Here is a 140,884-nt window from a genome sequence, read left to right on the forward strand (position 1 = left end):
AATGAATGGGTGGCCTTGATTTCCAAGAACGATGATCTCATCGGTGGGGTCCAACTCCTGCATGGGTCTGATTACCATCACATGACACCTTCCGAAGAGAAACAGGACTGCCATACTAGGTTCGCATACCGCCCGCCGGCCGTAAGATTTGTATGACACAACGGCCGCACAGATGGGTCTCAGTTCTGACAAGTGAGGCTCATTGTTCAGAATAATGGATGCCCTCATTGCTGAGTGCCAAATTGGATGATTGGGATCATCCCATTGGGATGTAGCCCATAAAAGTGGGCTTTGGTTGAACGGTTAGGAGGTCTGATCGGTAACATTGGGCGCACGAGCCAATTGAGATAGGATCCATTGGATATCTGGGATCTTCCAATCTAGAAGACTTTTAGCTCATTGCCTCAAAAGGATCAACGGTCTGGATCACCAAACCCTTGGGTCCCACTTCATGAGTGTGGGTTTATTAGGACTGTATGGCTTAAGGTGGTCCAACCAGTTGGATTTTCAGGCAATAGTCCATCCCACTGGCCCACAATTTGGACTGCTCAGACAGGATGCTTAACAGCTCCGCACCAAAATAAATTAAAAAGAATATATACACACAGATGCTCACACACGCACCTGTGTCTTAGGCACAAAATCTGAATGGCCCATGTGATGCGGCACCCCATGAAATCCCCAGGGACCAACTTTCAACCTGATCAAAAACTCTGTGGGCCATGGAAAACAGAAACAGTTCCCTCCATCCTTTTCCAAAGGAAAAGTGCATGGGTCCAAACCTGTGCAATGAAACTCCATCACTGTAACAAAACAAAACTCCCGCTTTGGCTGTCTTCCACGGTGTACAGTCTCCCCTGACCTCGAACCATTTTTATGGTTCCGTCCTTTCCACAAATCTTGCAATGAAAACAAATCAGATAATAAATTGTCAATATTTATTACCAAAATTTCACACACAAGCGTGAAACATATACTTTCTTCACCAAATGGGCCATTATGTATGGTAGGTCCCACTTGATGGTCAAAATCATGCAATGATGCAGCCAACATTGTTGGGCAATCTAAGAGTTGGAGCATGTATTTCACATGCATGTATTCATTCATCACTAATCAGTTGAGAGAAGGCTTAGATGATGACAATGACGTATTCATTCATTGCATGCATACAAGTATGCTGGGATGCTTAATCATGCGCATTACGTACGCATGCTCCCCAGGTGCATACCTTTAGGAACATATAATGTGCAAGCAACCATGCACCATGCACCATGCAGGAACATATATGTGTATTGGATGTGCAAAGTACAAGACTTTTGCCGAAAAAGGGGGGAATGAAATAGCAAGAATGGTTCTTACATCAAAAGTCCTCCGATGCCAGGTATTTATATTTTGTGAACACTGTAAACAGCATCCTCTGACGTCAAGCTCTCCTTCCAGTTCTCAAATTCCGATCCGCCAAACACCAACTGTTTAATCCCGATGAAACTATCAACAGAACACCAAATGGCCATCAGTTTGTCTAAAAGATGAAACAACGGAACCATTTTAAGGTTTATCACTGTTCAAAAACTGAAAAAAATAATAATAATAATAAAAAATAAATAAAATTTGTCATTTAAGGTTTATATAGGTCAGTCAAACATCAGCATGCAGCTTCATGTCCTACATTTACGGTCCAAATGCCACAACACTATTGTGTGCTCAAGCCCATATTGCCCAAAAAAGGGGGCAGATACCTAAAACTATATCATCAAGAAGCTATACAAAGACAGAGACAGAGAATTGCTCCAGTCTCTAATTCCCTGAGACACCATGATTTTGTACCGCTTAGTCAAAGCACAAGTAGACATGATGTCTTAAATGGCAAGTGTGAATGGCAGGAGCACAAGTGAGACCAAGAAAAAGCCTTGCTGCCCAAGCACCAATTTAGAACATGTGTGAGCAATGTGAGCCATTCATCAGAGGGGCTTACCATGAACATCCCCTGACCAAAAAACCAGGCCACCCTACCATATGCATATGCTGAATATGGCCCATTGGTCTATTATGGACAATTGGTCCTTTTTTCACTATCCATCTGTCGACACAAGTTTCCCACCTGATGAGCAGACTGGCCTTCTTTCAAGACCAGGGCATGTATGCAGTGGTCACCACCTGATGAATAGACCAGGTCTCCTATCTGATTTCTAGATTAGCACACGTGGTGAGGTCCATTCTCCCATCTCACTATGGGAAGACCTATTAGCCTCTGTGATAAATAGCTAGTGTATCTACCATATAAAACATATAAGAACCAAGAAAAGAAAAATTAAATTTAAAATTCTCCTCAATTTCAATGAGACATGCAGGTTTTTATATGGCTGTCATAGATTTTGATTAACACTTCTCAAGTTCTCAACTGATAGATGTTTCCAGCTTGAATTTCACTAATGAAACCAAAGACTGCAGGTTGATTACACCAATTTCAGATGGAAGTATTTTTTTTTTTCTGCAAAACACCGCATCATAGCTTCTTTCAACATATGTGCAGGAAATGAGAGCAAGCCAGACTGGTCATATTGTGTCAAGATATACAGACAAAGCCGAAGTATTTTACTCATCATTAGATGAGTCATATGAATGTTAGTGAATGACGACTTACGATACTGCATTATATATATATATATATATATATATAGAGAGAGAGAGAGAGAGAGAGAGAGAGAGAGAGAGAGAGAGAGAGAGAGAGAAGGTAATACTTACTCTGAGCTTATTTGTGTCAAGGCATTTATCAATACATCCAAAAGCAACTGTTCGCTTGTCCCAATATCCACCCTGTTAAAATTTGATATGAAATATCAGCAAGAAATCCTGGGAGCAGTCCTACGATGCTCATGCACATGCCGATGCCCATTTTGTACTAGTGATACTCATATCGGTGAGAAAATAGAGTACCTAGACTACTGGAAAAAAAAAGAGAGAGAAAAGAGAAATAAGGCTGATTTGTAATTTGTCCAAAGGTTAAGGGTAATACCATAGGCGTGCCAAATTGTCTTGAATGTCAAGGTCGCCAATGTTATAAAATGTTGTTGGAGTCACATTTGCACCCTGAATAGCATCATAACTTGGCCGTTTATCCAAAGGTGCTTGTGACAGCTGCAGGTATATCCAGACAATAAAATCGGCAATCATATCACTAACATAAAGAGCAAAAATAACCATGAGTGCCATGCCAACATCCTATCAGTGGGGGCATATATTTAATCCACAGCGTAACTTGAGATTTCACCAAAATAAATAAATAAATAAATAAGAAATGGAAAGCTAGAACATAGCTCAAGGAAGCCCTTTTGTCCAACTGCATTACTTACCAACTATAAGCATTGCCTCCAATTATCGTAGATCCTAAATGTCAGTTGAACTCTACCACGGAAGCTATTCAGTCAAAGTAAGATGCTGATTCTAATTTGGGGATGTCTATTCTGACAGTGAAGGCCCAAAACCAGAATCCAGTAGAAAGTAAACAGAGCTTTCATACTTACTAACAGACTGCTGCTTTACTTTAGAGAAGTGTGGAAATGTGGACAGGGTTCATATGGAAACAGAATTCTCAGAACTCCTAAGCATGATTATTTCATCTTTGTTCAGTGTTGCTTTGAGAAATACAATTACTATGTTAGCAGGGGTGCTCCTCTATTTTTATTTCCTTATAGGATTTGTCACATGGCAACTGGTGCCATTATTGTGCTGTGAAACCACAATGCCTGAATGCCATCAATCATATACGATCATCTTGAGTCCAAAAAATGCAGTTGTTCTTTCTTTTATTTCCTTTTCTTCTTTTTTTCTTTAAGAAACGCAACTAAAAGTTTATTCAAATAGCTAAAAAAGATGCACCCTGACAGAAACAAGGGGCCAATAGTGAGTGACCCACTCACCACTCCCTCTTTAGTGAGTATATAAGCCACTTCATTGGCATTCTTCAGAACATAAAGCTGCCAATTTAACCATAAAGATTTAATCTCTAAAATACAAAAAGCAAGCCCCCAAGCCGGCAGCTTATCAAGTGTGGCCCACTGAATCGCATTCCTTGGGTCTCCTTCAGTGAGTAAGTTTCTAGAGAGGGAAGATGAGAAGATGCACAACCCTGCTCTAAGAGAAAGAATCTCAACTACATTTGACCCCACCTTGCCACAAAGCACAGAAAAAGCCATCACAGCCTCCCCTTTCCATTTCTCACACCATTGACCCCAACGAGACTGGGTTTCCCGAAGGTCTGAATGTGAGATCCCCTAACTAAATGCACATCAGATAATCATGGAAGTGATTATCCTTCAGATAGATCCCACCAGTGCTACTTTATTTTGGAAGTCCTTTTTGTTCCTTTCCTGCCAAAGGCCCCCACATGATGGCAAAAAAGGAACCATTTTCCAGAGAACGTGCACCTTGACTGAAATGAGCCAGAGGACTAGGGGTGGCAATGAGCCAGGTGGCCTGGTCCTGTAATGCTGGGGCTTGGGCCCCTAAACTTGACCTGGGGGCTAGGCCCAGGCTTGAAATCTAGGCCCGGTGTTCAAGCCAGCCCAGGCCCATCATGAGTGGCCCAGTCGAATTGTCAAGTGGGCCACCATTATAAAATAATATGGACAGTTTACCATGCTCACCCATTCACCATACATGTGATACTCGTTTGATCCGGGTAATGTTTCAACAATCCAAACTATTTATATGATGGGAATCGTGATAAGATGAAGTTAGTCCCAAAAAAAAAAAAAAAATCTTTGATTGGACCATTTCAATATATTGATCATTTTTAATCTTCTTCTTTACAGGGCCAGCCCTAGCCTAGCCCGGCCTTGTAGGGCCAGGACCAGAGCCAGTTTAGGGCCTTGCCACCCCCACGGAGGACCACCCTCTAGGCCTCTAATCAACTCCTTACCTGTTAAGAATCCAAACAACCCAAAATGTCCAATCTGAAAAACAGAGGAAAAGAAAAAAAATCAAAATGGCTCTCGCCACGTTACAATGGAGAAACATGTGTCCATGGTTTCTTCGTCTTTCCGACACATGAAACGAATGCTAATAAACAGATGGTGTATATTTCTAAGACTTCCATAAAATCCTTAACAGTCGCATCTTTGCCAGTGAAACGTAAACAAGGGAAATGGAAAGACCACCACCCTCAAAACCCCAATCCCACCCATAAAGAAGGGAATGGAAAAGATGCCCAACACAAAAATCCCAACCCCAATCCCACCCATCTTTGATCTTTTAATGAGAAGCCTTTTGAATTATCCCCAAAGTACCTAAATGTTCTAATTCTACACAACCAGTTAGTGGCATTATTAAAATTCAAGACTATCATCACAATGCTGGATTTCTAAGTTATGGTCACCTTCTGCATTTGCATTTCATGTTAATGGGATTTTCTATGTCAGACATCTAAATGAAATATACAAATGTCATTGTTACAATAACACGAGTGTAACAATTTTATCAGCCCTCTACCTCCATTGTTTTCACAAGTAGACATGATTTCCAAAGTTACTCTTACTAAAGCGTATACAGTGAAATGCACTGAAACATAGAAATATCACCTGCATGTTCATGGAATTTAATCCACCTAGACGTCCAACAATGTGCCATGATCGAATGGTCTGCAAATAAGTTACACCAACTTGGTTGTTGAAGTTCATGTACAAAGAAATAAGAGTGATGAATTAAGTCAAAAGGTCACTACTTACATCACAGATTAAGGAAATATCATTTGATAATGGAGCATTGTAGAATTCAAACCATATGTAGGAGTTTGAGAAATCAAATCTGGCATAAGCCAACACAACAAGTAAGTTACTAAAAAATGGAGAGGTTTAATGGATAAATTTGTATGGTTGATTCCTTCATGAATGAGCTAATAAATGTTCGCAAAATGGGAAATCAATGGGTGGAAACATTTGGATCGAGTGGCAATTGGCTAAGAAATGGAGCAAGTAAAATGGGATGCATTTATTAGAATTGCATGATTGGAAACATGAAAAATTATATGATCCTACACCTAAGAATATCCACAGTATGAGGCTTTCACATATACAAGTGGGGACCATGGTTCACTGATCCAGATACCAGACGGATGTGACAGTTGATTAACCGTTCCCCAAAAATCTCCTTGATTGGAAGATCCTAGCCACCAATCTTGGGCCTTTTTCAATTGAATGTGGTCCACACTCCATTAAAGAATTCAAAACTCTGAAAAGATTCAAGAATCCAAAGAATTTCAAACGACCAAAAAAAAAAAAAATTTGGTATTAAAGAAACATCAAGAATGCAAGACGGGTTATAAGATCACACGATTCTCCAACAAGGCAGTGACCTTGAGACAGCATTTCACAATTTTCTTGCAGAAAATTGGCAGTTTTAGGGAGGAGGTGGGGCTTGCAGTTCTTGGTTGAAGGGAAGGAGGGGAAGATGAGACAGTTTTTTAGAAGTGGAGAAAGGTGGCAGCAGAGTTTTGAACATGGCAAGCTTGTGTCCGCATATACCATAAGTGGCCTGAGATTCTTTTGATGAAATGTTGGAACTGCCCAAAAAACAATTAGGTAGGGTACAAATTTTGCAGGGTACCAGTTTAAGGTGGCGTAGGTGTTGCAGTAGGGTGTCCGATTGGAGTTATACTCGATCTATGCTCCATTCACAGTGAGGCCCAGGATGTTGACGGTATGAATTGGATGCATGTGTGCCAAGCATATGATGGATGAGGCTAGATTCCAGTCTGTCTTCATACCATTTTACAATGGATGTGACTTGTCCATGATATGCATGTCGTATGCATGTACGCTGATCCAGTCTGACCCTGGGAAATGGTGCCCATTGTGGAGGATCATAGACTGAAAGTCATACTGGTTAGATGGAACTGGATCCAATTGGAACCAACAGAGTGAATGGACAAAGGAGAACGATCATTCGTCCAAGTTCTGGATGAAATTGGACTGTGGGATCTCTTCTCTTGGCTCAGGAGGTCAAGGGTTCAAGAACCCATGCGTGCGTGGGGTGGTTGTGTGTGTTTCTTGCCTTTCAAAAAAAAGAAAAAAAAATTGGATTGTTAACATTGTTCAATTGATTTGAGTTATGAGGCATCCATAATTGAGTCCATTTCTTGGAAAGACTGATTGGCATGCATGAAAGTGAGTTGCCACAACTCATTGAGTTGTGGCAATTGCAGTTAGCCCCTAATAATTACATGGCTAGGTTCCCACATTAACACCAATGGTAGGTGAGAGTACCATAGTAGCCATTTCATGATTATGGAAAAGAAGGGTTACTCAAGTACTGATTGTTGGCCCCATAAGAATGACCAAAAAAAAAAAAAAACATGAAATACAAGACTATAAAAGACACTGGTTTAGGTGTTCCACAGGTTACCAAATCAGCTAGCCATCTCAATTGCATGTGGAAGACGCCCACATAGTGATGAAAGCTGCCCTCCAGTTCATCCATGATGGATCAGTTGTCAGCTGTTATCCATCAGAATATCCTAACTATCCAATCTCGGTTTGCAAAATGATGAAAGCAACGCTGGCAGCCATTCAAAATCCATTTGCAAAGGAATCCATTAGCAAAGGACCACTACTGGAAAGGCTGAGATGCAATTATTTGGAAATTTGGATGGATTTGGGCTGGGTTCTTGATCGAACACATTGGCTTGAGCCCATATTGGTTCCAGCCACAGGTAAAAATAAAGTCAACTTCAATATTATTAATGCAACTGGAAGCACTGAGAGGCAATTAGATGGTAAATGATTAGCAACAAGCTAATATCAATGGCAACACGTGTCCTTCAATACAACACATGCAAGAGGATGAATATTTTCTCAAAGAGGGAAAAGGATATATATATATATATATATATATATATATATATTGTATTCTCAAAACAGCATAATGAAACTACATGGCTAACAAGTCTTATTTAATTGCTACCGAATTCTCAAAAAATAAAATAAGTCCTATTTAATTGCTAAAAAGGAAAGAAAACCCCATACTGATGAAAAGACTACAATACCCTTGCTTATTTTACTTCAGCAGGGGTATGTTGGTCACTATAAGGCTGAAAGGGGAAAAAAAGGAAAATAAACACTAATTCCAAGCTATTATGTGTGAGACAATAGGAACTTACACATGTGCTCATGTGGGACCCACATGTAAGACCAAATCAATCTACACGTGGTTCCATCAATTCCCCCCTTCATCAAAAGAACTCGTCTACGAGTTGCAATAGGAAGGAACCCCTTATGTAAGGCCTCTTCATAATGATTCTCCTTCCTTGGCTGAGAATATCATCCATGGTTCCTTTTTCATCGGCAGGGTAACTCAAAACATTCACCATGCTTTCAAATCTTGTTTTTGTGCTTGTGTTGGAACCACTTCTCAACAGTTCCCTGTATTCTTCACTGTCTATCCTTTCTACTCACATTTCTTTTTCTTTTTCTTTTTCTTTTTCTTTCTTTTTTTTTTGGATAATTCTTTCTACTCGCATGTCTTGGGTCAAGCATACAGAAATTGTCTTCTTTTTCATCCCATCTTTTGCCAAATTAGCTAGTGTCACCTTGTCATTGCCCAAAACGCCATTCGTTGCTACCGAAACCATGCTCACCCCGCCATGCTCTCATAGAACATCATTCTTCATTGACTTGAGAGTGCTATTTTTCTCTACACGTAAAAACAGTCTGTACTCATGAACCCACAATATTTCACACGATGATCATGCATCCACAGTCGACAAAGTTGGAGGTGACAAACTCTTATTAGGACAACATCAAACCATACATAGTGTAATATTGCCCTAAAGAGTAAGTCACTAAGGGCCTGTTTGATTGGTCATAATTACAAGTGGTCAAATGTAAATAAGTAATAATTATTTACTTTTGCATTTTCTGAAAATTTAAGGTATTTGAAACAAGTCTCGGATTATGTGACGTTGGGCACCATGCTACGTGGCAAAACTTTGTGGGCCCTACCATGATGTATACGTTTCATCCACGTTATCCATTCATTTTTTCTGATCATTTTAGGGCATGAGCCCAAAAATGGGGCAGATCCAAAGTTCATGTGGCCCACATTAGGAATAATGACGTCCACTGTTGAACCCATTGTTTTCTGTGGTGTGGTCCACTTGAGCTTTGGATTTGCCTCATTTTTGTCTCATGCACTAAAATGATTTGAAAAAAAAAAAAGAATGAGTGGCATGGATATAACATACACATCATGGTGGGGCCCACATTTTTTAGCTTGGAAGGAGGTTGAAATTTGCCCCGTTTTCAAGGTGAAAATTATGCCTCTTCCAGACACCAACCAAAAGCTATGATTGTGCTTTTACCACCGATTATTTGTATTCACTGACTATCAAATAGGCCCTAAGCAATGATGGGTCGCTAGCATGATCTCACCACTTGTTCCATTATGGAGACTTTTCTGCTCACAATTGTAATTGATCAACCATTCTCTGTGAAATAAGGTTCAAGCTGCTACCATTGTTAATGAAGACCTTGATGGGTTCTTCCTCACATATACTGCATAAGCATAAGGCATTGATACACAGCTGATCTTCATTCTACTCTTCCTTAGGCACTACTGGAATACGCTTAACGAAACAAGATATAGGCATGGTGTGTCGTAAAGGCCGTTACAGGGTCGTAAAGGCAATTACATAAAGGTAATGGTGACAATCATTACATGTTACAAGGTCATAATGGCCATAACAACCATTATGGAAAAAATGACTTGTACTACCATTAACAGCCCGTTACGCTCCTTATAAAGGCCATACAGCCCCGTAATAGTTTGTTATGGGGCAGATATAGGTTTTTCTTTTTTTTTTTCAATGTTAAAAAGAGACCATAATAGTTGTTATGGACCGTAACAGCCGTTACGACCCGTATCGTAAAGGCAACGGTGGTGGCCGTTATGGCCACCATTACCACTACAGAATACCTTGGATATAGGACTTTCCTTTAGGCCATCATGCGATGACTAAATATCACTTGCACATGTTTCCTCTTTTGGTTCTTCCTCATCAATAGTCCCCTCACAAAGATTGAGATTCTTTGTTGGCCACACAGTGGCAATGTGGCTCTTGCCTCCACACTCGTAGTAGGTGACATTATTATGGCTGCACTTTGATGTCTCTACCATTTCCTTTCCCACCTTAGGACCATTATCTTGTGGGGTCCTTTGGTTGTCACCTAAGGTGATCATGGAGGATAGTAGATGGTCACAAGCAATTCAAGACTATGAATGCCCTCCATATTGATAATTTTTGCACCTTTTTGTCATCTATTTGCGTTTGTCATGTGCTGCAATGCAATTTGATATGCTTATCCACGCCCTCCAGTTGAACCTCTACCACCTCATTCCAAACATTCTTCCAAAGCCCTCTGCAATAACGAGTTACCCATTGCACTTCCGGTTACACCAAATCACACATGCCAAATCACAATATTTTTGGGTATAGTCCTCAACAGTTTGGTTATCTTGTTGCAAATCTAGAAGTTGCACAAACATCTTGGATTCGTGACCTGAAGGAAGAAATATTTTCTTCATCTTGGCCTTCATTTCTCCCCAACTTGAAATAGGTGGAAGGCCACAATGTCGAAGATCTCTCACTACCAAGTTCCACCATTTCAGGGTTGGACCCTTTAGTTTCATCACAACAATTTGTATCTTAATTTCTTCAACCATCTGAAACCGTTTAAAGCAATTTCCAGCTATTCTATATAATGGTGGAAAGCATTCATGGTCTATGCTACCACTGAACTCTTTAATATCCACTTTCAAGATGAGGAGGTTGGACGCCTCGAAAAATCATGACAATTAGTTGAGGTGCCCAAGATCCTTACCTAGGAGATGGTTTCCCAACTCTTAATGAATTAGCCCGAGGATCTATAACATCTCTCTTGCCACTACCCACCAGATCTATCACTCAAGTGCCCGTCTTGCATTTTTCATCTTCAATTGATGCCATTTGGGCATTTGTTTGTCCTGGCTGTTGTAGAATTTTTTGAAATGCATCAGCCTGACCTTCTCCTACATTCTTAGGATGGTATAAAGCCCTGCTTCCTGTATTCATAAGCAATTGGTATTTAAGTAGGTAATAGATTGCAGATCTAGATTTGGAAATTGGGGTAGGATCTATGAGAAAAGAAGACAAGGATTTATTTTTATTTTTTGAGATTATGGATAGGTATAGTAAAGGTTTTGTAGGATTTCGGGGAAATAGGAATGGTAAGGTTTTTTTTTTTTTTTAATTGTTACTGTTAGGGTTTTGGTGGTTTAGTAAGGGAATGGGTTTTGATGGGTTTCAATGGGAATGTGTTTGGGATGGGAATAAGATGGATAAGGAAAGACCTTATTTTTCAATTTCCTAAGGATAGATGAGATAAGAAATATAAAAATACCTCAAAGTTCCCTAGGATGGAACTTGCACTGAAATCAAAATAATGCAATCAGGAACACCATGAGGTGATTAGATGGTAAAAGATTTAACAACAAACTAATATCCATGGCAACATGTGCCCTTCAATGCAACACACGCAAGAAGACGAATATTTTCTCGAAGAAGAAGAAGAAGAAGAAGAAAAAACTTGTATTCTCAAAACATCATAATGAAACTACACAACTAACAAGTCTTATTTAATTGCTAAGAAAGAAAGAAAAGCCTAATACTGATGAAAAGACTAAAATACCTTTGCTTAGTTTACTTAGGGAGGGGTATTTTGGTTTACAAGGCTTAAAACGGGGCTAATTCTAAGCTACTATGTGAAAAGACAATGGGATCCCACAGGTGTGCTGATGTGGGACCCACATGTGAGATCAAATTAATCCACATGTGGTTGCATCAACTATGGTCTTGACTCTTGAGTTTAAGCCTAGGCTACCTACCCAAAAGTAGGGTGGCAAGGCCTGAATCCAGCCTGCCACTGTAGGCTTTCAAGCTGAGCCTTAAGGCTAGTTGGTTGCACTCTAGTTTAAGATTTAGGCTAAATGATTAACTGGGTTGGACCTAGACTAGTCTAGCATATGCCAAAATTCTCAACAAGTAGTCTAAAACCAACTTAACATTTGGTGGGTTGACTATTTGGATGGTAGGACCAATCGAGCACAGGCACTATTCTAGTTGGGCTGGGGCTAAACTCAGGTCCCCACCTCGTAGGATCCACTTAGACATGCCCATGTGTAACTCCACTGAAAAGACGAGAAATTATTGACTCACTCATTAGGTAGGGGCACTATGGACATGTCCTGCCCCAAAATGACAGTCAATCATTGGGTAGGCCACGTATGTATACTATACATAGATCGTTGGCAATCTTTCCCCCAACCATCCATTTTATTTGTAATATGTTGATACACCACCTTATAAGCAGACTCCTAATTTTTGCACCAGCGCATGTTAGTAGTACTCTCATAAGATGCCTAGGCCCAACACCAAATACGGGTCCTACATGGCCAATACATTGCAAATTGCCTCTTTAAACTCTCCATGTGTGAATCAACCTAGAACTCCCAATAAAACTGAACCAGAGGCCTCCTGCCCCAGAAATATAGATCTTAACCACTTTATTATAATGCAGGCCTATGTCAAACTTTTTTCTGGCCCAAAATATGAAAATTGTAAACACCATAATCTTCAGGCAGAATTTTGTAGATTAAGGCCAATTACATTGAAATGCAACAAAAGAAGAGGGAAAAAAAAAAAGTGATGGTAACCCTTCTTCCTCATTGAAATGCAACAACAACAACAACAACAAGAACAAAAAATTTAAAAATAATAATAATAATAATAATAATAATAATAAAGTGGTAGTTAAACCTTCTTCCACATTGAAATGCAACAAACAAAGGAAGGCGAAAAAAAAAAAAATTTAAGTTCCATTTTTTTTCCAAAATGGTCCACTTCACTTTGATTTGCTGGATCCTATTGAGGTCTTGTGTTTAGATCCCCAGCACAGGCCTAGATCTAGTCTAAATTGCGTTGCAAATCTTCCAACATGGATGGGGGGGAAAAGAGAGAGAGAGAGAGAGAGAGAGAGGTTGGAAAAGGAGGCAATTTGGGGGGTGCGTGTTGGGCAGGGCAGGGGCCCTTTTTTAAAATCGGACTGGTTCACCCCCTATCCTGCAAAGGAGGGTTGCTGATACGGCCGTATCATAACCAATATTCAAAATCATGAACCGACTCACTGATAAAACAGGTCTATGTAGAAGATCTAGTCTAGGTTTTCAAATATTGCAACTGTAAGAAGTGGTTCCATACTACTTGGCACTCATATCAAGGGGTGGTGAAGCTCCAAATTGTAACTGTAATCGCCTCCAAAGTTTGACTCAAAAATGAATGTCACCATAATTTAGTTAATATTCACAAGCTTATTCAACTGTACATTCAAGTTAAAGAACAACATGTTCATAGGATGAGTGTAGCTGAAAGGATGTTGAGATGGATGAGTAGCAAAACGAGGAAGCATAGAACTAGAAATGAATGCATTCAAGAGAACTTAGGAGTAGCACCAATAGGTAAGAAGATGAGGGAAAGTAGACGAAGATAGTTTGGTCGAGCTTAACAGAGACCAAGAACTGCGCTAGTTAGGAGTGAGCTGGTACAAGTTGAGGACTCTAAAAGGGCAAGGGGAAGGCCCAAAAGGATGTGGATGGATATAGTAAGAAAATATTCGATTACCTATGGTCTAACTGAAGGTCTGGCCCTTGACAGAGTGGAAATGTGGAACAGGATTCATGTAGTCGACACCAGGTATTTGTGATAAGGCTTAGATGATGATGATTCAACTGTGCATCCAAAAGCACCCTATGTGTGCACCAGATATCCAAATTCAAGTTTCTTCTCGTGAATGTATATATGTACTGTTGTGCACGCATGCATGAATGCATATGATATGTAAGTAAGTAACTAGCATCCATGTGTGTGTATGAGCTTACTTGTTGAATGTAACCTTCATGGGTGTCGCCGAACCGGCCTTGGTATGCAGTATTTTGTTCCTTTTCTTCCTTATTCTCTCCTCCAACTTGAAATTTTTCATTGTTTCAAAAAAATCATCTAAAAAGACAAATAACTGATAGAAAATAGAAGACAATGGAGCTTACTCGAGACTGCGCCTTTTGTGGGTTGTCAAAGCAGCTGCCGAGGATTTCAGCAAATTCAGGGTCTCGATCGTAGTCTTTTTCTTCTTCTCTTCCTCTGAATCCGTTTGAAGAAGAGAATTCATCCCCCTCCGCCGACTCTTCCTCTTCTTCTTTGATATCTTTTTGCAATCTGTCAGTACTACGCCGATCATTTCGATTTGCTTTGACGGCAGAAAGGACGAGATTTTGTTGAGTGGTATTTGGAGTAGAGATTTGAAGGGGATGAGAGGACTTTGATTTGAAGAGAGGTATGGCCGTTGGGAGCGTTTTCCACTGAGAGAAAGAGTGGGTGTATAGGATAAGCATTTTTCCTTACCCTCTTTAGCGGGAGGTGTGAAATGTGGAAAGAACCGTTTGTTCGGAGGAACCTTTTAGGGCGTATTGGGTACTAACCCTACCACGACCTACTTAGAGACGGACGGTCCTGTCAGGGTCTGTGTGCCATCATGATGTACATGCTTTATCCAAGCCGTCCATCCATTTTTACAAATTATTTTAGAGCATGATTTTAAAAAATAAAAATAAAAAAAGCTCATTGAAGGCGCAAGCGTACCACACCACACCACACCACAGGAAGTAGTGGGGTTTGAAAGCTTACTGTTGAAAACTTACACAGGTTTCGGATTAAGCTGATATTTATGTTTTCCCTTTATACATGTCCATGAACCCTATGAACGCGTTGAAATGCAAATAAACGTTGCTGCGGGCCAAGGTGGCTTTCATGAGCATGAATTCAACCACCAGTCCTTCCGGTGGTTCACTTGAGCTTCCAGCATGTATAACACTCCAATACTTGTGTCATGGATGTTTTCGGGTGTTATTATAAAAATTTTAGATTTAAAATATATAATCACATGTGCTTACATGCAAACTCGATGACAGATGGATTGCGAGCCCAAAACATAAACATGAAAACCCACGATTCAATTAAACCGCATACGTTGACTGATCAACCATACAACAACACGTGTGGGAACAGGATCATCGGATCCACCGTCCATCCGAACCCTGATGATCAGGTAGATGAAATCCGTGCTAAATGCTTCAAATTGAGTGTTTGATTCAAGCGATTAGCCAATACAATATATAGGTTAGAACCCTTGGACCGTATCTCTATGAAATTTTCAATTTATGAGAGGATTAGTGCTCCGTCGGTTCGACATGCATAACTGTTGGTCTGATCGGCTTTGCAAACTTGAAAACCTGTGAAATATATGCTATGTCGATTCGGCCAACATATCTATTGGTTCCTACCGGTCAGACCAACATCTCAACTAGTTCGATCGACAATCACCAAAAAGTTGTACACTTGTGAACCATTATCCTTTTTAAATCTATAATTTTAATTGTAATGATTTGACTTTCCCCAATTTTTTTCCAATTTTCAGTCATATAAGTCACCCCAATTGAATCGCACCTGGACTAAAAGCGATCAAGCCCTAGGAATCCTCCTTTCACAAGGTGATAATCTACCCTATAAACTCTCCCCTAACATTTTTAGTCTAGCAACGTTTCAATATTTAATAATCTTGTTACTTGACTTGTGAAACATGCACTAACCCTTGCAATCCTCATTACATGTGCAAGTTCCTATATGATTAGGTGGGATCCTTAATTCCAAACACCTGTGTATGAACACATAACATGTTAGTTCAATGTGTAGGTTGATTCACACATGCACTTATTGTAATGCTTAAATCACTTGAAAATATAATCATTGCATCATGGGATTCATGTGAACATGAGTTGTAATATACCTTAATGTAAGTCATACATGATTTATGTAGTTGTATCGCAAACTTGAGTTTGTACATGAAACTATTGGGCATTAAATGAAATTGGTTATATACTCACTATCCATGTAAATTATTATGCCCTTGTTGGCTTATATTGGGTGGAGTCCATTTTGTTGCGTCATTTAGTGAACTTGGTCCCTAGATGGCTTTAGTTGGGTGTAATTCATTTTGTTGTGTCTTTTAATAGACTTGGTGCCTAGTTGGTTTTGTCAGAAGGAACCCATTTTTACCGAGACTATATGTAAATTGGCGACGGTAAGGTCTACTTGTCGGGTCAAGGTTGAGTACTGATTGTGCATGTTTTGTTTAAATGAGCTATTTGCGAACCTGACTAACAAATGTTGGATTAATCACGCATCCATAGCATTCAGGAATTATCGAGGTGGCTAGATATTATGGTAGCATGTATCTTTTGAGTATTTTCGATGGTTCCTAGTCCATCGTACGAACGACCCCTTTGTGTGTTAGTCACTGTTGATGCATGTACCTTCATGTAATTTCCCTGGTGGCTAGCCACTATTATTAATAGGTATGCTAGCAATTGCAAGCACATACCATTGGTACTTTCGTTAGTGCTAGTCATTGCAAGCACACACCTTCAGGTATTTCCGCCGGTGATTATCACCGTGATGTATGTACATTTTGATATTTTCATTGATGGCTAGCCGCATTTATGTTGCATGGCAGATAGTCATCGTTGATGCATTTACATATAAGTATTTCCGTTGGTAGCTACCCTCAAGGCCAGTTAGATGTGCATCCCCGGGATAATATGCATTCATATATATGTGCATTTAAATAAGATTGTATTATGGTTGTTAAGGTGTCGTATGATTTTATAGCTTAAGTTATACTTGATTGATATGCTATTGTGTATTCTTAGAGGGAATTTCCATTGAGATTGCCACACACGATTCAAATTCAAGATTAAGTTGGTGAGGAGCTCAGGGTTGAGGACCTTGGCAGCATGGTGTCATTGCTAGTGTGGCTGAGTTACAAGAGCTCGAGTCATTGAATTCCCGACTTTTGTTCTTTTTGTTTAATGTTTGTACATCTCATGCATTTGCATTGTTTATGGTTGATTAGGCTACCATGGGCACCCTATGTACCAATGTGTGTGTGTGTGTGTAATTGTCTTAATATTTTATGATGTGGTCATCATTGCTTATCTCTATTATAAATTTTTTTATTTTTTTATTTTTTTATTTTTAGGGAGGTGAATGCTAGTTTAACTATGAAGACACGTGGAAAGTACGCCCACATGTGACCTTCCCTATTCGACACTCGGGTTCCTGTCATGTGAATATTATACTCGAGTAGCGAAAATCGGGACACCATAAGAGGTGATATCAAATCATTCGTCCGTCATTTAGTTAACTCCATCGAATTCGGGATATGAGTCTCTGTGCTTGGGTGTCGAGTTCCGGGGTGTTGCAATATGCCTCCTTGTTGAGCCTATGCCCTAAAATAACATGTCAAAATGTATGAACAACATGATAAAACATACACATCACGGTGGCCCCCACATATCCCTTGACGTGATTGTCCATCTATAGCTAGGATTTTAATCGCACCCCAATAACTTTCATGAGTTACGATTGCTCATGAGACTTATGATCGCTATCATGAGTTATAATCACTCCCAAAACCTTTAAGTACTCCCTAATTACTTGTGGGATCTATAATTGCTCATGAGGCCTTTAGTTGTTCTTAGTACCTAAATAACTCCCAGGACTTGTAATCATACATTGATTGCTCTCGAATCACTCCCAATGCAATGATTGTTATGAGACTTGAAATCGCGTAAAGGACCTATAATTGCACTTGGGACTTACTATTTGCGGAATTCAATCAAACATGAGGCCGCACTTGTTAATGAGGGTCTATATCAGATTAATATGTGCAATATCTAGGATAATGCGGGCATGCTAGAGTCGTACTCGACTTAAGTTTGATTGAATGTTGGTGCCATTCGCTCTGAGATGGATCGTTTGAAACCGAATTCAATGATTCAAACGCCCCCTCAACCACTAGCTGTACCAACGATCCAACATTTTAAAATGATAGGGGCTAGTCCTTCTGAATGGATTCCCTTTGCCCTGGTTTTAAGACTTACATTTCACCAATAATTACAGCCCAAATGGACATAATTATAATTAAAAAGGTTAAAATTAATGTCAAATTTACTGATGTGTAAGTGATGCTTAGTACAATTGACAAATAAATAAATTTGTCTAGAGAAACAAAGTGAAAGATAAATACCCAAATCAACAATATGAACAGATGACCAAGGTGATTGGTTAGTGGGATGTGACTAGTTGTTTGATATTCCCAGTAAGGACTCAGTTGATTGGGATCCAACAATATAAGGTTGTATATATTTATACTACACATAAGCATACTGTAGTGATGACATTGGACAATAATGATCTGAGTTAACCTCAAATGTTCTACATTATGGCAAAACAGAGGCATATTGACTAAAAACTAAGGGCCTGTCTGGGAGCGTGGATTTGGAACCCCCTGGATTTGAAGTCCTCCTGTTGTGTCTGGCACCCTGGATTCAAAATCCACTATAATTCAAAAGTAACTATGCATAGTATATTTATAGGGGTTTGAATTTAACTACTAAATCAAATTTAATATATCTAATTAGTGCATGTATGTAGTAAGCTTGTTGAAATATATATTTTGCCGAAAATGATGAAATTCCAAGTCTAAGATAGGCCGCAAGCACAATATCACATCCGTGTGACTAGAGCTGTACACGAGTCAAGTTAGCTCGTTAACTTGCTTGGATTGACTTGGAAAAACTTGACTCGTCTTGGATCGAAACTGTGTTTGAGTTGAGCTGAGTTGAGTCGGTTTTAATGAGCTCGAAACATTTATAGTCGAGTCCGAGTTGGACCTAGCTCGACTCGACTCGACTCGGTATTGAGCTTAACTCGACTCGGTTAGGCTTGGATTGATTTTTGAGTCGAGTACATATATGTTCACCCATTCGCCCAACCCTAACCCCAGCGGGAAATGCCCAAATCCTAACCCGTTCGCCCGAATCCCCTTGGCCGTCCGTTTGCTCGAATCCAAACCAACTGTTTGATGAAATGACCCAACCAAGTGTCAGTTAGTGGCAAGGAAGGTATGTATGTGAAACAAATACCCAACTTTTTAAATATTGATTTTCATGTTGCCTACGAGGTGTTTGATGAAATACTTGTAAAAACCGCTGCCACTGTTTTACAAAAAGTGAGAATTTGGGATGCAGTCCATGTGTTTGTGAAAATGTTGTAGAGGCGAACTCGGCTCGAACTGGCCCAAGCTAATGGCTGAACTGAGCCGAGTTAGCCAGTCGAGCTCAGAGACTGAGCCGAGCCGAGTTTGAGCTGGGGTCGGCAAGTGGCCAAGTCGAGTCAAGCAGTTCCAAGCTCGACTCCAATCAACTCGTGTACACCTCTACGAGTGACTAACCAACTATTTTTAACCATTGATTTACATAGACGGTGTTTGGACAACGCGAATCATCATATTAAAGTAATCATAGTGATGCAATTGATAATCTAATTGTTATGGGATATCATCAATGGGCCATGTGCCGGATAGATTAATAGTCTAGTGATAAACATGTCGCACATGCAACTCTTGGAATGATTTTAGATGTAATTCAATCTTTCACCGTGAATTTCAAACCCCCGGTTACTTTATCATGCCAAACATATTACGGGATTTGAAATTCCCTCAAACCCCCTGAAATCCATGGAGTCAGACAGCCCATAAGATAAAATAAAGACAGCATTGCGTTGTAAAGATAGATTATGTTTCGCATGACCATGTAGGTTTTTGTCATGTTCAGTTTATATATATATATATCTTTCCGAAGGTGATGAAACCATAGCCAAGTTTCCTTGTTGATTTAAGACTCATATCAGTTACGACGTTCAATTGTTCTCTGGTCATCCAACTTACCCAAATAGATCTCCATGTATCAAAAATTATTTTTAGCCATTTTGCTAGCGTGGCTATGGAGATCCACGGATCTTATAGGATCAATCTCGTTTGATATGGATCGAGACCCAATCCATTGGTTCTCATTCTCTTTGATATTGATCATATTTTCGAACTTTCATAATCGACATAAAGAGTACCGAACGTATCTACAAAGATCTCCTTTTTTAAATGGGTTGTGAGAACTGACATTATTGGGCACATCTAAATATGTGATAAGATCATTTTCTCGGTGTGTCTTTCATAAATGTGTCAAACACGCGACTTTGGTCTACTACATGAATCAAGGCTATGTGTCATTCGTTGCTTTGTCTCTCCTAAAGATATGCTTACAATTCTGTGTTACTTTACTTTTAGTAAGCAACGTGTTGTTGAGGGATAAGATGTGACAAATATCATCAACCACAAGTATAATTTCATCATCATTAGGTCCATAGTGACACGGACCCAACCTTTTATTGGTCTAAAAGGTGTGCCAAAAACAGGTGTAAACACCTATATTCACTCCTAATACTATTATATATGGTCTAAATTTAGCCATCGTTTCAAAGTCATGTCCAATGCACGACAGCCTCGACGAACCTATAGTTGTTGACGTGTGCCATTCGATGATCATGTGCCAACTCTTGGACTCAATGGAGTATTACCCAATTCGGTGATATGACTAACCTCCTCAAACCATGCCCCAACGCAGCTCAACTTGGATAAGTCACTCCCTATATTGGATTAGTGACAACTTGACCTCGTTGATTTTGAGTCACCCAGTGGATTTTCATAAACAAAAAAGAACAAATCACACTAACATTTTCATTAAGATCCGGGTGGGTGAAATTTCAAATGTAAGCCCACAAATCCTTGCATCCAGCCTAGTTAAAACCCACAAAGTGTTAAAATAAAAAAAAGGTATGGGGAGATAAGTGACATCTAGCTTTAATTGTGATTGCATTGCCTTTTTATTTTTACTTTTTTTGGCCAAAGATTCACTTTTAAAACCGATAGTTATAAGAGGGCACATTCTTTAGTGTTCCGGTTACTGTAATAACAAGTTTACAATCATTGTATGTTTCATATAAAAATTACTATAAAAATGATAGTTTTATAATGTAAAAATATAATAATTATAACTTGCACTATAATTTACAAGGCGTGAATATTGACCAAGCGATACTTGACTCGTGTAAATGATAAGGGCGGCTCATTTACCTTGCATTGCCATTATAACCGGAAAACAAAACTCACCCTTAGGAAGGATAAGTGACACACGGGACCGTGCTCCTTGATGATCAAAACCATCCATTGTTCAATAGTGGATCACAAGATGGACTAAATCCCTGTATGAGCGGCAAATGGATGTTTTATCGCTATATACGAATAGCAGACTGATACAATGTCCGTTGATTACTATACCCCTCATGCTAGGCATGCCGATTCAAGAATCAGGTCTGCCCCGTTGAAGGACGCAAATTGCATCCTACCTTCGCCAATCTCTAGCCACAAACAGGCAGTTTTGTGGGCGGGCCCACTATGATGTATATGTTTATCCACGTCATCCATCCTTTCTCTCACATCATTTTAAGATATGTGTAGAGTTATACACAAGTTGAACCAAGTCGAGCTTGGCACAGTTCGACTTGACTCGGCCAGTAGTTGACCCTAGCTTGAACTTGGCTTGGCTCGGTCCTTAAGCCTAACTGGCCAACTCGACTCAGTTCAATCAGCAGCTCGGGCCAATTCAAGCCACAATGACATTTTTTCAAACACATGGAATGCACTTTCAATTTCTCACAATATGCAAAATAGCAACAGCAGTTTGCAAGCATTTCATCAAACACTCAATAGACAACATCAAAATCAAAATACAAGTTTTATCAAATTTTTTTTTCTGTAGCGATTGATTTCGTGTCATACATTCCTCACCACCAGCCAATCCTGTAGAGAATGTATGCACCTGAAACACTATTTCATTGAATCATTTCATCAAATGCTCGGTGAGCAATGTTAATATCAAAATAACCAAGTCACCGAACTGATTTGATCCGAGTTCGATTCGCGTTGAGGTTTGACCTGGGTCTATTCAAGCCAGACAAGCTTGAACTTGGCTTGAAATATTTTCGACATCAATCAACCCAAACTTAATTTCAAACTGAGTTGAATCAAGCATTTTCTAGTAGAGTCAAGTGAGTTAATTGCGCTAACCCGGTCATGTACAGCTCTAGGTACGTGTACAAAGATGACTGTTGCATTTAATGCAACTTACATTTAATTTTATGTGCATTTAATACAGCCAAAGTTTATTATTTGGTGTGGTCCATTTGAGTGTTGGATCTGCTTCATTTTTTTTGCAAATGCCTTAAAATGATGTGAGAGAAGGGATAAACGGCACGGATATATAGATACATCACTGTGGGCCCGCCCATAGAACTGCCCGTTTACTACCAGAGCCGGGCAGGGTACGACGCCATCCGCGTCCCACGTTGAATATCCAATCTCGCTAACTTTCAACCAGTATGGGGAAGGATAAAGACAAGGCTTGATCGATAGGCTAGACCCAGACGCCTGCTCACGGACGGACGGCATGGATATACAATGAATATATCAAGATGGCCCCACGTTCAGGGTCCCAGCCATATCGCTGGATCCGGATCGCAGCGAAGCTGCAGAAATGTTGAATGCGCAGGAGTGAATGACGGGCATGCAATCGTCAATCAGATGAATTGCATAAATCATATCTAAATCTAAACAATCCAAATAACGATGGCCACTGTTGATGGGGGCGTATCGCCAGTATTAGGTAGATCTCACGTCACAACTTCTGACTAACAGACAGCTACCTGTTGAATATGGACATCGAACTTCTTGTTTTCCCATACATACCCTACGTGACCACTAAATAACTCTATGAAACTCAGTGATGTGTGGGTTTTATCCATGCCGTCCATCCATTCCTCTATGGAATTTTATGTTATGAGCAAAAAATAAGGGGATCCAAGATCTAAGTGGACAACAAAGCGAGACTGAACACTCACCGTTAAGAAATTATTGGGACCGGTGGAAGTTTCGATGGAGCTGATATGTGTCGTGCACATGACTTTAAGGTTGGATGGCAAATAAACATCACTGTGGATCTTAATAGGTTTTCAACTGTGGGTATCATTATTTGTCATCCACAATGTGGATAAAATTACACAGACATGAATGAAGGAAACAAACAAATATCAGACTAATATAAAACATCCGTGAATCCCAATAGCTTTTCAACTGTGGACATTCAATTTATACTGTTTTGGGTGGTGTGGTCCACTTAAGCTTTGGCCATGCTTCAATTTTGGTCTGAAGCTCTAAATATTTATGCTAAAATGGATGAAAGGTGCGGATGAAATGCATGATTGACAGTGACTCTAGAGTTTAGTATTTAACTTCTTCCATGTACCTCGTTCTAAGCGTCCAAATGGTGGGTACTGAATCGGTTATCAATCCATTGCCGAAGCGGTTTGGCTGGTGTAATACTTGCCTGGTGCGTTGAAGTCATCTAGTTTTGTGAGTCTCATCATGATGAATGTGTCATATTCAAACTGTACATTCATTTGCCGAGGGCCTCTCAATGCTTGAGTTGAAACACAAAAGAGACACAAAGATAAAGTATTCCACGTTGCAAAAAGTAGTATAGAATTGGATGTCCACCATTGAAGCCTATTTGATAGTAACAGAAGTTTTGAATTAATATAATATTTATTTTTACCCTTCATCCAGGCTAGTATAAACTTACGATCTAAATTAAATTTAAAATAAATATTCTGATGAGCCCTACAAATATTGTGAGAATCACCATCCACAATGTTATATGTGGTGTGGTTACTTAAGTTTTGGATATGATTATTTTTGGGATCATGCTCTAAAAATATCTTTACATGCTGATGAAAAGTATATATATAATAAATACATCAATGTGAGACCACGGAACTTTAATCTACCTTTAACCGTTAATACAACTTGAGAGAGTAACAGCTTGTCTTAGCACGACAGGTACTCACACCAGCCAGGTCGGTGGTGTGTAGTACACCAGCCAATCCCATTCCATCAATCGCATACTGGAGGAGATCTCAGGATAGGCATTGACAGCCTACAACAAGCTATACTTGGGCACTCCGAAATTGTACACGTGTCGCATATGAACTTAAATAAAATCAATCACTGTCATAAAGTCACGGGACCCAAATAAGATTGTTTGAACAATCTTGGCCTCTGATTCGTGGATACTTCTTCGTTGAAATAAGATCATTGGATTTTTTTTAAAAATTATTTAACCGTCCAATAAATGTCTACCAAACAGATAGTAAATTTATTAAATAACCCTAATTTTTGGTTCACTATACATTTAAACTTGGATCCATGGTTTGGCAAGTTTAATTTGAATCAATTGTTTGCCGCACGTGAAATATCTAAGTGCCTGCGTATCATCAACCACGCTAACCCAGAGCATCGACTTTTTCACCCTTTTGCCTCTTTCGTCTTGACAAACTGATAGGATGATGGCCGTTGCACCACACACGGACAATTCCACCATATAGGTGGCATGAAACTCAGCAAACGGGAGCGGAGTAGGTGCGGCCCGGCCTCACACATGACGGTGCGGCGCTTACTGTGAGGCCCACCTTGATGTATGTATGCTATATCCACGACGACCATCCATTTTACCAGAACATTTCATGGCATGATCCGAAAAATGAAATGGATCCAAATCTCAGGTGGACCATTTCAAAGAAAATAATGGTGATTGGACATTAAAAACTTCTTGTGGGCCATAAAATATTGTATCAAGACTATTTATTTTTTTAATTCATCCATGTTTATGTGACCGTCAATAGGTTGAATGACAAATAAACATTAGGGTGGGCACTAGGAAATTTCTACCGCTGGACGTTCAATTACCACTGTTTCTATAGTATGGTACACATAAGATTTGTATCTTCTTAGCTTTTTGGCATAATGAAGTAAAACGATCTGGAAAAAAAGGTTGGACGGCAGGGATATAATATATATCAATCAATGTGGGACCCACGTTAAGGCCTCACCGTCATGGGTGAGTCACACGCCGCACCTAATCCAATCCCCAACAAACAGCGAGACACGTCATAGATGAGTTATTAATGTAAAATTACACGGAAAGGATGATTCAACTTACCAACCGGTGGACATCCAATGGACGGCAGAAGGAAAAAGCAGTAAACGTGTCCGGATTCAACAAATAGATGCCCAGTAATTAAAATCTAGTACAATCGAATCAATCTGAAGCGGGCCCACTAACTGGTCGGTTTGGATTTTAGTAAAAATCTCACACGTACATTACTAAAATCCAGCACCTTTACTTGTCGTACAATGCCCGACGCCCATCATTCCCTGTTGCGCGAGGGGGGTATAATAGGCAACGTTGCAGCCCATTGACCGCACGCACGTATTGCTCTACTCTCTTCCCCAGTGCGCACGCGTTACCCTACGCACCCCCCAACCATTCAGGACCAGCCCACGCGAGTCAACGGATCAAACTCAGTAGATTGGCCTCATAATCCAAATAGTCGGCCCACCAGTAATATATGAGGAGAACCGATCACCTAAACCGGGCATTTGTAGAAGTGGGTCATGGGTTAATATAGCATACAACAGATTCTAGATGATCGGTTCTCATCTGCCCAGCTTTCGGACCTGGCTGGTCCGCTAGTCTGATGTGAGACGGCCTAAAGCAGTCTGGGATCCGGCCCAAGTGGCTCGAGGATTATCCTAAACCGGAAAATATTGGCCCGGCCCGGACCATCCAACTCATTTGCCTGTCTTCTTTTCAAGCAGTCATTAGAGAAAGCAAAAGGAAGGAAAGACATTGTGATTGGAGAAAAAAAGGGTGAGAGAGAGAGAGAGAGAGAGAGCAGCTGCTGCATTTCGGCATTCTCCATACATCTCTTCGAAATTGCAGCATTTTCGGGAGGATTTCGAGAAGCAGCAGCAGCCATGGATTTGCTTCCAGCAGAGGCTCCATCGATCGCTCGAAAGCAGGGTTTCAGGTCATTGAAGCTCGTCAATATCGCCATGGACGATATTCTCGAACAGAACCCTGTGGGGGTCGTCTACGGTCGCCTTGATAACGGCCTCTCTTATTACGTCCGGTCAAATTCCAAGCCCAAGATGAGAGCGGCCCTCGCCCTCGCTGTCAAGGTCGGGTGAGTACTTCTGAAAAATTTCCCTTTCTATTATTATTATTATTATTATTTAAAATTTTTATCTTTCTAATTGATTTGGTTCGGTTAGGTTTGGTTCTTATTGGAGTTTGGTTTAGGTAAGAAATTGATTGGTTTTCTTGGTAATTTTGTTGAATATTGGCTAATGGGGTTTTGATCTTTTTGGGATTTGAGAGCTGGGTATTGGTGAATTCGATTGTTTGCAGGAGGAACTGGTGAAATTTCTTTTTCTTCGCAGACATTGATTGATTTGGTTTGGTTCTTCTCGTGGTTCAACTCGTGAGCAAACTGTTATTTTATTTAACCTTTGCTGAATTTGGGAGATGGACTTTTGTTTTTGGAGTTTGGGGAACTGCGTCTTGGTGAATTTGATTGTTGATTGGAGAATTTTTTTTTTTTTTTTGGGTGGGTGTTGGTTACGTCTATCCTTTAAGTGGTGTTTGGGAGAGGAAACTTACCTGTAAGCTTGTTTCAACCTGTAAGTAAGTTACAGGCAAAAGTTACAAAAAACTTTCATGGCTTGAGGCTATGTTTCCACTTACTTGTAAGTAAGTTACAGGCCAACAGTCTGATTTTTGAAAAGAGGGGAAGAGGGGGGAAGCACACCTCCATTACTAGCCATTGAAGAATTTCCAAGCTCTTTGTGTGTGTGTGTGTGTCTCTCTCTCTCTCTCTCCCCCTCTCCCTCTCCCTCTCCTTCTCTCTCTCTCTCTGTGTCTCTCTCCCTCTCTGTAGTGGGCCTGTTCTGCCAGGGTTTTTTTGGTTTTTTTTTTTTTCGTTTAATTCAATCTCTGTTCTTGCATTTGAATCGGCCCTGATTCGGTGAGGCCGTGACAGTGGTGCCCACATAGCATATATCTACACTGTCCATCAGATTTTCCAGCTCATTTTAGCACATGGGTCCAAAAATGAAGCAGATCCATTCAGGTGGGACACCTCGTAGGAAACAATGTTGATTGAATGCTCACCATTAAAACTTCCTAGTGCCCACCGTAATGTTTATTTGCCATCCAACCTGTTGATAAGCTCACAGATCTGGATGAAGAGAAAACGAAAATATCAGCTTGATCCAAAACTTTTGTGGCCCACAAGAAGTTTTTATTGGTGGGTGTTTAGTCACCAGACTCACCACTGTTTCTTTTGGTGTGGCCCACCTTAGATTTGGATCTCCTTCGTTTTTTGGCACATGCCCTAAAATGAGCTGGCAAAACTGATGAACGATGTGGATATATAAAACATACACAAAGGTGGGCCCCACAATCACGGCCATTACTCTTTCTATTTTTATAATTTTTATTTTCTTCCCATCTATCAAACTGTTGAAAATATGGATCCCATTGTGGTGAACTGTAGGCCATAAGCTATCGAGATTCTAACTTTTGTGTGCATTATGAGACTTTCACTTTACAAGAATGCTCATGTTCTCTTGGACATAGAACTGCATCTTCTCTGTATTTCTCAAGTGTTAATATCATTTTCAACTTGCTGGAAATTCATTTCTAGCTATCCAGCTGCATCTTCTTTTTATTTCTCAAGTTCTGGGATCACTTCTAACTTGCTGAAAAATTCCAGCTATTTTCCAGAAATCAATTTATAACTGTCCAGCTATTTGATCCCCACTTGCCGAATAGTTGCCAAAATTTTAGTTTGAAGGCTTTTTGTTGTAGTTTGTTTGTATGTTTCTCTCCCTTGCAAAATATATTTTGGATTGAAAATAAGAATTTTTAGTTTCCTTGTTGCTTATCTTAAGATACCATTCTACATCACAGGTAATTTGAGCCCACTTTTATGGCCCACCTGATGATTAGTTTAGCTTAAGGAGTGGCTCAATTATTCATCTAGATGGGCTTAAAAAAATGGCATGCTTCGTGCCAAGCTTTCTTATGTGTCAATCAGATCTTGGAATGATTCCCCTATTCCAAGTTTTGCTTGGTGTGAATATACATCTTCTTACTTGTAGCTAACTTACAAGTTACCCAAACACAAAACCAACTTACCTATAACTAACTTACAACTTACATTCAAACAAGATTACCTGTAAGTTACTTTCACCTTACAACTTAAAGAACTTATAGGCATCCAAATGCGCGTTTATTTCTTTTGTTACCCACGTCTGTATTGGAGTTTTGCACCTTTCAAAAAAAAAAAAAGTATTGGATTTTCGCAAAATTGAAGATGAGGTGACATGGTTTTCTTTATTTGTTTTGAGAAATGTTACTTGTAGTTCACTTCAAGAAGTTAATTTCTATGGAATAGATTCCTAGGTACTTCTATTGAACATACTAGGTGAGTTTTTGGTTTCTGATTGCCAGTTCTGGGCATTGGTTTTCATGAATTTGCTTTCAAATAGTGGAATTTGGTTTCACTTGTTAAATTGAGAATTTTCTGCAACGGGGCATTTGATTTTTTCCCCTTTTGTTTTCAATTTTGAAATCCTTTTCTTTTAATGAGTTATTGTAAATTTGCGGAGGGAATGAACTGATTTATGCTGAGAAATATAGACGTGGTTCATGACAAAAGTAAACAGTTATTGATAGGATTTCTTGGTAGTTTTACTTGAATTTTGTGATGTTGTTATCATTATTATTGTTTTCTTTTCCTTTTTGAAAACCTTTCTTTTAATGGGTTTCCGTAAATTTGTAGATTGAACAAAGTGATTTATATTGAGAAATATATATAGAGGTTAATGACAAACACCAAATGTAGTTTATAGGATTTATTGGTAGTTCTATTGAATTTTGCTGGTGTGTCTCCTCTTTGCATTAGTTGTATGATCTCTCATCATCCTCATTGTAGTGCCTTTTAGTTTTTGCTTTAATAAAATCGCCATTACCATTCCAAAAAAATGCAGATGTGTTCTAATTGGATTACTGAGAGAAATGTTGGATGTAGGTCTCTTCTCAAAACAAATCATTTGATGCAAAGGGTTTTCTAAGCCATAGTTGAATTAGACCGATGGATTTAAGTTGGTTTTCTTGCAATTCTATGTATGCAACTTGCTATCTGTTGCGCATCCTTCTATGCACCTTTTCCATAATAATAGATAACTTTGCTGTTGGGATGTTCTAAGGCCATAATCAGTAAGCAAATTTTAATAGAACAAGAAGAAGCCACAGATAATTGAAGCATTACAGATGATCACTTCCCCATTGGATTTACTGGATGTGCAAATGGTTTGCAGTTGGAGTGGTTTCTTTTCTGCAGGAATATTCTATACTGTGGAATCTGTCTTTATTGCTGTCATGCCTTTTCATTTGGTCTGATTTATGGTACCTTTTTTTTTCTCTGAACTTTGTTTTTTGAAAGGTAAAGAACTTTTATTGATGAAATGCCAAAAAGGTGAATAAATCAGATTCGGACTATTATCTGTTTGCCCCCACTATCATTGGCGTGTGTTGGCCAATGCTCACCTTACATTGTTTTGATAATCAATCAGTCATCAGTTTCATGCCTAGTGTTAGTCTTAGCCAATAGTGTGCAGTTTCAGGAGCAATAATTTTTTGGTGAAAATATATTTGGTTGATAGTAGTAAGTCAAAGGTTTCTTTGAACATACTTCTTGTAGCTTTATTTTTGTTTTGTTGTATGCATTTCTGCAATCTGGAAATATTATATGAGTCAGTTCATTGGGTTTATGGCAGCTCAGTTTTGGAAGAAGAGGAGGAACGTGGGGTTGCTCACATAGTCGAACATCTTGCTTTCAGTGCCACTAAGAATTATACAAATCATGACATTGTTAAGTTTCTGGAAAGCATTGGGGCCGAGTTTGGTGCTTGTCAGAATGCTATGACATCTGCAGATGAAACAATATATGAATTGTTTGTTCCTGTCGACAAGCCTGAGCTTTTATCTGAGGCCATATCAGTTTTGGCAGAATTTAGCTGTGAGGTAGTGGCATTTTCTGTTATGTTTTGGTCAAACCATGGCTTTTCGATCTCTAATATCTTGTTAATTCAGTCCATGTATTTATGTGACTAGATTCGAGTTTCAGCAGATGACCTGGAGAAAGAGAGAGGAGCTGTTTTGGAAGAATACAGAGGAGGGCGGAATGCTGCAGGGCGGATGCAGGACGCACACTGGGTTCTGATGATGGAAGGTTCAAAGGTTCTGCTACTGAATCTTATTCACTGTAGTATTTTGCATTAATTTCCCTTATGTTCTTATAAAGTATTTCATCCTGTAATTTTGTTTGGTTGAGATGAATAAATTTGCATGAATACAAAAGATTACCCACAACTTCATTTTGGGAATCTCCACATGTTGCTTTGTGAGTTGGTCTTAACCATTCTCTTGTGACATCCAAAGAATCCAACCATGATTCCCTTGGCAGCATCTGCCATGTGCATTCTAGAGTCAATTTACTAAATATGCAAATACTCATATTTTTCGCTATTATTTGATTCTTAAATATGCAAATATGTGTATTTTAGAATCTTTTGATGGATCATTGAAAAATTCCACCATTTCCCCCATGTTCCTCTATTTTTTCCCTAAGTCAGCATTACATGCTTTTAGATCCCCATTAAGGAGAAACTTATTATGTATGCGCCTTTTTTGCAATTATTTGATTCCTAAATATGCAAATATGTGCACTTTAGCATCTCCTGAAGTTTTATTGAGAAATTCCACCATTTCCATGTGTTTCCCCAATGTTTCCCTCAGTCAGCAATACATTTCTGGGTATCAATGATAATATCGACGTTATCAAAACATGTTTCTGTATCCACAGCTAGCGATACATGTAACGATACCGATACTTCGAACACTGGTTGTACCCAATATATGAATTGGTTTTGTTGTAAAAGAAGCTGCCCAGAACTATGTGATGACATGAATATCATAAGCACTGACCAAATGAGTGGTTTCCCATCATATCATTACCCATGTGGTAGTAAAACAGAGTGAAATCTTGATGGACATCATGTAGAATCTCTGCGTGGACATTCATGGGTTTTCCTCTCTGTTTGACAAGCACCGATATGGGAATCTTGAGAATTTGTTTTTTTATAAATTCAGTGCAAGTGCACGTAGGCGTTTCAAATTCTGAAAAAAAAGTAGAAATTTGCAGGTATGGAATGACGGCATGTTTCTTTGGTACTAGGAGTCATTAATAAGCTGCTGCTTGGTATTCTCAACATGTAGGCGTTGATATAACTGGTTCCATCTTTAGAGCATATTGCATTTCTTAGGATAAAGATATTGTGTAGATTAATATGAATCGCTTGTAAGTTCCACTGCTTTAAATTAATTATTTCTGCTTTTTTGAAGAGCTATCTTCAAGTAGTAAGCATAATGGTAAATTATTATAAATTTGCTAGTTGGTTGCAGTATGCTGAGCGGATTCCTATTGGGTTGGAAAAGGTGATTCGAACAGTTTCTTCTGAAACGGTCAAGCAATTTTATAAGAGATGGTACCATTTACACAATATGGCTGTGGTTGCTGTTGGAGATTTTACTGATACACAGGTTTGAATTGGTCAGATTCAGATTTCCCTCTTAAAATGATAAATACTTTTTTCCTTGTCAGCTTTGTGATATGTCTTTCTAAGCAGTCCAGTTGTTTTCTTGCAGAGTGTAGTTGAATTGATAAGGACTCACTTTGGGGGAAAAGTTTCAATCTCCACCCCGCCACTTATACCAGAATTTCCTGTTCCATCTCATGGCGAACCACGCTTTTCATGTTTTGTTGAATCTGAAGCTGGTGGGGTCAGTACTCTGAAGATCTCTGTGTATTTATTTACTGATAGAATACTGTGTGTGTTTTCCAGCCATTCTTGAATGGTGGCAACTCATCTGCGGTACACTGGGCATACATGTGCATCAATTAAGACCTACCAAATCATGGGATCCACTGTGGATGGAGCATAGGATAATAATGATACTGGTCGGACGAACTTACCATCTGATACATGTTGAACTACTGACCATTTTCTTTACAGTGGCCATTTGATGGCTGTCAATTGGATGGTTGGAATTGCTCAGTCTCTGTGATTTTCTGGATATGCTTCATTAGTGCATTCACAATGGGGCCCATGATTCAGACGATCTGGATTGATAAAAATGTCAGCCATGTGTAGTGCGGATTAGTCAACGTTTAAAATATGGTGGGAATCACACAGTAGTCTAGACTCTAGCACATCTATTTATGCATGCGCAAGTCAATACAGAGACTCAAATATTTGTAATGCATACAGAGACATGCATGCATGGAGGCCTATGTATTGAACTCATTCGCATGACAATGATGTCAGTGCTGACAGTGTTCTCTTGGATTGGCTTTTAACAGTCTGCAGTGATGATCAGCTGTAAGATGCCGGTTGGCATGATGACGACAGTGAAGGATTACAGGAATTCTTTAGCAGAAGCTATGTTCCATTGTGCCTTGAACCAGAGGTTTTTCAAAATATCTCGAAGAAAGGATCCACCATACTTCTCTTGCTCTTCAGTTGCCGATGTTCTTGTTTCTCCTGTGAAGGCATATATAATGACTTCAACTTGCAAAGAGCGGGGTACTATTGAGTCCCTGGAATCAATGCTGATGGAGGTATCTTTGGCATATTAAAACGATCGCTTGTTTGCTTCTATATTATTCTTAAGGTTGTCTTGTTTTTCAGGTTGCAAGGGTTCGGCTTCATGGGTTTTCAGATCGTGAAATTTCTATCGTCCGTGCTTTAATGATGTCGGAGATTGAATCTGCTTTTCTGGAGCGTGATCAGATACAATCAACAACTCTGCGGGATGAATATTTGCAAGTATGTTCAAATAACTAATTTCTTCAAAAATATCCATGCATCTATTTTTTATTCTTGTCCACCATAGTATTGAACTTCACAAGATTTTTCCATGATGGAAGACATTGTACATGTTCTATGCTTCCTTGTGTTCCTCTTTTCTGTTTGCCTTGAACTTCTGAATTGCTATCTGTATTAACACCAGAAAAGAGGGCATCATATTCTGTCACTGAATACTTCGATGTTTCTTTGTGATCAACCGACTCCGTTGTCGGCCCACTGCATGGCATTCATGGATAGTGTCCTTTTTTAAGAATTCATCTTGCATTAAAGTATTGATGCTCGAAGTGACCTGGAGTGCTGCATAGATGCTATCACATCCATGTTTGCATTATCACACTTTTGGTTGGTTTAAAATTTTCAGCTCGTTTATGTCACAGCTTTAGTCGATTAATTGGCTGGGATATATTAAAAAAAATGATTGTTTTTTCTTCCTCTTGCTAAGCTTCTGCATCATGATCTTTTATCCTGGTTAACTATGCAGCATTTTTTTCGCAATGAACCTGTTGTTGGGATCGAGTATGAAGCACAGCTACAAAAGACTATCCTACCTCGTGAGTTGTGTCCTGATTCCTGAATGTTTATTTCCCTATGCGATTTGGTATATTCCAGTACTACCCGCTAACTTCTTAATATAATCCCTCGATGAGACCATAAAATTATATATGATGGTTCATAATTGCTTATCCTGGTTATAAGCCCAGCTACAGTGAAAAGCTTTGATACCATACTTCGGTTGGACTTCTCTATTCTATTTCACTTGCATATTATATTCATTTGTCGTGTCTCATGACTCATGAGGCCTCTGTTCATGTGGTCTGTGTGGTGCACTGTCTTTGGAAAATCTAAGTCAATGCAGTGCAACATTCTCTAAATCGAACTATGCCATTAGTTGGTTAAGTCACTTAAATTAGTTACCGGTCAATTTGTCCAACATCATTAGTAACCGATTTTTTAAGGGTCCAAACAGACATTCTGTAGCGGTTGGATGTGATATTAGATGAATTTATAGTCCGACCTGAAACACATCCAATACCAATTTGGGGCTGGGGAATCATAAAAACTAAATCCTGCATGTTGCAATTTCCATTTTCTGTGCTGGCTCAAATGCTTGGCTGAATGGATGTTTTCTGGTCTGTCAGAAAAGCTGTTCTGCTAGCAATTTGGTGTATATGCAAAAGATGATATGTACAAAGATTATACCTAGATGTCCAAAAGTATACTTAATACATAAAGATGAATATTGAAACACTGTAAAGAGAAAAAAGGCACATCAATGTTCCCTGATTGTCATGTGGGTGTATCCGTCCTAAGGTATTCAAAAACGGTTATGTAACAGCTGTAATGTTACGGGGCTGAAATGGCCGTTACAGGAAAAACTGCCCGTAACGGAGCCGTAATGGTGTCAAAATAGTTTTTTTTTTCCCTTTCTTTTTAGAAATATAAAAAAGGCCGTAACTAATGCAGGGGCATTTCACACTGGGCTCGAGTGGGGTAGCCCGTGGGATGTGGGGACACACTCGGGGTGGGCGGCCCATGTGATCTGGGGCCCACGAGCCCATGAGGGGGGTTCAGCCGAGGTCTTAAACCATGAAATGTGGGGCCTGGGCTATGAGATAAGGGGATTAATTCGCCATACTCTAACAGTTCGAGCTTTTAGAGTAAGTGGTTAATTGTCCTGCATCAAATTGGTATTAGAGCAGGAGGTCTCGTGTTCAAGACTCCTTACCCGGGGTGATTAACGCAGTGGCATTTTCACACCGGGCTTGAGTGGGGTAGCCCGTGGGATGCGGGGACACACTCGGGGTGGGTGACCCATGTGATTTGGGGCCCATGGTGGAGGTCCCATGTTCGAGACTCCTCACTGAGGGTGATTAATGCAAGGGCATTTCACACCGGGCTCAAGCGGGGTTGCCCGTGGGATGCGGGGACACATTCGGGGTGGGCAGCCCATATGATTTGGGGCCCACGAACCCACGAGGGGGGTTCGGCCGAGGTCCTAACCCATGGGATGTGGGGCTTGAGCTATGAGATAAAATGGATTAATTCGCCATACTCTAACAGTTCGAGCTTTTAGAGCAAGTGGTTAATTGTCCTGCATCAGTAACGACCGTATTGTAACAGTAACGACAGTGGCTGTTACGACCACCATTACCATTATGGAACACATTTCTGTCCTGGGGCCTGAAATGCTTGTCCAATATGTGACTATTTATCTAAAGTTGAATGTCCTTGTTAGATGCTTTATACAGATATCATTCTGGATTTTTAAAACATTCTCAAGCTGGTGGGGTATAGCTTAAGCACATCTGAGAGCACTGCATAATGAATTAGGCAAATATAAATTTGGAATGATAGAGGCATCCCGGTCAGAAGAAGACAGATTGATTTTGAAACAACTCCAGTAACCTGATAATTTCCTCTGGCTCAACATCTGACAAATTCATGTGATAAGGAGGGGCCCAAACCAGAATTTGTGAGATGGATTACGTTTCCGTCTTCGAGCCTTCGCATGAAGTTGGAGGTAAAAGTGTCCTCTTGGGTGAGAGTTCGAGGATTGTGGAAGTATAAAGGTTCTTGGGGGAGAACAATTGTGACGCTCACCGGTATGTCTCTAAAAGATCAGGCCGTGTCTCTCCTTAGAGACAACAGGGGAGATTAGTTGTGTCAAGATCTTTCCGTTCTGAATATGGTACAAATTCGAGGCATGGTAGACGCCGGGCTGATTCTCTAGCCAGTTGAAGACCCTCGAAAGGTAAGGATTTAGTTCATTCTTGAGAGGAAGAGACTTACATCCAAGACCGAGATGAGGGTTTGGATCCCAGTTGGAAAAGGTAGGAGAAGGATCAAACCAAAGAATAGGAGGAAGGGATTCGCTCCTCTACGAGAGTTTCCAACACTCTTTGTTGATCATTTCCTAGAAAAGTGGATGGAATTGCATATCTCCCATCTTTGGCAAGTTGGGGAGGGTTATGGAAGTTGTGGTTCCTTGAGAGAAAGGCTCGACGACCATAAGAGGTTTTGCTTTCGTGAGGATGGATGAAGAAGGGAATCTCATGAAAGCAATGCAAGGTCTCAATGGCCAAAGATTCAATGGAAAAGAGTTAAGGGTCCTTTTTTTTTTGAAGGGCTATAAATAATATTTTTATTAGAAGAAGGACTCGAAGAAAACCAGCCAAAGAATACAACAAAAGCAATTGGTATTGGAATATAGAGCTAACTACATTGACATCTAATCGAAGGATGCAGGCGGCCCATTTTAGTACAACCCTGTTGATCTTCCAAAAGATCTGCTCCGACGATTTGCATGTTGTCAAAACATTGCGCATTACGCTCACCTCATATATTCGAAAAACACGCCATCAAACACAACCTCCAAATGGGTAATCTGTCCTTCTCCAATTGAACTTTGTGCCAAGCCCAAATTAGATGTGGCATTGATTGTGACTGCGACCATTGCATTTCAAAAACTCTAAAAATCTGATTCTAGATCTGAGCGGAGAAGGGGAAGTGAAGCACTAGGTGGTCCAAAGGGCTCATTTTGGCCTTAAAGAGGTAAATCTAGAGTTGTGATCGGAAGGGGGATCTCATTTAGCAAAGGTTGCCTCCATCACGAGCCTTGATCCCTCCTTACTTGGTCGTCCCCTCACCGATCGAGGGAGGTGAACAGCCTAGTGGGATTCCTACTTTCAAAGAGGCCCTGGTCTGAATTCCATCTCCCTCCTATTAACCATCTCGATTGTACTCCCCTAGCTCATCCAGGTACATCTATTTCAGTCTCTAGGTTAGTTGGTAGGAGTCATGATGTAATAGTTCCCTCGAGGGTTCTCTCGAAGGCTTGGAACTCCCTTCAATGGAGTGTAGTGGTTTCCCTTTGTCCGGGTTATTCCTTGATTGACCAAGAAGTGTGGTTGAGCACTTTTGTAATCTAGGACCGGGTGATAAAATTCTACATTTTCTTAATCCTTCTTTGGATTGGGTCTCCCTTTGTTCATTAGAAAACATAGAAAGGGTGGTCTTTACTGGCCACCTCCATAGAGTGGGTCCGGTCATATCTATCTGTAAATGTAGAGTGGTTGTCGTTTGGGACGTCAGGTGTCAGGTTTCTATTCCCTGAGTTGCCTTTAAAGCTTCGGTATGATGAGTTTTTCGTGGCTTTGGGTTCTTGTCTAGGGGAAGTGGTTTTGGTGGACCAGGCCATCGAGAGATGGGAGGAGCTCCTCTTGGTGAGGCTTTGTATGTGCATGAGGAAGATGTCACTGGTGTCGGAATTCATTAAACTACTAGTTGGCGAGGACCGTGGATTCCCTTCTCATTAGGGTGGTATGGGAAGGGAACCCTACTTTGTCCTCTCTCCGGCGATATCCATACTAGAGTTTTTGGAGGTGTCCGTTCGTCTTCTCCTTTGGCTCCTTGCATGGTGGTGGGAAGTGCTCTAATGGTGGTTTCCGGCGGACTCCAGTCCAGAGAGGGTCCTATGTGCGAGGCTAGTCAGCCAGTCCAGACGCGTGTGGATTTGTTTGAGGCATGCGAATGTGCACGTCTCTGCAGCTGGACAACTAGCCAGTCCTCTATACGCTTTTGCTCCTCAGGTTGAATCTGAATCTCGTCGTACGCTAGACAACTCTGTCCTTGGGCACCAGTGTGGATACATGGAGGGTGGAGATCCCTCTTCAGACGGGCCTCGGCCTGGATTGATCCACTTCATTGCTTAGTGAGGCCGCTCCAATTTCCCGCCCCGAGATTTCATCTGCCTCGAGCACTTCGATGTCGCTAGCTAATATGTCTTCTCCCAAGTCGATGGTAGCTGATGAACATCTGGCTCTGCCCAGTCAGAGGGTGAATCGGGGCGCATTTTTGTTGGGCAGTGGGTTGGATTCTTTAAAGCAAGATTTGGGAGGTTCAGATGCCACACATCGGGGTGAGATAATCCCCCTACTGTTGCCTATCTTGAGCATGCTAGTTAACCCAACATGTGTAGTCTTTATCACACCTCTATCTCTGGACGTTGGTTCATCTAAGGTCACGCTTCTTTCATCCCATGCAGATTCCTATATTAGCATGCCAGGTGTCCTCCCTTTATTTGATCTGTGTGGTGCCCTCCTAATGTCCGATGCCTTCGCTCTTGATGGTTATGATGCTCCTCTGCCATTTGTCGATCCCCCCCAACGCCTCGACTGACGAAGTGAGTTAGCCTCTCTTTACATATGAGGACAAATATCTAAGGTGCCATTTGGTAAAACCTAATTTTAGGACTTAGATTTTGGAAATTCAAATTGTTTGGTAAAGATAAAAGATTAAGCACTTAATGTTAAAAATCACGTAAAATTGTGGTTTTTTTTTTTTTTCCAGCAACATGCACTTCACTTGTCACTTATCGCTGAATGCAGCAAGTGATTTTCCTTTAAAAATTTGGATGATTATTTAACAAAATTTCCATATCAACATTTTGAAAAGATAATATTACCCTTTCGGGCTTTAAACGTATTAGGTGTTTAGGTGGGAAAGTTCCGTGTCGGCCACCATGATGTATGTGTTCTATCCACACCATCCATCCATTTTTCTAGATCATTTTAGGGCATGAGCTAAGAAATGAGGCAAATCCAAAGCTCAAGTGGACCACACTAGAAAGCAATGGGGACAATGACGCTCCCGTTGAAACCTTCCTAGGGCCCATCTTGATGTTTATTTGCCATCTCATCTGTTCTTAAGGTCACATGGACCCAGATGAAGGGAAAACACAAATACTAGCTTAATCCAAAACTTCTGTCCCCCCGCCCCCCCAGAAGTTTTCAATGGTAGGCGTTTGATCCCCACTATTTTCTATGGTATGGTCCACTTTTTTTTTTTTTTTTTTTTTTTTTTTTGTATATGTTAATGGGAATTTTATTAAAGGCCCGTGTGCAAACAAGGCATGAAAAGAATACAAAGGAGGATCCCAAGGAATCACAACCCTAGAACTGTCTCGATAAGATGGTGCTCAACATTCAGGGTCGTAGCCCACTCAAAAACAACAAATTTAACAAAGGCTATCATTGCTTCGCATGATGTAGAAGTGTTACAAAAGTGGCGTCTATTCTATTCCCACCAAATGGCCCACCAAATTGTTGGCAAAGTTAGCTGCCAAATAACCCTCACCTTCCTGTCCATGCCTCCTTCATGCCAAACCCATAGAAGATTGCAAACCGATCCTAACATAACCCAGAAAAAACCGAACAAGGCTAGGAAGTGTTGCCATACATTATAGGTGAAAGAACAAAAAATAAAGAGGTGGTCAACGGATTCGACATCCTCATTATAGAAGAAACACATTTAGAATTGGCATTCCTCGTTTGTGAAGGTTATCAATTGACAACACTCTCTTTCTACCCACTAGGTGAAGACTGTCACCTTAGGGGGAGCTCCATTTGACCAAAAGTGAAAGGCACGAGCCCCCCCTACAGATGACATCTCTGGGCAAAGCATCTTGTAAAAGGAGGAAACAGTGAACCGACCCGAGTTGTGGTTAGACCACACCATATAGTTAGACTCTTCCAACAACACCACTAAGGTGTGCTATATCCAACAGATTCCTCCTATAGGGGGCATCTTAACCGTTGAAGGCCCAACTCGAGAAAAGCAATTAGCCACCTTCAGCTCCTCCAAAGTCGCAATATTGGCTAGGCAAGGGAAATGTCGATTCAAGGGGTGGCCACTGTACCAAGAATTCTTCCAAAATTTGACTCGTGTGCCATTCCTAAGAGAGAAGGAGATACCTTCCTTAAACTTGACTCTCAAGGATGCTATTGACTTTCATATATGAGAAGCCTGATACATTGAAGAATCCTTCACCTCCCATTCCCCCTCTTTCAGGCATACTTGCAAGCTATGATTTTTCGCCATAAATGATCCTCTTTTGTCTCAAGTCTCCATAGCCATTACTGAGAAGGGTCATATTCATGGTAGACAAATTTCGAATTCCAACACCTCTTTGAGAGAGGCTTCCCACTTTGAGCTAGATATCCCGGGACCGCTAATGCCACTTTATTTCCTCTTTCAGTCTAGCACAATACTCAGAAGATAACTTAGCTCTTGAAGCCAACTCTTCCTACGAGAGAATATTTCCTTCCTCTTTAATGTCCAAAGTTTTAATTTCACTGGGAAGGGAGGCCATCTGGGCCCTCTTTGACCGAAGATCTCCCTATTCCAAGCCTTAAGTTTCAACTTCAAGATCCGCAGCTTCTTAAAAAGCTGAAAGCCTCGAAGACCATCAATCTGAAAAGAAGACCACCATTTCAAGACCATCAACTGGACACGCTCTACTTTGAGCCAAGCTAGCTTGAATCTAAAGGGCTTTGGCCTCCATCCATTCTCATCAATTTTTAAAAGAACTGGGCAAGCATAAGAGTTTGGTTTAGGCAATCCTCTTTGGCGAGCAAAAGGGGAACTGTTGGACCCACTCAGGAGAAACAAAAATCTGACTAATAAAGGCATAGCCGGGGGGGGGGGGGTTTGTAGCGAGTGACCATTAGATCAAGTAAATTTAACAACCCTCATTGGCAGGTCCAACAAGTCATGTATGCTTGCCCAATCGGAGAAACCCTTCATAAACGAGGTCACCCAATTCCCATTCAATTTTTCATGAATAAATCTAACAACATTAAAATCACCTCCAATGCACCAAGGGAGGGACCATTTGTCCCTAACAAAGGATAACTTTCCCAAAACATTGAACGGAGAGACTATCAGGAAGGCCCATAAACACCATGAAAGACCCGACGAAAACCCCAAGAAACTTCGTGAAGCACTAGGTTTACCAAGAATAAGTCCACCCAACTATCTTCCTTGGCCTCGTAGGAGGTATCCTAGGGAACGAGGACACCCCTTGTCGAACCAATTGCATATAAAGAAATCCAATCTTTACCTCCCTTGTTCTAGATAGAATTATCCAAACCTTTGTCGATGGATTGAAGCTTGGACTCCTGCAAAGCAATCAATCTGGCTTTGGAGCGAGAGCACATTTCCTTGACTTTAGACTGCTTCTGAGGGCAGCCTTAACCTCTCACATTCCATGAGAGGATCTTCATCGATGAACCAAACTTGCCCCTCATCCATTCCTCGCACTTTTGAGAATGGCTTCCTGAAGGCTATTCGGGCTTACTCGTAACTTCAGGAGATCCCTGTTACTTGAAAGAGTTTGTGGAGATCCTAGTGAAGGGACCTTTTCGAATGATACTCGGAGACACCTCTTTGCCACTAGCTTAAAGAGTGCTATGTGATCTTCGTCTTAGTTTTGAAAACCACTCCCAACAGCATACTCACATGACAAACGACGTCCTCGACCCGTTTCTTTTTCTTCATAGATTCCACCAAAACCTTTAAGACCTCCCGCGGAATGACGAAAGGGGTGACGACACCTCGAAGGATCCTAATATCTTTTAGATAGAAGGAGGCTCGAAGAGGAGAAACATCCAGAGCACCCTCTAAAGGGTTCTAGACCAGACCTCCCAAATCCCCACCATCTGTAACACCCTCCCCCAAGATAGAAAAGGAGGGATATCCTGAGGACAAATCACGAGGGCTAGAGGACTTATTGAAGTAGAAGAAGTACCCAAGATGGAGTCTAAGATAGGAACTGGACATCAAGGAGCCAAAACAACGGGGAAGGAGGGTGGAGTGTGGAAAACTTTCGAGTAGAATAGAGGGGGGAGAGAGGCCACACCCAGGGGAAATATATTTTTGCTTACACTCGACCTTGCCTAAGGAGAGAGATTGTCCAAGGTGGGATCATGGCGGAGAAAGAGATCCCAACAGATGAATCATCTACCTTTGTGCCATTGTTTGTTGAATCTTCTTCAGAGACAAGTGGAGCTCGAATATGAAAGAAAGTCTTTAAGTTCTGGAAAAGCAGAGGGAAGAGGTGAGCCATCTTTTGAGGAACCTGGAAAATATTCATTTGTTGGGCTTGCGGATGAGATGAGGTCTCTGCCTTTGAGACATTTGTTGGCTTCTAGAGCTGGTGTTTGACCCAAGGTTCCTGCCTCTTTGAAAGCTTCGTCGCCTTTTCAACTCAAATCGCCGTCCAAATCAAACGAAAGAGGGCAAGCTATCTCAATATCTCTAGGACACGTAACCCACTCAATTGAAACCTTTTAACTATATGAATTCAAACGAGGCAGGAAATAGGCTCTCCTCATTATTCGTAGCGGTACGAGTTCAGCTGACGAACCATTGACATCGACCGCCGGAGGAGTTGTCTCCTCATTACACGTAGTAGGACTAGCAGACTAGGGACACCTCAAGCCCATTGCCCTTGTTAGGGGTGCACACGGGTCGGTTCGGTCCGGTTCTAGGGTGAAACTGGAACCGAACCATTGCTAACGGTTCCAGGAAATCGGAACTGGAACCGAACTGTTTGCACCCTAGAACTGAATTGGAACCGGACCGTAAAAACCGGTTTGGTTCTGGATCAGTTCTATGGTTTTGGGCTTTTTATAATCCAGCCCAATTGCATGCTTTTTTATATAATCCAGCCCATGTCCATTTGTGTTTGATCCATTTGATGAATGGTCTAGATATTGTGTAAGGTGTGCGAAAATACATTTACGGAAGCAATCAAAGGGCGCATTGTAAACCATAAATCATGAGTCAAATAGACAACTAAAATATATTGTAAACTCATAAAATAGCTTTAAGACAAGTCCAATTAAGCATGATAATATACCTCGTAGCAGACTAGTAGACTAGCAGTATGTTACAAAATGTAAACTTGATATGGAAGTCCTCAAATAGAAGTTAGGGCTGCAAAAATATAATAATTTATTAAAATAAAAAAGAACACATTACTTAAAAGTAAATTATATGACAAAATCAAATTGATCAAATGAATATTTACCTGATTCAAAGCTTCAATTTTAGCCATATGTTCTTTGACTTCAATCGGGAGATGTGAAGCACGTAACCAATCTTGTGCACAAATTAAGCATTCCACAAGCTTAGGGGTAAGAAAACTACAAAATTGATCTAGGACATGACCTCCGGTACTACAAGCTGATTCAGAAGCAACGGTAGATACGGGAATGACTAAAATACCCCCTGCAACTTGAGAAAGAACTCTGTACTTTGAACTATTCACCTTCCACCAACTCAAAATATTAAAGTTTGGATCATCCTTTTCACAAGATTCCTTCAAATATTTGTCCACTTCTGACCTGCCTCCATTGCTCTCTTTTTCTTCCAAATGTTTTCGAAACTTCGATTTGAGAGAAATTAATTGCTCACTTGTACTAATACTTGATTGGTCAACCTTCATGTCATTAATGGTTTGACTTAAAGAAGAATTAACTGGCTGAAGCTTTTGATACTTATCATAAATACGATTTAATGCCTATCTTACCTTCTTAGTGAGCTCAATCACCATGGCAGGTTCGTAAACTTTAGAATAACAAAACTTCACATATTTCAATTTATAACGGGGATCCAACACAACAACAATTAATAACATCATATTCACTTTTTCAATATTTCCCCAATACTTCTCAAATTTAATCTTCATTTTCTTAGCCATGGTATTTGAAGTAGAATCCAAATTGATTAACCATTCGAATAAGAAACTTTTAATGCTACAAACTTCATGAAAAAATGAATTAGAAGTGACATATAAAGAACCAGACATGCGAACACTGACATTATAGAATTTCTGCAAAAATTTTGTAAAAATCCGAGCATCATCCCAATCACTAGTGGTAGGAGGTCCATCATGAAGTTCTATGGTGAAATCTGGATCTTCTTGTTCTAATCTCTCAAATGCTTTTTGAAACTTTGTTGCAGCATATAGCATGAGATACGTGGAGTTCCGCCTAGTTTGAACATCTAGGCACAAAGAACTTTTATATGTTATCATCTCTTTCTCTACACGTGCCTTGAAGCGTTGTTCTCTATGTGGAGAACTCCTAACATACCTCACTGCCCCACGAATTTGAGTTAGTGAATCTTTTAATTCAATTAACCCATCTTTCACAATTAAATTAAGAATATGTGCACAACACCTCATGTGAAAGAATTTGCCGCCTAAAATGAAAGTGTCACTCTTTTTAGACATCTTTTTCTTCAAATATGAAATAATAACATCATTGGAACTTGCATTATCCATAGTAAGCGTGCATACTTTCTCTATATCCCATTCCATCAAACACGCCTTCACCGCTCAACCAATTTTCTCATCTTTGTGACTAGAAATCACACAAAAGTTTAAAATTCTTTTATGCAATTTCCAGTCTCTATCAATAAAATGAGTTGTAAGGCACATGTGAGAAATGTTCTGCACTGAGGTCCATGAATCCGCAGTGAGACAAATTCTTTGATTTGAGTTCACTAACAAATCCTTCATTTTTTTTCCTCATTCATATACAATGCCATACAATCCCTTGTTATTGTAGTACGTGACACTATTGTGAAATTAGGTTGCATCACGCTACAAAAGTAACAAAAACCTTTATGCTCAACAAACTTAAAAGGCAACTCATCTACGATTATTATTTTTGCAAGTGCTTCTCTACATAGATCTTGGTCAAATTTCCAAACACCAAGGGTAAAACCACCATCTTGTAATATTGATTGCATTAACAAAAGTCTTTGTTTCTTGTCTTTATTGTGGAAAATCTTGGGACACTTTAACATATGTTTTCTCAAAGAGCTAGTCCCATTTTCTCTCGACCATGCATAGGTTGAATTACAATAGTTACCCCTAGCACCTTTCACTTTTCTATCCCCTTTTTTTAAAGAAGACATACCTTTGTATGAGAGAGAGAATTAGTAATAGTAAGCTCCTGATGATTATTTGTCTCTCCGGTACTTGACAACTAATAAGAAACACACAAACAATAAAATAATTGCCAAAAATCAATAAAACACCCAATATTCAATAAAATATTTACAAAAAATCAACAAAATTGATAATTAGTAATTACCATCATAGAGAATGATAATGAAGCCATTGTTGAAGTTCACAATGAGATGATAGAGAGTTAGAAAGAAGTCAACGACATTAAGGGGGCCGGCGGTGGCTGGCCAATGTGGAAAGTAGAGAGAGAGAGAGAGAGAGAGAGAGAGAGAGAGAGAGAGAGAGAGAGAGAAGAATGGAATGGGGGCAACACTGCAGAGGGGTGGCGTGAAGAGAAGAATGAAGAGTTAGGGTTTTTTGTTTTTTTAAATATATGGGTTCGGTTTCAAGTTCGGTTCGGTTCGGTTCTACATAACCCCAAACCGAGAACCGAATTGAACTAATCGGTTCTTGATTTTTGGAATCAGAACTGGAACCGTCGCACTTTAGAACTAGACCAAACCCTACGGTTTGGTCAGTTCGGTTTACCGGTTCTATGTGCACCCCTAGGCCTTGTAGGGAAAGGACGAGAAGAACGTGAGAAGAGGTGTGTTGGCGATAAAATGTTGTGAGAAACTGGGTCAATACAACATCTCAGACGTCGAGAAAATGACGATCTCATTTGCGCTTGTGAATGAAGGACCTAGGGTCCAAGCATTAGGGGGGAGATAGATATCCTGGGGCGGGATCTGACAAGCCATGGACGCTTGTCCAATGTCAGGGACATGTAGGGACTCATCTTGTACGTGTGTGCACCAGGGAGGGATGGAGCATATGGTTCACGTGAGTTGCCTCGATGGATTTGTGGATCGCGAGACACTAGATAGGATGCATCTACATCCATGGTGATTGTCGTCGCAATAACCAGAGGACGATAACCTCCGAGGACAGTAGAACCTGGATCCACCCCAGACTGAATCGACCCATTATCTTCCTCCCGAATCACCCGAATGTCAAGTGAATCCTCTCCCACAACTATCCTAACTGATGCCGACACCTTTGCCGCCCTCTTCCTCCAAATTAGGAGTCAAACGGAACGAATATCTTTCCACCTTTCCACATATGGTGGAGGTGAACGGAAGTGGGACATTGGGAGGTGGCCGATCAAGGGTGGTATTAGAACCAAGTTCCCAATGCTCTTGATTAACCTTCTCAGGGCCATAGTGAGCTATGTGAACCCTTATTTCTTTCCCATAGAACTTCTGGCTATGAAGACCTTTAATAGCCCTAAGAAGCTTATCATCATTCTTCCTGACAAAGGCAAAACCATGACAAACCTGTCACTTGGGGAATCACCACTTCCCTCACCTTGCCAAATCTCTTAAAGACTCTGAAAATGATTTTCCATTCATTTTTCAGGGAATCGATCAATAGAGAGAGTAGAAATCTATCTAAGAAGATCAAAATCCGTAACCTAGGATTTAGGGTTTCTTACCTTCTTCCTTGAACCCATCGTAACCCAGTCTCTGGATTAGCCGTTCAAACTCAGGGAACTCTATGGAATTGAAAAGATCCATAGATCTGGAACTCTGACACCGACTCCTTTCAAACCCTTCATCTTCCACCGAAGCTTCAATCTCCGCCGCAACTTCTTTCCCATTTTGACTGACTCCGCCTTTGATCTTACCACCACGAGAGGCATAGATCCTTCTCCGATGAGCCAAGTAGTCTTTGATAAAGTCTTTGTTGAACTCGAATGAGTTCCCCGTCCTGTTAGAGGGATCCCAAAAGGAGATAGACCCTCCGAGCGATGTTCCCCTATTGATGATCTAGATCTTGGTTCACTTCTTCCCAAGGATCGTCCATGAGCTTCCAATCAAGTCGCTTTACCTTTTGAATGACTTTAATTTCTCTCCATTCTTTCTTCTATCTCACATGATCTTCCCAAATTAAGATAAAAAACTTGCAAACTTCCCCGATCCTTAGCCAATTGATCTGACCTTGAGTTTGCCAATCTAAGTGGTGCGAGAAGGAGATTGATGAGGGGTCACAGATGTACAAGGCTTCCTCTATGAGGTTGGGCAGATACCAGGGATACCAACCTGCCCTCATCCAGATCATAGCATTCTTTGAATTACCTTGTCCAATAAGAGCATAAAACATGATTGGCAGCGAGCTTAATGGCTTGCTGCTTCAGTAAAATTACAGTAATGGATCCCCACTGGCCCAGAAAACTCAAGCGACATCTCCACGTAGTTGTTGAAAAACTTCCATCTAAATTTAATTTGAACCATCGTGGAGGGACTTCCAAAAAACAGAGGTCCTCCCAAACTCATATCCACAGAAGTGAAGCTCTTCCCAATTCAATAAGAAGATAAACAAGGATATTCCTACCGTACCTTTATTCTGTTTGCTACGCTCCACAACGCCCCACATAATTCTCTTAAAAACGCTAGGGCATACCTGGGAGAATTCTTTGGTTTCTCTCCAACCTTACATGCCACAAAGCTTCTTTGCACATGAACTTCCATAACACTCTCCTGATCCTGCCCCAAGCACTGGTACACCACCCGGCACACAGTTCCCCAACCAAATCTGGCATTGCCCAAAGAATACAAAATTTCATTAAGACATCAGACCAGATACTGCTAGCATAACCACAGTGCAGCAGAAATTGGGAGGCATTTTCAGCCTCCAAGGAGGTAGAGCTCACACCTGCTTACTGAATCAAAGCCCCTTCTCTGCAATTTATCTTGTGTTATTATCTAGTACAGGCACCCAATCCAGCAGAAGGCACTTTAGTAGGAGCTCCCTCCAACCATGTGGCCCAGCTGTGAGACACAGGAGGATTCATGCGCATAGATTGGCAAAAAGATCTAACAGAAAAAATGCCATCCACTTCTAGCACCCAGATTCTACATAGGCTGTATTGCTTTATCTTCCATGGTCATTTAATCAGTGGTGAGTCTGCACCTCGTTTCCAGTTAGGCTGGCCAACTGCTTTTGCGGACTACTTGTTATCCTTTTGAGCTAGTCTGGTTACAGAATTTCTGATATAGAGGTGGGGAAATTTTATTCAGTTTGATAGAGGGATTTCTGTTAGAGGATGTTCATTTTTTTCCTACAGGTTTTAGTGTAGACAATGATGCAGTGTCACGGATGGATCATTCTGAGTTGCACTTCATCATCCACATGCTTCCCATGCATGAGGAGGTTTGTGTAGCTTGACCTCAAATGGGTTCTTGAAAGATGTGGATCCCTTTTCTGATGTATGCATTACAATCTTATTCCTTGCACATTATCTGGAGGCTCTAAAATCACTCAGTTTGATGGGACCTCTTATTGACTCATCATGGATTGCCATGGAGGTAACTGCTCATATGCAAGAATGAATTGGTGATTCAGAGCTTGTACCAATCATTGGGCTGTCTGTATTGTACATAGTCTACAGGAAATGGTCTTTCCATTTCTTCAATATTCAAACTCCCATATGAAGGGAGTGACCAATGAATTCCATCTTGATCTTTGCAGCCATTTCAAGGTCTATCTGAAAGGCTCTGTTAATAAATTTCATATTGGTGAAGGCTTTTTCAACCATGCTCGATGCTAAAGTTAGCATTACATGGTCAGATAGAAACAATCCAACATGCATTGTTGATATTTCCTGGGGATTATCTTTGTATACCTGCAGAATGAGCATGGCCTCATTCTTGAATCCATTCAATCAAATTGCGCTACCCCGTCATCACATATGTTAGGTGTAATGAGCTTATGACTGCAGTCTCACTGCGAGCATGCATTGATTTTATGTTGTGGATGCCTAGATAGGGATATGTGAGGCTCACAAGAGTTTCAACACTATGGTCATGGGTTCGAGTACCCATTGTGGTGTGTGTGTTGAAAAAAGAAAGGGGATATGTGTACGGACATGGATACAGGGAGCAGGAATATGAATGTGTGTTTCTGAAATCTGGGACTTGGATATGGATTATGGACACGGCACTGTGGAATTGCTAGGAGTTCAAAATATAATGATCCTACTTCCACTAGAATAGGAAATTGTTGACCTGTATCTGAAAAGTATCCTTGCATTGTCCCGTACCGATGTTGGTACACTGACAGAGTATGTGACCAGCACTTCAATAAACAGGCATCTATATCCTAGCACTGAGTGCATCCTAACTTAACTATGTCCCTTGCTTGTGTGTGCCAAAAATATTCATAGCTTGGTGTTTTTGTATTTTTACTTCTTGTATTTTTGTATCAGCCAGTATCTTCTGTGGCTAGATTTATTCATATCTAAAGCTGTTCTGGTCAAATCATTTTGACAGAGATCTCGGCAGCGGAAGTATCAAGGTTTGCCGGGAACTTTCATACAGCATACAACTGTGTAATTAAGGCAGTTGAACCTCGATCTTGTGCTACGGTAGATGACCTGAAAGCTGCTGTGTTGAAAATTAATTCGCTTGAAGAAGAAAGAAAAATTCCTCCTTGGGATGATGAACACATTCCTGAAGAAATTGTCACCATAAAACCAGATCCAGGGTAAGTTTTTCAATTGTAGGATCTATATCTGGTACCTATTATTTTACTCTTCAATACACTAATATCCCTCAGCAAATGGTTCTACGTTGCAAGCATTTAATAACTTGTTCCAACTTTCTATGCACTGTGAACCATCCCAAGTCATTGTTTTGGGGCTTATGGATGTATTTAGCCTTGTGCTATTGTAAACAGAAGTTCAACATGTCTTTAGCATTCCATCCGGAATGAGACTAGTCTTCTTCGAATATACGCACCAAGATATGTTTCATATGAGGTTTACCAAATAGCTAGCACAATGGTGTTCGATGGCTTTCTTTTTGCCAAAATCTTTTATTATTGCTATTATTTCTTTTCATATGCATTACATGCTCGATTCATGATCCCTTGGATTCTCAGTAAATGCTTTTTAGTTCTCCAAGCAGAACAAACTTTTCTTGGGATACGTTTCTTTGCATTGAATATAACAGCCATCTGTGTGCATTTTTTTTTTACTCTTGCACCATCTTCTGAACTACAATTTAAAAGAAATAGTAACAGCTACTTTGGAATCTTTGGCATGCCAAATCATATTCTTTCCTGAGTAGAATGTCTCTACTATACCTCTTTAGTTTCTTCCTGAAAAGGACAAACATGTGCATAAGGAGATTATTCTCCAACTAACTTGGGTGCTTACCATTTTATCCATTTTCTGGTCAGCAATGCTATGCTTCTGCTAATTGCATGGAACAGATTTTAGCATCTAGAGTGACACTTTCCGTTTGAAGCTTGCAGTGGAGATGCATGAAGTGTTCTGCACTGCATTTCTTATGGCTAGTTTTTATCATGATTTGAATGGATTCCTTCTTTTTTACTAATATTTGCAGAATGTAAATTTATCTCTAGTAGTTTTAGCTTTATGTATCACTGACATTGTCTAGTTGTTTATTTCAGGAGCATTATACAACAGTCTGAGTTTCCAAGTATAGGTGTCACCGAGTTACTTCTATCGAATGGCATGAGGGTTTGCTATAAGCGTACAGACTTCCTCGATGATCAGGTACTGTGTGGTTTTCTAAGGTTTAAAGAGAGACTGTTGTATGGTCTCTCTTGCTTAAATCAGAACTACTCATATTGGATAACAAGAAATTAGCTGGGCTCCGTGCTCTGTGCTTCATGGGCTGTGTCCATGATTGTTTTGTGGTATACAAATAATAGCTTACCTAAATTGAATACAAATTATTAGTCTGAATCTATTCATTTACTAATTTTCGATTGTAGTGGAGAGCTATCAAGCTGAAAGCTGTACTGCATCGTTCAAATTCGACGAGAACATAGAAATGTTACCAGGTGAATGCGAGAAGTAGATGTAGCATCTTCAGATGCCTAAGAATATGAAAGAAATGGAACCTATTACTGATAGGCTTTGTTAGCTAAAGTCGTATGAGGAACAGATGTGCCCTTAGTGTTATGCATTTAGTTTGGAATGCCATAAATGTAATAGGCCACATTTTTTCCCTACTTAAAAGCATTAGCCATGTCTTGAGAACTCATCTTCATATGGTCTTATGGTCTACCTATGAAGGAGCCATGCATGAGGTGACCCCCACTGTATAGATCACCATGGTCAGAGATTGGGCTGGTGCACTCATCAGGCTGGTCACATGTCTATATCGAATGGTATCCACTGGCAATGTTCTAAATTGTACATTTTTTTCATGTGTGACTCACTTGAGATTCACCGGCTCGAATTTTGGGTCAACCATCTAATGATTGGGGCCAGCCTGATGCATGGCTCAGATGTCCCAGATATGTGCCATGTTGGCACTTGTGCTTGCACGTAGAGTTGCATGTGGGTTAGCAAAGTTCATATTGATACCTATGTTTTGGGTTCCTTAGTGCCGAGAACATGAAAAAGAGGTAGATGCCTGGACGGAAACATCAAAATCGCGGAATTGTAGCTACTGCAATTTCTGTGCTCAGTTTCAACCTAAAAAAATTGTAGGGAAGAAAAAGGGAGTTCATAGATGAGTTTTGAGTTCCTGAACCACAATCAGAGATAAAGAACAACAGAAAGCTACAGTTGGTGGGATTTAGAAAACTAGGGTTTATGAAAAGATCTGGAATTTTTTGTTCTCTTTTCAATTAATTTTCTTACAGTGTTAATAGGTGTTTACAACAAAATTTTTGATAAAGGAAAAGGCACCATTTGCAATGATTTTCGAACATCTTTAACTGAGGGAACCTATCAAATACCTTGTCAGAGATCATGGTTCTCTAACATCTTACAGGTAATGTACACTTTAATAATTCATAGCTAGGCCAATTTGAATCTCCAACATCCATGCACCTTTCATGTATTTTAGTAAGTACCAAGCATAGTTTTTTAAACCCTCATAAAATCTGAAATTGAAATGCTGAGTTGAAGCGTTTGGTTTCTCAAGAATGATGTTTCCACTACTTTATAAGCAATGTCATTTTCCACTGAACTCCATCTTATTCATAGTTTGTTTGCAACAGGTTCTTTTCACTGGGTTCACATATGGTGGTTTATCTGAACTTTCAGAAAGTGAATATTTTTCGTGTTCAATGGGCTCAACTATTGCTGGAGAAATTGGCCTTTTTGGTTACAGACCAACAGTTCTCATGGACATGCTTGCTGGTAAGAGAGCTGAAGTTGGTGCGAAAGTTGGAGCATACATGAGAACCTTCTCTGGTGATTGCTCGCCTTCAGACCTGGAGACTGCTTTGCAGGTTTGTCTCTTTAGAAGAGAGTTGTAATCTCTCTCTCTCTCTCTCTCTCTCTCTCTCTCTCTCTCTCAGTATTTTTAAAAATGTTTAATCTATCTACTTCCCACAGCTTGTCTATCAACTATTCACTACAAACGTCGCACCAGGAGAAGAGGAAGTAAAAATAGTAATGCAGATGGCAGAAGAAGCAATCCGTGCACAAGAGAGGGACCCATACACTGCATTTGCAAATCGTGTGCGAGAGCTGAACTACGGAAATTCTTATTTCTTTAGGGTATGCCTAATCTGGTGGTTCTCGTTAACTTCTTGTTGCCTATTGGCAGCATTTAACTGATTTTCAGCTGCCTCTTTTTTGGTGCAGCCTATAAGAATTAGTGACCTACGAAAAGTGGATCCGATAAAAGCATGCGAGTATTTCAATAGTTGTTTTAAGGACCCTTCGAATTTTACTGTTGTAATCGTTGGAAATATTGACCCGACAGTGTCCATTCCTTTAGTTCTTCAGTACTTGGTAAGGTTCACCTCCCTCCCTCTCTCTTGATCTCGATCTCGATCTCGATCCTGAACAACTAAAAATATCTGTTGATTTGGTTGTTGCCTCTCAATTAGGGTGGAATACCAAAGCCCTCTGAATCAGTTTTACATTTCAACCGTGATGACTTAAAAGGCTTACCTTTCACCTTTCCTGCAACTGTTATTAGGTACATATGCATATTTAGATCCCACTTAATGTTGCTTGGAACTTTGAATACTTTGTAATGTCACAAAGGAGTTAGTGTTCTACTCTCATTATGATATCCTCAGAATGAGGGGTCTTTGAACTATAGATATCTTTCATTGGGTGTTGTTCATGTAGGGAAGAAGTGCGCAGCCCCATGGTCGAAGCACAATGCTCTGTCCAGCTAGCGTTTCCTGTGGAGCTGAAAAATTCATCTATGGTTTGTAGCATCCCTTTGATGTCTTTTATTTGTTCTGACTGTAACGAGCTCATCATGATTACTAAAATAAACTCTATCGACAATTTATTCTCTGTTTTATCTGTAATTAACCAAATGCAAGATGGAAGAGATTCACTTCGTTGGGTTTTTGAGCAAACTCTTGGAGACAAAGATTATGCAAGTTCTTCGGTTCAAGCATGGCCAGGTTCCACCTCCCCCCCTCCCCTCCCCCCCCCCCCCCCCCACACACACACACACACACAGAATTCTTTGACCATTAATTGTTGAGAGTTCATGCTATGAAACTGCGATATTTATTCTTGTAATTCTTCTGTGTGATGACATGTATGTCCCAGATCTACTCTGTTGGTGTATCTGTTTTTCTTGGCGGTAATAAACCTTCAAGGACGGGGGATGTGCGTGGTGATATTAGCGTAAACTTTTCATGTGATCCAGATATCTCATGGAAGCTGGTATGCAAGGGCACAATGCACTTTAGTTTGTACCACATAGATGCTATTCATTGTCTATTTTGATGTATTATATCATGATCGATAAAAAGAAAAGGCATTTTTGAACCTGCAATGGTGTTGTATTTTTTTTACGTAAGCCATTGATCTGGTGGACCCCATCATGCAATGGTCCATGAAGCTGTATCTTTTTTATTAGATGATCGTGGGCATCCAACAAAATGGCCAACGACAACCATTTGCCCCTATGTTTATTGAGCCCGATCAGATGGTTTGAATTATCTGTCAGGGGACTTTTTTTTGGAGTATCTCCATGTATGATGAGGCGCATCATTGAATGTTCAGATTGCCAGGGTGGGCTCAACTTGTTCAGTTTATTGGGCTGACAAAATGCTGCAACAAACATTGTACAGTTTACCTAATTCCCCAGCATTTCTTGCATGAAGTCTGCTTTGCCTTTTCATCCATCAAAAGTTCTCTGCAGGTTGACTTTGCTTTGGAAGAGATATTGCGTCTTCAGGAGCAAGGGCCTTCAGAACAGGATGTTTTATCTATCCTTGAAATTGAACAACGAGCCCATGAGAATGGACTGCAGGTCAGTTTCATGGGCATACCCTTCTGTGTTTAATATGTTGATGTTTTTTAGGGTTTGTGTGGAAGCATTTTGAATACTTCCAACTGCATATTAATTACTGACATATTTGTGCTCTCTCAGGAAAATTATTATTGGCTGGATCGAATTTTGCGCAGCTACCAATCACGGGTTTATTCTGGTGACATTAGTGCTTCTTTCCAGGTAGGCATCTTTGCATGTGGGCTTTAGTAATAAACATTTTGTGCCCATTGATGTGCTCTAGTCTCTGGTGTGTTATCAAGTCTCCTGCTTGTTAGACAAGCTGGTAGAGAGTGCAGTGTGTGTAAACGATCCAGGGTTCAATCCCTGGTAATGTTGCCTTTGAAAAAAGGGTGTTATCAAGCTCACAAGGGTAGAAATATGGATATGAATGTAGAATTTTACTTTTATTCATTTTAAGTGGACATAAAGATAGAGGCTACACCTAATCCAACCTAATTGCCTAAATGGATCTGAGTGAGCTGATCTCATTAGACAAATTCCTTTTCTCTTCATCTTTTACAACAGTGGGATATTGATAAAACTAAAACATTAGATACACAATAGAGTATCTGCAAGAGAGAAAAATCTGTAAGATGAGGATGATAAGTTTTACTTGAATGTGTGGGGAATGTCACTTCAGTGAATTTAAGAGGTATCAAATCATCCTCCATCAGCAATGTTGTCATAATCGTTACCGTATCGCAAGTCATAGGAGGGTCTGAATCGAATTGTATTGCAAATCGTATCATAAATCGCAAGATTTTCTGGTCTTGCTAGAAAATCAGACAAAAATGAACAAAATTCTATTTAAACTCAAAAAAAGAAAAGAAAAAGAAAACACATCAACAATCCATTTTCCATCAATATACATATGCGTCAAGAAAAGTAACATATAATGGCATTATCAATGGAGAACCGGTAAAATAGGTGTGTGTGTCACAGTCACTCAATAATAAAGTTTTAACTCATTCCACTCATCTATGCATTTTTAGTATAAATGTATAAAATTTCAAAAAGAAAACAAAGGAATAAATGTATAAAATTTCATAAAGAAAACAAAGGACCAAAAAGTTATCCCTTCCCCTCTTCAATCTTGATGCATCCTCCACTTCCCTGTCGTCATTGGTGACAGCATTATCATCATCAATGTCATCATGAAGAACCGTATTGTCTTCTTCTTCCTCTTCAGCCTTCTCTTCTTCCTCGCTTTTCCCCTTTTCTTTACTTCTTATGGGAAGCTTTCTAGGATGTATGATACAATATAATTATGCATCTTAGGGTTGACAATTTGCATAACTAAATCACTCCCCCTTATTGTAGTGACCTACGGGAAGAGGAAGAACACGAATTTTTGTTTTTATCAAGGAAGCTATGGGACGTCTCCCCCTCATATGTGGATCGTGATTCAATGAGGTGGTTAAAAGATGATCCCAGGAGGTTCATGGTTCAGTCCTTCTACGACACTCTCCGAGGCCATTGTCCTAGAGAGGAAAAAGGGCACACGAAGTTCTTGTGGTCATATAGGGCCCTGCCTAAAGTCAGTCTTTGCATGGTTGTTGGGAAACAATAAGGTGTTAACGATGGATAACTTAAGGAAGACGAATATGGTGCTAGTAAATGTAATGTCTGCTATGCCTTCGGAATGAAGAGTCAGTCGACCATTTATTCCTTCATTGCCCTTATGCAAGGGAGTTATGGGACCGCTTCTTCGGTTTGTTTAGCATTTAGTTGGTAATGCCAGAGACAATAGTATGACTTCTTAGGTTGTGGAGGCTATTCCTGCCAGCTGTTTTCTGAGCCTTGTGGGGTGAAAGAAACAGTAGGTGTCTCCGCGATAAGAGTGCAGCAGAGGTGGAAGTTTTTAGGAGAGCCAAACTTGATGCATTGGAGTGGCCTTCAAGCGTGGAGCTCTTAAAAGAGTGCAATCTGTCTGTTGAATCCTGGGCTTCTGTGTAACAGGTCTTTTGTATGTAATGGGTTGGTTATAAGGAACGGTCCTTGGTAATGGGCAATATTGTCAAAATTATTATCATATCGCAAATCGTAATAGGTGAATCGTATTGAATCGCCAATCGAATCGTAAATCGTAATATTTTTTTATGATTTTCTTAAAAATATGAATAAATTAGAAAAAAATTTAAAAACTTAGCAATCATCCTTTTGCCTTCAATGTGCACCAGGTAATACCATGTCATGATAGTGTTAAAGGATTCTTATCTTTCCTTTTCTTTTTCTTTTTTGTCTTTTAAGAAATTTTCGTTAAAAAACATACTAGGATCCTTTAATTATTTATATTCTTGTTACCTTTCTTGAATGTAAAATCACATTGGAAAAGAGACATTTGATTTTGTAGACCGATGAAAAAAGATATTTTGATTTCTAGTCATCATTCCACAATACATATAAGTCAACATGATCATAACCATCTATAAAAACATTCTAAACAAGGCATACATCAATTTGGTGTTTCAACCAGTTAAGAAGTAAGAAATCATAAAAATAAAGCTCTATGATTTAACGTTGAATAGAAGATATTTCATTTAATCTCTTATAAAAAACAAAACAAAATAATTTACCTTTTTCTAAACGATTCTTTTTTTTTTTTTTGAAAGGTTTTTCCTAAATGATTCTTAAAGCCTCCACCAGTTTAAAAACATAAAATGAAAGCCGACTAAAGCTTAAAATAGAAGAAAACAAATATAATTTAAATCGTAAATCGGGATTTGAATATAAATCGTAGGATTCAAATCATAAAATCGTAGGATTCATATAAAGGGATTTAAAGGTGGGATTCAAAATTTTTTTTTTTTTTTTTTTTTGAGAGGTAACTGGATTTTTATTAAGAAAACCGCCTAAGGCCGGGAAAGAATACAAACCAGCTGTTAAGACAAAAACCAAAAGTCAAAATTAGCAGCATTGATGCCTTTACAAGAGGAGCCCTTTTCGAGACCGCAAATTTCACTAAACAGATTATATCTTCAATGGAAGGACTCTTGTTTTCGAAGCAACGACTTTTGCGGCCCTTCCAAATGAACCAGAATATCCCTGAAGAGAGAAGCCTCTAGATAGATTTTGGGGGTTTCTTGATAGCAACTTTGTGCAAAGCCCATAAGAGGAGATCAACGGATTTTGGCATCACCCAAGGTATCTGAAATACCAAGAAGAAGTGGTTCCACACTTTACGCACAAAGGGGCGATGTATGAAGAGGTGATTGACCAACTCCGCATCTTCCATGCACATCAGACATGTTGGGTAGAATAAGGGATCTCCTCTGGAGGTTATCTATTGTCAGAACTCTCTTCCTCCCAACAAGCCAAACAAAGGCTGTGATTCTTGGGGGAGCTCCATAAGACCACTGGTGGAATGGAAAGGAAGTTAAGGTGGTCGGCTTAGAGATCAAACCATAGAAAGATCTAACCGAGAATACGCCAGAGCTGTGCTTTCCAAATCATCGAGTTTTCTTCTTGGGGTGACGAAATGAAGGGCTTCAAGAAGTCGAGAAGACTAAGGAACTCGTTGAATTTCGCATTCGACATATTTCTTTGACATGAGGGAGACCAATCAACTGATCCGTCCACCATGGAGTAGCAACGGTTGACAAGGATATAGCGGTCTGTTGCGATATTGGCAATGCTCGAAAATCTCTCGAAAGGAGTGTCCTTGCACCAGTGGTCAACCCAAAAGAGAATTCGATTTCCCTTTCTGAGCAAAAAGGAGACAATTTCCCAAACTTTAGCTCTGTTGGAGACTATCATCTGCCAAACATGAGAAGCTCAATAAAGAAAAGATGGTTTTGTGCTCCACTTTCCCACACGAGTGCCGTATTTAGAAACAAGAAGATCCCTCCATAGCTTCCCAGCCTCCAATCCGAACCTCCAATGCCACTTGCCAAGTAAAGCATCATTCATAAGGCCTAGATCTTTCAAACCCATGCCTCCCTCTTCAATAGGCTTACATACTTTCTCCCATCTGAGTAAGCTGAATTTTCTGTTTTTGGCGTCCTCTTTCCATAAGAAATCTCTATGTAATTTCTCAAGTCTGTCCAGCACTGCCTTCGGGCACTTGAAAAGAGACAAAGTATATGAAAAGGCCATTTTGATAAGAATCAAGCGGCCTCCAAGCGAAAGACATTGATGTCTCTACGAAGACAATATCCTTTCAATTCTTTCAACAACCTTGTTCGACAAATGCTTAGGGGGCTCCTCGATACAAAGTGACAAACCAAGGTAAGAGAAGGAGAAAGAGCTACCTTTGCACCTGAAGATGTTCGCAAGATGAGCTAGCTATGTCTGATCCGTATGGATCCCCAACACTTCACATTTAGGAACATAAATGTTCAGCCTTGAAATTGCCTCAAAGCATACAATGATCTTCTGAAGGTTATCAACCACCACCGTGTCGGTGTCGTAGAAGAGGATTGTATCATCGGCATATTGGAGATGGCTAGAATCCCTTGATTAGGCCATTTACCTCCACTTTCTAAAGCATCATATTGAGTGCTCCCACCACTACAAATAAGTAAGGAGAAAGTGGGTCTCCTTGCCTGATAGCACGAGATCCTTTGAAATAGCTGGAAGGAGATCCGTTAACCAAGACAGAATACGACGAAGAGGAGACACAAGAGTTGATCCAACCTCTCCATTTTGAACCGCATCCAAGCCTCTCAAGCATGTAGTCTAGATCGTTTTGCTTAAGATTCGACTCAAATCGTTAATCGTAAATTGTAAATCGTAGGATTTTGACAACACTGATAATGGGTATTTTGTTAAGGATCGGGTGTATTTACATAAGGAGCGGTCAAATAAAGAAAATCTCCATGGTTCCCGTGTTCTCACTCCTAACCAAGAAAAATGCATCTTTAAAGCTGCACTGAGTAGAATATAATTTGTAGGTTATAGTCTTGTTTGCTATTCTGTTTTATCTTTGTGGATTGTTTATTAATTTTGTTCAATTGTTTGTGGTTGTCAATAATCATCAAGATTATAAAGTTAATAAGAATGCTAATTTGCAGCTCATGTCATGTAAGTACCATGCAGCCCCCTCTCCCCTCACACGTAAAATTGTGGTGCTTGAATTGTTGATCTGGTGGACCATGACATGATAGGTGATCTCAGAAGCAACGGGATTGGACTACCATAGCCATCCAATTTGTGGCCTGTAAAAGTAATTATTTATATCAAAATAGAGCAATGGTCCACATTCCAACTCAAAATTCACAACTGGTTGGTCAGTGGTGTCCAATCACTGCAATTTTGGCGCATAACCTGTCCATGAGGTCAGAGTTGTCCAATCACTGTAGCACTACGCATCCTGAATCCCTGATGCATCTGGACCCGATAAATCCACTATGAAATAGCAGTATTGCATTTCAAATGATTTTGAGTCAATTAGAGTTTAGGACCTCATCTCCATAGAAAGTGCTGATTTTGAACTGATTAAGGTTTATCACTGTTTGTAGGAGATTTTTATTTTATAAATAGTGTTATTGTAGTTCACTCCTCTATTCCAGCAGGTCCTTAGCCTCAGGTGCAGCCATTCCTTAGAGCAGGTGGACGTTTGTTGTTGGGTGGGAGCCGATCCAATGATGACACAACAAAATGATGAAACAAAATACAAGAGAGGGGTGCTAACCCAACCTATAGTTAAGGACTGTCTTGCTACTTCATCCTTAGCAAGGTATCCCGTATCGGTATCGGTTGGCATAACGGTGCCCTCTGATACCGATACGGATGCGGGGGTGTAATGGTGATATGGGGGCGTAACGGCCCATAACCGTGCAAATTTATTTATTTTTTGCCAAAAAAATATAAAAAAAATATGGATTAAATTCGGACTATTCTAAGCATTCCAAATATACATTCATTTATAAATTGGAACATGTTTATGGTGGTGTAACGGTCCACTCTCTGGTGAGAAGTTGTATCGGACTGTCTGATGAATTTATGAACCAGATAACTTGAATTTGACTACAAAATTCATATATTTAATTTTCTAAATATCTAATTTATATACTTAACAATTTGATATCATTTCTCCCTATAGTTCTTTTAAAAAAATGAAATTAAATTCAGGTAGATGGCGTTGCCAATTTGGGGCTGACTTGGAGGACCAATCCATGCCCCAAATCAGCCTCAAATTCATGCAATTTATTAGCATTATCCCACTTATGAATTGGTGGACATTTATTGGACAGTGAATCATGAAAAAAATCAAAAGGCCCTATTTTAAAAAATAAGCGTCCACAAATTAACAATTAAAACTATTCAAACAATTTGATTTTGGCATTGTGAGTTAGCAACCATAGTCCATAATTTAATTGGTAAATTTTAAGTTAATACATGTCTCGTGTACAATTTTTTAAGGGCCCGAATTAGGCGGGATTCGGATTGTGAAGTGTAGCACACGAGTGTCAAAGTTTTTTGGGCCCCACCCGTTATGAATGTGTTATATCCACACTGTCCATCCATTTTGCCAAAAATTTTTAGGGCATGAGCTCAAAAATGAGGCAGATCCAAAGCTCAGGTGGACCGCACCATAAGAAACAACAAAAATTAAACGTCCACCATTAAAATTTTATTAGGGGCTACAAAAGTTTTAGATCAAGCTGACATGTGTGTTTTCCCTTCATCCACGTTAGTGTGACCCAATTAACAGGTTAGATGGAAAATAAACATTACAGTGGACCCTAAGATATTTTGAAAATTTTAATGGTGAGCATTCTATAACCACTCCTATGGTGTGGTCCACCTGAGATTTGGATCTTACTAATTTTTTGGATCATGACCTAAAATGATGTGGTAAAATGGATGGACGGCATGGATAAAATACATACATCATGGTGGGGCTCACGCGGCACATGGAGCGATAATAGCGTACCGTGGGTGTACCTCACACCAGCTATATAGCTGCTGTGTTGACGTCAGCAAGTCATGTGGGTCTGATCATGAGGTATGTGTTATATCAAAACCGTCCATTCATTTGACGAGCTCATCTTAAGGCTTGACACGAAAAATAATATAGATCTAATTATCAAGTGGACCACACTGCAAAAAGCAGTAGGGGATTGAACGTCTACCATTGAAACCCTTTTTGGGATCACAGAAGTTTTGGAGCAATATGAAATTTGTTTTTCCTCTTCATTCAGGTCCTTTTGACCTTATGAATAGATTGGATGGAAAATAAACGTTATAGTGGGCCCTACGAATTGTTTAACGGTGAAAATCATTATCTCTGCTGCTATTTTTGGTGTGGTCCAGACGATCTTTGGATATGATTCATTTTTTGGGTAATGCTCTGAAATGATCTCTAAAAATAGATGAACGGTGTAGATATAATAAATACATCACTGTGGAGCCCAAGTAACTTTGATCTCCTTTGAACTGTTCATGTAACTCGGAGCTCGAGGAGTGTCAGCACTCGTCTTAGCATGACACATACCTACAACAACTATATAGCTGGTGTGTGGTACACCAGCCAATCTACTTCCGATTTCTTTTTCCGATACCAGAGAGGGAAACCGAAAAGAAAAAGAGGGAAAAGAGAGAGAGAGAGAGAGAGAGAGAGAGAGAGAGAGAGAGAGAGAGAGAGAGAAGAAGAAGAAGAAGAAGAAGAAGAAGAAGAAGGCCAGCAGGGCTGCAGCTGTAGCCGCATCAGTCCGAGAAGAAGAAGAAGAAGAAGAAAAGAAAGAAAAAAAAAAGGTATGGTTTTTTCCCCCCCTATTTTTTTTTCCCCTATTTTTCAAGGCCCACAATCGGGGGGTGCCCGTTTCAACCTCGTATCGCGTAACGGTGTCGGCCGTTACCGTTACGTATCGGCCGATACGGCCGTATCGTAACGGATACGGGACACCCTGATCCTTAGCTAGTTTCCTCGGTGTTAAATGCAGTGGAAATCTTCAGGGCCTGCTTTGGCCCACGGTCCTATGAGCTTCTTTTTTTTTGTCCTCAAGAGGTTTTACTAGAATTTTAGAAACCCGAGACTTGAAGCACTATTTTATAGCTTCATGGAGTTTGTTTCTTAAAACCATCGTGGATAAAAAAATGTTGAGAATATTCTGGGTTTACCAAACACATTGGAGCTGGAGTGTTGGTTCCAACTTCCAAGAACGCTTTCCCAAACACTCACTCCATAACTTTGCTACAATATATATATATATATATATATATATATATATATATATATATATATATATATATCAACTATGTATGCTATGAGATATTTATATAGGCATGCCTAGCATACATCAATCACAAGCTTATTTTCGTTGGAAACTAGCACATTTAATGAATGCTGCAATATAGGAGTTTCTGTTCATGTATAGAGGGGGAAAAAACACTCAGAAGTGGGTTCTTAAGTTAAAGGAGGGTGTTAATGGGTGTTCTGTGGTGATGGGGAGCATTTTCCCACGCGTTAGTTTTGTTGTTGTTGTGGACTGTTTCTTTGTACTCCTTTTCTTTTGATGAAGTTTGCAATCTGTTATGGAAGGAAAATTACAAACTTGTTTCATTGTCATCATCAGGATACTCTTCATACAGATGACAGCAGGTCTACACCAAGGTTTATCTGGAATATCGAAATGTAGTGTGTCTGTGTCAAGATGTTGAATATCTTTACCCTATGAATAGAGGCAGTATTCGCTTTACTTGGAAATAAAGAAAAAAGAAAAAGAATGTGCATTAATCTTCATGCACATAACAACCAGGATTCATTATTTATGTGGCATATAAAATGAAAATAAAATAAAAAGTGATGTGGATTTATTTTTTTTAATTAAAAAAAAAAATGGCATTTCTTAGCCTTATGAATAGAAGTACTATTTGTTTCACTCGCAAAAGAGTGTATGCATTAGTGCTGGTTACCATAAAGAACTTTGACTGCTATGTTGATGTTTACACAAGCTCGAACTTCCTTGAGTAACAAAAGCACATTGAATACATGGTTCCATTTCCATTCATGGATTCTTTCTTCAGTAATGAAACAAACTTCAGTAGGTTCCATTCTGTCATCCTTTCTTATGAATAACTTTAATTCAGGTTCAAGACGAAGGACGAAGCAATGTAAGAGAATCTTTAAGACCATCCACAGCACAGTTGGCACTACGAAGGATACTGCCCTCTCCATGCAAAAAACAATATACTGTTGTCATTCTAATGCCACAGCTGTCTCGCTTAAGGTTGCTTAAGCCATTCTTTCAGTATATGCCCAACAAATTTAGTCGAGATGCAAAGGTTAGATTTGTTTGTTTTGTAAGGTCTTCTCTATTCAGTGTGCAAGTTGAAATAGCATGGATTTCTTTTTCTTTCTTTTGTTTCTTAGATCATACTATGGGATATTTGGTTGCTTCTCATTCCAGATATGATAGTTCATTTGCTTGAAATTCATACAAGAATCGATGCTTGTTCTCCAACAGAAAAAAAAAAACATCTAGCAATTGAAGTTAATTTCTCAATATGTGTGGAGAAATTAATGCCAGATTTGATTTTTTCTTTTTGAATTGAGACAAATTTATTAAACAAAACAAAGGGGATAAAAATTGTGGGCAGGTGAATAGGAAAGGAACCCTCATCAGTAACTTGGAAATGAGGCTTTGGCTGCTGAAAAGGAACTACAGCGATTCTATCATAATGACATCCAAACTTACCAAAAACAATAGAACCAAAATTCTCCCATTAGGAAGATCCATTAGAAGTCCTCTTCTCCATCCACTCATGATATCCTCATATCAATGTTTGAATTATCTCCGATATTATCTTTATCTCGAGCTCAGCGATACCAATAACATTGGTAGCGATACTGATAACGCTGGTAGTATAAAAAATTCCAGGTATTAGCAATGTATCGCTAAGTATCACCAACGTATCAATATCGCTAATGTAATCGCCAATATTTTCAACTATATAAATTCTAGGTGTCGCTTGCATTACCAATGCATCAATATCGCCAATGTATCACCAATATTTTCGACTACATAAATTCTAGGTAATGCTTGTATCATAAGTGTATTGACAATATTTTACTAATATCGCCAATGAATTGATATCATTAAAATTTTGTTTATTAGGGAAAAAAAATATATTTCAATTTTTTTCATGGGCACATGGTTATATGTAGTGTTCAATTTGTCATTGATAATATTGATAATATCTTGATATTATTGATATCGTAACACGCGTATTGAGACAACAATCTTCCGTTTCCTTTCCAATTGTTGATGATTTCTTGGTGAAATGATATTTTGCAATATCGATAGATGTTTGGATGGTTAAATAGGCTGGATGGGATGGTTGGACTGATTTCTTACAATAACACATACTTTTAAGGCCCATTAAATGGAAACTTGTTATGTATGCATTCTTTTTGCAATTTTTTTTATTTTTATTTTTATTTTATTTTTATTTTATTTTTAAATTTCTAAATGTGCAAATATGTACATTTTAACATCTCCTGAAGTTTTGCTAAAAATTCCACCGTTTTCTCCATGTTTCCCCGTATTTCTGGTTTTCAGCGATATTATCGGCGATATCGATATTGTTTCCATATCCCTGGCCAGCGAAACTTGTAGCGATACTGATACTTCGAACATTTGCTAATATGAGCATCACTTGAAATCAATCAGGGAAAGAAGCCTGGCTAAGCATCATAGAGGAGATGCCAATGCTTGAGTTATTCAACCGTATTGGACTTGTTTTTGAAAATTCACTATTCCTCTCTTGCCATAAACCCCACAACATAACCATAAGGAGGCATCTTCCAGAGAATTATATCCTTTCTGTTGAAGTGGACTGGCATTCCATTGCCTAATTAGATCGGAAAGAGGGCTGTTGAGAACCCATTCAGTGCCAAACATGTGAAAAAATCACCACATCTCCCTGGCTACATCAGAATGGAGGAACAAGTGATCAAAAGCTTTCTTCTATTTTCCAGCACATGAAGCACATGTTAGGCAGGGGCATTTGATGCTTTTTCAGATCGTCTGCTTGAGGATCTTGTTTTGCCATAACAAGCCACGCGAATGCTTGTACCCATAGCGGGATTGGGGCCTGCCATTCCTTTGCACACGGCACTTTCATCCTGTCTTCAGATGAAAGGATTGGCATCATAGATTTCACTAATAAATTCCCATTTGATGAATGCTTCCGGACATTCTAATTCTCTTCTGGCAGATCAATGTTTGCCTTGCACAGCAACTTCTTGAGATCTTCGAAAAGAATTAATTTATCATCACAGGGATTCATTTGGAGGTTGGTATTCCAAAAGAGAGCTCCCAATTAATATTAGATGTCAATCCCAAAAGCAATGTGTTTGTTGGTTTTGTGTGGCATTATCATTTTTTTTTTTTTTTGTCTTCAATGCTGTCTAGTTTGTTACCCTTTCGGGATTTCAACTGTTCCCTAAAAAATGTAAAAGGGAATAACATTATACCTTCATTCAAAAGAAAGAAAACACGTTACGCAGTGTGTTCTATGTTCTTCTTTGAGCTTTATATTCTTTGTTAATGTTCAATCTGAAGTCCAATAATGCAGTTCCTTTTTTTTTTTTTTTTGGAGGGGGGGGGGGGGGGGGGGGACAGGTATTTAACTAATTTAATTAAAAAATTAGTTGAGTGAATTCATTTTCATTCTGTTAGTCCAACTCATGTTTTACCTAGCTTTAGTGAAAATGAGGAACTTGGTCACTACAACATTAACAACAGCGCAAGATGATGGTTTCGAGGAGACAGCATCTTTTCTATCGAATGCTGGGTGTGTATTGTTCTGTACTCCCAATAGTTCTCTCTGAAACCTATCCAATTTTTGGTGCACGATTTGTGCACAGAAAATCACCTGGGCTCCCACATTCTCCAGCATTGGAGGTTCACAAAATATCAACTTGGCACTGTAGAGTCACACATCTGTTTATGGCTATCCATTTACAATTCACATCTTGGTTTTTATCTTTTTCTTCTTCTTTTTTTCCCAATGATTTCCTATATATGATTCTATTTTGAGAAGTATGTCCAACTTGTTTGAGCTATACTGTTTGGATACAGATGTACGAAATGGATATGGCTGGTCTAGTACTCATTTCCAAAAGTTTGGATGCAGACTGAAAGAAGGGAATTCTTCTACGAATTTTCATGCATCTTTTAATATTAGAGAAAAGATTTAGAAATTTATGCTCTCCGGATTTTCCATATTCACCAAAACTGTTAAACATAGGATGGGACCTATCTGAGTTTACAAACAACTTTGGTTTATAGTACGTCTTTTAGTAGAGAGGTTGGAATTGGGAAACTTCTTGGTCAGCAATCTTGTCTAACTACTATTATGATGATGACTGTCATCATTACTAGTTTACAACTATGCTACTTTACTACTATTATCATGTCAGCTGCGTACCTATAACTATAATAAAAATGAACTTGTACTTAGTGTTTGGGCAAGTCCATGTGAATGGTTTCTTCGACATGAGAATGGAGGCAAGCTTGAGAGAGGTAAGAAGCTTTTGGCTAGCTCAACATAATTACAAAAAAAAAAAAAAAATCAATAAAAAAAAAACTTTATGAAAAGTGTTTGGACACACCACTTAAGGTACTGTCAAAGTTGTGATGCGTGTTTATGACATCAGCAGGACAATCTGTGTAGATATTGGATTGTCATGTCATGTTGATGAATGTCCAAGTGTCCCAGTGCCTAGCTCAAGAAAAACCAAAAATTGGTAGTAGTTCTAGGCAATGTTGTCAAAATTGTTATTGTATCACAAATCGTAATAGGGGTTGAATTGTATTATAAATCGTAAGATTATTTTTTTTTTTAATGATTTTCTTAAAAATATGAAAATAAAAAGAAATCAGAAAAAAAAAAAAAAGAAATCAAAACTTAGCAATTATCCTTTTGCCATCAATATGCACCAAGTAATACCATGTCATGGTAGCATTAAAGGATTCTTATCTTACCTTTTTGTTTGTCTTTCAAGAAATTTCCTTAAAATCATACAAGGATCCTTTAATAATTTTATGTTCCTGTTACCTTTCTTGAATGTAGAATTACATTGGAAAAGCGGCATTTGATTATGTAGACTGACCAAAAAAAGATATTTTGATTTCTAACCATCATTCCACAATACATATAAGTCAACATGATCGTAACAATCCATACAAATAAGGCATACATCAATTTGGTGTTTTGAGTAGTTAAGAAGTAAGAAATCATTAAAAAAAAAAAAAAAAAAAAAAAACCTCTACAATTTAACGTTAAAGAGAATATATATGATTTAATCTCCTTTTTTTTTTCTTGAAAGGTAAGACTATCGGCAATCGAACCCCGGATCACTCACACACACTACACTGTCTTTACCAGCTCATCTAACGAGCATGATACTCATTTACTCTCTTATAAAAATAAAATAAAATAATTTACCTTTTCTAAATTATTCTTTTTTTAAAGGGTTTTTTTTTTTTTTTCTAAATGATTATTAAAGTCCCACGAATTTTAAAACATAAAATGAAAGTCAAGGAAGCTTAAAATAGAATAAAACAAGTATAATTTGAATCGTAAATCGGGATTCGAATCGTAAATCGTAGGATTCATATAAAAAGGGATTCAAAGGTAGGATTCAAATAATTTTGCTTAAGATTTCACTCAAATCATAAATCTTAAATTGCCAGTCATAGGATTTTGACAACATTGATTCCAGGTAACACTTACGATCAAGGATGTTGGGTTTTCGCTGCTAGGCTTTTATGCTATAAACCTTTGTGTATGTGTGTGTGTAACTGCAAGAGCTCTTGTTTTGAATTTTCTAAAACTAGCAGGATAGAATTAAAAATGAATGCATTCGAGGGAGCTTAGGAGTGGCACCCATAGGTCATGGATGAGGGAAAGTAGAATTAGATGTTTGGTCCTGTGCAACGAAGACCAAGAACTATGCTAGTTAGGAGTGAGTTGGTCTAAGTTGAATGTTCTTAAAGGGCAAAGGAAGGCCCAAAGGACGTGGGTGAAGGTCGTAAGAAAAGACTTGATGCCCAATGGTCTAACTGAAGTTATCACTCTTGATAGAGTGGAATGGCGGAAAAGGATTCATGTAGCAGACCCCAGTTTGTTGGGATAAGGCTGATGATGATGGCGATGACTTCCTCCTAATCTCATTGAGGGCTCTAGGCGCTGGGCCAACTTCTATGGCTGATCATGTTGCCAACCATATGGCCCAGTGTGGGTGGTGCAATAGTTTTTTGTTTACTTACATCTGGATAACATTCCCATCCCCTTGAGCCCTGGTAACAGGATAGGGACCTTGGGACTTGCAGGCACACTCACCAAAATTTCATGTTTTCATTTGTAAGCATAGCCAACCTTAGCAACAGCCATGTAGTAGGTGACACCTGTCTGTATCTATAGATAGCTACTACCTGCAGATATTACCAGTATGATACAGATCCTAGAGCCTTTACATCTTAGGAGGTAGAAAGAGTGTGAACCACCACAACCCCCCCCCAAAAAAAAAAAAGAAAAAAGAAAAGAAAAAAAAGAGTGACTAAACTTTTAACTTGATGCTGTAAGCAGTGGCCTCTGAATGCCTTGCCCCAAATGACTGGCTATTGGCCCTTACATAGTAGAAGAAAATTTTCAAGCATGCTACTTGCCCTGAATTGTTGTTCAAATTCAATTAATCTGTGTGAAATTATCAACTGCCTCATCCACATTCTCAAATATAGGGCTAGTTAATAACGTTTGATGCTTGGTTATCTCATGTCCTGAATTGCTTCAGTTGAACTGTATTTAAAGGAAACTTTGGGATCATTTTTCTAATTTCTGTCAGTATCAAATCGCAATCTTCATGGCAGATTTTGGTGGGAGCAGCAGGTGCACTGGTTTTAGCAATTAGCTTGTGGAGACATGCACGAAGTACTGTGAAATCTTAGATGCGCATGTAGCAGAGGCCCGCCAATGATCATCAGCAGGAATCAAGAGTCATTGAGGACTGGTGGCAAATGACTGGAAACCAAAGTCAATTTGACCCAAAGCGAAGCGCATGAAGAACCTGATTTTCAGTCAAGCCAAATGTTACCCAAAATTAAATATGCAGCCGGCCATCTAAGGCTCCACGATCAATTACGTGTATAATACATTCTTTGTTTGCGATTAGTCAATGGCCCCTTATCATTATTTTGGTAATTTTAGGTATCACATAGTGAACTTGCCTAGGCTTGTCGAACTTGACAATTATGCAGTTGAGCTACTGGCTAAACCCCTACTATCTACTCTCCCGAAACCTTTTTGTGTGCGTGTTGAAAGAGAGTACTCCCTAGAGTGTTGAATCTTCTGATAGACAGGCAACTGTTGGTTTTGGGTTGGATTCAGAAATGTACAAATGTTGCTAATTTGGTATTTCCTGGGCACAGCTCTGTATTTGAAGAGATCACAACTGCATGGTGGTCCACTTATAAAGCGCCAAGATCATCCTGTTTAAAACCCCAGATCTTATCCTTTAATGGCTGTATTGTGTCCGTATCACTTACACTTGTTTTTATGTTGAAAGAGGACAGGAAATGCCACTCTCTGCATGTGGAACGTGTGCAACACTTTGGTCGTTCATTTGGTGGGCATTGAGGGATATGTCCTTTGGCTGGGAAAGTGGGCATTGAGGCATACCTTAGCTAAAACAGTGGGCACCAAGGTATTTATACCTTGGCCAAAAAATTGTTGGGATCCAGCCATCATGTGGCCTACAAAATACACTGAAGAAAATGGAAGGTTATAAAATACTGACAAACAGTCTGCATTTACATACATGGGCCCCTTGATTGACAGACTGTCAATATTGTTGGATCCGTAGGATTGCAGTGGGAACCCTGTTATGAAGGGCTTGCTCTCATGCATTGGCATGCATGAGGAGAATGGTGCTCGAATAGCCACTCTTGCAAGGAGCTGCAAGACTAATGGCAAAATACAATGTGAAGTCTTGCAGTAATCCTACAGCAGATTCAAAATAGTGGAATGACAACGGAAATATTTTCTGTTGTGCCATTCCTTTGGTTACTGGGCCATTTTCCATTGAATGTCTAACGGCCGATATATTTTCTCCTTAACAGTGTGTGCAAATGTAGATGGTTGATCAAAAGGACAACCTTCATCTGGAAGATTTTGACAGAATCTTCCAGCCATAGTGAGATCCATCAAATCAACAACATGGATTACCAAACCATGATTATGTTAAGTGAATATTCAACATGCCACCACACTGACCTCGGGATGTTAAAAAAATAATAATAATAATACTGCAAATCAAGCTCTCCCATGTACGTGGAGCCATCAGGTTCTTCTGATGTATCACCCATTCCCACGAGTGGCGTCCATGGTTCAGTTCACCAAGTGGATTGGGTATGCTTAAAAAACCGTCCAGATTATCCTACCCGTGCAATGATGCCAGTCTAGCAAATTTCCCATATGGGACGAGAATTTTTTTTCTCAAGCATTCTATTTACAGGGCACTGATCAAAGGGTTGCGATCATTCAATCCAGGAGAAGTTTGAAGCCCCACAAAACAGCAGAGACGATCAGATAAACGGTCTGCATAACCAGACGATGGGTCCCTACCGTACAGTGCATCAGGGCACAGTTTCATTTCTTGATGCATCAGACCTCAATAATTCTTCCCATGCAAACGGGCATCAATTTACAGTAGAAATAACCAACACAATTATGCGACTTTCTTCGAGAGGAAAAAAGAGAGGTAACAAATACCATTTTCAATCAGTAACGAACAGAAAACCATTACTAAACATCATCTATTGGATCTTTCACCAGGAAGGCTGGACAAAATTCAACCGAGGAAGAGAAAACTGTGATAAGTTGGTAAATGCATTTTTTCGATAAAACAAAACAAACTTTCCATTCCTGCCCCTGAGAATTAGCACACTTGTACTAAGAGAATAAGAAAAAGAAAAGGTAAAGGTCCCCATCAGATTGTAGGTTAACCACTAACTGTGTGATTGTAAACAGTCCGATGCTCACATTGGCATACTACTGATTAATAGCAACAAAAAGACAACATTGAATAGCTGTGAATAATGACAAGTACAGCATTGCAGTATATGAAACGATAAAGAAAAACAACATAAATGGTCTCTCCTGTCATATTTACAAGAAGCCACTTGCTAACTTGGAACTCTACTCAACATGGGAAAGCCCCCCTCCTTCGGTCGGTGTCCTGTCAATAAACCAAAAGAGAAACAAACTGAGGCTATTTCCACCCCTCCATGGCATAAAAAAAGGTTCAAAAGACCAATAAACCATCATAGCCATGATACCAAAAAGCTTCAAAAGACGGCTAAACCACCATCATGGCCCTGTGCCATCTTGGAAGAAAATGAAAGCATGCATGCACCCATGCACTTTTTATGCGCATGTACACCCACACACCCACACGCACACGCATGCACAGTGGTATAACAGGGGCCCACAGAAGTCATGACAAGACACACTTTCAATGTCCTGAAATGGGTCAGCACAAGTACACATGCATGCACAAAAACAATTGTATAACATGGGTCTGCGAAAGTAACAACACGTCATCACTTTCAATGTCCTGAAATGGGTCAGAACAGGTACAGCAGGAGTAAGAATTCAATCTGGAAAGGTATGGTTAACATCAGGGCTACATTTTGATGACCAGTTAGATTTATGTGGATGACCAAAATTCGTAACTACTAAGATTGCAGTTACATCACTTCCAGTTCCAGTTTGAGATTAACATAATTAAAATTTGGAGCCTAATCCAGCATTTTCTTTCAATGGCAACTGAACGATCAATATCCTGTTCGTTTCCACTAACCAAACTAATTATTGAAATGCAGTTTAGAAGTGCACCCAAAACCAGCCCAAATGTCTATGTCAGTTTTAGAATCTGGTCATGGCAGTGTGTATATATTAAGCAACCAAAATATCCAAAGGTGCATGGCTGATATAATCTCAAGGATGCAGGGCCCACATCATGTGCAAGCAGTCTCAATAATGAAAGAAAATCAAAAGTTGATGGGCTTGGGTTCTCATAAACATGCAAGAGCTTTCACCACTATCTACAGCAGCACAGACCTTATGACATCCAAAAGGACCAGAGGTTACGGTAGTCTTAGACTAACTGTTACAGCCACATCCCGATTTTGTTTTTCACATTGGAAGTGGTTGACAACAGCTGACAGGCCGTAATTATTACAACCCGATCTGCTATTTTTGCCTGCTGTCCCACACATCTTATCTCCATTCTCTTGATAGAAAGTGTTTAACCCTTTTAATAAAAATATTCTGATTGTGATGTTTTGGCTAGAATAGTGACAAACAGCTAATGTTGTTGTAACAATTACAGCCCATCAGCAGTCTGAGTTACCATATATATTCCTTCAGGGTACAAAATGGCCCCTAAATGGCATAGCACGACTTGTGATTCGTTATTACTGTGCTTTGGTAGTTGGTCCCCTATCTAACAGCAGATGTTGTGCATGAATCACAAACATTGTTCGTGAATAATAGACCATCCTTTTTTTCCATGTAAATAGTGTAGCAGTTGAAAAGGCATAAAATCAGAGTTTCGAGAATTCAAAAACATATTTTTATCATAGATCAAGACCATTCTGAAATTGCAAACAGGGCTTACTTGTGATCAGATGGATTGGGCATTACTTCATAAACAATTGTTGCAACAACATCCCTCTTCAACTGTAATGACCAGGGTAAGAAAACATTGTAAGGAACACAAAATAATCCTCATATTTCCTGAAAGATCTTGAACTATGAAATACCTGGGTAGCTTCACCTCGTAATCCGATGTAGTATATCTGAGTAGTTTCAGCGCCAAAATTTTCAGGAAAATGCAAAGTGAGACTGGCCACACTTTGAAATCTAGAGTATCTGATTGAATGTTTCAAAATAGCATTTTTACTACGTGAGATGACAAGTGAGCATATTTTGTACGGCATCAAAATACAAAAATCACAGGGATGATAAAACTAGAGAAAAATATCTCAAGATGGAATACATTGTTTGCAACCATATTTAACATAGCTTCATGGATATCAGAAGGTTCTTAAGACGAACGACAGCTATATTACCTACTTATGAAAAAACAAGGTGATATAGTTTTTTAATAGTTAGTTTGATGCGATGCCTCGAGATAACGAGCAGCTCCGTCACCCTGAGGTGTCCATATGGCTTTCACAGAAGCACAACCCGCTTGATTAAACACTGATGTTGCATCACCTTTTAAAAAAAAAAACCTTTAATTTTTATTTATTTATTTATTTATTTATTTTTTGTCTTTTGCCTTTCTGCCCTACTACCAGTTAGATAATGTATAACTAGGGAGCTTAATAGAACCCAATGCATAAATAGAAGGTCAAAGCAATTGAATGTTGAAGCTATATTTATCAGGTATAGCATTTACCAAATTATGGAACAAAATTCAGTATGAGCAATTGGAAAAAGCCACCAATATTGTACCTCAAATAAAAAGAGTCAGGTATTACCTTGTTTGGTATTCCAACACTCCTTGCAAATTTTCAGCCAAATCCCATTCCTTCAAGACAAGGAAAAGGTGTTTCAAACAAAATAAAAATATTGGTATTTGGTAATTCCATTGGCCAAAAAAATGATAAAATTACCTGAATAGGTTGCATGCTCTGAGCATCTGAAAAATCAATACCATCGCGATTAATGAACCTAAAGTCACCAGCGGAAGAAGAACGCAAAAAAGATCAGATAAGTTTTGAAATGAACGTCCCCAATAAGTGAGTTAGTTTTTAGGAGAAAAATGCATTACCAAATAAAGGTACAATCCTATTAAAATGAACATGGTTTGGATTAACAGGGCAAGTGCTATCTTTTTTTCTTTTCTTTTTTCTGTTTTTTTTTTTTTTCCTTCTTCTCTCTCGCTTTTGTTGGGGGGTAATGAATTAACTGTGTAGAAGTGGGTCCATGATATACATGGGCACAAATACACCATGGAATTTGTTAAGAGCCATTTTTAATATAATTTTAATTCTTGATATTCCCCATATTCTTATTTTATTTGCAAAATTTTATATTTTTATTATTTCTGTAGGGTTGATGATGAAAAATTAGCTTCTTTGAGCTCACTGAAGACAATACTATGGACATATGTCAAGCATTACCACCTGAGTCAACATTTGTGCAAAAGTACCATCAAGTTAATTTCACGCTGCCAATTACACTTGAATATGAGTTGAAAACTGAGGATCTGATTGCATGCATACTGCCCATTTCTATTCATTCTCAAGTATGTCAGAGGTGAAATTTCATGCGGTTAGTGCTGAATCAAGATAAGTATTTGCTAATAATTGAAAGAGAAACATTGCAGGCTGAGAAGTCGTGACAGCATAGTAGGTCACCCACAAGCACCTGTGCGAGCAATCCACTATATGGATATCATCCAGTAATGCCTTTTAGCTGAAAAAAAAAATGGGAAGTACTTTCTTCTTCTTTTCATCCTCTTTCAGGTGGCAAATTGTTCCATCCATAGTTGCATGATCCTTCTAAACAGGTGTCTTCCCACTTTGAATCGCACTTTTCTATAGGTAACATGGGGGCTTGAACCAGAGAGACCTGAATGTTTAAACAAGCCCTGGCTACCAGTAAGCTACAAGCTTGAGTTCCCACTCCCACTTCCTAGCTGTTTATACTTGCTAACATTTTGAACCAGACGTTTCCCCACTCCTACACCTGAATCTACTGCCGTGTTGCTTCACACTTCATGCAACTATAGTTCCATCTGATACTGCTACCAAGCTAAACATGTTCCTAAAACTGAGAAATGGCATGAAGAGAAAAATGAGAAACAGTTTCGCCATTAGACAAAACAAAGAGCACACATACAAGCAAATTAATTCAATCATTCTGCACACATGCATGAGTGCGAGCATGCTTGTAAATGCCAACAAATATGCATACACATGCAAAAAGGCAACATCAAGGCGCAAGGCCAGTTGCTTGGTCAGAGTTGCAGGAGTCTAAAACAAAGAGATCAACATCCAATATAATTGAAAACCCTGTGCCAAGGAATATCTTGACTGCAATAATTCATAAATTTGCCAGCAGTTGTAGAAATATTCGATCTTTCTTAAAGTGTCATTTTAGCTGACCATGAATTAAAATTATAGGATAAAAAAACACATAGCCACATGAAAAGTAACATAGCAAGGTTATCCATACGCTCTCATTTTTGAAGGACTCGTTCCTCCAGCACCACCAACAATGGAAATACTCTTTATTTTAACATCGCATGTAAACCTACAATGGACAAGCAGTTTCAATAAAAAGTACAAATATTTGCAAATGGATGCTTTGGCAGTTTGAAGTGATGAGTTCCAATGACGTCACAAGAAAAGGGAGTCGAAGAATATAGGGATCTGGAGGTAATTAGGTAAACCACAAATTATTTCCTAATCATTGTGAACAATGTAATCTTGAAGATTAAAATATCCAGTTAGAAATGATGTGAAGCAAAGAACCAAAAAAACAAACATAAAAAGCAGCAATATGAAAGGCTTACAAACCACAAGATCAGCAACTCGAAACCAATATGAAAAGCAAGACCTGCATCTATTATAGCAGCTCTCAATGTAATTTTGCCATCAAGCCTATTAAGATGAGACATTTTCATGTACCCAATTGTAACCTGGTTGATTAATTGGTTGTCCTAAGATTTAGACAGTGTTCTACATTAAGCAGCCAAAAGATCAAAAGAGCTTCATTCATTTTGAAGACAATATTGCAACAATAATGTTTTGATAAATTGGATATATGTAACTCATCATCTTTTTTCCACGTGCTAAGTTCAAATAAAATAAGTTTTCATGCCAGTCCATTCTATTTTGTTCAACCTATTGGATTCTACTCAAGAATGGAGAAAACAAGGAAACTTATATCCTCAGTGGTTTACTTAAAGGAAAGAAGTGGACGTTCTGAGAGGGGAGAGATGTAACTTAGAATGCAATCAACTTGATTCCTTTTTGGGGTTCAATGTAGGGCTGCAACCTGGATTTGGGTCAACTCAAACCCGATTGACCCAACCCGAGTTTGGGTTGGGTTGTCAGGGCTCTCAGATTGGGTTCAAGTTGGAAATTTCCAACCCAATTTGAATTCGGGTTGGGTTTGGGTTGCAAATTTGGGTCAGGTTAGCTCAGGTTGGGAATAATCATGTGTACTTGGGTCGGGTTGGGTCGGGTATAGAGGAATTCAGGTTGGACACATCGGGTTGGAATTTGGGTTGGGACTTTTTGGGTTGGGTCTTCTTAAGGTTGGGTTGGACTCGGATTGAGGGTCAACCCAACCCAAACTGCCCAAGTTGCATCCCTAGTTCAATGTTGACATGATCATGTAAATCATTTGAAGCATCTAACAAATTAGAACCAGAGTTACTGAAGTATTTCCGGGGAGTGAACTCGGATACATACAGCTTCATTGGACAAAAAGCAATGAGCACTTGTGAAATCTAAGGTCCATTTAGCTGTAGTCTTCCTCGAGAGTCGTGGTTCTAAAAGTTGGTCAAAAAACATTCTCACAAGTAAAGATCAATCGGGTTTGTTCCTTCCACTGTGATTCAGTTGTAATTCTCAGAACTAGGACGTGACGATGTCAAAGTTTAGAAGAACATGACTATCAACGGATTCAATTCTAAATGACTATCAACGTCATAGTTTAGAAGTACATGACCATCAACGGATTGAATTCTAAATGACTATCAGTGTCATAGTTTAGAAGTACATGATTATCAATGGATTGATTCTAACATGGTTTCTACAGGTGCGTTTGGATGATAAATTACTTTAAATAAATTACTTATGCCTCAAGTAGTTTATCTTGATTTCTACTTAATCAGCAGATAAGCATGTTTGGTAAGTATGTTTTTTAAAACACCTCCTCCAAAAAGCAGGTTGGTTTATTGAAACACCCAATCCGGTAATGCTATGACAGTGGGACCCACCTTAATGTATGTGTTATATATGTACTCCATCCATCCGTTTTGCCAGCTCATTTTGGGGCATTGGGCCCAAAAATTGGCTAGATCCAAATCTAAGGTAGACCACACAACAGGAAACAATTGTCATTGAATGCCCACCATTAAAAACTTCCTAGGGGCCACGGTTATGTTTATTTGCCATCCAACCAGTTGATAAGGTCACATAGACCAAGATGAAGGGAAAACACAAATATCAGCTTAATACAAAACTTTTGTGGCCTCCAAGAATTTTTTAATGATAGGTGTTCAATCATCCTGTTTCCTATGGTGTGGTCCACCTGAGATTTGGATCTGCTTCATTTTTGGGCTCATGCCCTAAAAGGAGCTGGAAAAATGGATGGACAGCATGGATATACAACAAATACATCAAAGTGGGTCCATCGTCATCGCTTGACTGAACATGTTGTTACCCTGACCTTACTGGACATGGATTGCTGGGTGAACCCAACTCCACGTGCCAAGGGCCCACCATGATGTTTCTTAGAAATCCACCATGTTCATCCATTTGACTAGATCACGTTAGGTGGGCCAAAACGTGAGGCAGATCCAACGCTTAAGTGGGCCACATTGAAGGAAACAATGGAGATTGAACGACCACCATTGAAATCTTTCCGAGGCCTACCGTGATGATTATATGCCATCCAAACCGGTCATAAGGTCATTCCTGCCCCATAAGATCATATGAAGAAATAGGCGGACAGGTGGATATTTCAAAACAATAAATGTGGGCCTCATGACTATTTCAACCGTGGAGGTTCAATACTATTGTTTCTAGTGTGGTCCACTTAAGTGTTGGATCTGCCTTATATTTGGGCTCATAGTCTAAAATGAGCCAATGAAAATAGTGGATTTCTCAAAAACATTATGTTAGGTCACTTCAATTTTTCAAGCTCCATTCTAGGGTGAGGTTTAATAATACTTTTTCAAGCTGTGTGGTCCACCCGAGTTGTTTCAACAGTGTATCCAATTCGGTGGAATCCTTAGTCCAAAGAGTTCAGCAGTAGATAGTAGCGTGGGCCTCTAATTTTGTAAACTAAAAAAAAAAAAAAAAACTTTTTCAAGCTGTGTGGTCCACACAAGTTTTAGATCTTCATTATATTTGGACATACTGATTAAATTGAGCTAGAAAAACTAGCAGACATAGTGGGTTTCTCAGAAACATCATGGTGGGCCACACGACAATCGGTGCAATTTCAACAATGGGTGTTCAATACCATTGTTACAAGTTGTGTGGCCTACTTGAGTTTTGGATCTACCTCATATTTAGGTCCACCCCCTAAAATGATATGAATAAAATGGTTGACGGGACAGATTTCTCAAAACATCACGGAATGTATTTCCCAACATTGCACGTTCATTCATTAGGCTCCAACACGCCCACTGGTCACAGTGATCACGGTATAAGTTATTTAAGTTTAATAGCCAAACTAACTTAAGTTAAAAAGTTACTTATTGGTGGTATCCAAACGAGCCATAAATGACTATCAACATCATAGTTTAGAACTATATGACTATCAGTGGTTTGATCCGTATTTCATATACATATCCAAAATATGTCAAGCCCTGTGGTGGGCAGTCTGTCTCATTTATAAGTTCCATACCTTAATAAATGTGATATTGATTAGGTTAATGAATCACTAATCAATCACCTTGTGCAAAGAACTTCAGTTTTGTCTAATCAACTAAACTGCAGCATATTATTTTGGTAGTCAAATCAAGACATTATGTAGTCTGACAAAAAAAAATCAGCATGAATTATTATTTTTAAGCATTGCTGTGATCCACACAATCACTTGCACAAACCAAATGAGATACCACATCACTCATTGCTGTATAGAGCAATTCGGTGTCACTACAAATGAATCAAAGTGGGACAGCATTGCTAAATAAAATATTATCTGCCACTTAACATTTTAAGATGACTGAGAACAGTCTATCAATGAAAAATGCTTGATAGATGAACAACGGTATCTATATAAAATATATTTTTTTCAGCATAACTGTGATCCACACAATCACTTGCACAAACCAAAAGAGCAGTCTATCAATGAAAAATACTTGATAGATGAACAAACTGTATCTATGTAAAATACAGAACACATGAGATGACTGACTCGAAAAGGAGAGAGAGAGCATGAGTAAGGCACATAAATGTATAACCAGCTTCAAAAGCACAAGAGTGATGGTAAATATGAATAATGTGATCACAAGTCTTTCCAAAAGTAAAACAGCAGCCCATCATTGGTGAGGTGCAGAAAGCCCACTGAAATAACATTAGCAGTTTCAGATGAGAGTAGGCATCCCCACCGTATGCAGTGACTGAAGGGGCCTCCAGTTTGCTTTTCAGTCAGGCACATCCAATCAGATGTGACATTGGTAGTTACTTACGGGATAAAAACAAGTAATTCAGGATCCCCTTCGTTGCTTTCCAAAAAACCCTGCCGTAATGACAATGATCATAATGCATTCAACAAAATTTTAGTGTAAATGAAAAAGCTAAAACAACAGGGTATTCTAGCATGTTACACTATAAACTTATCAATTGTTCTGGAATCAGATAAAGCAGTATATGAGCAAAAGGAATACAAAGAAATAAATAAAACACCAAAATCAAAATGATACAATAACAAGAGATGTAAAATAACAAAGCCACTAAGCCATAAACATTAGGTGTCTCAGCCTTAATTCAAGTAAAATATAATCACAGCTACTAAAGCACTTTGTGCGCACAGTACATGCCATCTTTCCTTTTTTTGCTAGTGAACATCTCCATGTGCAGTTTGCTTTTGAGCTCTTTATCATTAGGCAGTTGCATTGGCAATGACTTCAACTCTGTGCTAAAAAAGTGAGAACTGAGAAGCACAGTGGCTATTCAATCACCAGGAGATTGAATCTACTCCTCTCAATGTTTGATAAATTGAAAGATTAGTTGACCTTTCTGCAGACGCAATTTAGCCGAGTCATTTGTCCAATCCGTAGAGCATGTGGAAGCTGTTAATCGGAAATGGGAACACAAATGCTTATAGTGGATTGTGTTCTCAAAATTCTGGGTATTTGGAGGTGGACTTGTGGAGTGCTGGATTTATCACCAGTGTCTATGCTACAGACATCAGTGTTGTGAATAGAGGATTTATACCAGAGTTGCAAATAGTGTTCGAGTTGTCGGTATCGCTACAAGTTTCGCTAGCCAGAGATAAAGATATAATATTGTTATCGACGATAACCAGAAATGCAGGAAAAAAGGGGGAAACATGGGGAAAATGGTGGAATTTTTCAGTGAAACTTTAGGACATGCGTGAATACACATATTTACATATTCATGAATGAAAAAATTGCAAAAAAAAAATAAAAATGTATTACATAATAAGTTTTCATTTAATGGAACACAAAAAGCATGCGATCCCATAAAAAATCACTTTCATAGCAACCAAAATGAGTTTATATATTACAAATGCAGCTAGCATACAGTAATTACGACATGTAAAAGTGAATGAACTCAAAGATACCAAATCAAGGATGGATTGGATTATCCAATTAGTGTGGTTTTTGCATGATAGAGATGTACGTCACAAATCCACTCCTACCATCTGTTTTAAAAGGCCACCATAGGACAATGTTCTAAAAGTTAGGCAGATCCAAAAATCTGGTGGTGGGCCATACCACTGTTTTTAATGGTGGGCATTTAATCACCACTGTTTCCCTTAGTGTGGTCCACCTGAGATGCAAATCTGTCTCATTTTGAACTCATTCCTTAAAATTATCTATCAAAATAAATGGACGACATTGATAAAATATTTATCATTATGATGCCCCTACAGAACATCGACCCATCAATCCAAAGATACAAACAAGTGACACATGCGCACCGTATAAATCAGTATGCTTATCGTACTGAGTCAACTATGTGGGGCCCATTATGATTTATGTATTTTATCCACCCCATCCATCCATTTTACAAGATAATTTTAAGGCGTGATCCCAAAGATGAAGCATATCCAATGCTCAAATGGACCACACCATAGGAAACAATGTGAATTGAACATTCCTACGGTTGAAAAATCATTAGGGGCCACAAAAGTTTTGGATCCATGTCATTTTTGTATTTTACCTTCATCTATCTCCGTGTGATCTTATGAACAACTTGGATGACAAATAAACACCACTGTGGGCCATAGCTCCTACGAAGGTGTCAACTTGGATGACAAATAAACCTCCCTAGTCCACCATGATGTTTATATACATTCAAACTGTTCATGGTCCCATTCCTGCTGGGATGAATTGAAAAAATAAATAATAATAATAATAATAAATAAATAAATAAATAATACCCCGGCGAATTGACTCCCACCCACTTAGTGGTGCAAGGAGTAGAGTGGATTATGTGCAACCTTAGCCTGACATAAGACAGTACAACACTTACAGTGGGGCCACCTTGATATATTTATTGTATATCTATCCTGTTCATCTATTTTAAAAAATCAATTTAGGGTATAATCTCAAAATTGAAGCAGATTCAAATCTTTGGTGGACCTTTACATAAGAACAGTGGTGATTGACCATTAAAACCTTCTCATGGGTTACAAAAGTTTTGGACAAACCTGATATTTGTTCTTTTCCATTCATAAAGGTTTACGTGACCTTATTAATGGGTTGGATGAAAAATAAACATTACAAAAACATTAATGTGGGCTTGAAGAAGTTTTTAATGGTGGAGGTTCAACCACCACTCTTTCTTAAAATATGGCCCAGCTTAGATTTCTATCTGCTTCATTTTTGGGCTAGCATCTTATAATGATCTGGAAAAACCTATGGTCAGCATGGATAAAAAATAAATACATCAAGGTGGGCCCGCCGTGAGAGCCGCACCATCATTTGTAAAGTATAATTGCACCGAGTTCACACTCTCACAAGAGAGCTTTCGTCTGGGCTGGTGTACCAAGTAGTTGGGTGCATTGACGTTAGCAAGTTTTGTGGGTCCCATCATGAGGTATGTGTTATATCCAAACCGTCCATTTATTTTATGAGCTCATATTAAGGCTTGATTCGAAAAGTAACACAGATATAAAGATCAAGTGGACCACACCGCAAAAAGCAATGGAGGATTGAACATATACCATTGAAACCCTTTTGGGGGTCACAGAAGTTTTAGATCAATATTATATTTGTTTTTCCTCTTAATCCAGGTATTTTTGACCTTATGAACAGATTAGATTGAAAATAAACTTTATGGTGGGCCCTACAAATGTTTTAACGGTGAAAATCATTACCCACTACTATTTCTGGGGTGGTCCATTTGAGCATTGGATATGATTTATTTTTTGACTCGTGCTCTAAAATCATCTTGAAAAATGGATGAACGGTATGGATGTAATAAATACATCATTTTGGGGCCCATTTAACTTTGATCTCCTTTGTAAACTGTTCGCACAACTCGGAGCTTGAGAAGCGTCAGCGCTCGTCATCACATGACACGTACCCAGGCTGGTGTATACACCAGTCAACCCCTTCCCTTTCGTCTCATCTTCTCTGGAAAACCTCAATCGTTTTTTCCGCATAAAAAAAATCCCAAATTTCTTTCCCGAAACTTCTCTCCTTTTCAAATCCTAACCCAAATCCCCTTCAACCTCGCTGGAATTGGGTCAAATCTATTCTTTTCAAAGAAGGGAAAAAAAAAAAAAAAAAGGAGATTTCTTACCTCTGAAAATCCGGCACTATCGACCATGATTGGCCCACCAAATCCATCCGAAAGCCACTCCCGCAGGCGGATTTTGAGAAAAAAAATGGTAAGAGATTTTATTTTATTTTTTCTGTATCTATTCTGTTTTTTCGAAATAATAGGAAGAGTTGTCACTGATAACTATTTTTTTTTGATAAAATCGAAAATATCGCCGATCTTTCGTCGACATTAGGAAGAGAAACGAATTTTTGGTGTTTCGGTATCACCGGTCCAGCGACATCGATAATATCGGCGATATTATAGATTTTTCGTCGACAATGGAAACACTGGTTGCAAAAAGGGTAGCCCAATAGGCATACTTCAGAGGGTTGTCATGCTCAAGTTTCCTACAGACTGGAGTGCATCTTGCTGGGGCTACTCCCCTCCGTTACACCAAGAGATATAGTGCAACCCAACCTAATGGGTTCTTAAAGGAGATGCGTTCTGCAATCACTAGTTCTTGGGGATTCCCTTCCCTTGCTATAATCTTCTCTTTTTCAATTAATGAAGCCCATCCTTGAGGAAGAGAAAAGATTAAAAAAGAAGAAGAAGAAGAAGAAGAAAACTGGTGTATGCTTAAAGCTTACTTTTGATGACAACAATGAAGGGAACTCGGGGCAAGCTAAAGGCATTCCAGTGAGGCTAAAAGTTTCATATTCATTTTTTATGGGGAAGCAAGGAAGCCCCCAATGACGTTTTAGACTGAGGGAGATACAGCCAGCACCATTGCATCACTTAAAAGAGGTCTCTCCCCCACTCAATGATCATTTTGTGAATATCATGAAATGGATCATAAATTAGTTCTTTTCTCAGTTCACATGATTTGTTGGTCTACCTGCTGATATTATTTGCCTGAAATGTGGTCTTTTATAATAATTTAAAAAAAAATACAAATAAAACACAAATAAAAAGGTAAAATATTATAATTTATGAATACGGATATGAAATACTTGAAATGTGCTTTATTATGTTATTTGCGTGGAGAAAAAAAAAAAAAAACTGATAAACTCAAGGGCCCTCTTCATCATCATCATCCAGGCCTTATCCCAACTAATTGGGTTGGCTACATGAATCCTTTTCCGCCATTCCACTCTATCAAGGGCAACAACAAAAGCCCTCTTCAGCAATGCAAAATAGTACACCAAAGGATGTAGCAAAAGACCTCTTTTCCCCAGGAAAGAAAAGAAAACAGGATGTTACCCAAAAGAAAACAGTTTGCAAGAATACCTCTGACGAACTCAAACGATGCTCCCAAGATCTGAAAACAGACTCGACGCTTCCTGCAACAGACTCATTCAGCGCTGATACCTTTGAAAAAAGAAAAGAAAAATATACATTAAGTATCAACAGCATATGTATATTGCTATATTAGCAGAAAATATGATCTCCAGGAGGCACAAAGCTAACTTTCGTATATGCATTTTTTGTATCCGGTGCATTTTAGTAGTCATCAATATCAACTTCACTATGACTAAAAAGAAAACAGAAGCTTTGGCATGAAAATTGTCCAATCACTAACAAGTGCTCCTAATAAAATCATTTGCAATGGAGGAAAAGCGCACTCGTTGAAAAAAGAAGAGAAAATTCAAGCAAAACAGCTTAGGGTGCCTTTCGATGTCCTAGAATTCGAGGGCAGGCAGGGATCTCTCTTGCTACAACTGTTTCCAGTTTTTCATCCACACACACACACACACACACCAAAAAAAAAAAAGGTTTCCAGTTCATTTAAGCACTGAGCTCATTTAACATTTTGGGGTGGAAAGGCAGGAATATAGAACTCATTTTGGGTTTATGTTTTCCACACCACCAAAGTGCATTAAAATGGATTAAAATCCATTTCTCATTGTATCAGAAATTGTGCATGATTAGGTTCAAACAAGTTCTCGCCTTTTTGCATAAATATAAGCACTAGTTACTAGGAAACTCTGAGAGGCTGAGGGCTACGACATGACAAATTAGAAATTGGTAAACAAGCAAAGCAGTCATGGAGAAGTACTCATTTTCACAGGAAATGCCATTTCTGCTGCAATATTAAAAGCATCAAGGCCCATGGCTTACTTTTCCTTATGACATCCACTGTATAGTACATGGTTTCTGAAGAATAAAATGCCAAACAAAAACAATGAACAGTGATAGGTTGAGCTGTTTATTCAACATGTTGTATTAAACACTGAAACTATGTGTAGCAGTGGCACATTAGTCATTCCCAAGCCCAATGATGGAGTGCTGGTGGTGGACAGCTGGCTGCAAAACTTTTGCCAAGCAATCACAAGAATCCAGTAAACCACAAATAGCTCATGATGATTGGTTTCACAGTCGAAACTTGAAAAGGGGCAAAAGATCATGTTTGGTATATGGAGGACCCTCTAGCATTCATATTAGAAGCACCCTCATCACGCTTTATATTAGAGCACAATGCCCAAGTGCTTCTATTAGTGATTATATAGAGATTTCTAAGGGCATGTTTCCATGTTAGCCACTTGAACCATATCAGATTGTATTTGTCCAATACATATTGTCTCGATCGGGTGAGGAAACAAAAAAGAATTGAGGATGTGTGACTTATCAGTGTTTCCACCTTCAGTGGGGAATGCTATGGGTAAACAAAAAGTTCTTTTGTTTTTTTTCAAACTCAGATCATTTTGGAAAAAGGATTTATCCTTGTCCAAACAGGTCCTAAGAGTTCCGATATGAGTACTCAAGTGAAGGGATGGAGCAGCCAATCACCACCATCATCATCATCTAAGCGTTATCCCAATCAATCGGAGTCAGCTACATGAATCCTATTCCACCATTCTACTCTACCAAGGGCACCTTTGGTTAGACCATAGGTCATCAAATCTTTTCTTACTACCTCTGTCCACGTCATTTTGGGCCTTCCCCTGGCCTAGTTAGAGCCTTCAACCTGTACCAACTCACTCCTAACCAGGGCAGTTCTTGGTCTCCATTACACATGACCAAATCATCTAAGTCTACTTCCCTCATCTAATTACCTATCTACTCCTAAGTTTCCTTCAATGCATTCATTTCTAATTATATCCTTCCTCATCTTGCCACTCAGTCATCTCAATATCCCCGTTTCAGCTACACTCATCCAATGAACTGCCCAACATTCTTTCCCATAAAGCATGGTTGGTCTAATAGCTATCCTATAAAATTTCCCTTTCAGTTTGAGTGATACATGTCACATAAAACTACAAAAGCACATCTCCATTTCTTCCACCACAACTTGAATTCTAAAAGCAACACCCTTCTCAATCTCTCCTCCACTCTCATGAATTATTGACCCAAGGTATTGAAAGTGATCCATTTGGGAAACTTCTTGGTTAGCAATCTTAACTATTTTGATGGGGACATCAGAGACCTAATGGGTGTATCAGAGACGGACGTGAGCACCCACATCAGCACAACTCTCTTTGTGGATGGGAGACGAGTTCCAGATGGGGCCCGTCGGGCCATTTTGAAGACCCCCACATGCATTGGACGTGCATCAAGAAGACCCCACTTAGGGATGATGCATGTGGGTTGCTTAGGAGAGTTTTAATCATGAGATTTTTATTGTGTGTGGATTCAACCATTGGATCTTATCGATCATGCCACCAGATTTGGACCCCTTGGACCTGATCTTGTTTTCATTGATTTTTTTTTTTTTAAAAAGGATTTATTTGACCGTTAAGAGACATTTATGTTTTTTTTTTTGTTATTTTTAGGATTTAGTTGACCGTTAAAAGGCGATATGTGTTTTAGTTTGCTTATTTTGGATGATGGGCCATGTCACTCAAGTGAGTGGCATATTTGTAATTTTTTTAAAAGTTTAATATAAAAAAAATGGAGCTTGGACGTCTAACTCTAATGGGAGCTTGAGAAAAGAAAAAAAAATGGTCATTCTTGTATTGAAAGGGTATTTTTCTCTTTGTTTTTAAGGTTTGTGAGAAACCCCCCATTCCAATTGAATTATGGAAGGGTAGAGGCTTGCTTGGTGGTGGATTCCTCCAAGGTGCTTTCTTCCTCTCTCTTCTCCAACAAGGTAATCCACTTCTTCACTTTTTTCTTCTTTTCCTTCCCCTACAACTCTTCTAAACCCATCAAAACCCAACCCAATCCACCTCCTTTCTCTTTTCCCCTACCCATCCACACGTGGACCAACATGCACGCACGCATGTGCGTCCATATGGGCTGCCACGTGTAGGCCCCTTTTGGTACTTTTCCCTCCTTGATCCCCCCTTCCAAACTCTATCTAATCCCTAGATCCCTAATTCCAAAAAAAAAAAAAAAAATCTCAAATCTCAATCCCTAATTCCCAAAACCCTAATGAAAATTTGAATTTTTTTTGTAAATCCCTTTCCCAAACCTGATTTTATTGGCGTCATTGTCTTTTCAAGTAGTTGTTGCACTACCCACGCTGGATTAGAAGTCCCTACTTCCAAGTGGGCCACTCTTGTAATATTTTATGTTTTCGTGCACCGCGTATGTGAGAGCATAGGTCCTTTTTGTTACAAATCTGAATTTTCTGAATCTATTAATTGAATATGTTTGGTTTTACATGTTGAATGCTAAATTAATGTGTAATTGATCTCACATCTTGCATCCTAGGTTAGTTTCCATCGTCCTACATCAAATTTGATAGTAAAGACTAGGTCTAGCATAGGGTATGTGTTCAACGAAATTCCTATACCAATAGCAGAGCATATAGCTTGCTGAATTTTCTGCGTGCGTATTTTAAAAAGTCCTACGTTGCTAGAATTTTCAAATTTAGTGACTTCAAGACACCTAGTTGCTGAATTTTCAGTTTTGGCCTTATTAGAATCATTCTAGGACTATCCATATTGTTTAAGGTACTTAGGGTCATCATACATAAAGTACAGGTGCATCATATAATATCACATTGAGCGTCATCAAATCTGAATTTTACATCGCATTCATCATATAGTACACATACAGCTAGGCTGTCTTTCATTAAGGTTGTTTAGTGTATGCAAACGCGAACAGGTTGTGGTTTTGATATATTCCACACCACGAACCCAGATTAGATTGTCGAGGCTCTCGAAAAGATTAACCGCCATTTGATGGCCATTGAGACGCACAATTGATTGCCACCAACCAATGTATCACATGGCTAGAGGCTACCTCTCACAGTACCCCCATCATCGAGGAAGACCACCGGTTTCAGGCATGAGAGCCAGCGGATGAGGACCCAGTTGAACGGGGTACAATCCCAGTAGAACCCATTAGGGGTTGTAATAGGCAGTGTTCAAAATATCGGTATCACGTTACGTATTGCATCCTTGGGATAGAGATACGTATCGGTTATTGCACTAGATATATCGTTTATATAGTGTAATTTATTGCACTTTTTGGAAAACACGGGGAAACATTGGGGAAATGGTTGAATTTTTCAATGAAACTTCAGGGATTATTAAAAAGGACCTTAATACACACTTTTAAATCATAACATCTCAAAACAGAAGTGCACATAATAGGTTTCCTTTGTATAGCATTGTAAGCGATGCGTTTTCTAACTAAACTAATGCAACTATATTCAAATTGAATGCATAACATTTAGAGTGTATGTGATCATTTCATCAAACACTCCTAAATACTTCGAAATTAGTCTCAATTGACAATTGGTTGAAGGGAAATTTCAAAAAAAAAAATATTTTAATAATTTTTAATTAAAAATTTGTTTTTATTTTCCAAAAATTGATAAGGACTTAACAAATCAATAGACCAACTCCCATACATGCTTGATTTCATGTTTGGAGTGCAACATTGCAAGCAATTTGGGAGAAATTAGGGAACTTTGAATTTTCCCTAATCTTCCCCAAATCATACCACATACACTCAAATTTCAAAATAAGTGTATGTGATGATCATTTCATCGAATACTCCTAAGTATTTCGAAATTAGTCTTAATTGGTAGCTGGTTGAAGGAAATTTTAAAAAAAAACATGGAGAACATGAAGAACCTATGTATATCGAAATCAAAGCTCTAACTGCATGATTTTTTATGCAAAACATGAAGAACAAATGAATTTGTAACCATTTGACATTGACTTAACATAATTTCAACAAAAAAAGGGATTGGAATTTGAAAATACTCACCGGATCAAACATGTGGGATATATCGACACTACCTGTGCGTTTCGTATCGCACAGGTGGGATACATGATATATAGTGGGATATATCGGCTAATATCATCAATATTTAAAACATTAGTAATATGAACTTTGGTTAGGAAGTAGGTCATGTAGGATTGTGGCCCCACGCAGCCCGTAAAGAGTCGCGGGATTGTTACAACCCTGAGGAATGGGTTATGAAGAGCGTCAAAGTCGATGCACCCAATTTTGATGGTCGCTTGAACCTGAAGCATTTCCTTGACTGGCTAATTGACATGAACCACTTCTTCGAGTGGCATGGCATGTCAAATAGTCGTCGAGCAAGGTTCGCCAAGATGAAATTGGCAGGTCAAGCTAAGCTATTTTGGACCAATATAGAGCGGAAGGCAAAGCAACGTGGAGATGAACCCATTCCATCATGGGTTGAGATGAAATAACTTCTTAGAGAAAAATATGTCCCGCTCTCCTACCATAATCGCATTTTAGATCAATGGTTGTCCTTGGGGCAAGGGTCAATGCCTATATCAGATTACATCGAGATATTCGAGGAGTAGATGATACGATGTGATGTGGACGAATCCCTATTGTGACCCTATTTCGTTTTGAGACGGACTTGTGCCCTGAGCTTAGGTGTGACCTCATCCCTCATGATATTAGTACACTAGAGGAGGCATACCTTAGGGTGGAGGAGCTTGAAATAGTGCAACCAACCATGAAGCAGTTTGGGTCTTGTGATTCCAGTGGCAGGGTTGCTCCTCAAGGAGCCAAACCTAACCCTAGGAACCATACTAAAGCCCCAACTGGTGCTCCCACCCATAACAGAGACGTTAAATGTAAGGGTCTAGTCACCACTAGTTCGAAGGGAAGTGAGCACATGCAGTGTTTCCATTGCAATGGTTATGATCACCTCGCAAATGAATGCCCGAACAAAGAAAGAGATAAAACTCTTATGATAGATGAGGCAGATGAGGATGCCAATGGCAATTGTGATGTAGAGGAACATGAGCCTGATATTGGTGCTAAGGATGAGGAGTTTGATGAGCAGGAGACCCACACCCCCACATTAGTCAAATGCGCCTTTGCCCAAGCTAAAGAAAAATGATGATTGGCATAGGAACACGATCCTTTACACTTATACCGAGTGTGGAGAAAAGAATTGTAAAATGATCGTGGACAGTGGCAGTTGTGCCAATATGGTCTCTACCAGCATCGTGAGTCGACTAGGCTTGAAAGCCGAGTCTCACCCTCAGCCCTACAAACTGTCGTGAGTTTATGAGTCCTCCATTTCAATCTCACAACGATGTTGCATCCCCATTCAGTTAGGGTTGTATAAGGATTCGATGTGGTGCGATGTGGTTCCCATGGATATCGGCCACATCATCTTGGGTAGGCCCTGGTTATTTGACTTGGACGTTACAATATCCAACCGCTAGAATATTTGTACATTCATGTTTGAGGGTAAAAAAATTAAATTGAGTTCTCTCCCACCCAAGAGCATACCAGAAAAGGAGACCGCCAATAAGGGTGATCCTAGAACTTCGAGGAAGTTCAAGCCTAAGTCTCTTCACATTATTAATGCAAAAGAATTTAAAAGAGAGACTAGGGAGGATTAAGAGGTGTATGCCCTCGTGACTACAGAGGCTACCCCCTAGGTTGGTGTAGAGTTGCCTAGTGAGGTAATTTCGGTGATGGAAGAATTCAATGATGTCTTTCCTGACGACCTCCCAGATGAACTTCCACCTATGAGGGACGCCCAACATGCCATTGATCTTGTCTCCGGATCGACTCTCTCAAACATTCATCATTACAAATGAACCCTATGGAGCATGCAAAACTCAAGAAAGCAAGTTGATGAGCTTCTTAAGAAAGGGTTCCTTCAAGAGAGCATGAGTCCATGTGTCGTGCCCGCCCTTCTAACGCCCAAAAAGGAGGGCACGTGGCGTGTGTGTATGGATAGTAGAATCATCAACAAGATTACCGTTAAGTACCGGTTTCTTATACCGCGTATTGACGATATGTTGGATATGATGGCCAATGCCACAATTCTCTCCAAAATAGACCTCAAGAGTGGGTATCACTAAATCCGAATTCGCTCAGGTGATGAATGGAAAATTGCCTTCAAGATGAAGGATGGGTTATAAGAGTGGCTAGTCATGCCTTTTGGGCTGACCAATGCCTCAAGTACATTTATGCAGGTGATGACCTAAGTGTTAAGACCCTTCATGGAGAAATTCCTAGTCATGTACTTTGATGATACCCTTAATTACTTATTCATAGCATGACTATGGAACAACACCTCCACCATATGAGGCAAGTGTGTGGGATCCTTAGGGCAGAGAAGTTGTATGCCAACCTCAAGAAGTATTCATTTTTGTCTAGTAGTGTCATCTTCTTCGGTTTTATCGTGTCATCTGAGGGCATGTCTACAGATTCCAAGAAAGTTAAGGCCATAGTTAGTTGGCCTGAGCTGCATGATATTCATGAGGTGCATAGCTTTCATGGCTTAGCCACTTTTTATAGGCGATTCATTAGAGGGTTTAGTTCCGTCATGACTCCCATTATCGATTGCATAAAAAATGAGAGTTCCAATGGACTAATGCAGCCTCTAAGGTGTTCAAGGAGATCAAAGTCAAGATGACCGAAACTGTTGTCTTGCTTTCTTCAGTGAGAAGCTGAATGAAGCGAAACAAAAGTATTCTACCTATAGCAATGAATTATATGCGGTAGTGCAGTCTTTACGCTATTGGCGACATTATTTATTACCGTAGGAGTTCGTCTTATTCTCTGACCATGAGGCTTTACGCTATCTCAACTTACAAAAGAAGTTGAACTCGAGACATGCCAAGTGGGTCCACTTTTTTTAAGAGTACACTTTTATGTTTAAAGACAAGGTTGGTGTTGAGAATAAACCCACCGATGCGTTGAGTCGTAGGGTTGCGTTATTCCAATCCATGAATGTCAATCCATGAACATCGAAGTCACTAGGTTTCAACGATTAAAGGAAGATTATTCTAGTTACCCAGATTTTGGAGAGGTGTAGGCATCGTTGTTAGATGGTCAGTCTAGGGGTAGTAGTGAGTTTGTCATGGCCAGTGAGTTTTTGTTTAGAGGCAATAGATTGTATATACCCCATACGTCCCTCTGTGACTTTCTTGTCTAGGAACTTCATGCTAGAGGGATAGGGGGATCATTTTGGGCGTGACAAGACTATTGCTCTTGTAGATGAGCGTTTTTATTGGCCAAGTCTCAAGCGAGACGTGACTAACATTATAGGGCAATGTAGGACTTGTCAGCTGACAAAGCTGAGGAAGTAGAACACCAGTTTATATACACATTTGCCAGTCCCCCATGCCCCATAGGTTGATATTAGCATGGATTTCGTACTTAGGCTCCCCAAGACAATTAAAAAACACGATTCCAGTTTTGTAGTTGTGTACCGTTTTTCGTAAATGGCTCACTTCCTCCCATGTTCAAAAACATCTGATGCCACTAATGTGGTTAAGATAATTCTTTGGGAGATAGTTCGTCTGCATGGTTTGCCGGAGACCATTATGTCAGATTAAGATGTTCGGTTTGTAAGTTATTTTTGGAAAAATTTATGGCACAAATGGGAACTAAGTTGCAGTTCTCTTCAGCATACTATCCTCAGATTGATGGTCGGACGGAAGTTGCCAATCGCAGCTTAGGGAATCTGCGACGATGTCTGGTGGGAGACCATATTAGGACCTGGGCTGTGGTTTTGCCCGTAGCCGAGTTTGCATACAACAATTCCATCAATAGGTCCACAGGAATGAGTCCATTTGAGATAGTATTTTGGTACAAGCCTAGAATGCTTATGGATTTCATACCATGTCCACCTCACATAGGCCATCTGAGTCCATAGAAGCATTCACGCGGCATGTTCATGACTTGTATAGTGAGATCAAGAGGCGCATTAATACTAGTAATCAACATTATAAAATCTCTACAGATTCACATCGTAGGTTTAAGGAGTTTTAGGTGAGTGACTACGTCATGGTCCGCATTAGGCCCGAACGATTCCCACAGAGAACCATAAGGAAATTGCATGCCCACAGTGCAAGTCTAAATAAAATTTTGACAAGAGCGTGCCCTAATGCGTATGTGGTGGATTTTCAATCTGACATGGGCATTAGCGCAACACCTCCATCTTCTAGCCTCCTGCAAACCTTTCTCTATCTAAGATGATAGTGTCCCTGACCCCGTCCCCAGCCCATGGCCTTTACCAGACCCTACTTCCCACCCATGGCCTTCTCTTTCATCATTACGTAGTTGGAAAGAAGAGATCGAGGATGTTTTGGACCACCAAGCGGTCTATACCCGCCATGGAGGATATTTGAAATACCTCGTGAAGTGGAAGAATAGACGGAAGTCAAACAACACCTAGATTACAGAGGCAGTCCCAACTAGAGGTGGGCATCGAGCCGAGTTGAGTCGAGGTGGGCCAAGCTTGGCTTGGCTGGTCCATGGTGTACTCGAGTTCGAGCTCGAGCTCGAGCTTGGCCTCGAGCTCAACATTGAAGCTTGGCTTGTTTGCCAAAGCTGTCGAGTCGAGTTCGAGTCGAGCTAGTGGTTCGAGTCGAGTCGAGTTTACCTCGAGTCGAGCTCGAGCTTGTTGGGTGATAGAGTAATGGATTTTGTTCTTGATCCTCCTCCATTGATGAAAATTTTAAAAATCTTACGAGAATCAAAGCAAAACCGATGAAAAAACCAAACAAAACTTCGAATCGGATGAGGAAACTTGTAAGAACCGATCTGTTCTTGATCTTCTTCCACCATTAGAAACCCATGTACTAGAAAAGAAACAGAGCAGAATACAGATCAGAAATCCAAGTAAAGAGCTCTAGCCAATCAAATCATTGGATTTCATTAAAGCCCTAACAAATCTGAGAAGAACCCATCTCGAATTTCCTGGATTTCTCGCCTAAGAAGTAGATCTCAAGAGATTGAAATCATACTATTGTGGAGCTGAAATGAAAACTGGTGGTGGTGGTCGGGGCGGGGGTGCGGCTGGCACTAGGCAGAGAAAGAGAAGAAAGGGAAAGGGAAGGGGGTGCGTGCGGTCGGGTAGAGACTCTAGGGTTTGTTTTTTATTTTTTATTTTTAAGTTTAAACTTAAAACTTATATTGATATAATATATATATATATATATATATATATAAAATATTTAATATATTTATTAATCGAGCCGAGTCAAGCTCGAGTTCGAGCTTCGAGTCGAGTCGAGTTGAAATGCCCCCTGGTCGAACTTGGCTTGAACTCAACTCAAGCTTCAAATAATTAGCTTGGCTTGGCTCGAATCGGCCATTCAAGCCGAGTCAATCCGAGCTGACTCGAGCCGAGTCGAGCGAGCTTTTCGAGCTAGCTTGATTCGTGAACAGCCCTAGTCCCAACGCATTGATCCTGACCTTCTCAAGCATTATCATAGATTTATTTCGCCAATGGCGAATTCTTCTTACCCGGGAAGAGTTGATGGGGACATTAGAGGACCTACTCAAGTGTAACAAAGACGAAGGCGACCATCCACATCAACATAACTGATGGGGACATAAGAGGACCTACTTGGGTGTACCAGAGACGGAGGCGACCACCCACATTAGCACAACTCTTTTTGTGAATGGGAAACTGCGTTCCAGATGGGGTCCGCCTGGACATTTTGAAGACCCCACATGCATTGAATGTGCATCAAGACGACCATACTCAAGGATGATGCATGTGGGCTGCTTAGGAGAGTTTTAGCCATAGGATTTTTATTTTGTGTCGATCCAACTATTGGATAATGTCGATTAGGCCATTGGGGCACAAAATCTCCCAGATCTGAACCCCTTAGACCATAATCTTGTTTCATTTATGTTTTTTCTTATTTTTAGGATTTATTTGAGCGTTACGATTTGATGGTGAGTGTTTTAATTTGCTTATTTTGGATGACGTGCCATGTCACTTAAGTGAGTGGCATCTTTGTAATTTTTTAAAGTTTAATATAAAAGCAAAAGGGGGTGTGGACGTCCAACCCTAATGGGAGCTTGAGAAAAGAAAAGAAAAAAGGTCATTCGTGTGTTGAAATGGTATTTTTCCCTTTGTTTTTAGGGTTTGTGAGAAACCCTCCCTTCCAATTTAATTGTGGAAGGGTAGAGGCTTACTTAAGTGGATTCCTCCAAGGTTCTTTCTTCATCTTTCTCTTCTCCAACAAGGTACTCCACTTCTTCACTTTTTTATTCTTTTCCTTCCCTTACAACTCTTCTAAACCCATCAAAACCCAACCCAATCCAGCTCCTTTCTCTTTTCCCTTACCCATCCACGCGTGGACTTGCATGCACGCTCGTGCGTCCGTACGAGCTGCCACGTGTTGGCCCCTTTTGGTGCTTTTCTCTCCTTAACCCCCTTCTAAACCCCACCCAATCCCTAGATCCCTCAATTCCTAATTCCCCAAAAAATCCCAAATCTCAATCCCTAAATCCTAAAACCCTAACGAAAATATGATTTTTTTTGTAAATCCCTTTCCCAAACCTGATTTTATTGGCGTCATTGTCTTTTCACGTGGTTGTTGCAATACCTATGCTAGATTGGAAGTCCCTACTTTCAAGTGGGCTACTCTCGTAATATTTTATATTTTCGTACACCGAGTATGTGATAGCCTATGCCCTTTGTGTTACAAATCTAAATTTTTTGAATCTATTATGTGGATATATTTGGTTTTATATGTTGAATGCTGAAATTAACACGTAATTGATCTCACATCTTGCATCCTAAGTTAGTTCCCATCGTCCTACGTCATATTTCGTTGTTTTCACTCCTATTGTTGCTAAAATTGCATTCCATATGCTTTGTTTTTGTCTAGATAATTTTAAACCCTTCATATTCTAAAGCATTCCTCCATACATCTAGCTTAGCCAATCGTGCTCCACAATAATTTATTGGATTCTGTGTGGATTGGCAATAATATTGAGCCTAATGGACCTCATTTCAGCAACTTGGGATCTAGTAGGTTTTCTCAATGAAATCTTTCTTTAAATAACTAGATGGCTCCATTACCTCATCACCTCCTGAAAAATGTCTTAAGCCTGACCTGTCCTTCCCAGACCATGGCTTTTACTTGCTTGTCTATGAGGGTTAGGACCTCAATAGGTAACCAGGTAAACCTTTCCAAAAAAAAAAAAAAGTAACCAACTCAGGAAAAAAATCAGACGATTTGTGTTTTGTGAGGATCTAAAGACAAGACGAATCTTAATTTCTTCCATGAAAATTATAGTTTAAGCTGGTATAAATTTTGGGTATTCTATCTCAACTTCCTAGAGGAATATATCTTTCAAAAAAAAAAAGAAAAAAAAAAAAGAGCTTTCTAGAGGAATGTGCTTGTTGCTAGTAAAGAGAGGTACTTGTGGCACATCTTCTTCTTCTTTTTTGTCTTTTTCTTTTTTGTGTCTATGACCTAATAATGCAAACATTTACAAACGTGTGCTATGCCATCAATCCAGAAAAACTCTCCTCAATTCCTCGTTTTCACTCCTATTGTTGCTAAAATTGAATTCCATATACTTTGTTTTAGTCCAAATAATTTTAAATCCTTAATGTTCTAAAGCATCCCTCCATAAAATCTAGCTTAGAAAATTGTGCTCCACAATAATTTATTGCATTCTATGTGGATTGCAGGAATATTGAGCCTGATGGACCTCATTCCAGCAGCTTAGGATCCAGTAGGGTTTTCTCAGTGAAATCTTTCTTTAAATAACTAGATGCCTTCATTACCTCTCCTGAAAAATGTCTGAAACCTGACCTGTCCTTCCCAGACCATGGCTTTTTCTTGGTTGTCTATGAGGGTTAGGACCTTAATAGCTACCCAGCTCAGAAAAAACTGTCAGAGGATTTGTGTTTTGTGAGGATCTAAAGACAAGACTAGTCTAAATCTCTTCCATGAAAATTATAGTTTAAGCTGGTATAAACTTTATTATATTTTGGGTATTCTATCTCATCATTCTAGAGGAATATGCTTATTGCTAGCAAGGAGAGGTACTTGTGCCACATCTTTCTTTCTTTCTTTTTTTTTCTTTTTTTTTGGGTATGTGTCTATGACCTATTTATGCAAACATTTACAAACGTGTGCTATGTCATCAATCCAGAGAGAAACTCTCCTCAATTACATAAGTTATAGAAGAAATTATCAGGGACGTCCGAAACTTGTTTCTTGCAGTCTTGCTTCATGGTGTCTCTGACTATGATGGACATACAGTATTATCCTATGTTCAGCCTCTGATGCAGGAAAATCATCCCAAGGAATGTCTGCTAAGGCAGAAAGGAGAATGTGTGCACCACAGAAAATGGAGAATGGAATGATAACAGGACAACAAACTGACAATGAATAATAATAGGTCCAATCAGCTATCAGTCCATTTCCATTTTAAATGCATTATCCGTAAAGGAGCATTTAGTGCCATCTGCATTTTGTGGGATGACACAAATGGCTCCACTTCCACAGAAGGCACATTGATTAGGGAGCATTTGATCCCATTCTTGTCTGGGTCATGCCCAAACAGGCCCTAGAGCTTCCTTTACAAGTGCAGATGCTAATATTCCCCTAGCCACAGTAATGACTCTGGGCCATGGTGGATCAACCCTGTGTTATAACGAGGACAGCCAAGTCACTTCAGGCTCATATTTACACTGAACAGAACACAAGAAACTTATAGTCAATGGTTTGGCAAAGCCAGTGTGTGAAAAGATGCCCCGTAAGATGGCCGACAGCCCCTTCTGCACTCACAACTAAAACTCCAAAAGTGCGATGAAGTGCCACACATTCATAAAGAATCAAAATTTAAGGTCAATGACCTTGCAGATTACATTGTCAGGTGAGTCCCGAATATCAGAACAGATGTGCAGTGGTCCAACTGGAACCAGAACTCTCTCTGGTTTTGGGTTGAACCAAACTGCCTGAGACAGTAAAAAACATTCACAGCAGGGATTGACCCAATTTGGACCTTTTTTCAATCAAGATATTAGGCTAAATGATTTACAACATCATGATGATCATAGTTCAACATGGCAGTTGAATCGAATTGGACAGGCCATCCATTTAGCTGGATAGAAATAGCCACCCAAGCACTATTCTCCCCAGTCCTGCAAATATACAAATCTGGCGTGTTCATCTCAAGATCGACGCCATAGATCAGGTCGTCCCTTGATATGTTTTTCTGGCCCGGTCATGAGGCAATGTATGCTGAAGATGGATCAATACATCAGTCAACTTTTCTAACGCCCATATATTTCATACACATGCTCCCGACTGATGACCGGACTAGCCAGATTTTTGAGCCATAGTACATGCACCATGGGCCCCACCGAATGAACAGCTCGGATCAAACAAACTTGCCGCATTGACACTTTTGGAAGAGAAAGATTCTCATGGCTACTGTCCTTCACATACTCGTGGGAGCACATCCCTCATTGCAGACCTATTTTGCCAATTATCGATTCTAATAAATATAAATTTCAATCCATTAAACACGCGATCTTATAACAACAAACAATGCAACAACAGCCAGTGGTAATCACTTCAGATTGCACATTCTTTTATCAATATTCTTCAAAAATTTCTATCACGCAGAGAAAATCGTATCTACTTTCCCACCTTTTCATCTTTCATATAAAAAACGTGAAAACCAAAAACCACGCATTTCTCAAAAACGATAGCTCTCGAGTGCCCGAAAATTCAAAAAAAAAAAAAAAAAAAAAAATCACAAAACCCATTATAGAAAACAAAAAAGAAACTCCTTAACTATATTCGGTCTTAAAATGCGGAAATGATAGATGGAACAACTTCAATAAAACGATCTGGTTAGTGCCTAAAACTCAAAAAGATATCGAAATCAATCATCCAAACAGTACATATTTAGATGAAATGTAAGAAATGGAAAATGAGAAAGCAGAATCGATAGAAACTAATAATTCAAAGAGAAATAGAACAGAAACGAAATGCAAACCTTGGAAATGTCGATGTGTTTGTACAAAGACCAGTCCGACGCGCAATCGTGTTCTTCGCAGCTGTGATCATGCAAGCAAGCCATCTCTCTTTTACAAGAAGCCGCTAGAAAATGAAAGAAGCTGTACTGATGATGCCTTTGTATATATAGAATCCGGATCATATATGTAGATCAGGAATTTTATTGGTGCTCTGCGGAGTACGGTGAATAATAGTCATTTCCACTTTACGAGTTGCTCTTGTGTGTCTCAATCCGAACCGTTCATCGGAACTCGGATTCGGTGGTGACCTGTCCAGTGCCAAGGTCTCGGTACTGGTCCGTACTTTGGCCCGAACATGATGCATGTGTTTTATCCATGCGGTCCATCCATTTTTCCCGTTCATTTAATAGCATAAACCTAAATATGAGAAGGATCCAAATCTCAGGTGGACCACACCACAGGAATAGTGTTGATTGAAGCCCACCATTAAAAACTTCCTCCAGAGCTGAAAGTCGGGAAACGGATTGGCTACTCCCCCGACACCAGCCAATGGCTAGTGGTCGGTACTATGTGGGCCCCACTATGATGTATGTGTTTCATCCATGCCGTCCATCTATTTTTACAGATCATTTTACTGTATGAGACCAAAAATGACTTATAGTACAATCTCAAGTGGACCACATTGCAGGAAACAGTATTTAATGAGGGTCGACCATTAAAAACATTTTGGGGACCATAAAAGCTTTGGATCAAGCTGATTTTTGTTTTTTCCCTTCATCTGGGCATGTATGACCTAATCAACAGATTGGATGTCAAATAAACAGTACATTAGGCCTTAGGAGGATTTTAATGGTGGATATCCAATCTCTATTGTTTTCATGTGGTGTGGTCCACTGAGAATTAGATACTTCTCATTTTTGGTACCAAGCCGTAAAATGATCTGTAAAAATGGATGAACGGAATGGATGAAATACATACATCATGGTGGGGCCCACAGAGCACCGACTACCAGCCACGGGGCTAGTGTCAGGGGGAGTAGCCAGTCCGTTTCCTGAAAGTCGGGCAGTTTCAACCCAACAATGGGCTGGGCTCGCGGAGGATGTACTGACTTTGGTCTCAAGCGTAGGCTATATAGTAAAACTTCGAAGTTCACGTTGAGGTCTCGTGTTGCTCAACTCAACGTGAGCTCGATTAATATAAATTATAATTGCGTATGGATCATCTGCGCCGAAGGCACATGAAATCCGATGCCGATAGGTTGCATAACGCACAATGCAACTTTTAAAGGATCAGTTATCGTATATTTCAGCTTGTTTGTTTAAAAAGACTGAAGTTTTTTATTATAATAAATACATAATTATATAATTAATAAATTCACATGTAAAAAAAAAGATATATATTGAAATATGATAACAAGAATATTAGCATATGTTCACCCGACAGAGCTCGCTTGGACTAGGCTTGGGTTGGGTTAGAGTTAAAATATAGGAACTTGGATAGGACTAGGGTTGACCACCGACCCAGCTCGACCTGTCTGACTTTCAACCCTAACTAAGTGAGCATTGGAATGCTAATATTTGCCATCCAACCGACCTAGATAAAGGGACAACACAGACCCCATCTGTTTAATGGTGAGCGTCAATCATGTAGTGTGGTCCAGCTGAAATTTGGATCTGTATCAAAATTTGGACTGACGTGGCCGTGAAATAGATAAAATACATACGCCATCGTGGGCTCACGTAGGAGGGTCAATACCGTATCCGAGTCCGGAGCCGTGTAGCCCATGATTACAGGTCTAATACGGAGAGAGAATCATTGTCCCGTCTTTTGTAGAGCATGTGCTGGAAATTGCATTGATCGGACCATCCTCACCCTCTGACAAATCCATTTGAACCTGAAGCTGGATATCTATTTTTAACCAGCACTGGGGATTGAGGATCATTTAATTGGTTAGGATTACTGGCTCTGCTCCATCCGGCATCGTGATTTGTGATTTGGACGGTCGGATGGATGAATTATAACCATATCTTGTCCGGATACGGTGTTACCCGTTTGGTTACATTAACCATGAACGTCAGTCCTGTGCATTCGTACGGATAACTATGCATAGCAAGACTGACGTGTCTGATTCTCTACTTAAACGGCACGCACTCTATCCTGAACCGACTTTGAGCCTGATGCTGGTTGATGTGACACTTCGCACTGCTAGCATGCGGCGGTGGGGTGCTGTTACCCGGCTAACAGCTTAGTCGGTGATATTCTTACCGTATGGGGCACGTTGATGAATTTGTTTCGTATCCACGTTACCCATATTTTTTTTATAACTACGTTACCCAAAAATTAAGCATATCTAAATCTCTGGTGAACCACACCAATTAAAACCTTTTTATGGGGCATGAAAGTTTCAGATCAAGCTAATATTTTTATTTTCCATTTATTCAGTCCTACCTGGTATTATCAAGGGGTTGGGTGGAAAATAGACATTACCGATCTTCTTATGGTGGGTCTTGGGAAATTTGTTAGTGTTCAATTATCACTGTTCTTGTGGTGTGGTCCAGTTAGAATTTGAATATGCTTGACGTTTAGTACCATTCACTAAAATAGACCGGAAAAAACGGATGGACGGAGTGGATGTACAACATATCATCAAGGTGGGCCATCACACCTGTGCCAGTTGAGCTTAAATCCCCAATACCAGCCATTGTCTACTGCACTGCGGTAGGCAATGAGGTTTACGCCTATAACGGTTGATCTATTCGTTAGATGGGCCATATGACATGTATGTAGCCAATCTGATCATTGATCGGGGTAGTCGTTTTTCTTATTTTGTTACAAGCCCATTGGGACGTTTTTGTATGTGCATGTTTGGATTATAAGAGCGTAATCTACGTGACTTTTCACGGCTGTTTGATTGGTCTTTAAAAAAAAAACAAGGTGCTTTGACGGTGGATTACCCGGCCATCTCATGGATGGTGCTTTCAAGTTGGGTGCAACATGATGTATTTGATCCATTATGCTATTTTATTTTAGGACATGAGTCCAAAACCAAGGTAGACCAAAATCTCGGTAAACCACGCTACATGAAACACTAGTGATTTAAGGCCCATCATTAAAAAAAAAACTTAGGGTTCATTTTTATATTTATTTGCCATCCAACCTCATTTTTTAGCTCATTATCTTAAATGAGCTCACAAAAGGGATGCGCGGTGTGGATATAACACAAACACCATGATGGGCCCATAGGACTTTTTGATGTAGAGAGGATCACGGACAGTTACATGGTCAAGATGGATCAGAAAAGGCCTGATGGATAACAGAAGTGATCTGGAGCGTCGAACCTTAAACCAGGAGTATCTCACAATCCGGAATGAGTTATCGGACGTAAAATATATGATTTTGGGATAGAACGGGCTAGTTTAGTCACCCAACTCCGCTATATCGGGTTGTCCAAATTGGATTTGCAAAATACTGCTAGATTGACAGTCATTTCCATATTTTAATTCCATTTTTACTATAAATAGTAAGTTTAGTTTGATTATAACTCTTCATCCATTGAGCTTTAGGAGTTGCGCTCAACGTAAAAAGAGCTTAGAAAAATTAGGAGAACAACTTGGTGAAGCCAAATAGGACACTTACTATTTTTAGCCGAAAACCTTGCGCACTAGCAGATATCACGACTGTCTATAAATAGTAAATTTACTATTTATAGTAAGTCGTGAATTTTAAGAGTTTTAGTTGTAGTTTGATTCTGATTTCTTTCTTATTGCTTGGTATCCCTATTAAAAGGATTGTGTACTCGTTTTTTTTTTTTTTTCATTCATTAATTAATTTTGAATTTATTAAAATTTATTTCTATTTTTTTACTTTCTTTCTTTGTGGATTTGAGAAGTCTATGTGAAGAGTCCAAAGACGTTTCAAGAATTCGGAATAGTTATCTTTTTGACAAAAACGGTGCTTGACTTCACATCCTCCCTTGCGTCACTTTTCCAACTCCCACCACAAAACATCAAAATTTCTAGTCCTTTACAATTGCAAATAAATACTGGCTTTTAGAAATTATTGCAATGTTATAATACATCACATTGACATATAAATTGCCCAGCGCATTTGTAATCTTATAAGAAAAAGAGTGAGATTTCACTTATGCATGAAGCATTCATACAGAAACTCATTTTAAAGTTTAACTTCTTGGAGTTTTTTATCACAAAAATTCTCTAAGAGTTCAAATTTTAGAAGATTGTACTCATTTAATTTTGTTTTAAAAAGTGATAAAGTCAAGAATTGTGGGGATCATGTTGTACATGTATTACATCCAATCTGTCCAATCGATGAATCTAATCACAATGATCATATGAATGAAATTTTGAAAGATCAACTCAAAAGGTGGGCTGCACCTTGGAATATAATATATATGTCCCAAAATCATTCAAATTTTCATACAACCCATCTGATGATTAAATCAATCAAGACTTTTGTTTAAGTGAGCATCATGGTCAGTTGCATATGTCGGATGTCATACGTATATCACATGCACCCCACAGTACTCTACTCTATCAATTCTTAAAGAAAAATAATATATGAGGGGTAATTTAGTGACTTCATTTCCTATGCATCATTGCCTGGTAAATACAGTTTCTAGAGTCATTATTTGTTAAAATCTGAATTTAAGAGGAATTTTGTAATAAAAGCCAACTTACTTACAAATAAAAGGAAGGGCGTCCAACCAATCTACGAGGGTTGTTGTATATGCTAACACGGGTGAAGAAAAGAAGAACAAGAGTATCTGAGAGCAGTATAAAAAGGAAATGGGCAAGAGAGAGGATGTGGGCTAGAGGCTACAAGTAAGCACAAAAAATAAAATAAAGAGGCATGGCCTAAATATGGAAAGGATTAGTCCTGTATGAAGGCTCGGCTGGGAGCTTGTATTTTGAATGCATTGAAATTTAAACCATAAATAAATTAGAATCAAAGTGATTTGAAGTCTTTAATTATGTTTGGCAGCCTATGATTAAAATTTTTAGAATTTAAAATCTATGTTTGGGAGCTTTTGATTTTAAATAGAAAGAAATTTTCTAATATATTCACAGGATATGAAATTGATTAAGTAGGTTATCTATAATATACATCACATTATTGATAATTTATTGTAATAATATCATCCAAATATATTTGGATAAAGATAAAGTAATCTTGAGTATCAAGTGGGCCACAAAAGTGGGCCCTAGGCCCTCGGAAGAATTCAACAATGATTTATGGGCTCAATGCATCATGTGGTGTGCTCCACTTGAGCGCATCATCTGCCTCATTTCTTAGCTCATGCCTAGATGACGAAACAGATAGACAAAGTAAATATGACAAATGCATGACAGTGAGCCCCACAAAGCTTTTGTGGTAGGAGAGAGTTGTTGTGATAGAGTGGTTAAAAAGAGGAATATCCCCAGCAGTCGACTGCCCAGCCGTTAGGAAGAAATCCAATGTAGCTTGCTTTCTATTCATAACCTAGAGCTTGGATTTCAAGATGGACAGAATATGAGGATTTCAACTACTATGGAATACAGATCTTCTCAATTGTGATAGTCCAAATTACCATTGTTGGGGGCAAAAATACAAGTCCGAAGACTCGGACTTAATGCATCGGGACTCGGACTTGATACTTCGGGTCGCCGAAGGATGCGTCAAATCCGAGGCATGGTTCGCTAAACCGAGGCAATGGTTGAGTCGGTTCGAACGACTTATCAGCGTTCCGGGGATGTGTCGGGCGGACCGCCTTGCAAGACCGACCGTCGCTAGGTCAGATCTCATCCCGGATATCTTGGGATAAGATCTCCGACCCCGAAGCTCACGGGATCGGATGATGGCTCAAGATGGGCACGATCCTATCTCCGTGATACCAGGAGAAGATCCCGCGCTCGATATCAGGAGGACCCGAGAAGATCCCGCGCTCAATATCAGGATGACCCCAGCAGCTATAAAAGAAGGACCCTTGTCACCTTGAGAGGTACGAAACAAATTCCTCCTAAAAACCTTCCAATACTTTGAGACCCCGAGTCCAGGCCTGACTTTGGCATCGGAGGGTCCCCTGCTCGAGCCAGGGTCTCCTTTGTTTTCTTTCTGTGCAGGCATACAAGGGTTCAGGAGGACGAACCAGATAATTGCATCAACAGCTTGGCGCCGTCTGTGGGAACGTGCAAAAAGCCATCTGGTATCTCTATACTGAGTCCAATGGTGATGACTAGAAGGACGGTCCCAGAAGAAGATTTGAATGAGAACGCGATTACAGGGCCATCCGGTCCAATCGCCGTTCCCCCAGCCCACATAACAACCGCCGACGAGGGGCGACCGGAACAAGCAACAATCCGCGGGGTCGCGACGATGGGCGGTTGGACAAGGAGGTTCAGAAAATCCGCTCCGATATGAATACGATGAAGCAGATGCGGGAACGAATATCAACAGCAAATGCAGCCACTCCCGCATCTTCAAGGGGAGACAATACCGACGGCGGCGGTTGATCCTCAACCTTCGGCGCAGTTTTTCCGGCCGAGCCAACCCCAAGGCGGGTCGAAACCATCTCCAGCGCATTCACCAACGCCTCCCTCCCCGACCGATCTTCGCACGAAATAGAACGAAGAAGGCGCAATCGCCCTTCCATGGAAGGCACGGCAGAAAGCAGCGAACCTTGGAAAGCCGACATTCAAAATTTCAAAAAAGAAGTGCGGGAAGAGATGGCAAAAGAGATGGCAGACATAAAGCACGGCCGGAACGTATATTCAACCGGGTCCGAAGCGAAAGCGTCCCCCTTTGTGGACTCGGTAATGAAAGCCCGATTGCCCGAGAGGTTTCGATTACCTCAAATCACCCCTTTCACCGGCAAGACTGACCCGACCGAGCATATTGAGTGCTTCAGAACCTATATGGAACTCCATGATGCCTCGGACGCAGTAATGTGTCGGGCCTTTTCTCTTACATTGACTGATGTAGCTCGACTGTGGTTCAAACAGCTGAAGCCAAAGTCCATCAGTTCATTCGTTGAGCTGAGCAACGCCTTCCTCACCAACTTTATCGGCGGAAAGAAAAAATTAAAGCCCCCCGCACATCTGAATAACCTAGTTCAGAAGCAGGGAGAGCTATTAAAAGATTACATCAAGCGTTTTAATTTCGAATCCCTTCAAGTTCGAAAACATTCGGAAGAAATGGCCCTCAATGCACTCATGCAAGGACTTAGGGATAAGCCATTCCTGGCATCTCTAGACAAAACTCCGCCCGATACTCTGGCAGAGTTTATGGCACGGTCCGATAAATATGCCAACGCCGAGGAAGCGCGAATCCTGCGTGAAACTAAAACCTCGGCCAAAGAGTCGGCCAAAAGGGAAGCCACCGGGGGAAGGAAACGCAAAGAGGATCAAGCGCGTGACGAGCGAAGGTCAAGAAAACGGCCGGATCGAAAATTTTCCACATATACTCCCGAATAAGACTCGGGAAGAGGTACGATGGAAATAAAAACGAAGGCTTTGTTAGCTGGCCAAGAAGCTCAGGAGTAATCCTAATCGGCGGGATAAGGATAAGTACTGCCATTATCATCGCGATCACGGGCATAACACAAGTGATTGCCGTCACTTAAAAGAAGAGATCGAAAGACTCATAAAAGACGGCCGACTCAGAGAACATATGGTCAAAGCTGGGGCATCTGAGGCGCGCCCGACCGAGAGTCATCCTATGGAAGAAATCCGGACGATTATCGGCAGTCCACAATGTGGGGGCGACTCAAACAACGCGCGAAGGAATCATGCACGAAAACTTAGTCAGCCTCAGTCCGAGCTCATGATTATAAATCGGCCATCAAAGGAGAAGAAAAGAGAAAGATATCGCATCTCGTTCACAGAAGAAGATGCCCGAGGCATCTATCACCCCCACGATGACGCATTGATTGTCACCCTGACCATCGCTAACCGAAAGGTGTTTCGTATACTCGTCGATACGGGGTCATCTGCAGACGTGTTATTTACCCAGGCGTTCGACAAAATGGGGATCGAACGATCCACACTGCGCCCAGTTCGGACCCCGTTGATCGGTTTTTCCGGAGGACAGTTACTGCCTGAAGGGATTGTCTCGTTGCCGCTCACCCCATGTCAGACGACGGTGATGGTAGACTTCCTGGTCGTCGATCAACCATCGGTATACAACGCAATACTCGGCCGACCTTTGTTGAGTCTCCTCCAGGCCGTGGTGTCCACTTACCATCTTTCCATGAAATTCCCGACCGAATCGGGAGTCGGGATTGTCAAAGGAGACCAGAAGGATGCGAGGCGATGCTACATGATAGCCGTAAAAGGAGCCGCCGACAAAAGTCCGACCAACATATTAACAATCGAATCGCTGGACCCTCGGGGCGAGAATTATGAACGAGGACAGCCGGTCGAGGATCTTGTCTCGGTTCCCTTGGTCGAGACAGATGGATCCAAGACGGTACGAATTGGCTCGTCTCTGTAGTCCCCTTTGAAAGAAAAGCTGATAGCCCTGCTCCGCAGGTACACCAACGTCTTTGCCTGGGGTCACGAGGACATGCCCGGGATCGACCCCTCTGTGGTGACTCACCGACTCAACATCGATCCGTCGTATCGACCGATCAGACAGAAGCGGCGACCGCTCGGCCCTGAACGATACGCTATCATCGAAGAAGAAGTCAACAAACTCCTCCAGGCTAATTTCATAGAAGAAATACACTATCCAGAGTGGGTCGCGAATGTCGTGCTTGTAAAGAAATCCAACGGGAAGTGGCGAGTCTGTATCGACTATACCGACTTAAATAAAGCCTGCCCCAAGGATAGCTTTCCGCTTCCGAGGATAGACCAGTTAGTAGATAGTACAGCCGGACATGAGCTCCTTAGCTTCATGGATGCATATTCAGGGTATAATCAAATTGTAATGCACCAAACAGATAAATCAAAAACTACCTTTGTCACCGACAAAGGCCTTTATTGTTACCGAGTGATGCCATTTGGTCTGAAGAATGCCGGCGCAACTTATCAAAGGTTAGTTAACAAAATCTTTGCTCGGCTTATAGGCCGGACTATGGAAGTATATATCGACGACATGCTCGTCAAAAGCATACACGCGGCAAATCATGTGAATAATTTGGAAGAAATGTTTCTAATCCTACGGAAGTTCCGGATGAAGCTGAATCCAAGTAAATGTGCTTTTGGAGTAGGCTCCGGTAAATTCCTCGGTTTCTTGGTCAGTCAGCGAGGAATAGAGGCAAACCCTGAGAAGATAAAGGCTCTGATTGATATGGAATCTCCCAGAACCATTAAGGACGTCCAAAGATTGGCCGGACGAGTCGCAACACTCAATCGGTTCCTGTCCAGAGCAACGGATAAGTGTCTCCCTTTTTTCAAACAATTGAAAGGAAGACAAGCGATGGGTTGGACGGAAGAGTGTGAAGCAGCATTCCAGCAATTAAAATTATATCTCGGTTCTGCACCTCTCTTATCAAAACCTGAACCGGGGGAGTCGTTGCTCCTCTATCTAGCTGTATCCGAGGCAGCGGTTAGCTCGGCTTTGATACGAGAATCCGAAGGAAAGCAACTACCGGTTTACTACGTCAGCAAAGCGTTATTGCCAGCAGAAACGAGATACCCAAGCTTGGAAAAAGTGGCCTTGGCTTTAATAACTTCCTCTCGGCGACTTAGGCCGTACTTCCATGCCCACACCATCATTGTAATGACCAACCTTCCGCTTCGCCAGGTACTGCAGAAACCAGAAGCTTCCGGCCGACTCACCAAATGGGCTATCGAGCTGAGTGAGTTTGATATTCAATACCGACCAAAGGCGGCAATCAAAGGGCAAGCCGTAGCTGATTTTATCGCCGAGGGAACGTCTTCAACCGAACTTCAACAAATGATACACCGAAGGACGGTGCAGCTCCGACCTCAACCGCTCCCCCTTGCCCTATTCCGTGGAATCTGTATGTTGACGGTTATTCCAACTCGAAGGCCGGTGGTGCTGGAAACCCCCGATCATACTTATATACAGTATGCCTTACGACTTGGATTCCAAGCGACGAACAATACGGCGGAATATGAAGCGTTGTTACTCGGCCTCCGACTCGCCGCTAGCATGGAGGTCACTCACCTAAGTGTTTTCAGCGACTCTCAGTTGGTTGTTAACCAGGTTACCGGTGTATACCAGACACGAAAAGACCAGTTAAGGGCATACATGCAGAAAGCAAAGGAACTCATCAACGGATTTCAACTCTGTCGCGTCACTCGGATCCCTCGTACGAAAAACAGCAAAGCCGATTTGTTAGCAAAGCTCGCCTCAGCCGATGAAGATAAGATACCCAGGTCCGTCCCTGTCGAATACGTTGACAAGCCCAGCATAGATGAACCAATTAGCGAGGCCGTCAATACAATCGACTCGGAACCTTCCTGGATTGATCCAATCCGCCAATACCTTGACGAAGGAAAGTTGCCCGAGGATCGTGCCGAGGCTCGACGAATTAAGATTCGAGCCTCCCGTTATACCATATTCAACGGAACCCTCTACAAGAAAGGTTACTACGCCCCGTTGCTGCGGTGCCTCAAACCCACCGAGGCAAACTATGTGTTACGGGAAATTCATGAAGGAATCTGCGAAAACCACTCTGGAGGGCGATCCCTCGCCTATAAGGTCCTACGACAGGGATACTACTGGCCCACTATCCAACACGACGCCCGCGAGCTCGTTCAAAAATGCGACAGATGCTAACGGTTCGCGGCAATTCCGAGGCAAGCACCAGAAGCATTAACGCCGATGACGTCCTTGGCCTTTCGCGCAGTAGGGCGTCGACATCATAGGACCGCTCCCTATGGGAAAATGTCGACCAAGTTTCGTGGTAGCGGTTGACTATTTCACGAAGTGGGCCGAGGCGTAACCATTAGCTAAAATAACCGAGCGGAAGATCACCGAATTTATATGGAAAAACATTATCTGCCGAGGAGTACCCCGCACCATTATTACAGATAATGGAAGGCAATTTGATAACGAAGCTTTCGCGGGATGTGCGACAACCTCGGAATCGAAACGTTTACTCTTCGCCTCATCATCCTCAAACCAACGGACAAGTTGAAGCGGTTAATAAGATTATCAAGCAACATCTTCGGACCAAGCTTGGCCGCCAAAGGAGAATGGGCCGAAGAGCTCCCGAAAATTCTTTGGGCCTACCGAACCACCGCTCGAACAGCCACGGGGGAGACTCCGTTTTCACTAGCTTATGGCTCGGAAGCCGTCACTCCCGTTGAAATCGGATTACCTTCGGCTCGAATCACCACATTCAATGCAGAAGCAAACGAAGAACTCCTAGCACTCGGACTCGACCTTCTGGACGAACAAAGGGAAGTGGCACGGCTGCGCACGGAGGCGCGGCAGCGACAAATGGCTCGGTTCTACAATACCCGAGTTAGGATTAGAAGATTTCGAATGGGAGATATGGTTCTTCGGAAAGTGTTTTCTAACACCAAGGAATTTGGGTCGGGTACACTGGGACCCAATTGGGAAGGACCCTACATCGTCTCGGGCACTATTAGACCGGGAACGTATCAGCTGGAAGACCTAAACGGACAGCCGTTGCCTCACCCTTGGAACGCTGAACACCTCAAAGTCTACTATCCCTAGTTCTATATTCAACGATTAAAGAAAGGATAAAGCCAAGTCAAATAAGTAAAAATAGGCATTTCTCTTTCATTCCTCAAAACATATGTAAGTACAAAGCAAGTGAATACATCAAAGCAAAAAAAAAAAAAAAATACATGTCCAAGGGCCCCGGTAACTGTCCTCATGCACCGGCCTCATCCCCAGCAGTATCTTCAGCAGTGGCGTCCGGGTTCTCGGATCCCGAGGCTGCTCCACCCTCGATTTCTGAAAGGTCAAGGTCAGGGAAGGATTTCTTTATGTCCTTGATGCATTCCAGATATCCGCTTTGGAACAAGCGGTCCCTTTCATCCTCGAACTCCGCCAACTCGAGGAATGCTTGGACGGCTTGGTCCCTAGCCCTCTCGGCCTCCCGAGTCTTCCCGACGGCCTGCTGAATGTGCTCCACCGCCTCAAGCTTAGCCCGAGCTAAGTCATCCGCGCACGAAGCATGGGCTGCGCTAGAACTCGCCGATTCTCCTCTTCGCCTTTGGAGAGTCGAGCCGGCCTCGGGCGACCTCCGCCTTCGCTTCGTCCAGTGGCTCTTCCGGAGGAAGCCGCCTCGCCTCGCGTCTTGGCAGCCTTTCCGGCAAGGGACGCCGCTCGCGTGACGCCGACCCGATCTCGGCCTCCGCCGACCTTCGGCCTCGCAGTAAGAGCTGCAGCCGATGAGTTGAGGATAGCTCCTTGCGGGCCTTGATTAAGCAAGGAGCGAGTTCAAAAAGCATCGGGCAGCGTGGCTAACGGTCTGCGACGACGGGGCGTTGTAGAGTTTCACGAACTCTCTTTCGCACCCGGGCCAGGGCCCAAGGAACCATCCCCGACACCACTTGCTCCAGGATTGACGCCCCTCCTGGTTCGTCTCCTCCCCTCGGGAGGACGCGGTCCTCGCCTCTCCCTCCCCGGAGGACGCGCCTCGGTCCTCTTCTTCCCGACTCGACGCCGCCTCAACGCGTGTCGAGTCAGCCGCCCGAGGCTCCGGGCAGAATCGCCGCCTCTTCCGCCCTTTCGTCCGGTCGGGAATCACGACGACGAAAGGAGCGAAGAACTCGCCGGCTCTTTCTCCTTCCGCAGCACCCTTTGCCTTTTCGGCCCGAGGCTCCGAAAGAAGAACCGACCCGTGGAGGAGCCTTCAACCTCGTAACTGGCCTGAGGGCAGGACGAGCTCCAGTCATCTCCTGGCTCAGGGACAATCCCGTTGGGACGAGCTTCGGGCAGATCTAAAAAAAAAAAAAAAAAAAAAGGATAAGTTATGACGAAGTAAGTCGGGGGAAATTCAAAATCCAGAAGATTCATTCCCAATTACCTGTAACTTTCGAGTCCAGAACTGCAAGATGAAGGCGTTCCGCAGCTGTAGAAGCACCTTCCAAGACTCTCTCGGATCCAACGACCTCAACTCTTTGATCCGAGCCAAGGCACCCGAGCTTTGGCCGCTTCTTTGGAATATCTGCCAAACACAAGCTCGTCAGACTCAAAATTAAAAAAAAAAGAGGGGGCGAGAGGGAGAGAACACCCAAGTCACCTGCTCTTGGGAATGCCCGAGGGACACGAGCCTCGTAGGACTCGGACTCATCCGTCTCCCAGCGACCACATGCCCAAAACCAACGCTATCTCCAGTGTTTGTTGGAAGTGGGAGGGTCGGTTATCAGGGAACCGCCTCCGCCTCGCCAAGCAGCAAAGACGTAGAAGCCCGGGTAGTTCGGATTTCCGCACTTGATACAGGTGGAGAAATTCGTCGACTGTAAGTGGTGGCTGTTCCATCTCAGCCCACAACACCGCACATCCGAGTAAGTTCCTCCACCCATTCGGGACTATCTGCCCCGGGGCAATCTTTATGCGAGACAAAACTCCCCGGACGATGGCTGAAGGGGCAGACGCAAGCCGCATTGCATCGACACTTGGTAAATCGCGATCGCCCCAGCAGGAGGGTGATTAAATCATTCGGACGGGGAAGATAGGTGATGACCGACTCGGGAATATGGTACCCGACTCGGATTCTGTCCAAGTCCGTCTCAGTCAAGACTGAGGGAACCGGACCGCTTAAATCTTCCCCCGATCCTTCTTCAGATTCGGCCTGCGCCGACTCACCAACAGGAGCAAGATCAGGGGTTCCTTCGGCGATTAAAATTTCATCTTCTTCCTCCTCATCCTCCTCCATATCCCTTGGCAAGTTAGGCCTTCCCGGGCGGGTTAATAGAGACGACCCGCCCCGAGAAGGAACGACGGAAGCTGGACGCTCCGCCGGAGCTTCGGTGACTCTCTCCGGTAGACAAGCAGCGTTGGCGTCCACTGCTATCTCCGTCAGTAAGGAAGGCGATTCCGCAACGTTCCAAAAACGTTGCGCTTCGCCTTCGTCTCCGGAAGCTCCCCCCTGGGGACTTTGAGAACTCCTATCCGCCATTATTACCAAATAAAGAGGAAGGAGAAACTCACCGGAGGGAGAAAGGAAAACGGAGATGACGGAAAGAGGCACCGACGGTAAAGAGAAAGAAAAGGAAGGAGACGAAAGGCTATGTAAACCCTAAAGAAAATACGGAGCGGGAATGGCAAGAGCAGTAAAAGTTTAAAGTGCGGGGCCCCTGACGTTATATAAGGTCGCCATACGGCGGAGACAATTAATGAGGAAATGATTCGACGCCTGCATCGATTCCCTCGCTCGACACGTGGCGCACGTCAACTGGCAACAATAATACCTTCGCTACGTGTCCAATCCTCATTGGCGGGATGTGTGATTTGACGGCTGACGGCGCATGCGATGTCAGAAGCTGAACCGTCCCCCATCAAAGGCCTCATGGAATGCATTTAATGATCACGACTCATCTCGGACTGAGTTACGAACCGACTCCAAACTCGCTACTCCTCAGTGTCATATGAAACACACGGAGTAAGGGGGCTTACTGTTGGGGGCAAAAATACAAGTCCGAAGACTCGGACTTAATGCCTCGGGACTCGGACTTGATACTTCGGGTCGCCGAAGGATGCGTCAAATCCGAGGCATGGTTCGCTAAACCGAGGCAATGGTTGAGTCGGTTCGAACGACTTATCAGCGTTCCGGGGATGTGTCGGGCGGACCGCCTTGCAAGACCGACCGTCGCTAGGTCAGATCTCATCCCGGATATCTTGGGATAAGATCTCCGACCCCGAAGCTCACGGGATCGGATGATGGCTCAAGATGGGCACGATCCTATCTCCGTGATACCAGGAGAAGATCCCGCGCTCGATATCAGGAGGACCCGAGAAGATCCCGCGCTCAATATCAGGAGGACCCCAGCAGCTATAAAAGAAGGACCCTTGTCACCTTGAGAGGTACGAAACAAATTCCTCCTAAAAACCTTCCAATACTTTGAGACCCCGAGTCCAGGCCTGACTTTGGCATCGGAGGGTCCCCTGCTCGAGCCAGGGTCTCCTTTGTTTTCTTTCTGTGCAGGCATACAAGGGTTCAGGAGGACGAACCAGATAATTGCATCAACAACCATCATCCTAATGGTCACTCACACTGTCTAACACAAACGACTACGCATTCCAGTAGTTTCATTACTATCATACAAGATTTGTCTTTTAAACTTTATGATATAAACCCAATCATATGATAGTTCCAATTTCACTTAGGAATTCTATGATCCGCTAGAGATATTAAACATGTGCATCTCACACGTATGGATCATTCAGGAACACCTAACTGTCACATGCTAAGCTGACAGTGTCACCATATGAGTGAAAGTCCAGTATCAAATTAATTACACCCCCATAAGAAGCAACAAATCCAATTTGAAGTTTGTTCTAACACGGTCTTCCTTTAAGATAGGTTAGACTTATTACAATGACTTGTTTTCCTCTCATTGAGCAAGCCGTCTCATCAAAAGTTGATAATGTACGTATCAGATATATAACTACTAGATTCTAGTGAGTAGTTAACATGCCTCGTGGCATTAATTCCTTAGTCACATACCTAAGTTAGTGTTATGTAAGTAATGACTCAGATCCAACCATACACAGGGTAGGATAATGACCACATGAGCATATAACCTCTATCACAGCCAATGTGATAAAATATTGTTTTTCAATGCTCACAAATAGGGCAAGATAAACATATCATTCATCTAATCATCAATATTGCAATTGTGGGCTCAATAAAAAATGAGTGATTCAACAAGTATCACAAAGATACAACCTAAGCTCATGCTCACATTACCAATATCAAGCACATGATGGTGACAATAATTTCTTTGAAAAGAATGATATATGTTTGGCTAAAGGTCAACATACCACACATCCACATGAGTCCATTTCTACCATACATCTTATTGAGGCACTAACACGAGTACATTTTGATGTTTCTAATGGAACATGTATGCTTGATGTACAATACCTCCCTAAGGTCTATATCTGATATCCTATTCCCAATCCCTAATGCGGAATATCTCGGAGAGTCATATTAACCAATCACAATACATCCTATTATGAATCACAAACAGAGTAAAATTAGTGTACATGGTAGTTTAATAAGAATGAATAAACATATGCGAATAATTAATAAAGTGATACTTAAGTGAAAAAAACATGTTAATGAATCAAAGTATCAAATTGGGTCCAAGATCTCTTATTATTTATCCACAACTATTCTAGATCATGCTTATATCCATCCTATCGAAGCCGCTCTTGGACGATGCACACTCACTCTTTCTTTATTTTTCCTCCAGTTTTTCTATTCTATTTTTTTCTTTTTTTAGTACAATGCGTGCATAGGTTTCATTCGGACCTAGGTGAAAATCTCAAGTATCGATTCAGCTCCGTGGTCTAGTGGTCGACAAACCCCATTTCAACCCTGAGATCATGAGACTGAATGCACATCTAGTGTGCGTGTGTTAAAAAAAGGTGAAATCTAATTATGCAAAGGTATTTTTTGATGTAAGGTGTCTCTTGCTCCTTTTGTATTCTTGAAAAATACAAGAAACATTTTATGCCGCTATGTCCCAGCCTGGTGGACGGGTTCAATACACGCCATCTATTATGTCGGTTCAACACTGTAAATGTTTCTGGATGACAATAGATCCAATCCATTCAGCAGGTGGACCATGATTTTAGAAACAGTTGGAACGGGTGAACAATTTTCAGCCAATTGTTATATATATATATATATATATATATATATATTAGAAACCATGGCCCACCTAACAAGTGACTGATATGATTTTTTGGCAAGGAGAATCTACATAGTGTTATCAGTCTGACGAATGGATTGGATGCGCTGGCAAATGCGTGGTATGTACATGTGTGGGCTTAGCTAGTAGCTACTTGCATTGTTGTTAATTGATGTTATTTACCCCATTACCTGTACTAAATTTGACTAATTTAAACATTTGCATACTTAACAATTTAAATTCACAATAATTAAATACTGAGTGGAGCTGGTTTGAGCGTTGGAGTCAACCTAACCCAGCTGAACATCCATAAGAGTTTTTGAGTTCTTGAACTATGCATCTTAAAGAGTAGCCAGGTACAAGAGCTGTTTAGTTGATAACAAGGTTTAAAATATTCGTCTGTGAGCACTGTGTATGACCCATGGATGATACGGTTATATCGGTGTGTTGGCCTGAAATAACATAATATCGGGCTGATGTAAGTCTTCACCAGTCGTGAACAATACAATGCCTGATATAACCATTTAAAACCTTACCATGCAAGGGAGAGAGAGAGGATGGGTGAGGGAGAAAGAAGGCAGGAATAGTGTTGTCAACGGCCAGACCTGAGGTTGGCTTCAACCCAGATTGTGAACTGTTCGGGCTGGGCTCATTCAAAATTCCACTCTTGCCTGGCTCATTGACAGCCCTAAGTGAGAACAATGGACAGCCCTAAGCGAGAACAATGTAGATAGATGTGGATTGGGTATTACCCCAGCTAGTCCCTAGTTGGGAACACACAAGAGCTTCGAATGTCAATGCATTTTTGTCCACGCCGTCTGTCCATATTTCCATATCATTTTAAGTTACAAGCTAAAAATGAGTCAAAACCTATGGTTCAAGTGCAATACAACATTTCTTTTCACATACATGGGCACTTGCACATTCTTACACCACAGTAGTTTTTCACAGCAGTGACCACTCGTGACATTGTATTGGAACTATTTCTGAGTCTACCATTGAGTGAGGAAGCAAGTGCAATATACTGTGAGATGCTGACAACCACTGATAAAACCTTCCTAGAGCCACCTTGATGGTTAATATTAGACATGGATGAAGGAGCAACACAAATATCAGCTTTTACACAACTTTAAGTGCTTTAATGCCTGTTGTGTGGTCTAGTAAAACCTTGGAACTGCATATTGTTTAGACTGTACCTAAAATGATACGACAAAAATGGATTGACGGTGTGGATAAAACCGTAATCACGGTGGCCTCTCAGATTCCTAGCTAGGGACGGGCGGGGCAGTACGAAAACCGCGTCAGTGTGGAGGCGTGGGAGCCCATGGCCAACCCGGGGTCGTACGAGTAACAAATCATCTGCCATCCACGGTATGGGCCACCATACGGAAGGTCGTGAATGATGCATCAAGTTTACAGTGGACGGATGGCGCGATCATAATCTGGGTATTGTGGCTCCATCCGCCGTATCTATATTCCCTCCCGAAAAGAGGAGGGGAGGGGGAGAGAGAGAGAGAGAGAGAGAGAGGAGAAATGGAGAGAGGAGGGAGCCATGGCTCTTCTTCACCGTACTCTCTTCCACCCGCTCGCTTCTACAACGAAGATATCCTTTTCGTAGTCGACTCCGATCTCGAAGCCCATGTCGAGATGAAGATCGCAGGGCCTAAAGGCCGGCCCATCACCCGCTTGGATTCCATCAAGCATGCCATTCTCCTCTTCATCCACGCCAAGCTCTCCATCAATCCTGACCACCGGTTCGCATTCTCCGTCCTCGGCCAATCCGTTTCTTGGGTACGCTGTTTGATTCGATCTGCCCGTCTGCCTGTCTTTCTACTCTCTCTCTCTCTCTCTCTCTCTCTCTCTCTCTCTACTTGGAGTGAAATTGTTGCAGTTTGATTTTTTTTTTTTTTTTTTTAATTTATCTGCACGCTGTTTTTGCGATATTGTGGATGGGTTTTAATCGGTTATATGGGAATTTGAATGAGTTATCGAGATGTGTGTGTGTGTGTTTTTTTTTTTTTTTTTGGAATTTTGATGGGTTTGCTGTGATTTTATGAAGATTGATGAGTTCTGATTGAGTGAATAGTGACTGTTTCGGTGGGTTATATGCAGTCTTTGAATAATTTGATGGTTCGGCTGATTTCCCCTAACACCGATGAAAATTTTCGATGGATTTTGCCTGCTGTGCACTGAAATATTTGGAAATTTTGGTGGGTTTTGACTTTTGACTGATTTGGCCTGAAATGTCTGGAGATTTTTGATAGGTTTGCCTGATTTGTCAAATCCCTGAAATGTTTGAGAGCTTTTCCCAAAATTTTATGAAATATCTGGAAAATTTTGATGGTTTTGCCTGATTTGCACTGAAATCTTTGAAAATTTTGATGGGTTTGCCCAATTCGCTACGAGACGTCGTGAAATTTTGACAGGTTTGCCTGGTTTGCACTGAAATCTCCAAAAAAAAATTGTTGGGTTTTGCCTGATTTTCCAAGGAATCTCCATAAATTTTATTGGTTCGCGAAATCTCCATACTTCCGTTGGGATTTTCGGTATTTGCTCCCAAATGCTGATTGTTTAGCTCCAATTACCCAGAGATTGATAGATATTGCTGGACTCCCCATAAATGCGTCGTTTGATTTGACACCATCTCCTAATTTTTTTGTATAGGACTTTGCCTCGTTATTGACTCTCTCCCCATCTCATGCACTTTACTGGTAATTTTGAACTGTTTCCTTCTCTCTCTTTTTCAATATTGGAAGGTACGGAAGGAGTTCAACAGTGATGTTGATTCTGCAATGGCTGCGGTACGGGCGATCTCAGCTGATTCATCATATGGTCATGCTGATCTCACTCAGCTCTTCCGTCTAGCTGCTCACGAAGCAAAGAAATCCCGTGCGCAGTCTCGGATATTCAGAGTGGTAAGCTTTGGGTGTACGATCGCTTTTGTTAATTGATTGTGTTTTTCTTTATTGTCTATTTGCATGAGAATTGGGTATGAGAAAATGATGAAAGGGAGACCAGTTTGAAACATGGAACAGTTTTGTATTATTATTATTATTATTTGAATTAGTTTCAACTGTAAGTCAGATATCATGATTTCTAACAGTACATGTCTCCTAATCCTATGATCCAGTGTTCCATTTTGACGGGAACTTTTAGTACAACAATCACCTTGAATGCTCCAGCCGAATATGTAAACAAATTGCCAACTTGATTAGCTAACATCATTCCATTGAAGCTTTCTCCCTCAGTGAACAAACGCCCATTTGTTCGTGGATGCTCACCCCACTCAGATCCTTAGGACCTTCTAAAGTTACTATAGCTAAAGTCACTAGCTATTCATACCATATTGTCAATCAAGAACTTCTTTGCTTGAGCTTTTTCCTGCCTCTGAGTAGTGGCATGGCATAAGAGAGTCATGCTTCTAATTCATCACCCTTTTTTGGTCATTTGGCATTTGATCGCCTCCAGAACTTCTTGCGACAGGACTCTTACCTACTTTTCATAAGCCTAGCCCTGGTGGAGAATTGATCAACCTTCTTTTGAGAATCTAGATTAGTGAAGTTAGTTTGAATGCAATTACCTCTCTCTGTCTCTCTCTCTGTCTCTCTCTCTCTCTCTCTCTCTCTCTCTCTCTCTCTCTCTCTCTCTCTCAGGAAAAAAGAAAGACAGAAAAAGAAAAAAAGTGGATAGTTCGAATACAAATTTCCCCAGTCCGGGGTTTGGCAAGTGTTTCAGTGTTCCATCTTGTGAGTTGGCTACATCGGCTGCATGGCTACACATCGCTTGAGTGCAACAACAGGACTTTTAACAACAAGTTGGCTTCTCCAATGCATGTGTTCTTCAAGGCAACATGGCTAGTAGTGTAATGGACTAGAGCCACCAAATGGTTCAAGGATTGTCCGATGGGGCTTTTCCAGGGGAGCTGGGGGATCTTTTCTCCACTGTACTAGCTGGATGATCTCCTCATCCTCCTCCTTGTTTTCTTTCCTTTTTCCTTCTTTAATAAAAATTTGACTTATCCTTCAAAAAAGAGAAAAGTAAGTTTTTTTTTTTTTTCCTAAACTATTTAAAAGAGCATTGAGTTTGTAAAAGATAGAATGTCGGGTGAGCTTGGAAAATTCTTTGGCTTACCATTCATGTAAGGCAGCCCTGAAACAACATGGTAAATTGTTATTCAAGTCCAAGAGAAAATGCAATATTTTGTGTAAAATAGAGCTAGATTTAAGCAAAACTGGAAACCAGTTAGGAATAGCCACTGTAAGAAGTTTTTTTGCAACTTGGGATCTGACTGCATGGGAGGAAGGGATTCATCTTTAATTTTCTGACAATCAATGTTGTTTTATTATAAGAAAAAAAGAAAAGAAAAAGAAAATGAGAAGAAAATGACAGAAAAATAAAAATATGGGTTGGTATCCAAATGTTAGGTGGTAGCATGAGCAAGGAGCGTCATGGCATCATCTTGTTGCCAACAGATATGGATTTTCTGACTGTTATGTTCTTGCTAACAAATGGAATTAAGGAAGATGGTTAGATCCCAAGTGGTCATAGCCTCATAAGAAGGGGTTCCCATATTTAGAAGGCGATTTCTAAATTTTGAGATGCTTTGAAAGGTGTGGGTAAAGCCTTTAATGATGGTTTGAGATTTTTAGGGTTCTCACATTTGGAAGGCAATTTCCAAATTTGGAGATTCTTTGAAAGGTGTGACTATACCCCTAAATGATGGTTTGAGATTTCTATGCCTCTCATATTTGGAAAGCAATTTCCAAACTTGGGCTTGCTTTTAAAGGTGTTGTAAAGCCTTTTATTGGGAAATGGGGAAAGAATCATATTTTGGGAGAATTAATGGGTGGGGAACTCTTCAAGCTCAATGATTTCTTAGGTTGTATATAATGCGGCGAGAGTGGGAGGACTTTTCGTCAAATCGTGAAGTCAATTGAGGATATGCCATCAAGGTGGAGATTGTTGGGGGTAATGGCTCATCACCTTGGCTTTAGGTGAGGAGCATTTTTCCAAGGGTAAAACCTCATTTATGCATGTTGGATGAGGGTTTCACCTATGATTTTTAGTATCCAAGTTAGGGCAATGTTATAAAAGGTAAAAAGATGGCATTTTCTCTTTGGAGCCTAGAAGGGAATAACCCTTCTAGGCTCTAAAGATAAGTGGATGTTCACCATCATCAAATCAAGACACGAACCGAGATCTCTCTGTGTAGGCGCTTTGATGGCTATGTAGATGATCACACAAAGATAATGTAAAGTAACCATAAGTATAGACTTTGGTATATATGAAAATGAGTTGAGAAGGGGACAAAATATACGTGGTTCATTGCAACATGACTACATCCACTGGGAAGCACCAAAAAATTATTATACTAGCAAAATTAGGAGAACACAAGACATAAGAGAAGCATTGCTTACATATAATGAACAAAACAATAAACATCTTATATCTCTTTTTATAATGGATCAAGAGAACCTTTGAGAAAACTCTCTCCTCTTCTCTCTACTTTGTTAATACATGAGAAGAAACACTGGAGAGAACTCTCACCTTTGCCCTGCTTGGATTAGTGAAAACCAAAAAGTTGATGAGGAAAAGGAAAACGCCACATCCGAGGCAAATTATGGAAAAGGCAATCTGTGGAAAAGAATCCTTATGTAACCTGCTTGTTTTTGGCACACATAAATTCAATGGAAACGTGGAATGCTCAATGGTAAAAAAGTGAGAGTTCTCTCTTAAAATGGGTGGAAATTTCCTTTTCTTAGATTTTAGAGAGGAAAATGAAATGACACTTTTTTGAGGAAATATGAAGAAATGAAACTGATTTCCTCACCGCTCTTGGCTTTCCTAAATGAAGGGAACCGTCACATAAGAGTAAATTAGTTTTCTTTCCTAATTGAATCCTAGTTTGCACTAATATGAACATGCCATAAGAGAGACCCTTCTCCATCTTGCTGGCAAAAGGAAAACCCTTCTAGGCTCTAAAGAGAAAATGCCATCTCTTTACTTTTTTTTTTATGACATGTTCTAACTTGGAAATGAAAAATCAAGTGAAAAGATCCCTTTGCCCTTAAAAAGATGACCTTCACTTAACATGCAAAAATGACATTTTGCATTTGAAAAAATGCTCCTCACGTAAAGCCAAGGTGATGAGTCATCACCCTTAACAATATGGGTTAACTCCCAAGTTTATGAATTTCAAGGAGTGTTATGAAGTTCTGGCCGAGAAGATGGTGTGGAAGCTGAGGGTCAAAAAGGACTTATGGGATCATGAAATTCCAATGGTTGAAGAATTACTTATAGTTCTCGAGGATGTATTTCTATCAGTGAGTGGGCTCTAGTGTGGTTTTCTAGTCGAAAGAGTTCTTTAGAGCGTTAAGACCAATGTATCCCCCTAACTTAGGTCAAGGATCCAAAGTCTGGGATTCTCTTGCGCCTCCAAGTATAAGCTTTTGTTAGACAACCATCGCAAACAAAGTTCTTACCCTGAATAAATTGAAAATTGAAAATTGTCCCTTCCAAATACATGCATGCTTAGTAGAAAGAAATAGTTGAACCTCTTTTTTCATTGCAAGAGAGTTGAAGCATTTCGTTTTCTTTCCTTCCATCTCCTTGGGATGTGGTGGGTGATGCCAACTTGTGTGGAGGATCTTTCAAAACCTAGGGAAGTAGGCCTTTCAAACAACGAGACAAAGTCTTGTGGAGGATGCTTCCTCATGCTATGCTATGGGATATATGGAAAGAAAGAAACAACAAAATCTTTGCTGATAACCAATCCTTGATGAATATTGTGGTTGAGAAAATCAAAATCTCTCACATTGAGTGGGCCGGAAATTGCATGAATTTAAAGTTTGGTTAGAAGTTGGAAAAACACAATTAGCAAGGCAAGCATGATGTCTTTGAAGTGTGCCAAGATGGATTTTTCCCCATGAGATGGTGGAAGCTTAACATTGATGGTAGCTTGATGAGAAATCCCGGGTAGTTGGTTGGGAGGGAGGGGGATGATTAGGAATAACCTATGTAGAATCATTCTTGCCTTTTCGGGGCTGTTAGGCATTGATGATTCCAACCAAGCTCAAATGGGAAGTGATGAGGACAAGCTTGAAAGTCATCAAAGACTAAGCAAGTTTTTCTGTGATCATCATCTAGGGCAATTCCAAGTAAACTGTAAACATAAGAAAGAACAGGCATCCTAAGGGAGAACCATAACATAAAGACACACAAACCCACAATATAGGGAGAGATGATACATCACAAGAGCACCGAACTATGAAACAAAAATACATAATCTCCAACACTTCTAGAAATCAAAATAAATAATCTAATATGATTTAAAATCCAGAGTTGACATGCCTATATGTGGAGGTTTAATTGCTAGGCCCTCAAAATAACAAATTCCTAAATGGACTCCAACTTTATAATTGATAATCCCATCTTAACCTTACACACGCTCAGAAAATTGACCATAACTTACTCAAACGGTATTGAAGCTGCATGATCTTGGGCTTGTTGGAAGCCTAATTCAATAGAATTTCAAAACGGGACCAATTTTACGTGGTTTTGACATCGTTTGATATCTCAAAAGTGGGCTGCAAGAAAAGCGTTGAAAATTGAAAGTGAGACTTGTAACTCTATCCAAATAATTAAAAACTAGGAGAAAATCTCTAATAAATCATGTTGAGTTAGGAGTTAGTAAGAGGATTCCCCATGCGGGACCCATGATGTCAATGCACTCTCCAGTCTTCAGACGACACGGTTCTCTAGGATCAAATGACCATCCATGCATGATTCTTCGAAAATTTGGGCCTTTTGAACATTTTGACCATAGGTTGTAAGATGATCAGCAGTGGAGAATTGAGATTGTTTATTTAGCCTTGATCATATGAATGGGATCTTTTGCTTGAAGTGTTTTTTGAGAGAATGGGCAATCAAAGGTGGGCCTGGCATGATGATGGTCCATATCAATGATCGGACCCTTCTAGTAAATTAAACATGGACTTTCCATTTTCCAAGCCATCAATAATCAATAGCATGGTTAGAGTGGTTTGAAAAATATGACTTTGAGAAGAATGGGCAATCAGTTGTGGAGAAAGTCCATATCAACGGTTATACCTTTTCTAGTATAATAAATATGGATTGTTAGGAGCATCCAATGAAGGTGATTTTTGAGAGTTATGTTAATCAAAGGAGAACAGTTTAGTAACTCAATGACAGATCTTTCTATGATGTGGGAGTTTGCCTTTTGCTGGAATTTCCTCCCAATTGGGATACTTTGGCTCTAAGATTAATAGATTTTAATGTTTGTTGTGCATTCCTATTGTTAAGTACTTCACTCTTGGTGGAACCGTTGCTTATGTTTGCATCAGTATTGCCCATGAGGTTCTGGAAAGGTTTCTCCTATTTCAAATTAACTGGCAATTTCTAGTACCAGTGCTCATAACTGGATTGTATTAGACATTGGAAGCACAGAAGGTAGTTGAGGAGAAAGTAGCTGGGGAACATGTCCTAAGGAACAGTGCCATGTTCTGTGAAGTCAATGGTTGTGAGATATGTAGGATTCGATGGAGATAAATATGATGGAAGCTGAAGCTCTTTGTTTTGGCCTCATAATTTATTCAAACATTTGAGTCTTGGCCAGCCATTATGAATTGAAGCCTTCTTCAATGGTATTGCTGGATCACTTGGGTCTCCGTATTGAAACCTCCACGAGGCAGAATCCTTGATAATTTCCATGATTCACATTCCTGCTTTGAGAACTTTGATATCCCCTACATTTCATAGAGGTCCATGAAGACAGTAGATACCATCTATTTCTGCCATTGTAATAGGTTGTTTATTCCCATGTTACTGCCTGCATAATCTCTTGTGGAGGCAATGATCCTCTCCTCTGCAGTTGATGGGTGAAAAAATTTTACAATTGTCATATTCCAGAGGTATTATGAGCATATATCTAACTACCTTTGATGCAAGTGTAACTAGTGGTGCATGGTAAGGCTAGAGGAAATGTTTTAAGAAGGGAGGAAAGTCTGTTTGCAAATTACCAACACAGTAGGCGAGTAAAGAGATGCATTCCACCAGTCTCAAGGGGGATGATGGTCTTGGTCTCTAACAAAGTAACCCCACTTTTAGCATAGGGTTTCTTGGGGACTAGGGGTTTGGAATGAAAGGCCTTATAAGCAAATTTTACTCAACTAAGTAATTGCAACAAGTCAAAGTTAGTTTCAAATTGTATTCAGTTTAGGATAGTAGTTGCTAGAAGTCAAAGTTAGTTTCTAATTTTAGTAAGAGTCTTTATTAGTTTCTATTTCTGTTTTATTAGGATTGTAAGTTTGAAAGTTAAGAGGAGAGTTCTGTATGGAGTGTAATTGAAGAAGAAAAAAAGCCATTTTATTAGCACAAGGTAGAGGGGAATCCTCGGACCTTTCTTTTTCTTTTTTCCTTTGGGTTGTAAGTATGCATTTTCTTTTTTGGTCTTGCCGTCTGGCTAATCTTTTCCTTTTGCACTTCTCTTTGATTTTCTATCATTCCTAGTGGCACCTTAAGTTCTTCAGGAATAAACCAGGAAATACTGTAGAAAAATTCCAGCAGCATAGTCGAATCGACATCTAAGGATTCAGGTGGCTGATTTGCTACCAGTTTCTGCATAATCTGAGGTTCCGTCTATCTATTCTGCAGGAGCCGTTTGCCATAATTTTAAGACAAAATGCTAGTTTCTATTGATACTATTTCATTGCCAGTTCACAACCGAATTTGAACAATGTTTTTTTTTTTTTACAAGCTGCTAGCAAAAATTCCAGCGAAACCTGTATTTGCATCATCCTAAATGGATGATTTTTGAGCTTTTTATTGCAATAGAAATCATCCTAGCCACCTGTTCAAAAAATTGCTATAATCCTGTCTGCAACATGGTTAGGTATAATTCCAATCGCTATGCACTTGCTTGCCAGGTTGACACAGATCAGAACTTTAGTTGATGTGAGTTATGGGAGCTTTCAAGTATGAGGTGGTGATTGGGTATATGGAAAGCTATTGTGATGATCAATCAATAGAGTAAATGGATGGTGATGAATGAGATGAATGATTTGTGCAGGTTGTGACCAATGATTCATGTAGGTTTGTTTCAAATATTGTTGCGTTATCAATCTTAGAGTTTGTGAGACGGGAGTCGTTTATTGGATTGAGCTGTTGTGTCATCTAACTCATGATATGAATTTTTACTGCATCATCTACACTCGACTAATAAATCTAACTTGCCATGTTTTCGATTTCATTACAGGTCCTCATATACTGCCGATCATCCGTGCCCCCACAACATCAATGGCCAGTAAGCCAGAAGCTCTTCACTTTGGATGTCATCTATCTCCACAACAAACCTGGTCCCGAGAATTGCCCACAGAAAGTCTATGATGCATTGGTGGATGCCCTTGAGCATGTTAGTGAATACGAGGGCTACATCTTTGAAAGTGGCCAGGGGCTTTCACGAGTGCTCTTCCGGCACATGTGCGTGCTACTGTCGCATCCGCAGCAACGCTGTGCGCAGGATGACATTGACATTCCCAAGTCGCTGACAAAGAAGTCATCTGCGACTGATGCAGCCCCAGGTGAAGAGAGCATTCCTGTGTCCAGCCAATGAGACCATTGAGTATGCCAGCAGCACATACTTGGAACTATTGAGTTGAGCATCAGATGTGGGTACTGCCACTGACCAAATCTACTTCTGGTTGAATCCCTTTGTTGATTTTTTATCATTGGGTGAAGGTCTCTTTTGTGTTTTGTCTCTCTCACCTGCAGTTGTATTGATAGTTTGTTTTTCAAAACACTTGTCATATTGCCTTTTGTACTGTAAAAAAACTGTTGCAGCCTCTTCCTTCAGATTTCAGATCTGACAGGAAATGCCCCCAATCTTTTTTTCTTTTTTTTTCAGGGTATATTTACATCACTTCTACTCTGGACTTTCGTTCTGCTGGGATTGTGTTGGAAATAAACTCCCGTCATTTTTCTAAGAAAAGCATAACAGTTATGGTCAATTTCCGACACGGTATCCATGGAATTCGATTTAATTTTCAACCATGTTTAGCTTCCCAATGAAATCCAACTTTTGGAGCAATGGGTGGATGATTAGATGATAGATCAAGAGTCACAATCAAAGGATGCAAGTACTGGTAACATGTGGTTGTGAGTGTTGTCAATGTGAGCCTCTGCCATGGCTAATTCCAGTGCTTCGAAGAAGAGTAGGGTTACGGCTGCTGACTGTAGAATGTTATTCTAGCATTTTAATTACCCCAATTTACTGGAAAACCCCACCTTATCAAGTTTAGAAATTTAGGTTCTTACCATGTGGGGAAGCTATTTTCAAATTGCAGATATAGCTGCAACTGTTGGCAGCAGCAGTTCTTTGCTTTTACCATGAGAAAGAAAAATTAGGGGGAGAGAATTTTGAATATCTTCAATACAATCTTCAAATCCAATTTGATGACTTAAGAATGTCTTAACTGATGCAATTTTTATCCAACAGTAGGTGGTCCATCAGTTGGACAGTCTAGATTGACCACTTCCTCTTTAACCACCATCCATTTGGTGACCATCAATTGGATCGTCGGGATTATCTTATCAGTCTTAGTTCACAGTCTATGCTTCACTTGCAATTGTCTGATAATCAGTGTGGTTGCATGCATGCATGTACGCTGCGTTTCTTTTTTTGTGTTGCACTAAACATTTTACCAATCTCCTCCCATCAAAGCTGAGAATATTTATTTATATATTTATTATAGATGAATATTCTTCAATTTAGGAGACTGATTCTACACGATTGCTCATGATTCCAAGCAAACATTTTGGTGAGTGGATGCTAACCACCTAATTAATAACTTATAAAATGGATGGTTAATAACATAAATTCAGAGGGTCAAGATCACCTGATTGGTATGATCTTTGCATAGTGGCCAGATTGAATGAACCATATTGACAAATCTCTTTATCCGAATTTCTTGGAGATTTTAAAATTTTGACGTTTTTCTTTTGATATTATCGGGAAACCTCACTAAAATTTTAAAATAGAAATATTTTTTAAAATTCAAGATAGTTTCGAAATTTTAAATATTTACGTATTTATGGAAATATTCAAAATTTAACTAATTTTGAAATTATAGTGATAAAATTGCAAAAGTGGAAAAAGATGAGATTTTGAAAATCCCAAGGCTGATTTGTGTAATGTGGGCAGATTGATTTTTCACAAAATGTCATAAGATTTTGAAAATCTTAACTCAAAATTGTCACAGTGGAATGAACAGACCAGATTGATGATTGGATTTTAGCATAGGTAAAAGCAACTGGCTATCTTACATTCTTCCACCTCAAGGCAACAGTCATCAGTAGGACTTTTTTTTTTTGTTTTTTTTTAGCTTGTTAGTACACACTCCATGTTAGCCACCCCCGCAAGGGATCGATCCCAAGACCTCAAGTGTTGAAACGAGGTTTCTCCACTCAGTCTGCCAGTTGAGCTATGGATCTGTAGGACTTCAACTGCATTATATTACATGGATTCATGTCACATATAACTGAAAGGCCCTTAACTAAACTTGATTAGGACTATAAACATATGAAATAAGTCCACCTACTGCCGTCCAACTGGTATATAGAACTCCTGATCTGGGCCATCCAATTAACGGCCACTTTAAAAATTGAGATTAAGCTCTTGATTGGGACCATCCAATTGACTGCTGCTTTAAAAATCCAGATTAACTTGGGATCAACGAACTTCTTTGCCGCCCACATCAACCATCCATAAGTAGGTAGTCCATTAGTTTAACGGATGAGGATGTCTAACTAATGTGCTGCCTAACCAGGAGTTGGTCAGGATTGGCCTGATTGGATTAGTGTAATCTAAGAAGTAGATATAGAAAGGAAAACCTTTATCAATGGGACAAAAAATGCAATGGTGGAAGTTCCATCACCACTATTTACTGTGGTGTGGTCCACTTGAGATTTGGATCTGCTTAATTTTTGGGACCAAGTCCTAAAACGGGCAGGAGAAACGGATGGACAGTACGGATATACAATAAATCATCAAGGTGGGCCCTACGGTAAGGGTAACACGACCTAATCGGCACCACAGTTTCGATTGGTACAGGTTTATGACATATACACTGAAGAGGGGGTACTGCATCCTTTATTATTATTGTTTAAACGGCAAATGGTCTCAATCTTTTTGTCTTTTGAGACACAGCTAGAGTTGAAGTCTGATGAGGATTACACTTACGTAAGAATTTCTTAAAATGAGAAATGATCTAGTGGGCTCGGTGCATCCAAACCATCCAATGCACATACTTGCATTTGGGATGGTTGGTATCTGCATTATCTATCTGTACCGTTCATTAGGTTTAGACCACTCTTCTTCTGCTACTGTAAAAAATTCTCTCCAATTAATGTTATATTTTGTTTTAAAATAATATTAAAATTTGAATTTTCAAAGTTTCGGTGATTTTCCTCTATTTTTGAAAAATTGTGGTACTTTTGAGTTGTGGGTTTTGTCCCATATTGGATTTGACAAAGTAAACTATCTTGTATATAAGATAGTATTTTTGCCTAGGGCTTGAACCCCTTTCAGGGGGCATGTGAATTTAGTCTTGTAGGGGAGCTATGCCAATAGCTCTAATCTATGCCATTGACCACACACACGCGCGCGCGGGTGCGGGTAAGAAAAATTCTTCTCTTATAAAACACTCTCTGATATTCGGTTTTAAGTATTTTTTTTACTGAGTTCATCGCTGAGTCAACTCAGCACTTTCGGATTAAACTGCAAGTGGTTCGAGCCCGTGTACAGTGAGTGCACCGCTGGGACCGGGTCATAGCCATTGTATCCTAGAGGTCGATTGCTCTGGAAACTTGTTGCACTTGGGACGTTGTCCAGGGGGAGCAAATTCGATTTCAAGCCGAGTGGCTCAATCACGCCTTGACTCAATTCAATAAGTTTTTTTTTCTCAAAATTTTATTTTCTTTTTTTGATTCTCGATTTTAATAGTCTATTTAATTCAACCAAATATTCCAACATTAAATGGTTCAAATATCCTTGACTGGAACCGTCTTCTATGAAACGATCTTGTCCAACCAATTTTTCATGCCAGTGATTATATGGTTTGAATCATTTGATCAATCAGATTTTTTATTTTATTATTATTATTTTTTTTAAAGGAAGTCTATGAGAAGTGGGCTGGGCCTAATGCACAGTCTACGTAGGTGATGTGTACCATTACATCATTTAAACATGAACCGGTTTCCTAAAATCTACACGCGTGTGGAATTGTGCCGTCCACATATAGGCATGCGTGCCAATATGGAAGACGTGGAAGATCTGTGCTTCGCATCAGGTGGGCCACGCAGTTTAGATCTTCTGGCCTAAAATCAAGCCATTAAACATCCCATGGGACCGTACAAAATAAATGGATGGCCATAATAAATTGTTTAACTTTCCATTTAGTATGTACGTCGTAGCCCATTTTAATCAAGTGGACTCGTTTTTATGTTAGAAGATCTAAATAATGTAGCCCACTTGATGGAAGGCTCATATCTCACTCACGTGTTCCATCTTGGCACGTGTACCTGTGTAGATGGGCTCTAGCCTCTAAACATGAAAGCTTTTTCCTTATCAGTATCGTTTTCTTAATATAAGTAGCTCAATGATAATATAATTAAATATCTTCTTCGCCCTTAGGTGATAGGTTTCCTAACGCATATGTGTGGAACATAGGTGGGCCCACAAATGATCACTTGGACCGTTGGATAAGAGGGGTCCACCATGGATTAATCGTGTCTCTAAAATCAACCTTGATCCGATGATAAAATGCATCCGATTTAGAGCCTGCAATATGGATGGTGCTTTTTTAGTTTTTGCCATCGATTTTGAATGCCCTTATTGGGTCCCACTATGGATGAAGGATATTTCTAAGATCACACTGTTCAAGCTATATTAACCATCCAATTAATGGCTACTAAATGGATGGTTGGAAAAGTAAAATAGTGAGTGGTCCAAATTCAAAGGAAAAAAATCAGATGGTTAGCATTATTTTCTCAATACAAATTTCTGGTCATGCCCCATCCACAGTTGGGTCAGCGATTTGGATGGTCTGGATTGCGTACAACCATGTCATGTGTACGGTTGAAGAGTCTGCACCATCTTCTAACTCGTGAAAATGCCAATGTATAAAACGGGGACGTCGGTGTTGGAAAAGCCATGTAAGCCCCACCACGATGTGTGTGTTTTATCCACGTCCATCCATTTTTCAGCTCATTTTGGGGCATGAGCCCAAAAGTGAAGCAGATCCAAATCTAAGGTAGACCACGCCATGGGAAACAACGGTAATTGAATGCACACCGTTTAAAACTTCATAATTCAATCGGCACTGTTTCTTATGGTGTGGTCCACTGAGATTTGGATATGCCTCATGTTTGGGCCCGCACCTTAATATGAACTGGAAAAAATTAATGGACGGCATGGATAAAATACATATGTCATGGTGGGCCCGCAGTGTACCGATCAGTTCTGACGTCGGTAGTGTAGGGTTCACTATCGAATCCGAGTCGATGTAAAGAGAAAATGACCACTGTAGACAAAACCTTTTACCCAGCGGTTGTTATGAAGGAAGACAAACTTAAGTTACCAACTTAGACTCGCACGTGCGGACAGCAACTTTGAGGACGATACTACCCCTCCTTTTTACTGCCGTTGCTTTTCCTCTCCCTTTAACAGAAAACACATGCGCTTTTTCTCGGAACACGTCCCTACGTTCCATCGCAACGAAAAACCGACGCACGGCCGTTTTACGTATCATTTTCCTTACTAAAATTCGAACTTTTTCATCTCCATATTATCATTCTACATTTGGCATTTTCTATCTTGGTAAGGCTTACGTGGAATCCTTCAAAGTGGTTGCACCTCCAATCTTCGGAAAGGTACAAATTATTCCCTCATTTGAAAGCATTCGTCCTCAACTTGCATTGAGCGACGCTACGGTTGCTGGAGGTACAGATATTAAAAAAAAACCCCAGTGTGGTTTGTAGATTCTTTCCTTTGTAGTATTAAACAACGATTAACTAAGTACCTGTGGAAATTCAGCTTGTAATTCAGCAAAGGTGCTTGGTCAAACTTAGCCATTGGACACTTTAATTTGAAGAAAGAACTCACGGAAGTCAACGACAATTGATCGGCTACTCATCGAATTTTATGTGAAGTTCAGTGAATTTCATGTCAGGCTCTTACAATTTCATTTGTTAGGCTTAGTCAATTTTATGCGTTGATGGTTCAAATTCATGTGAAACTTGTTTAATTCCATTTGAAGCTCACTCAATTTCATTTTAGGGCTCACTCAATTTCATTTTAGAGTTGCTCAATTTCATGTTTGCCCAGCTCAATTTAATGCTATGCTTGCTCAATTCAATGTTTGCCCAGCTCAATTTCATGGTAAGCTCGCTCAATTCAATGTTCGCCCAACTCAATTTCATGGTAGAATTGCTCAAGTTAATGTTTGCCCAGCTCGATCTCATGTTAGGCTCGCTCAATTTAATGTTTGCATTGATAAATTTCATGTTTGCCTCAATGAATTTCATTCTTGTCTCACTCAATTTCATGTTTGCATTGCTCAATTTCTAGTTTGCCACGCTCAATTTTCAGTTTGCCATGCTCAATTTCAGCTTTCCTTGATCAAATGTCAGTTTGCCTAGCTCAATATATACTTTACCTCGCTCAATCTTCCCTCTTCCCTCGCTGAATTTCTATTTTGCCTCGTTCAAAATCTAGGTTGCGTCGCTAAATTTCCAGGCTTCCCTTGCTCAATTATTTCTTTTGCGTCACTCAAATTCGAACTTCCCTCGATCGATTTCATTTTTCCCTCGTTCAATTTGTAGTTTGCCTCGCCCAATTTCTAGCCTGTCTCACTGAACTTTCGCTTTTCCCTCATTGAATATCTAGTTTGCCTCGTTCAATTTATAGGCTGCGTCGCTGAATTTCTAGTTTGCCTCGTTCAATTTATAGGTTGCGTCGCTGAATTTTCATGTTTGCCTTAATCATTTCCATGTTTGCCGCGCTTAATTCTAGTTGAGGTTTATTCCATTTTATCCGAACCTCGCTCAAATTTATCAAGTGCTTGATATTTAGTATTAATGTATATGATGTAATGCTTAAATTCTTATTACTCTAATTCTAATTAACCATGTGTAGAGAATTTAGCCTTGTATCCCCTTATGGTACATTTGTGATTGCTTAAATATAGGTATATTTCTAGTAGATATGACATGAATCGTTAAATTACATTTTATTTTGTCTTATACACCATACAATGTGGAATATTTGTTGAATGTTGAATGAAATTTTAAATATTCCAAATTGCTTAACCATACTTGAGATTGATATGACACATTTGTGGGCCGTCATTTGAGCTTAGAGGAATTATAAGAATCCATCTTAAATTCATGTGTTGATGTTTAATATTATGATTTGATAATATGTACAATTTAAAGAGCAATCTGGCCAAAATTTAAGGGATGTACGGGGGTACCATGATGCCATGATGCATAACATCCACCATGACATATGAGCTTTACCGGGTGCTCAATGTAAGCCACATGATGCTCCAGTTACTAGAATAGCTAATTGAACCTATATAGAATTCCCTCAGAAGAAGTAAAATTGCGAACCTAGAGACATAAAAGTTTAGGACCGTAGGAAATTTTAGATTTAGTTGTTTGAATGTAGAAATGAAACTTAGGTTCCCTTAAAATCATTAGAATAGCCATTCAAACTTGGTTGGAATCACTTTGGAATTATGACATTTGAGAAGATAGAGACTCAATATTTTAAGTTCTCTAGGAGATTGACTGCATAACCATGAAACCTAGGAACAAAACCTAGGTCCCTACTAAAAACTTTTAGAATGATTGTTTGAACTTAGAACTAAACTTAGGAATTATGGGAGAACAAACAATCTGTTATGATGTATATTAGACTAAACAAGAACGTTCCTTGAACTTGACCTCCTATGAACTTTTTAACAACTTAGGATTTGAATTTTACCATAATTTTCCTTAGTTGAAATGACATTGCGAAGACACTCAGTAGACAGCAGGTGAAATGAGTTTAGGCATTGTAAGCAGTTCCTTACCCATTACATTGTACATTAGATCAAATTTAAGCACTCCCTACACTTAAAACCCGCACTACGAGTTAACAATGAAAATTCACTAAGAAATCTCATTAGTTAGAGATGATATTTCTCATAACTTTTAGCAATTAGCACTAACTAGAAGCGAAAGTATAAAGGTTTGAGAAAAAATTCCAATACTAAATGGAGCATATTGAGATTAGGATTTTGTATTTCGAATCCTCAAATACATCTCGTTGATGAGAAACAACATCTCTTGTATGCTCTAACAATTAGAAATAATTAACAGTGAAATTTTAGGTGAAATTTCAACCCTAGACTCTACTTGTTGAGACTATCTTTGAAAATATATGTAAGTTTAACATATTTAAAACCCAAATCCTCATGTAAAAAAGTTAGGTTTGTATATTTTTTTTGAAAGTGTACTAGGCCATCATAGAATTGTCCCTTGTTAAAATAGAAGACTATATGGATATTCCATGATAGATAGCATCACTGAATTTAACAAGCACTACATGAAATCATTCTTATCTCTGAATTTGTAATCCATATAAGCTCTTCTTGTTTATTTAAAAAAATTTAACGCATTGCTTACATTTTATTTCCTTAAGCTATGTATCATCGGCATTTATTATGGAACGTAAGTACTCGCTCCTCTATTATTTAATCGAGTTTTGTCTTATGGCAAGCTTCCATTGCTTAATGATTCACTAATATAATGTCATTGTATCGGTTTTCAGATAATGTCTACTACGAGAATCATCTGCTGTTATGGCGGGAAGATTGAATATGAGAACAAGCGATACTCGTACACTGGTGGGGATTCGAAAACTTTTTCGTTACGTGTCGAGACTACGTATGAGGAGCTTCTATCTAGAATTTACAGGATTATTAAGAGTCAACCAACAGATTGTGATATTAGGATGAAAGTAATGTATCATTGCACAAATGAATCAATCCCTCCAACCGTAATTGCAGACGACGATGACTGCGAGAGTTCCTGGCAACACAGTTGAAGCATTCGGATAAATTTATTCCCTTAGTCATCGAGACAACGCAACACATTAATTGGACAACACACATAGATAGCTTGCCTGAGGAGCATGGCATGGAATTTGAATACAGGGCATCTCCATTACAAGTGGTAGTGAGTAACGATCAACTGCCCGAGCCACCTCAAACATCAAACTTTGTGAGTAGCCAAGTTAGCTGGGCACGTGACCTTAACCTCACTTATGAGTATCTGGCACCGCCTTTAGCAACAACAGCAGATCTGCCATCATCATTCACCACCCGAGCTGTACGTGTAAGCGACATTCCGCTTTCAGACCTTGCTAAAAGCGGAAACTTCATCACTCGTCAAGTTCCCGTCCCATTTGATGATGCTGCATTCACCAATGCAGCACTGCTAGAATATACAGATTCGTTGGGTGAACCGATCGATATAGCAGTTGGACAAACATTTAAGGACAAGAGTCAATGCCAATATGTTCTAAGCCAATTTGCAATTCGCAATAAATTCCAGTATAAGGTATTGTACTCAAATTCTAGCAGATTTAGCGTGGTGTGCTTTGAAGATAAATGTGACTGGAGGGTTGACGCAAGTCGGTTGAATGATACCGGGATATTCAAGATACAAAATTATACGTCAGAACACACATGCAACATGTCGTGGATGAAGAGTGATCACTGGCAAGCAAGCAGTAAGTTAGCGTGTGATCTGGTTGTTAGCCGCATTGAGCAACGGTTAGGTTTGAGGCCACATGATATTATCTTCGCTGTGCAAGAGAAATATAATATTCTTATCAGTTATAGGAAGGCATGGAAAGCTAAGGAGCTTGCAATTAAACAGGTGATGGGGTCTTACGAAGACTTTTACAATCAACTCCCCCTGTATTTGCATGAGTTGAGGATGGTCAACCCGGAGACAGTGACTGCCGTGCTTGTTAACCAAGAGACTTGGAGGTTTGAGAGGTGTTTTGTAGCGCTCGGACAATGCGTTCGAAGTTTTCAGAATTCTATGCGGAGGGTATTACCTATTGATGGGACACACTTAAAGGGTAAATACATGGGTGTTCTATTCATCGCCACGGCCTTAGATGGGGACAATCGTATATTTCCAATTACGTTTGGAATCGGAGAATCGGAGAACAGCATGAGTTGGAATTGGTTCTTACCTACCTTAACGATGTGTTAGGGTATCTGGAGGGTCTTGTGATTATTTTCGATCGACATAAAGGTTTAATGAAAGAGGTTCCCCAAGTATTCCCACATGTAATTCATGGGTATTGTGCGTACCATATTTATAAAAACTTAGTGGACACCTTTAAAGACAAGTCGTTGGAGATATACTACTGGCGGGTAATTAAGACTTGCAGGAGGGCTGAACTTGAAAAATTAATGCATGATATTGAAATGGCCAACCCCCCAGTACATGCATGGCTGACAGAAATAGGCTACAAAAGATGGGCATCGTCGCACTTTCCAGGTAAAATATTTAACTTGGTCACCACAAATATATCTGAGTGTGTTAACGCCCTCTTCAAAGAAGCACAGGAATACCCTGTTACTAAATTGATAGAGGCCGTAAGATGTAAGATACAAGAATTGTTTTACAAGAGAAGAGAATCTGCAGCCTCATTTGTCGGTCCGTTGACACCATGGGCGAAGCAACAGTTGAAGAATCTTATACAGAAGGCGCGAGATGTTCACTGTCATCCGATTTCTCGAGATGAGTACTATGTTGTGGGAGATTATAATGATACAGTCAAGCTCAGCTCGCTTTCATGTACATGTCGTGAGTTTGACATGAAGGGGTACCCTTGTATGCATGCCCTGTCCTCATGTATAAATTACAATCTTCCTCAGTACTCGTACTGCTCCCCATTCTACACAGCGTAAAATTACTTGAGCACATATAACGAATCGGTGTACCCAGTGCGTGACATGAGCGAATGGGAGATTACAGATGGCTTCAAGGAGTATTGTGTGAAAATTAAACCCCCGGGATAGAAGAGGCCATCTGGAAGACCAAAAAAGTTAAGAATTCCCTCACGTAGAGAAGAATCAAAAACATTAAAGTGTGGTCGATGTAAACAATCCGGACATAATCGCCGGACGTGCAAGTTTCCCATACCTGATGTGTAGCATACTTTGTAATTTATTTAGTGTTTTGTATGATATATGTTGTAATATATTTCCTCTCATGCAATAATCTTTTGGTTGTCTTGCTCAATTTCTAAGTAACTTCGCTCATTTTCAGTTTGTCGTACTGGATTTCTTATGCTGCCTCACTTAATTTCTTATGTTGTAATATATTGGCACTGATATGATAGTCTGAGTATTTGACACAAGCATAAGGAGCCCTGTTCAAAATCTATTGTGTAAAACCAAGTTGCCAGGAGCACCCGAGCATTAAACTAAGGCTGGACAATTACACGATGATACAAAGATGACAATGGAACAAAGAAAATTAAGAGGAATGTTAGAAAACAAAAAAATTGAGCAAAAAAGAAAAGAAACACAAAAAAAAAGGTACATTTGGTTAAGAAAGTCAAGTGAAGCCAACATATGTGGGAAAATGGCAAAAGAACATTCCAATCAACCACGTGACAGTACCGAGGAAAAGTTACAAAAGATTAAGGCATGATAATTTGAGATATAAATGGCCTGTACAGCAGCTACTTTCTTTGGTAGAATCTGCACCTATATAAGAAAAAAGAAAAGTGTAACAAGAAAAAGCATGAATTAGTGGATATGGGAAGCATACCAGAACAATCACATTACTGCACTACCTGTTACCCATTGACTACAACTCAGCACTGTAACCTAGTTGCTGTTAGTACCTCACTGGTTTCAAATGGTTGATTTGAATTTAGAAATATACCCAGGGCAATTTGACAATGAGCAAGTTGCAACTTCCACAATTTTCAGTTTGGCCCGCTCAATTTCCAGTTTGTTCCACTCAATTTCCAAATTGGCCCGCTGAAATTCATTCAATGTCCCGCTCAATTTCATGTTTGGCCCACTCAATTTCTAGTTTATCCCGCTCAATTTTCAGTTTGGCCTGCTTAATTTCCAGTTTGGCCTGCTAAATTTTCAATTTGGCTTGCTGAAATTCTAGTTTGTCCCGCTCATTTCGATGTTTGTCCGCTCAATTTCTAGTTTGGCCCGCTCAATTTCCAATTTAGCCTGTTGAAATTCTAGTTTGTCCCACTCATTTCCATGTTTGCCCGCTTAATTTCCAATTTGGCCCGCTCAATTTCCAGTTTGTTCCGCTCAATTTTGGCTCGCTCAATTCTAGTTTGGCCTGCTCAATTTTTAGTTTGGCCCACTCAATTTCCAATTTGGCCCACTCAGTTTCCTGTTTGTTCCGCTCAATTTTCAGTTTGGCCTGCTCAATTTCCAGTTTGTCCCGCTCATTTCCATGTTTGCCTGCTCAATTTTCAGTCATTTTCCAGTTTGTCCCGCTCATTTTCCAGTTTGGCCCGCTCATTTTCCAGTTTGTCCCGCTCAATTTCCAATTTGGCCCGCTAAATTTTCAGTTTGTCCCGCTCAAATGAATATTCCAAGGACTACTAGTTGAGCACTAAAATAAATACCCAACTAAAAGGAGTAATATGCATATGAAAGAATCTATTTCTTATAAGGGAAAATAAACAATGCCTACATAAAGAAAACATAGCAACTTAAAGTTTCCCGATCAGTTATAGTAACAGACCCACTGGCTTGTCTTCCAATAAGACCTATCTCAACTACTATCTGCAATAATGAATAGGCTTCACGTTTACATGCTTGGAATGCGCATCTGATAGTGATATGGACCAGCAGTAACGATTGAGGAATTCTAGGAATTATATACTTTCATGATTTTTCAGCAACAAAAACATAAGATAAGCTTACCGGAAATAGATAAAGGTTTCCAGAAAGTCAATCAAGTTTCATGGCAATTGCCATAAGATATCCAGCTATAAACTCTTTTGATTAGTGCTTTTTGCAATTTTCAGATATCTTGAGGAAATAAAACCAACTTTTCATAGGAATTCATGATGAAGAGATTGAGGACCCCACTTTTCAGATATCATGAGGAAATAAAACCAACTTTACTTAGGTGTATTTTATGTAAATTGCATATCTTGCTTGATAAACACAGTAGGGTTGGACATCTAACCCCACTAGTCTTTCCTTTCTTTCAAACCTTTTCTACTTACATAGAAAATAGGAGCTTTTAATGAACATCCAATCCTGCTCAATTCCCATTTCGGCCCGCTCCATTTCCAGTTTGTTCCGCTCAATTTGCAGTTTGGCCAGCTCAATTTGCAGTTTGGCCCGCTCAATTTCCAGTTTGGCCCGCTCATTTTTCAGTTTGGCCCACTCAATTCTCATTTTGGCCCACTTGTAGAATTGCCACAAGGTACAGGTTGTTTACCTCAATATCGAGACTGAATCCAGCACATACAAGACACTAAACAAAAGATGCTTACACCCAACTCCATAGCCCAACTGACAGATTGAGTGGAGATACCTCGTTTCAATAATTGAGGTCTTGGTATCGATCCCTAGTGGGGGTGGCTAACATGGAGGGTGTGTACTGACATGGGTGTTTACTAGCAAGCTAACTCACATTTCCATGCATTGCACGGTCAATTCGCTTCACTTCATGGTCATTTCCATGCATTTCACGGTCAATTCACTTCACTTCATGGTCATTTCCATGCATTTCACGGTCATTCCAGTGATTCCGTGTTGATTCATGGTCATTTCCACGCATTTCACGGTCAATTTGCTTCACTTCAGCCCTAAAATTATATATGATATGTCAAGTAACTAATTTTGGTTTAGAAGGTATTCTTGCTATATGAATAAAGAAAGAAATGAGAAATAAAAAAACAGAAAATTTTTTTTATGCTTATATATATATATATATATATATATATATATATATATATATATATATATATATATATATATATATATATATATATATATATATACATATTTATATAAAATATGTGTTAGAGAAAAATGTAGGTAGAATAAAATTTTACATGTCAAAATAGAAAGATAAAATCGCACAGGGATACGACTATAGCTACGGTTATAATCCGTAGCCATAGATAACAGTAATTCGGCGATCAATCGCGAATCCCGCGATTCCACCCCAACTTGCTGTCCCATTCGGGGATCAATCGTAGATCCCACGATTCCACCGCCGATCTATGGCTACAGATTATAACCGTAGCTATAACTGTATTCCTATGTTTTTTTTTTTTAACATGGAATCAATCCTCTTTGCCTTAACCTTTCCCTCACTACTTTCACCCTCTTTATGTGGATTTTTTTTATTAGTCGTTATTGCATTTGTTTTTGAAAATGGCATTAAATCACGCCAATATTTAGTTCTTTTAGATTGAATGGCAAAATCATTTTAGCAGTTGAAGTTCTGTGATATTTGGTGGAGGTATCCAGAAATGGCCTCTTATGATATTTATGTCACTCAACATTAATTTGTTATAGGCTATGACAGGAATTACTGGAAAAGAAGATTGAAGAAATGCAATTGGAAGAGATGCAACTTCAATTCAAAGAAACTGAAAAGATGCTAGTGAAGGAACAAGAGAAAGTGTGTTGTTGGATAAACTGACCTTTGAAAATGAACAACTGAAGGTGAGATTGCAATCTCAAGGAGTTTTGTGATGAATAACATTACATTTCAAATTGGTTTGATGACCTTAATACATGATTAATAACCTTCTCCAATGTGTGTAAGTAATACTTCTCCCTCGGATCCATGCACTGCCTGAATCCTGAATTCAGGTTTTGATGACCCCAATACATGATATTTCCCATACTCAAAACTTCGTAGCATTTCCTTATTAGCACAAGTAATTTATTCTCTACCATGTGTAATTTATTCTCTACTTTTGTGCACAAGTAATTTATTAGCACAAGTAATTTAGCCTTCATCTGGGTCTTTATGACGTAATAAACAGATTGGATTTCAGATAAACAGTATAGTCGGCCTCAGGAGGAT

General features: G+C 40.0%; 4 protein-coding genes across 13 annotated transcripts; 2 read left to right on the plus strand and 2 right to left on the minus strand.

Moving 5' to 3' along the window:
• Positions 1–741: 741 nt before the first annotated feature.
• On the minus strand, positions 742–14,529 carry LOC131217353 (uncharacterized). 3 transcript variants are annotated; one of them, XM_058212269.1, is made up of 8 exons: positions 14,131–14,526; positions 13,966–14,051; positions 5,727–5,805; positions 5,580–5,639; positions 3,017–3,138; positions 2,746–2,817; positions 1,360–1,488; positions 742–899 (listed from the first exon to the last, which is right to left on the minus strand). In XM_058212269.1, exons 1-7 carry the CDS (start codon positions 14,473–14,475, stop codon positions 1,386–1,388), a joined length of 867 nt encoding a protein of 288 aa, XP_058068252.1. In that variant the 5' UTR covers positions 14,476–14,526; the 3' UTR covers positions 742–899; positions 1,360–1,385. The 3 variants fall into 3 exon arrangements, with proteins under 3 accessions (XP_058068252.1, XP_058068265.1, XP_058068259.1); XM_058212282.1 differs by lacking the exon at positions 13,966–14,051 and having other exon boundaries at positions 14,131–14,470; XM_058212276.1 differs by lacking the exons at positions 5,727–5,805; positions 13,966–14,051 and having other exon boundaries at positions 14,131–14,529.
• An 11,269-nt stretch (positions 14,530–25,798) lies between these two features.
• On the plus strand, positions 25,799–69,622 carry LOC131217372 (zinc protease PQQL-like). Of its 5 annotated transcripts, none has more exons than XM_058212295.1 (21): positions 25,803–26,176; positions 29,835–30,081; positions 30,172–30,297; positions 31,522–31,659; positions 31,765–31,899; positions 32,480–32,737; positions 32,808–32,945; positions 33,469–33,538; positions 49,116–49,329; positions 50,260–50,365; positions 51,826–52,059; positions 52,166–52,330; positions 52,418–52,567; positions 52,666–52,757; positions 52,913–52,994; positions 53,116–53,199; positions 53,351–53,467; positions 53,949–54,059; positions 54,180–54,260; positions 63,114–63,308; positions 69,461–69,622. In XM_058212295.1, the coding sequence occupies exons 1-21, from the start codon at positions 25,968–25,970 to the stop codon at positions 69,470–69,472; spliced, it is 2,964 nt and encodes a 987-aa protein (XP_058068278.1). In that variant the 5' UTR covers positions 25,803–25,967; the 3' UTR covers positions 69,473–69,622. The 5 variants fall into 5 exon arrangements, with proteins under 5 accessions (XP_058068285.1, XP_058068278.1, XP_058068272.1 ...); XM_058212289.1 differs by lacking the exon at positions 69,461–69,622 and adding an exon at positions 68,903–69,381 and having other exon boundaries at positions 25,807–26,176; XM_058212310.1 differs by lacking the exon at positions 69,461–69,622 and adding an exon at positions 68,903–69,381 and having other exon boundaries at positions 26,039–26,176; positions 29,840–30,081.
• Positions 69,623–70,991: 1,369 nt separating this feature from the next.
• LOC131217405 (uncharacterized) lies at positions 70,992–99,090 on the minus strand. 4 transcript variants are annotated; one of them, XM_058212328.1, is made up of 9 exons: positions 98,918–99,075; positions 84,035–84,115; positions 79,480–79,529; positions 75,282–75,359; positions 73,715–73,772; positions 73,580–73,629; positions 72,857–72,965; positions 72,712–72,773; positions 70,992–71,268 (listed from the first exon to the last, which is right to left on the minus strand). In XM_058212328.1, exons 1-9 carry the CDS (start codon positions 98,999–99,001, stop codon positions 71,229–71,231), a joined length of 612 nt encoding a protein of 203 aa, XP_058068311.1. In that variant the 5' UTR covers positions 99,002–99,075; the 3' UTR covers positions 70,992–71,228. The 4 variants fall into 4 exon arrangements, with proteins under 4 accessions (XP_058068311.1, XP_058068322.1, XP_058068316.1 ...); XM_058212339.1 differs by lacking the exon at positions 75,282–75,359 and having other exon boundaries at positions 98,918–99,082; XM_058212333.1 differs by lacking the exon at positions 70,992–71,268 and having other exon boundaries at positions 72,708–72,773; positions 98,918–99,079.
• Positions 99,091–116,963: 17,873 nt separating this feature from the next.
• LOC131217425 (uncharacterized) lies at positions 116,964–126,599 on the plus strand. The gene is made up of 3 exons (XM_058212350.1): positions 116,964–117,493; positions 118,459–118,617; positions 125,976–126,599. Exons 1-3 carry the CDS (start codon positions 117,236–117,238, stop codon positions 126,330–126,332), a joined length of 774 nt encoding a protein of 257 aa, XP_058068333.1. The 5' UTR covers positions 116,964–117,235; the 3' UTR covers positions 126,333–126,599.
• The last annotated feature ends 14,285 nt before the right edge of the window (positions 126,600–140,884 follow it).

The sequence above is a fragment of the Magnolia sinica genome, chromosome 1, assembly GCF_029962835.1.
Source record: "Magnolia sinica isolate HGM2019 chromosome 1, MsV1, whole genome shotgun sequence".
Classification (NCBI taxonomy): Eukaryota; Viridiplantae; Streptophyta; class Magnoliopsida; order Magnoliales; family Magnoliaceae; genus Magnolia; species Magnolia sinica.

What these genes read in the sequence shown, in the direction of transcription:
- LOC131217353 (XM_058212269.1), bottom strand. Translation starts at nt 14,475, where the DNA reads ATGCTTATCCTATACACCCACTCTTTCTCTCAGTGGAAAACGCTCCCA. An exon ending in ATATTTCCTTAATCTGTGAT is followed by an intron (nt 5,640 to 5,726) that starts GTAAGTAGTGAC and finishes ACTTATTTGCAG; the next exon opens with ACCATTCGATCATGGCACAT. An exon ending in TAAATTCCATGAACATGCAG is followed by an intron (nt 3,139 to 5,579) that starts GTGATATTTCTA and finishes ATATACCTGCAG; the next exon opens with CTGTCACAAGCACCTTTGGA.
- LOC131217405 (XM_058212333.1), bottom strand. Translation starts at nt 99,079, where the DNA reads ATGATCCGGATTCTATATATACAAAGGCATCATCAGTACAGCTTCTTT. An exon ending in AACACATCGACATTTCCAAG is followed by an intron (nt 84,116 to 98,917) that starts GTTTGCATTTCG and finishes CTTTTTTCAAAG; the next exon opens with GTATCAGCGCTGAATGAGTC. An exon ending in AGTCCTTCAAAAATGAGAGC is followed by an intron (nt 73,773 to 75,281) that starts GTATGGATAACC and finishes TGGTGACTTTAG; the next exon opens with GTTCATTAATCGCGATGGTA.
- LOC131217425 (XM_058212350.1), top strand. Translation starts at nt 117,236, where the DNA reads ATGGAGAGAGGAGGGAGCCATGGCTCTTCTTCACCGTACTCTCTTCCA. An exon ending in TCGGCCAATCCGTTTCTTGG is followed by an intron (nt 117,494 to 118,458) that starts GTACGCTGTTTG and finishes CAATATTGGAAG; the next exon opens with GTACGGAAGGAGTTCAACAG. An exon ending in AGTCTCGGATATTCAGAGTG is followed by an intron (nt 118,618 to 125,975) that starts GTAAGCTTTGGG and finishes ATTTCATTACAG; the next exon opens with GTCCTCATATACTGCCGATC.
- LOC131217372 (XM_058212289.1), top strand. Translation starts at nt 25,968, where the DNA reads ATGGATTTGCTTCCAGCAGAGGCTCCATCGATCGCTCGAAAGCAGGGT. An exon ending in TGCGGGATGAATATTTGCAA is followed by an intron (nt 32,946 to 33,468) that starts GTATGTTCAAAT and finishes TTAACTATGCAG; the next exon opens with CATTTTTTTCGCAATGAACC. An exon ending in TTTCCTGCAACTGTTATTAG is followed by an intron (nt 52,758 to 52,912) that starts GTACATATGCAT and finishes TTGTTCATGTAG; the next exon opens with GGAAGAAGTGCGCAGCCCCA.